General features: G+C 47.0%; 2 protein-coding genes and 1 long non-coding RNA gene across 5 annotated transcripts; 1 reads left to right on the top strand and 2 right to left on the bottom strand.

Annotated features, from left to right (window-relative positions):
• Window positions 1–36,479: 36,479 nt before the first annotated feature.
• NKX3-2 (NK3 homeobox 2) lies at window positions 36,480–40,145 on the bottom strand. Its single transcript, XM_030311960.1, is given in 3 exon segments — window positions 36,480–37,699; window positions 37,701–38,158; window positions 39,680–40,145. Coding segments are annotated over 3 exon segments (1,002 nt in total). The 3' UTR covers window positions 36,480–37,621.
• A 20,236-nt stretch (window positions 40,146–60,381) lies between these two features.
• Window positions 60,382–113,751, bottom strand: BOD1L1 (biorientation of chromosomes in cell division 1 like 1). Its single transcript, XM_030314188.1, is given in 27 exon segments — window positions 60,382–61,670; window positions 67,214–67,294; window positions 67,296–67,365; window positions 67,779–67,863; window positions 67,961–68,010; window positions 69,796–69,841; window positions 70,904–70,938; window positions 71,143–71,218; window positions 72,186–72,259; window positions 72,624–72,708; window positions 74,568–74,641; window positions 75,859–75,931; window positions 76,556–76,626; window positions 77,938–77,998; window positions 79,492–79,535; window positions 83,450–83,534; window positions 84,405–84,469; window positions 86,746–92,731; window positions 94,712–94,784; window positions 95,718–95,856; window positions 96,513–96,624; window positions 98,416–98,582; window positions 100,697–100,846; window positions 101,028–101,642; window positions 102,124–102,314; window positions 107,024–107,148; window positions 113,380–113,751. Coding segments are annotated over 27 exon segments (8,982 nt in total). The 5' UTR covers window positions 113,611–113,751; the 3' UTR covers window positions 60,382–61,552.
• Window positions 113,752–113,859: 108 nt separating this feature from the next.
• LOC115512805 lies at window positions 113,860–119,611 on the top strand. 3 transcript variants are annotated; one of them, XR_003968492.1, is made up of 4 exons: window positions 113,860–113,923; window positions 114,066–114,175; window positions 118,920–119,034; window positions 119,361–119,611. It is a non-coding gene; the product is annotated as an uncharacterized LOC115512805 (long non-coding RNA). The 3 variants fall into 3 exon arrangements; XR_003968493.1 differs by lacking the exon at window positions 114,066–114,175; XR_003968491.1 differs by lacking the exon at window positions 113,860–113,923 and having other exon boundaries at window positions 113,930–114,175.
• The last annotated feature ends 24,568 nt before the right edge of the window (window positions 119,612–144,179 follow it).

Genomic DNA, 144,179 nt, shown 5'->3' with positions numbered 1-144,179 from the left:
ATTCTAAAGGGAAATATTTATAAAAATGAAGTTATATCTCAGACTAAGAAAAGGGTGTACAGGAAATTACAAAAGGCTACATCTTAAATACTATAAGCAATGATACTTTAACACACATACACAAATGTACATGGAATTTTTCATCTGAGTACACACTGAATGAATAGATTTCAGCTGCTTTTCTATAAATCTTATAGATTTATTTTCCCTGTCTAATTGTCCCAGAATAATAAAAATGTCTTCCTGCTTCGTGTGAAGGTGCAATCCTTCTTTAATTAGTACTGTCAATAATGTTACAACAATTTCAAAATTGATCTGTGTTTTACCAAGAGACTTTCCACTTTCAGTGCCTCTAATAAGAACCATACTTTTTTCTTGAGACTGCTATGACTCCACCTTTGCCGTAATCACACACAAAAAAATTTTTTTTTAATCTTTCTGGAAGAAAAGCGCAGAAGACAATGGGACTCCCTGTGTGAAAAGAGACGATGATCACCCATACTCAGTTAAAAAACAAGAGGCTCATGGAAGAGGTTTGCAACATATAAAATAGAGAAAGAATTAATAACAAGAATAAAGAACCCCTAATATATTAGTTTTCTAGGGATGTCATAACAAATTGCCCCAACAGAAATCTATTGTCTCACAGTTCTGAAAGCCAGAAGTCCAAAACCAAATTGTCCATAGAGCTGCACTCCCTCTAAAGACTAGTGCAGGGGTGCCTGCGTGGCTCAGTTAAGCATTCAACTGGCTCAGGTCATGATCTCCCGATTCACGAGTTTGAGCCCCGCGGCGGGCTCTGGGCTGACAGCTCAGAGCCTGGACCCTGCTGCAGATTCCGTGTATGTGTCTCTCTCTGTCCCTCCCCAACTTGTGCTCTGTCTCTCTCTCAAAAATAAATAAATAAAATAATAAATTTTCAAAAAGACTCTAGAGAAGAAACCTTCCCTGCCTCTTCCAGATTCTGGTGGCTGCAGGCAGTCCTTGGCTTGTGGCCGTGAGATACAGAGAGAAGGGGGAGAAGACCGTGTAAGGAATCCACCTTCCTCTTCTGTATGTTTCTCAGAGTGACACTTATCATTTGACTTAGAGTTCACCTGGATAATCTAGGATGATCTCATCTTGAGATCCTTTACTTAATAACATCTGTAAAGACACATTTCAAATAAGGTCACATTCACAAGTCCCAGACATATCTTTTTAGGAGTACTACATCTTTCGATCAGACTTCTAGTTAAAATAGTTCTATAACCTCTTGATTTGAGGCAATTTCCTCTACTGTGTACATATAAAATTATACAGGTGAAGTATACAAATAGAATTCAAGGTATAAATCATGTTGAATTAAAGATTAAGACCATAGAACTGAAACTATGGGCATAAATGACTTCAGGTCTTGAAAAGACAAAAGAATTTATCTCTTTCAAGATTACAGAGATCAAAAGTGCATTCAACAAGAGTCCATATTAACTCATGGGGGGACTTAGGAAAAAGAGGAATAGAAGAGAACTTACTTAATCTGATAAAAAAAATAACTCTCAAATTCTTCAAAATTCTCACAACCTTCATCACACTAAATGGCAAAACTATTGAAACATTCTTAAAAATAAACAAGAATGCTTACTAATCAATACTTTAAGTGGAATAAACATTCAAAAGGAAAAGACAGATGATGTAGATGATATGATCATCTGTAGATGATATGATCAAAGACATAGAAATGCCAAAGAAGCATTTCAATAAACTTAGAGTACAAAAAAGAGTTCATTAAAGTTGCTGGATATAAGATCAACATACAGAAAATAATGGTATTTCTAAAGACCAGCTAAATCAAGTAGAAAGTATAAAGAAAAAAAAGGATACCATCTACATACAAACACAAAAATTATAAATGTAATGAGGAACAGAAGATCTGCAAGAATTTTGTTGAGAAAATTATAACACATCATTGAAGAAATAAAGATATATACTGTATTCATAGATAGACTAAAATTTTTTTAATAAAGTCTGTTTTTATTTTTTTATGTTTTATTTATTTTTGAGAGAGAAAGAGAGAGAGAAAATGTGAGCAGAGGAGGGTCACAGGGAGGGGGGGACAGAGGATCAAAAGTGGATTCTGTGCTGAGAGCAGACAGCCCAACTCAGGGCTCAAACTCACGAACTATGAGGTCATGACCTAAGCCGAAGTCCGATGCTCAACCAACTGAGCCACCCAGGCACCCCAAGACTCAAAAACTTTTTAAAGTTACTACTGTAAAGTAGATCCAAATCTACAAAAATTCTACCCAATTTCAATTAATTTTTCAAACAGGTTTTAATGTGATACTTGACAGGATGATCCTAAATTTTGGTAGTCAAGTAAGTTTGAAAAAGAAAAACAAATTAAGCAGACTATGTGGAGGTAAAGGCACCAATGGAACGAAGAGAGAACCCAGAAATAGACTCTTACATACACTGAAACATGGTACTTCAAAACAGCAAGGAAAAAATAAACCATTTAGTAAGTGGAACTTAGACTACTGGATATTCATTAGGAAAAGAAATAAATTTTCTATTTTACACTATAAATAAAAATAATTTACAGATATAAAAATCAAACTTTCTAGTATTTTAGGTAAAAAATATAGAACCTATGACTTAGAATAGGGACCTCTTAAGAACATATGACTTAGAATAGGGACCTCTAAAACAAAATGACAAAGAAAAATTTTAATGCTCTCCTTAAAATTAAAAAAAAAAAACTTTAGTTCAATAAAAAACATGGTAAACAAAGTTAAAAGCAAGCTATGAGGGAACACCTATGCCACATATATAACTGACAAAATTCAAGCCATGGGTATAGCTTAAATTGGATCTCCAACCTTAGTGTTCTTAGGTACATGGAAAAAAACAAAACCAAATCATTTCTGGAGGTAAGCACCCATACCCTATGCACGAAGCATCCCCACAATTAGTTTTATAAGAAAAAAAAAAGAAAAGAAAATGGAATTATTGATACAGATAATGAAGAAATCTGCTTGGTATGTTTAAAGTGATAAAAGGAGAGGCGCCTGGTTGACTCAGTGCGTCAGGCTCTGTGCTGACAGCTCGGAGCCTAGAGCTCCGAGGGGCAGCTCTCTGCCCCTCCCCTGCTACTGCTCTTTCTCTCTCCCTCTCTCTCTCTCTCAAAAATAAGGAAACATTAAAAAAAAATTTTTAAAGAGATAAAAGGTAAGTTTGAAAGCTTGAATATATTTGCGGGGAAAAAGAATTTATTAAATACAACAGAGCAGACATAAAAAAAATCAAATAGTATTTCATAACCTGAAAATGAAAATAATTGAGACTAAAAACACAACAGATTTGACAAAGATGATAAAAGAATCTTTGAATCAGAAGGCTGTCCAGATGACAGTATCCAGAATGTAGCACAGAAAGAAAAAAGATTTTTAAAAAATATGAAATAAAAATTGAGAAACCTACAGGGTAAAGTGGAAAGATCTATCGAGTATCTAATCTGAGCTCCAGAACACAATGAAAGAGGAAACAGCAGGTGCTAAGAGGGGAGAGTTGTCATGATAAAGGGCAGAAAGAGTTTTCCAAAAACTGATGAATAACATTAATCTACTGATTCAAGAATCACAATGAATCCTAAACACGTTAAGTAAAAATAAATCCACACCCAAATACATCCTGTGGAAACACAGAACTTCAAAGACAAATAGAGGATCTGAAAAGTTACCACTGAAAGAGAGGTATATTGACCCTTGACTTCTTGACGGCTATAGTTGAAGTCAGAAGACTGAGGAACTGAACCTTCAATGTTCTACAAGTGAATAACCATCATGCTAGATTTCTATATGCAGAGAAAATATTGGACAAGGAAAAAGACAGAATGAAGGTATTTCCAGGCTAGTAGAAACGATTTACCACCATTAGACCCACTCTAAAGAAAATTTTAAAGAATACACTTCAAGCAGGAAAAACGATCCCATATGGACTGACATGTAAGAAAAGAAAAGAAAGGGATAAATAAGTTAGTGAACAAATGAACGCTGAATATATAACATAGTAACAATCATATCCTGTAGTGCTTAAAAGGGTAGGATTAAAATACATGACAATAATTGCGTACGAGCGGGAGAAAGAAAGGCATAAATAGAGTAACTTGGTTTAAAGTCATGATGAAGTTGCACTTCTCACGGGAATATAAGGTTGGTTTGACAATATAAAATTAAATAATATCCTATGCTACATTTAAGGATTAAAGGATACAAATTATGACCACCTCAATAGATGGAGGAAAAGATTTTAATTCAGTAGAATTCAACATCCTGTCATGATTTTAAAAAATCCTTTAGAGGCGGCTGGCTGGCCCAATTGGAAGAGCGTGTGACTCTTATTCTCAGGGTCATGAGTTCAAGCCCCACATTCGGTGTAGAGATTACTAAAAGAAAGAAATAAACTTTAAAAATAAATAAAAATAAAATATTTAAAAAATACTTTTAGCCAACCAGGATAAAATACTTTATCTCCTATTTTGATAAACCAATTTACAGAAAGCCTACAGCAAATATTACACTTACTGTTACAATGTTGAAAGTTTCTGGGTGCCTGGGTGGCTCAGTTGGTTAAGCATCCAACTCTTGGTTTCAGCTCAGTCATGATCTCACAGTTTGTGGGATCCAGCCCCACACTGGGCTCCATAACAGTCATGGGGCCTCCTTGAGATTCTCTCTTTCTGCTCTGTCCCCTGCCCCCCCCCACCCTCTCTCTCTCCAAATAAATAAATAAACTTAAAAATATATATATTGAAAGTTTCCATCTGAGGTTGGGAAAAAGGTTCTCACTGACACTGGGATTATTAATTGATATACTGGCAATCCTATTTAAGAAACATAACTATGGGGGCACCCGGATGGCTCAGTCAGTTAAGCATCCGACTTCAGCTCAGGTCATGATCTCACAGTCCATGAGTTTGAGCCCCATGTCCGGCTCTGTGCTGACAGCTCAGAGCCCGAATCCTGCTTTGGATTCTGTGTCCCCTCTTTCTCTGCCCCTCCCCTGCTCGCCCTCTGTCTCTCAAAAATAAACATTAAAAAAAAATTTTTTAAAGAAATGTAACTATATACTTTAACAACAAAAATATGCTGTTTATATTTTTATATAAAATATCAAGATATAGCATACAAACTTTTTAATTTTTAATTTAATTTTTAGTGCCCCACTAAACTCACGTTGAAACGCAACTAATGAGTTGTGCCCCAGCATTCCAATGACTGTGGCTGCATCACAAATCCCCTCACACTGGTGGCATGAGACAAGTACGATTTTATTAGATTTTATTATACTCCGGGCTTCTGGTGGTCAGGAATTTGGGCAGAGCACAGCAGGGGTGGTTTGTCTCTGTTTTGCAATGCCTGGGGCTACAGCTGGGAAGAATCAAATGACAGGGAATGACCTAAATGCCTTAGGTCTGGAGTAACCTGGAGGCTTCTTCACGCAATGCCTAAATCCTGGGCAAGGATAACTTGAAAACTTGGCTCAGCTGAGGCTGCCATCTGGCGCACCTACACGCAGCCTCTCACTGCGTCTTGGGCTTATCACAGGTTACTGGCCATGTGCCCAGAGAGAGCATCCTGAGAAGGTGCGACCGGAAAGCGTGCATTCCCAAAGACCTAGACAGAAGCCACCGGGCTTCTTCTGGAGAAACTTCAGAAGTCATATGGTATCATTTGTGCTGCATTCTATCGGTTACAACAAGATTCACTAAAGCAGGTCTGTACTCTGGGGAGGGGAATTACATTCCATCTATCAATGGAGGAGTGGTAAGGACACACTGCAGAAGAGGACCTAGAATGGGAGACATCGTGGTGGCCTTTTTTGGAAGATATGAGCTACAATATCTACAGTAGAAAAACATTTGTCTGGGGCGCCTGGGTGGCACAGTCGGTTAAGCGTGCAACTTCAGCCAGGTCACGATCTCGCGGTCCGTGAGTTCGAGCCCCGCGTCGGGCTCTGGGCTGATGGCTCAGAGCCTGGAGCCTGTTTCCGATTCTGTGTCTCCCTCTCTCTCTGCCCCTCCCCCGTTCATGCTCTCTCTCTGTCCCAAAAATAAATAAACGTTGAAAAAAAAATTTTTTTAAATAAAAAAAAAAAGAAAAACATTTGTCTACTGAATAATGAAACATGTCCATGCAGTCCAGTTGGGGTTGAATTGTTCCCTCCACCACCAAAAAAAAAAAAAAAAAGTTGAAGTCCCAACCTTCCAGCTCCCCACCCCCTAGGACCTGTTAACGTGACCTTATTTGGAGATAGGATCTTTGCAGATGTCATCAAGTTAAAATGAGGTTATTGGTGTGGGCCTTTATTCCAATATAACTGGTATTCTTATAAGAGAGAAAAGAGGAGAATGCCATGTGAAGACACGGGGACACATAGAGAGGAGGAAGCCATATGAAGACAGAGGCAGAGATTGGGGTGACCTTGCTACAAGCCAAGGAACACCTGGAACCACCAGAAGCTGAGATGAGGCAAAGGAAGATTCTCCACCAGAGCCTCTAGAGGGAGCATGGCCCCTCTGGTCATGTTTTTGGTTTTGGACTTCTCACCTCCAGAACCATGAGACAATAGATTTAAGTCACTCGGTCTGCGTTCCTTGGAAAACTAACACACGACACCTCCATTTTTTGACACAAATACAATATCCACCACTCTACATTTTTCCTTTTTCGTCTATAAGTGCTCATATATAATCCCATTTAAATGTAAAGTTGGCTTTGCTTCTTTGTAACATTTTCTTCATCTGAAGACAGAAGTATTGCTATCAACTCACTTCCTGAACTCTTTCACCTGATATACACTGGGTGTTCCCTTCCACACCCGTTTCTTTTTTCTAGTGATCTCTAAGGGAATTTGCAAAATGGTTTTCCCTCAACACTTTTCTTTCCTCCCCTTTAATCATGGGCCATATGTGTATGGTTGTTAAGTTACAAAATCAAGCTACTTTCCTGTCCCACTCTAGCGAAATCTCCATTATTCACTCCATTTTATATCACTTCAACAGAGTCAGTTCTACATGTTCTCTAAAGGACTATTATTGTTTGCAACCCAACTTCTTGTACCACCATCCTTTGTTCAGACCTTTTTTATATGTATAATTGACATACAGCATTATATTAGTTTCAGGTATAAAACATAATGATTTGCTATTTTATATATTGCAAGATACTCACCAGAATAAGTCTAGTTAACATTCATCGCCTCCCTTAGTTGTGGTGATTTTTCTTAGGATGAGCACTTTTCAGATCTACTCTCTTAGCAACTTTCGAATAAACAGTAGAGTATTATTAACTATGGTCACCCTGCTCTACATTACATCTCCAAGACTTATTTGATTTATAACTGGAAGTTTGTATCTTTTGACCCCCTTTACCCCTCTCCTCCACCTCCGCCCCCCACTTTTGGCAAACACCAATCTGATCTCTGTATCTATGAGCTGTTTCTTTTTTCTTTTGTTTTTGTTGTCATTGTTTAGATTCCACGTTCCATATATATAAATGTGAGATCATACAATATTTTTCTTCTCTGTCTGACTTCTTTTAATTAGCATAATGCCCTCCAGGGCCATTCATGTTGTCACAAGTGCCAAGATTTCCTACTTTTATGTGACTGAGTAATTTTCCATTGTAGACCCCATTTTCTTTATCCATTCATCTGTCAATGGACACTTAGGTTGTTTCCATGTCTTAGCTACGGTAAATAATACTGCAATGCACACCGAGGTGCAAATATCTTTTTGAGATAGTGTTTTCATTTTCTTCAGATAGTGAAAGTGAACACCTTTTTTAAAATTTTTTAATGTTTATTTATTTATTTTATTTTTTTTAATTTTTTTTTCAACGTTTATTTATTTTTGGGACAGAGAGAGACAGAGCATGAACGGGGGAGGGGCAGAGAGAGAGGGAGACACAGAATCGGAAACAGGCTCCAGGCTCTGAGCCATCAGCCCAGAGCCCGACACGGGGCTCGAACTCACGGACCGTGAGATCGTGACCTGGCTGAAGTCGGACGCTTAACCGACTGCGCCACCCAGGCGCCCCAATGTTTATTTATTTTTGAGAGAGAGGGAGAGAGACACGGAGACAGAGTTCAAGCGGGGGAGGGGCAAAGAGAGAAGGAGACACAGAATCTGAACCAGGCTCCAGGCTCTGAGCTGTCATCACAGAGCCCAATGCAGGGCTCAAACTCACGAACCTTGAGTTCATGACCTGAGCCGAAGTTGGACGCTTAACCAACTGAGCCACCTGGGCGCTCCTGGAAAACTCTTTTAATTAAAGTAGTAAAATGTACCTTGGACTAGACTTAATTTGTTATTGGGGTACAAGAGTTTCCCATAAAACGAAAGGACCTGAATGGAACTGAGCCTCACAGAAGACTTCAAGCAAGACCTAGAAATCCATAAGGGAGACAGAGTCCTCTGCCTGTCTCTCATATTTCTTTTTCTTTATGCACATAATTGAGTCCACTCTATGTAGCCTGGTCCTCTTTGCTTCCTTGTCTGGAAGACAGCCATGCCTCAGCTCCCAGGCTTACATTACTGTAATTCCAACCGCACACAGACATGAATCCTCTGTCTCTGAATCCCAACTCCAAATTTCTGACTGGCCCACATGAGTTCAGGGGTCCATTACAGGTCTAATCAACTGAAGCTGGGGGCCAAGGTCACTAGGCAGGGTCCCTGGTAGGGGGAGGACCCTTACCTGACAAAGGGTGAGGGGAATCTATAGACTATGGTCCATAGGGAACAACTTGACAGAAATCCTTTCAGACGTTTGTCCCTCAGCGGCTCTATTTCAGCCCCCTTTCTACCCAGGTCCCTCCTGTCTGTCTTTTCTAAGCAACCCAACTCCCGGCGACCCTGTCTTCATTTTCCTCCTTACTGATTTCCCTTCGAACTTTACATTCCTCCCTCTCTATCCTCTGAGCTCTTGGCGCCCACCTATGTCTGCATATTCAGGTTGAGGATGTTGGGGGGAAGGTTGGGAAATGAGAGAGCATTACACTAATCACTGCATTATCCCATAAAGATAGTCCTGTACCTAGAAAAGGAACTCTGGCGAACACGACTTCTCAATCCTAATACATCTGTTCATTGATTGATGTTTATCGTCTCTCTTCCCAAAAATGATTTTAAGAAACTCCTTTCGGGGCATCTAGGTGGCTCAGACGGTGAAGCCTCCGACTTCAGCTCAGGTCGTGATCTCGCCATTCATGAGTTCGAGCCCCGCGTCGGCTCTGTGCCGACAGCTCAGAGCGTGCAGCCTGCTTCGGATTCTGCGTCTCCTCTCTCTCCGTCCCTCCCCTCACTCACACTCTGTCTCTCTCTCAAAAATAAACATTAAAAAAATGTTTTTAAAGTAGTCCCTCTCATCTCTACTTCTCCCCCCCCACCCCCCACACACACATTCCTTCTTCCATCTTTGCACTTTTTCTTGTAGTACCAGTTATGTGCAATGCTTAGCTTTCAATGCTGACACGTAGCCTTCAAGCCTACAGGGACCGCTGACGCTGTTGACACCGCCTAGTTCTGAACGTCACTTCTCGCACTGCCTCTGAACTTCCAAGTTCATATTTCAGGAACATATACATGAAGCTATATGTTTCTCGGATGGGGTTCCCTGACAACACGTTTTGAGCCAGAGAATCGCATGCGGAAGGTGGCTTGGGGAGGGGAAAAAAGAGGTTGATTGCTGGGCGCTCCAGTGAGATATTCCTGTAGGGAAGTGTGCACTGGGCAGCAAGAGAAGTTGACCCTGAATGTAGCTGCAGCTGAGGCCTTAACCCAACCTGGTGCTCTGGGGCTGGTGTGGCTCTTTGGGATTGTTCCGAATTGAAAGAGGAGAGCCAGGTCCCTGTATTCTGAAATCAACCAATCATTCACCATGAGACCCTCTGGGGGGGGGGGTGGCGGGGGGGGGGGTGCATATAACCTGGGCCAAAGCAGTTTCCTGCAGCCAAGGGCAATTCTCCATGAGGAATGCAGCTGTGAGTGGCCAGAAGCGTCTCCAGCCTCTGAGGAGGAGAGCGTTTCCTGGGAACAGAGGATTCACGCAGAGCATCAGCATATAGCCACCATATATGGTGTCACAGAAAAGGCAGTAAACTACAAGTCAGGAGACCGGGGCTTTGGTCCTGGCTTTCCCAAAACGCTGCATCCTTTAGGCAAATCGCTTTATCTCTGTGGAGCCTGGGTGCCTCGGTTGTAAGAGGATTGCAGCACAGTCCATGGTATTTACTCTAGAGCAATAATCCCACACGTGTATCAAGAGGGGCAAAGGGCTTATGGTTATGATAATGGAACATTCAACATTTGGGAGGTGACTCATAGTATGGACTTACAAGCCCCAGGCAAAAAGAATTAGGTGTATCTATAAGTACTAATAGGGGACACTTTATTTTTTAATTTTTTAAATATATTTTTTAAGTTTACTTATTTTGAGAGAGAGAGCACGAACAGAGGAAGGACAGAGAGAGAGAGAGAGAGAGAGAGAGAGAGAGAGAGAGAATCCCAAGCAGGCTCCCCACTATCAATGCAGACAGAGCCTGATGTAGGGCTTGAAACTACAAACTTTGGGGTCATGACCTGAACCGAAGTCGGACACTTAACTGGCTAAGTCACCCAGGGGCCCCTAATATGGAAAACTTTTAAAACAATGTTTAAAGTGTGAAAAGTAAGCAGGATGCATAAAAGGTATGGTGTGATTCCATTTATGTTTGAAATAACTCACACAAAACAAAATTATGTACAAAAATACATTTGTGTCTGGAGGGATCAATGCCAAAGTAACATTAGTAATCACCACCGAGAAGGTTCTAGGATTGAGGGGGATGGAGGGAGAGTAAATTATTTTACTTTATATAACTGATTATTTTTAATAGCCATGTATCACTATGTAATTTGAAATTTAAAAAAAACAACATGAAGCAGGTTAAAATAAAGTAAGGTGACTAAGTATGAGTCCTGAAATTCTAACTCTGAAATTCCATGATTTTAGGCCACTTGTCCATGTTGATTCCACCTCCCTCCCTTGAACAGCTATCCACCAAAATATTGGTAACCCTAACAAGACAGAGCGTTGATGTCGGAAGCACATCCAACCAGAAGTGACAAGGGAAGGTGAGAAACCATAAATAGAAATATTCTCAAAAGTGACTGCCTCTCAAATGTAAACATATTAGCTAAGAAAACGTAAGAACCAAAGGAGGTTAGAGTGGGAGAGAGCCAAAGCATAAGAGACTCTTAAAAACTGAGAACAAACTGAGGGTTGATGGGGGTGGGAGGGAGGGGAGGGTGGCTGATGGGTATTGAGGAGGGCACCTTTTGGGATGAGCCCTGGGTGTTGTATGGAAACCAATTTGACAATAGATTTCATATATTGAAAAAAAAAAGAAAACGTAAGAACCATTTGACTGATACGTGCTCCATACTTAACTCTAGTTTTGATTCAGTAGACCCAGCAATAACAAGAGTTATTAAAATTGTAACAGCTTCAAATAGATGTTAGCTGGTCCCCATGGGTCTTTAAGAAAGGGTTTTGACTTTTTTTTTTTAAGTTTATTTATTTCTGAGAGTGAGAGGCAGAGAGAGGAGGAGAGAGAGAATCCCAAGCAGGATCCGCACCATCAGCGTAAAGCCCAATGTGGGGCTTGATCCCACGAACCCCTGATATCACGACCGGACGCAAGATAAGAGTAGGATGCCCAACTGACTGAACCACCCAAGCACCCTGAGTATTTTGACTTTTAATACAGATAGGAAAGTTAGCCTCCTGACATGTGATCACTATCTTAATAATCACAATCTTTTAATATGTGTAAATTATTATCATTAGGCATTCTTGATTTCCCCACTTCAAAAATAAGCTGTTGAGGGCCGCCTGGGTGGCTCAGTTGGCTAAGCAACTGACTTAGGTCATGATCTCACGGTTCATGAATTTAAGCCCCACGTTGAGCTCTGTGGGGACAGCTCAGAGCCCGGAGCCTGCTTGGGATTCTCTCTCTCTCTCTCTCTCTCTCTCTCTCTGCCCTCCCCTGCTCACACTCTCACTCTCTCCTTCAAAAATAAATAAATACTAAAAAAAAAATACACATAAAAATAAGCTGTTGAAACTCTGAAATTAAAATAATTGCTTTACATCCTCTCTTAAAGTACCCTAAAAGTAAATTCTTTTGAAGGGAGTTTCTATGCATCCGCCAAATGATGTTTATAATTTATAAATGCGAAAAAGTCGCCTAATCCTAATACATGCACAGTGTTGAAATTCACCCTTAGCCACTTTGATAATGCACAGAACATCCTCATACTCTCAGAAATTTAGTCGAAGAAGGGATGACTGTCTTCTTTCTGCCAGAATGGAAATGTTTGGAGGGGGGAAGACTCCGTCAAGTGAAGAAAAGGGTCAGACCCAATTAAATCTGCAAAGGAAACTTCGAAAGGATGAATGCCATTAGCCCAAACTGGAATGTGGCCAAAACACGGGGTAATACTTCAACTCTTAGGAAAAGTGCCAGGGGGATATTTAACAACTGCAGGTGGCCAAATGCCTTTTCGTAAGTCTCATCAGAAAAGTCACTTGTGGCAACAATATTCACCGAGGTAAAATAATATTATTTGACAAACTGCCTAGTCAAGTACTAGTTTAAACTCTGACGTTTGTCCGGTTATCAGTTGAAACTCCTTCTCCATAGGACAAGTAGAGAAATGAAATACTTCTGTTACTAAGCAAGGTGAGAACGTAGGAAACAATTGTTACTTAAATCTGGCACCAGACTTCCTTAAATGAAACATCAATTATCATTTTGTCCAACAAACTGAGCCTTGATACATGCATGGTTTTGATTTTTCCTTCTAGGTTTTACAAGTCTTTGGGATATTTTAACCAAGATTTTATTCCCCACAATATTTCCTCACTATTATGTTTATCTTCGATGACTTCAGTCAGGTTTATATTTTCCACATCTCCAACAGAAAGAGCTTGACAAGTTAAAAAAATTCACATCGCAAAACATTAATATGGTACACTTTCTTATAACCTTCTTAATCTTTCTTTTTATCTCTTTAATTTCTTCATTTCCTTGTAAACAACCTCCCCCACCCCCCCCACCCCCCGTCCACACACACTTTTTCTCTCTTATCTCACTCCCTCTCCTGGGTTGCAAGGGAAACATTTCGTGAACTGTGATATAAGGGCACTGGAAAATGCAAGCCTGTTAAGTGACATAACACATCCATTCTTGAATCCTGCAAAGGATATTATGTGAGCAAATGCACATCGTGAAACCTGAAAAAGGTTCCCGGTTGAAAACGCTGAACGCTTGAGAGCTCTGCCTTTACCTGCTGTGATTTAAAAGGCTCGAGGCCTCATTTTGAGCCACGAAAATTCAAAGTGACAGAAACCTACAAATTTTTATTGCTGTGCATTTAATAAAATTTACATTTACAAGCTGTCAGTGTGAAATGTTGAATAACTGGTACTTTCGCATTCAGACGAGCAGATTGGGTTGTACCGGGGGTTCATTACTACCTACTTACACGTTCTTGAAATGCTCAGAATAATCCTTCAATCTATGACTTTTGATATCTCTTAATTCAACGCTGCACAAAAACACCATTGAGCCTGCAGTAAGGTCAACAAAAGGAATTTATTGTGCTCCCATAAAGCAAGGCGTAATTAAGAGCCCCCTTTCTGCTTGTTTTAATGTGCTAATACGAGAACATTAGAACCAAGGAACAGCCAATTGCTAGGCGTCTGCAGCAGCTGCCTAGGTTTTTGGTAATTTACTTACTCAATTATGTCGACTCTCTTAAATCCACAACACTGGTGGGTGGTAAGGTAGAGGGATAATAAAAAAACATAGAGTAGGAAACGCTTTTAATGCATGTTTTATGTGCATCTTGGGTAACATTTTTTGTTTGTTTGCTTTTGAGAACAAGAATTAAAGATTGTAACTTTAGGAAACTCAGCACAGGAATAACCATGCATGGGTTTAAGACACCTCTAAAAATTATGACATGTCTAATAATCCTATGATTATGTGGTCTGTTCTGAAAAAAGAATATTAAACCAAATGTTTGACTCAGTATTACAAAAACAGATTATCTAATGGCTTCCAAGGGGGAAATATGAGAAAGACCATTCATAAAGTTCCTTAATAGTAATAAATTACACACACTTCCTTATTCTCCACGTAAATGGAAAGACAAAGAGAAACTCTGAGAGAGAGGATGTGTTCTCACACTTTTACAAGGGCCACTGTAATAAAATCTCTTAAAATTGTTTGCTATCAATATGAATCTGATATTCTTTTGAAGTGAGCACCAAAAAAGTGCTCATTACACTTGTAAATATCTCACTTTTTTTAACATTCAAAGAAGCCTTGAATGCCAACCTCAACGTCTTCATTTTTTTTTTTTTTTAAGAATACATTTGTTGTGTATGCAAGTCAAAACACAAACTGGGGAAAAAGGCCCAAGGTGGAAACTTCATCCTGAATTACCTTGCCACTATTCAAATATTAAAAGTTAAATTATTGAACTAAATGTAAATCACTGACAACAATGGAAATTCAAATGACCTCCTTTTAAACTTTATTTAAATTATTTCTATAATTGTGGCTTTCATATAAAAGGGCACATTCTTACATGTCAATATAAGCTGATACTTGGAGGGGAAAAAAAGTAATTTTCTTCAAATGTCAAAATTTATGTAGCACGCATCATTTATTTTCATTTCCATTTAAATTCCATGAAATGTTTTTGATAAATCAAATAATCTCTATACTACAGCTCAAAAATTGCAAAAGAATGTACAAATACCAACCTATTAGTTCTGATTGCATATTAGATACCCTTAAGCTTTCCTCCCTGGAACTTTTCATTCTCTCTTAATCAAGTAGGAATAATTTAGAAATAAGAAAGAGCAAAAAAAAAAAATACCCTATTTTAGTCATTGTATTTGAAATCAGTTTTATCTTTTGCCTCAAAGAGAACATTTTTTTCATTTTAGTCTCAAAGGAATTGAAGGTATAAAATATTATACTAATTAAGTCATATACAATATTATGTTCAGTAATACAGGTACCTTTCTAAGTTTTCAAAAGCAACTTATGCCTCATTTTTCCTTTTAGTTGCCAGAAGTGAATTAAATAGTTTGGAAGGGAGCCTATGAAACTTTGTTTTTAAAATGAAAAGTGAAACCTGAAAATGGCTGGGAGGCTGCAAAATGACAGAAGAATGTGTAAAAGCCGTATTTTCCCTTTTTTATTTTCCTAATAATGAAGTCACTGGGCTAGAGGGACCCTACTGAGTTTTCATGGTGCAAAGATCACTGAACTAGCCTCTGTCTGAATTCTGTATGTCCAACTGAGCCACTTGATTCTGTGTTATTCCGTCCATTCTGAAAGATTGCATCCTGCTCAGAAAATATAAACAAATATAATATCTCTAACAGAGCAAAACAATTTCACCTTTCAAAAAAAAACAGACGCTATAATCATTGCACGGTAAACATGGCAGTGACATATCTAAGGTAACACATGCCCATAACTCATCTACTACACTCTAGAAGGATCTTTTGCCCTCATTCATCAGCTCAGAGCAAGCTCAGCCTGACCACGAGTATTTACATGCTGACCCTTCCTCAGACACGTAGTTTCAAGGTCTGTTAAAATGCTAGGGTTATTGGTGTAATGCGTGCATTGAGTAGACCGGGTCTATATTAGTTGACTGGCTGCCTTCAAGATAACTGAACTCTTAGTAACTAAAATAACACCAATATTAATATAATTGTATTTACTAACCTCTTGCTACACCCTCCTGCCTGGCATAAGTGTTGGAATTACAAGTCAGACGGCGCTGAACAGCAATCTTCAAGAAAATTGCTTTAAATTGGCCTTCATTAGCGCTCACAGCCCTGGAAAACAACTCCAAGTGCATGCCTTATGGAAGGTAAGCCAGTAGCAAGAGCTCCCTATTAAAAAGGCAGCACATTAACCTGCTCAATCAGCATGTACCACATTCTAGAAATACTATTAAAGAGTCTTTAACCACAAAATAATTCCGCTAATTCTAAGTATTGGGACAATTAGGACCAAATTTAAAATTTCAACCTTCAATGGCATGTATGTTAATTCCAGTTTACTCTCTCCATTTTAGAGAATTGGATATTGCCATTGAAATTTTAAATTTCCTTTACACAAAGTTGTTGCTGGGTGATTAAAAAAAAAAAAAAAAACAAAAAAAACAGTGCCACACAGTAACCAAGAAGAAAGAAACTAGACCTTTCCTAGGGAACTCAATTTAGATACCAACAGGAAGAAGAAAATACATTTCAAAGGGAAGAAAAAATTCTTCTGTTTCATAGTTTTGCTTTGAAGAGCATGCTCTCTCTTGACATCTGCATAGTAAAAGGGAGTTTAATTTCCTTGGTCAACTATCCTTTCTGAAAATCCTGCATTGGCAGACTTGGAAATGGAAGGAATTTTTCCCGGGGATTAATTCGCAGTTCTTAACACTCAAAACGCTGAATATCTTCAGTAGACAAGCCAGGGAATTTGGTGCTGGGAGTTACACTTTTTAGCAAACAAATGTTAAAGAAAAATGTTTTTCACAGAAAGAGGCCACATGAAATCTATCAGATATATGAAGTGGTCTGATGCGAAATTGATATGCATATGAAATCCCCCAACTCAGCCCCCTCCGGTTTACAACTTGAAAAAGTTCCAGCATTTCATCCTTTATATTGGCATTTCCATTTCTGAACCTTACCACTGGTTTTGTTCCAAAAAATGACATTTCAAAACAGAACAGTAAAGTAAAACATTTTAGGCCTAGCAAATAAGACCACCTTCTTGAAAGCCAGGTAATTTTTCTCAAAGTCTAAGTTCATAGCCAATTCTTCCATTTCAGCTCGAACCATTTAATTTAGTAAACATTTTTTTTTTAATACAAGGTTCTGTGAATTCATGTCTGTTCAGTGAAACATGGCTATTCATATCAATGGAGAGAGTAGCTTAGAGTAGTGGCTAAAATTTGCATCTGAAGGTCAACTGATCCCAGGTCCACTCTTTACTACCCATATGACCGTAAGAAAGTTAACTGTACCCTGCAAGGCTCCGCCTTTTCAACTGTTAAGTAGGGATCATATCAAAAATTTTCATAAGAAGGAAATGAAATAATGTCTGTAAGGGATCAAGCGTAGTGCCTAGCACCTGGGAAGCCCTCCCTAATGGTAGTTATCTCCATGCTCAACCTGATTATTTTTAAAAATTAGATGGAGTAGTTTTAGACTAAAAATGGCCAGTCACATCTTTTAAAACTTTACCAGTATTCAGTTCAGATTTCAATTGACCCATCATACACTGCTTATACATACCAGATAAAATGTGAAAACCTGGACCATTCATAAAATACTTCACACACACACACACACACACACACATATGTAGGTCAGGTTTTTCCCTCCAAAATATCTGGTTATCTGTTTCTCTTTTTTTAACATTTATTTACATTTGAGAGAGAGAGACAGAGTGCAAGTGGGGGAAGGGCAGAGAAAGAGGGAGACAGAATCTGAAGCAGGCTCCAGGCTCCAGGCTCCAGGCTCCAGGCTCCAAGCTGTCAGAGCAGAACCCCACCCAGGGCTCGAACCCACAAACCAAACCAGGAGATCATGACCTGAGCTGAAGTCGGACACTTACCGACTGAGCCATCCAGGCACCCCTCTGGTTATCTGTTTCTGTAAACAAGACTTAAAGTGACAAAGAGCATGTTTCACTTTTCTTCAAAGGCTTTTACCATCTTAAAAACAATGGTGCTATGTTCCTTCGTATGCCATGTGCATGTAAACCAAATTGTATTTTAAACATTTATTTCAAGATTTGTCTTGAAGCTGATTTTAAAATTTCTTTTCATTGTCCACCGTCGAGTTCTCAAACCTTGCTCTTTATTCTAACTCCAGATTCAAATAAGCTACGTGGTTTTTTTTGCTAGAATCTTGATTTCTTAAAAAAAAAACAAAACTGTATGAATGGTAGGTAGAGGTATGTACTTTTTTTCCCCTTCAGTTCTCTTGCATACACAAGCAATTTTCTTCAATATAGGTAATATAAATTAGTTCTCTTAATTGCAACACCCATCAGGACCCAAGATTATTTATGTTTATGCCAATCTACCTGTTCTTTACTGGGAGTCTAATTGCCTTATCAATATTTTTAGTCTTATGTTTACAAATAAAGGAGTAGAGAAACCCAAGATAAAACCCACGTGGCTCGCTGTCCGCAAGGGGGGTGAGGATTATTTCATACTCATTTACTTCAAAGAAGAAAACTGGATGCTCTGTTAAGGGAGCAGGGAATCTATCTATCTATCAATATATCTATTGAAGGAAGCTTCAGTTTGGGTTTCCTATTTGTAAGGTAAAGTTGGAAGAACAGCCCAGGCACAGCAATGGAAAACACACACACACACACACACACACACACACACCCCTCCAGCACAATGATGTTCTTGCCAAATGATCTCTGAAGAGACAAACTGATTGAAGAAACTACCCAGGCCCAGTTTCCTGAGGGATCAAGAGCTTTCTTCTGTCCCTGGGACCAGAGCCACAGCCACTGGGGTGGGGTGGGGGTGGGGGGGGGTCTGTTGGCTGTTGCTGGGCATATAGGACAACACAGATTTAGCCAGCTTACCCTTCGGTGCCATTTTCTACTTGCCTCCCTCTGCCCATGGAGGTGGGGACTCCAGAAGTCAATGGGAGTTCAGGGCATGTGAGCCTGTGTAAAGCAAGCCCATACAGCCCAACCAGGCCCATAAAAGCCAGGAAATGAACAAGTTCAAGTTCTCATAGTGTGTTAATGTGCCCACAAATGTACCTACTTTATACATTTAACAGCTCATGTAGTAATGAAAAATGCCATGTAGAACATATACCTGCATGTGCAAGGTGGGGTAATTAATATGCCTGTATGTGCTCCTTAATTGTTTCATTCCCTGTATTTTTGGTTAATGCAACACTCTGCAAACTTTTATATAAATAGTTTGTGTTTTATATGGATTTCCATGTAAAAGAAACCAAGGGGGAATGACGAATAAGGGAAAATTCTAATGGTATTCTTACTGAGTTTCATTAGCTCAATATTCCACCTTCTTTTTCTTCCCTATAAACCGCCAATATATTGACACACAATTTTCAATGACTAGCTTGGTCACTCAGCAAGCCGATGGCCGGCTTAGGAAAAGAAAAAGGTCCCCATATCTATCAGAATTAACATGTTACCTTTTGTGTCCTTTCTCAGCCAAGCCATCTCTGTAAAACAGCCAGATATCAAGTTTGGCATTTGAAGTGCAAACATGTTTGCGTTGTCAGTTGAAAACTGGGGAAGCATGGGATAAAGAGCTGAATTTTAAGGTTTTCACTATTACTAGTGAGGTGTGGGTTTGGGTTGTTTTTCTAGGAGAAACCCAAAGGCCACTGAAGATGTTTTTCCATCAATTTTTCATAAGCATTTAAGCTAAAGGGAAAAAAAAAAAGGTGGAAAGGTGGGAGGACATGGTTTTCTTTGGGGGAAGGAAATTAGAAGTCACCGCAAATAATTCACCTGGATAGGTAAAGGCGAGCAAACACTGTTTGCTTGTGAATCCCCGACAACCTCATTGCCTTGTACCCAAGGGAGGAGACAGAACCTCTCGCTTCATTTCAGACCGGCCGGGAAAGGGCTTTGAGGAGGGAACCGGGGAGGGGCACGTTCCCAGGTGTGGGTTCAGCTCGGCACTCGCCCGCGGCCTCCGCAGGTGGCTCTCCTTGGCACAAGGCCGGGCGCAAACCCGCTTGCTCGGGAAGCCTGACGTGACCCCCGCCCAGGGTGGCAGGAAGCGACGCTTCTGTTCCCTGCGAGGAGAATGAGGCCTCCGCCGGTCGGCTGCAGCGGGACCCAGTTTGCTCGAGTGCTTCGGCACAAACCGCTGCAAGACCCGAGCTGGGAAACTCAGGACCCTAGGCTCCCCAGCTGGTGACCGCCCTCCCCAAGTTGGCAAACGCCTCGTCGCCGGATGGAGTGTCGGCTGGGTCCCTCGCCAAAGCACTCGGGGCCCCAGGAAAGCTGCAGCGCGTGGCCGCTCCCTCCCCTGCCGGGACCCGGGGACGCCTGTGCTGTCCCGGACCCCCACCGCGTGCGCCACCACACCGACCGCGCGAAAGCGACTCCGGGAAACTGGGGCCGGTGGCGGCACGTGGACCTCCGCCTGGCTGGAGGAAGTAGCCCAAAGGCAGAGTCCTGGTCCCAGGCCTGACTCTCGACTGCTAAACTGTCACCTCCCAGAGGGCGAGGCTCTGGCTGTCCCTGGCTCCCCCCGTTGCCCCCGGCACCCAGGCTGTCGGGACGGGCTGACCCGGCCCAGGCCGGACTGCCCTGCACGCTCCTACCGCTCCCCCCCACCCCGCCCGCCGCAGGCGGCGGGTCTCCCTGTGAGGTCCCCGGACCACGTGCACCAGGACCACCCGTGGGGCGAAAACGCGGACTCGGGGCCCCACCCTCACCCCGTGAAAGCAAGCACCCTCCCCGCTGAGTTTTGACTCGGGCTGAAGTTGGAGGCTTGCTGGGCCCTGGCCGATCGCAGCTTTTGCGTTTCAGAAGCATCTTCAGCTTCGCAACGAGAGAGACATCACCACCCCATCTTACAGGAGGAGGACCTACAGCACCAAGAGGGGCGGGGGCGCCCAAAGCCCCTCGCGGGCAGCGGCCCTGCGCGGCTGGGGCCGTGCCCGCACGAGCCCTGCGTGGGGCGGAGCACAGGGCTGCTAGGGCCTGGAAGATTCCTGACTCCCACTGCTCCTGCGTACCGGCTCCCTCCACCTGCCCCCCGGGACCCAGAGGCTGGCGTTCGGGGGGGGGGGGGGTTCCAGGGCCGGGGGGGGGGGGGGGGGGGGGGGACGGAGCCCCCAGCTTGAGGGCAGAGGCTGGTTCAGCCAACTGCACCCCGCGTGGCTTTCGCCAAGAGGGGGCAAAGGGAGGACTGGTCTGGCAGGTGTCCGTGCGTGGGGGCCAGGCCATCTTCGTGAGAGTGGGGACTGCGCCCCTCAACCCCATCGCACCCAACTCAAGCTGCCCCTGCGGCCCTTAAGCCGTTTCATCCCACCCGCGGGGGGCCCGCGCCTCCTGCCCGGTTACACTCCACTCAGGCCCGGCTTACGCCCCCTCACCCTCCCACCCGCGAGGCTGCCCCAGGCACCAACCCGGGACCGGATTCCTGGCCTCATCCTTTTTGCCTGCCTTGCTAGGAGACACCGACGGGATCCAGATCGCAGCCGCCCTGAGCAGCACCCCCCCCCCCCCCAACACACACGTATACACTCCGGGCTCTTCATCCTCGGCCTCCAGCACCCTGGAGGGACTCAGTGTTTGGGAGGGGGGGGGGAGGTGGAGGGAACGTTTAGTCCGCGGAATTGGGGTGGCCTTCTGATTGGAGCGCTCGGAAATAAAACTAAATCAGTGTCCTCTGCGCGCCGGGCTGAGAGCCCCTAATTCACAGAACTCCCTGCTCTGGTTGGGACCGAAAGACCCAGGTATTGAAGGCAGGGTGGATCCGGCTGGTGGCCCCGTCCCCCTTTCTCAAGTCCACCTCGGTCGCAGGGGAGAAGACACGCCAGCGTGGCATCAGACCCCTTCCGGGCCCCGGGCTTGGCTCAGCAAGTCTGTCCGCTTGCTCACCGTTAGTAACAAGAGAAGAACAATGCCTTCCTCTCTCCGCAAGTAGTCAGGCACCGTTCTGGGCCGGAAAGACGCTGCGGAAAGCAGCATAGAGGCGCGGTCAGAGATGCGAGGTGCCACGGTTCAAACCCAGCTTTTTTGCTCGGGAAATTACAGGACCACAGAAAAATTCAGTTCTTTGCACTTGAGTCCTCGTAGCTACGATAGGGGGGTAACAATACGTCTCTCAGAGAACGGATGTGGCAAATTATCGAATGGGCATAGGTAGCTTGCCATGGAGACTGACCCCTGTGGAAAGCTCACCAAATCGTTAGCGGTCACTTCCATTATCCTGCTTCAGAGTGCAGCGAGCGTGCTATCCATCGGTCTCGACAGCAACCTCTCCGTAAGGACCAGAAGGAAGGGGCGCAGACGTGAAGAACGCAGGGAGACGCCCGCACTGCGGCCGCCAGCCCGGCGGATGCCGACCCTCGGCCCCTGCCAACAGGGCCGGAGAGCCGGAAGCGCAGAGATCCTGCTCGCTCTCCCAGACCTCAGGGTTGTGGGTCGCCCGAGGCGGCCCAGCAGTGCGCCCGGCACCCGGCGCGGACCAGGTGCCCCAGAGCAAACCGCGGGCGCAGGTGCAGCCGCGCGCACGGTTCATCCCAACCCGCCCTGAGCACCCGCGCTGGGCACCCGGGAGCCGGAGGAGCAGGTGCTAAGAGGCCCCCCGGCTTCGCTTCTTCCGAAATGAGTTGCTAGATAGCCTCCTGTCTGAAAGAATTCTAGCAGGAAAGTTCTCGGCTTCGGGATGTCCCTCAGTGAAATGGACAGAAGTTGCACCACAAGCCTCTTGCAGGCTCATCCGGGAAGGCTTAAAAATGCCCCCGGAGGCTTCTTGTGAATGTGTCCCAGAAGGTCCCGCTTAGGCCCTTTTATTCCAGGCATTTATGATCTGACTTAGGAATAGGGGCTTCCATTTTTCCAGGACTGTGTGCTAGGCAAGTTGCCAAACCTTTCACATGCTCTAATTCTAAATCTACAAAACAGGTCCTGAAGCCTGTGGACCTTTTAAATCCCACGGGCAAACGCAAAGTGGTTTCTAAGATCTGGCAAGTAAAGGGGATTTCTGATCAATTGTCCTGCGGAGGAGGAGTTCGGGAGCCCCAGATGAATTCGGCCCTTCCGCTGGCCTTTTGTGAGGGGCTAGGCAGAAAGTGCCCTGTCAATCAGACTTTCATCCATTGTGTCTGCAAGAACCCGCAGACCTGAGGGATTATGATAGGCGTATTAGCACAGCACTTCGATCTCTACCAGTGGACTGACGAGCTGGAGCCACGGCCTGCGGGGTCCCTTCCAGTGTGGATCACAGCATCCAATCTAAGAAGAGACTGATTGTTCTGCAGAACACCTTTAAGACTAACTTCCAGATGACCCAAGCCTCCCCGGCCCTTCCTGTTGGGAAATTCTGGAGTTTCCACTGCTAAATGGAAGTTGTTGTCTTTCTTGGAGAGGTGGCAGCTGGCTCCAAGAGGCCGTAATGGGCACAATGTCACCCAACTGTGAGTGGTCAGGTCAGCCTTGAACTCAGGTAATCCCTAAAGTCCTTGTCTCTGAGCGGTCATACCCAGGCGCTCACCAGAGCACGATTATATCGTCTTCCTCTATACTGGGAACACACGTGTCTGTAAGGGCAGTTCATACACCAAGAAGAAATAAGGGCTAACAATATTGAACTCTTACTGTTAGGCAGTGAGATCAATGCTTTACATCTATCTTTTAAAAATCATTTTACATAACAGGAAACCAAGGCACAAGCAGATTAAGTATCTGTTAGCTTAAGGTCACCTGGAAACAACAAGTGAGGCTGCGGCGGTGACCGAGTGCGGTCCACAGCAGACCTTGGGTGCAGGGAGAGGCGCCCTGCGTGGCGAGACCCGCGGGGAACCGTGGGGAGATGCCAGGCAGTAGGGACGGCAGGGAGCCGAGGGTACTGGGGCGGGGACGGTGGAGTGGTGGGGATGGGGCAATGTGGAGGCGGAGAGCCACCCCGCCCCCCTTTCAGACCAGGACGCGTTGTTTCCCTTCTCCAGCTGTTTCCAGAGTGGGCGTCTGGTCTGGTTGACCTTGCTGGGTCTACGCTGCTTCTGCGCACTTAGATCGGAGTGATGTCTGCAAACTCAGGTGGTCAGTCCCTCCCAGAAGAGACTTTGTAGAGAGCACCAGGGGTCTCCTCTTCTTCTGGGCCCTCGAGTCCTTGGCTCAGGACTCTGCACAGACAGCAGATAACCTCTAGGAGGCACCTACACCCTCTAGGGAAGCTCGGGGCTTCCTTTCAAGATTGGGCTGCATTCCTTAGCGACAGGAGCATCCCTCACCCACCACCGTGGAAGTGGCACAGTGGCTTTGCTGGAATGGAGCCCCAGAGAAGGTTGGTGCCTTCCCAGTGCCTGGACAAGAGGTCTCTACCACTCCCTCAACCATATTCGTAGGTGGGTGTTTTCATCCCCATCGGACAGAGAATGGATCTGAGGTTCTACGACATAACTCCCAAGGCCAGGTAGTCAATTCTGAGCAGACACTCCTCCCGGGCCGGTGGACCTTCGTGCTTCCCTAGAACAAAGTGCATCAGTCACTATCAGGCCCTCACGCCTGTGTGATGAACCCTTGTTACTGTGACCCCCTGGCGGAGGGGCTGTATCTCCATTTCTCTCTCTTCAAGGTATCCCGAAGACACACGCCTGACGTGGGGGGGGGTGGGTAGTTCGAGGAGCACAAGGGAAGCTACTCTTGAAGCAAACTGGAGAATGATGGACAATAGAGAGGTCCTCCGCGTCCACCGAGCCTCTAAAAACGAGCAACACCCGAGACACGGACGGGGGACTCACAGTTTCAGCTTTCTGCCTACTGGCCTCAATTTCTTCACACCCTAGGTGGGAATAATAATCTGCACCCTGCTGGTGTGCGCGCTGGATATGAGTGAGTGGTCAAGGTGAATTGCACCACCTTGGAAAGTGGTCAAGGGCCTGAGTTCCGGGCACGACTCCATCTGTACCAGCCCTTGGAGCAAATTACTTAGCCTCTCTGTGCCTCAACTTCTTCCTCTGCGTGAATTCTCGCCACAACGTTCCCTAGAAAAATTTGCCTCCCTCGGTCCGAGGCTTGCAAGTAAAGGAACATGCCAGGTCTCCCTTTCTCACTGCTCAGCACTCCAGAAACGGTTTTGAGAAGAACCTCCCCTCCAATGACCAGCCCTGACATCTTGGACAAGATGCACTCCCCTCTCTGCCCCTCTGTGCCCTCATTTGCAAAGGGAGGGGTCCCTAAAAATGCATCTGCCTCTGAGGTCCCTTCCAAGTTCCGGTGTTTGCCATTGGTAGTTGGAGGAACCTCCTGTTGGAGGGAGAGGCCGGGAGACTAAGCAGCCAGCAGAGATGGGCCCACCCCAGGGGCCCCTCCAGCTCTCCCCCCACCTTGGGCGCGGCCGAGGGGGTGGGGGGAAGCGCGGGCCGCAAGATCTCTTTGCCCCAGCGGGGAGGGAGAACCGTGGGGCCCACAGTTCCCGCTGCCACATATGGTGTGTGGATTTAGGTGTCAAAAACCGGAGAATTAGAAATGGTAATTTTCCGTCATTATGGCTGAAACGCGATCTGTCACAACAACTGGAACATGTCTCCGCGCTAGCGAAAATAATGTTCGTGATTAGGAATCATTACGCATGTCAAGCCGAGTCCATTAAGTTGTAGGGAGAAATTAGGCTTGACGGGCGGAATCAAACTACAAATATACAGGCCTCGCCTTCAGGCGGCCGAGCAGCAGCCCTGGGCAGGAGGCGGGCCAGAGCACCGTGTTTTCTTAATAGGAAACTGCCCAGAGAATTAATACCCGCTTTCTCGCCCCCCACCAGGGAATTCCTCACCTCTCCCCACCGCCCAGACCCCACCCCAGGAGAGGGAGTGGGGCACACAAGTGTCCCTGGCCAGTAGCTGGAAGCTTTGAAGTCTCACAGGCCCCCCGGGGTAAGTTTTCTGCTCACCACTCGCAAGTTGTGTGACCCTGCCCTAGTCACTTGACCCCTCCTGAACTTGGCTCCCTCATCTGTAAAGGAGAGATAATCCCACCCACTTCATGGGGTTCTCCTGAGGATTAAATGAGATCAGGTTTGGTCACCAGCGAGCACCAGAAACCCTCAGACCTGAGAGATGCCTTTTCCCTTGTAGGAGCACCCTGCTCTGCAACGGGGGCCCCCCGGTGACAGGCCCTGTCTTTGTGCTGGGAAGGGTTGGAGATTAGGGTTGGGTAGCCACAGCTGAGACGCCCTTGCCAATCAGGCCCTGAGAAACGAAGTCAGAATCTCTGAAAATCACGGAGGGGTAAACTCAGAGCAACCCGTGTGCCTTGGGTAGACCTCGTACCCCCTTCCCCATCACATTGCCAAAGAAACAGAGCGCCCCCGGGTCCTCCACTGTGCCTCCCTGGGTGCCCCAGCCACCAGCCCAGAGGGATCCGTGGTGTCATGGGACACCACACTGTCACCAAGGAGAAGTAAATGGTAAAGGGAACCAAGAGTAAGAAATCTTCCTTTACAGGCAGCCCTCTCAGTCCCCTGCCCAGATGAAAAGGCATTTTACTATCCGCTGCTCTCCTCTGTAGGGAGTTTGGGGAAAATCCCCCTCCTTCTGCTGGGGGGGTGGGGAGACCAGTGTGAGAGTGTGAGTGAAAGAAGGCTGGTTCCTGTCCTGCCTTGGACCCTTGTCACCTCGGAGAGCTTGCTCTGTACAGGCACCAGCTCCTGTGGGCTTTGCCCACATTTTCTCCCATTATCTCCCACCACACCTAGGTCTCCAGAGTTCCTTCCTACGAGGAAGCTGAGGGTCAGAGGTTAGGGAACTCGCCCAGGGGCCACAGAAGCCGGGAGAAGTGACAGCCAAGCGCGCCCAGGCTCCAGAGCCTTAACCCGGGCGATGCGGCCGAGGCCCTCCTTCATCTGAGCCTCTTGCTACGGGGTGGGGAATCTCGCCTCGCCCAGAAGTGGTGGAAATGAAGTGAGCTACGAAACTGAAACGTTCAGTTCGGTGCCTGACCCAGCGCACTCTTCCCGGGCCTCATTCTTCTCCTCCGTAAATGGGATGCCGGTGGCCACGGCTCTGCGGTGGGGAACAGAGCGGAAATATGGCCAGCGCTAAGTAGTTTGGAGCCAGACAGTCTAGTTCGAACCCCATCTCCGCCAGCAGTAGCCGCAGCGCAGGGTCGATCCCCAAAGTGGGGTAACAGGAATGGAGCTGCCAGGAGGAATGAATGAAATAATTCAAGGAAAGCACTCAGGGAAACAGAGTAAGCGCTAAATAAAGCACTGATTACCAGGGCGGCGGTTGGCCCGCGCAGGCTTGGACGGCTGCTGTCTGGGGAGCAGAGGCTGGCCCCAGCCCCCTCCGGAAACTTCTCAGCGTTTCAGCCGCTCCCAGCCCTGGAGATCGGGAACTCGGACATCGGTTCCGAGAGCTCCTGGGTCACGGGGCTGCGCCTCCTGGGCCCTCCCGCAGGCCTCTGGGAGGTGAAGGAAGTTGTTCAAACGGGAGGAAGGCAGGAGCGGCCCGCGCTGGGAGCTCCCTGCCTTTTCTCCACCCCCACGCTCTCAGAATAGGGAAGACTCAAAGACGGGGTTGAAGGAAGGGACACCACGGGGCAGGGACTTGGCCCGAAAGGGACCTCCTGGTGGAGCCAGTCGGAGACTCAGCCCCAGCGAACGGCACGCACTGAAAGCGCTGTTAACACACGGTTGACATTCCAGTGACCTTCCCGGACTAACCTCGCAAATGATACCCCTTGCGCGCCGCGCGCTACCCCACGGCCTGCTTTATTTTCCTTTCGGCACTCGCATCCCTGCCTCCCACTAGATGGTAAACCCCACTGGGACGGGGCCTCTCTCCTCTGCACCCCTGGCACAGAGTAGCCGCCCAACAAATATTGCTGGATATCTGGACAAACAAATGAATGAAAGAGGAAAGAGGGACTGTCAGCAGTTCCACAAAAGGAGGTTTCTCTAAAGAAAGAAAAAGAAAAGAAAGAAAGAAAGAAGAAAGAAAGAAAGAAAGAAGAAAAAAAAAAAAACACTCTCTCTGTAATTCCCCTCCCAGCGCTGTTGAGGTCTCCCCTTGACCTACACCTGTGAAGGGTGAGACCCCAGTTCTCCTCCCTGCTATCCTGTGGCTGTCTTTCCAAGGGTGTTCTGGGGTTGCCTTCTCCAGACCGAATGATAAAGCAGGACACGAGCCTCCCGCAGACATCAGCAGCAGCATGGAGGTGGGGGAGTGCTTCCCCGTAGGCAGCATTGCAGAGAAGGATTAGCGGAAATCAAATAAGTAATACACATCTTAGAAAACAATTACTTTAAGAAACTTTTCTGCCAGTTCTTGTGGACGGAAGGAAACAACTGGAGGGGCGCTTGGCTGGCTCAGTCGTGGAGCGTGCGACTCCTGATCTCGGGGTCGTAGGTTCGAGCCCCGCCCCCCACCTTTGGGGGTAAAGATTACATAACAAAATAAAATCTTAAAAAGAAAAAAGAAGGAATCAGCTGGAAAGCCGTTGATGTATGTCTTCTTTAAACCTTAAAAGTCTACACACTGAATTTATTTTAGAAGCATCATTGCAGTCGCAAAAATACACAGGACCTGTTGCATACAGGGTTTGCAGTGCGGGTTGACTGTTCTCACCGTTTTGCTTGCTTTTACAATCACTCAACATCTCTTGTCCACCCCTACCCATCTCTGTAGATATGTTTCTTTAACTGGTAAATGTCTTTATTTAACTGGGCAAAAAATATTATCAGTCAGGCTGCGAGCATTTCATGGTTCCTATTGTTCAGGAAGCACTCCGTTCTTAGACTACCCCATCTTTGCGGAGGTTGGGGGGGGTAATTATCTATTTTCAGCAGAGCAACTCCATGTGGGTCTTCATCAACCGTCTAGTTCCAAGTCTCTGTTCCCATGGGGTTTTTCAGGAGGAAGCTCTTAACGCCTTCCCTCCTGGAGAATCAAAAAGATGTACTTGGATGCCGGGGTTCAGCATTTCTGTCTGTGAACTTTCTGCAGGCACCAGCTTCTCCCTCTTTGAGGCTACTCATGGAACCAAAACTGCTTGCCGCCGACATTGAACAGAAATGGGCCGGGAGAATCTGTTCATGAAACACAAGCCGCTGGACAGTAGGAATCTTTCATCTAAAAACATGTGAGTGCCAGGCCCTGAGTTGACAATCCAGAGAGTTGCTCAAAAGCAGTTGTCCCAACTAACAGCACAGCCTTTAGGTGGTGATCACAAGTCTGCTCCCCGGGGGACGGGGAGACCAAGTTCATCTCAAGGCCTCTAGATGAAGCCGTCGTGCCCAAGGCCAATGAGCCCCCCCCCGCAGCTAAGGCCCCCCACCGGATCCACCAAAATAGCTCTCCCAGGGTGTCCCCATCCATTGGCCCGGCTCTGCACTCAGTGGGTCAGCTGACACTCTCCACCATAGCCCCTGTCCAATTTTGAAATTGGACCAGTGTCCCACCCCACCCCAAGTCCCCCTCCCATAAAAACCGGAAGCACAATATTTTCAGGACCCTGGTTTTTTCAGTCCTTAGTTGGTCAGGTACTGTGTACATTTTTAAAAAATGTTTTTAATGTTTATTTATTTTTGAGACACAGGGACAGAGACAAAGCATGAGTGGGAGATGGTCAGAGAGAGAGAGAGAGAGAGAGAGAGAGAGAGAATCTGAAGCAGACTCCAGGCTCTGAGCTGTCAGTACAGAGCCTGACGCAGGGCTTGAACTCACAGACCATGAGATTGTGACCTGAGCCGAAATTGGACACTTAACTGACTGAGCCACCCAAGTGCCCCTACTGTGTACATTTTAATATGATGAAGTAGGAGATGGTGAGAGGCTTTATCCAGGTTGCTCACAGCTAAGGTGGCTGCCAGGGCGCCAGGAAGAATTTGAGCCCCAGGCCTGGAAGCCTGACCCTGAGACCCTCGAGGCTCCTCCCTGAGCCCAGCTGGGAGAACAAGACTTTGGTGAGGTTGGGGAAAGTGCAGCCGGCCTGTGGATACGCACTCGGGCCGAAGGGAAGGATGGATGGAGCGGGGACAGACAGGGACAAAGCTTTAAGGATCCTGACCGGCATTCAAGAGTCCTTCAAGTATGAACAGCACGTCAAAGAGCAACAGACTCCGTGCGAGGCGCTTAGGGCCACTGCAGGGGCAAGCCCTCCGGACGCTGGGACCCTGTCTTCCCGGATGTTGGAAGGCCAGGTCAGATGATGCCAGAGCACGACACTGAACCCAATATTACTTATCACTGCAGCAAGTGATAATGAACAGGACAGTGGGACAGCCTCAGGGGGGACGTTTAATTGAAACCTGCCGGGAGGGTTGACTCAGGGAAGGCCTGAGACCTGTATGTTGAGACCTGAAGGGCCACCATGAACTTGGTCAGGCTAGGTCTTCCCTTTAGTCGACTTTTTCTTTCACCTGTTCTGTGTCCTAGGAGGTCTGTCTACTCTTTCCTTTCCAACGAAGTTGGTGAAGGCGGGGTGGGGGTGGGGGGAAGGAGGACCAGTTGTTCAGCTTCCCCTAGAGGGAGGGATTCCCAGAAGTCAGTCAGCCTAGGACACGCCAGCTCCAGGTCTCGCCCAAGCCCCTGTCGGCCCGCCCTCAGGGAAACCGAGAGACACCTGCACACGAACGAGATTTTACAATTTAGTTTTTCGATCTTCAGGGAGAGGTGCCACTTTCATTGACAATCGATCGTTGCAAAAACACAAGCAAAAATGTAGCAGAGCGGGAACAAAAGGCCAGACCTGCGGGTTCATCGAAGCCGTGGGCACGCTTTGGGGCCACACATTAGGTGACTCCAGCTCCTTGGCGACCTCTAACCTAGCAGTCCCGCATCCTTCAATGGACGCAGTCTGTCGGGCTGGGCTGTGCGCAGCAAGGCACGGACCAGAGGGGAACACCGAGGTCCCTGAAAGAACACAGTGGACACCCCCACACCCACCCCCGCAGCCCCAGCCCAGCCAGGCCCCCCTGCACCCAGGGCAGCAGCACCGAGAGGCAGCGAGCTTGTCTTTGCGTAAAAACGCCCCCGCATTGCTGGGCCACACCGCCAAGGGAGGCCTTGGCGCGCACAAGGGGAGCCATTCAAAAATGTTAATAAGCTTATTAAAATAATCGGCTTTACTGGCTCGTTTTACAGCCTGCTGCCCACCCTTGCTTTCTGGTGGACCATGGGAGAGAAGGCACCAGTGGCATTAATTTTTTTTTTTTAACGTATTTTCCGTCCAAGGACAGGGGACTCTCCAAGGCTCAGTGCGGCCACAGAGGCGGAACAGCCTCAGGTCTCCCCCACTCCAGAGCGCGGTGGGTGGGGAGAAGTCCAAGCTGAGGAAAAGCTGGACTTTCCAACCCGGCTGACCACCCAGGCTTGGGAAGTGGACAGAGGAGGCCCAGAGATAACGGCCTTGGGGAGACCCACGGTGCGGCAACTTGGGGGACCTAGCTCCTTTTTAAAAAATAACACAAAACAACTCTCTCTCCAAAAGACTGCTCAGGAAGGGCGCGGCTCATTATTTAAAGCAGAAAGGCTTTGCCTTTTACCTCCGCTCCAAGCCAGAGGTGAGTGTGGACTCCAAACATTACCCAGATTTAAAGCGCATGTCACAACCTTTTTTCTTTTTTTAAATATAGATGCGGAGAAGAGAAGTTAATTGCCTCCAATTCATCAAGTCAGTGGCAGAGCTGACTCCTGCCTGTAGACTCAGGCCCGAGGCAGAATCACTCTATGATCTATGGGGCCATGGAGTCCGATTTGTGCAGGCTGGAGAGAGAAGCTCTCACCTGAACATCTCAGATGTCCAGGGCCGCACTCCCCTAAAAGGATAGGGCGCACCCCCAAGTCTTAGGAGGGGAGCTCAGTCGGGATGCCTGAGTGTGGCGACAGGAAGCGGGCCAGGCCGGGGAGTGGAAGGACTCACCGAGAAGCCATCAGAAGCCCCCCTTATGCCTGGAACTCAAGTTGCTGTTTGCAGAAACAGTAAGGGATTGATGTAGGCACCGAGGCCTAGGCCCAGATCACGCGCTCTGAACTCCCGGGCGCTCTAACCGCTGGGTCCGGGGGCTCCACCGGAGCCTGGGGGCGGGGCACCCCTGGAGAAAATGCGGGTGTTTCTGGGAGGGAGGGTTTGGAGTGCGCGGGCCCCGGGCGTGGAGGCCGGGGTGGGGGAGGAGACAGCCGGACACGCACTCTCCCGCGGGCAAGGAGGAAAGCTTTGAGCCCAAGATCTAGCGCACCTAGCCAGACACTCCGGGGAAGGTGTTGCCCTGGCTCCCGCAGCTACTGCGTGTTCCCTTTGAACTTGACATTCCAACAGGAACTTTCATGTGCTAGTTCTGCCGATTCTGGGTCGGCTCCGGATCCGCCAGAAGGAGGGCGCCTGCCCCCCATCCCCCCTATCCGCCCCCTCCCGCGCCGAGGCAAAAAGTAACCGTAACAGCAGCGTTCCCGGCGGGGTGCGGGGCGGTGGGGCCGTCTGCTCATTTCTCACATCCGCAAATTGCCCCAAATGTGGACGTTTGACGTTCCCCCCACAGCCTCCTATACACCCAACAGGTTGGAAAGAAGTTCATCGTTCAACTTAACCTGGACTCCATACCGGACCACCCCAGCTTGAGGGGCCTTGGGAATCAATCTTCTTTTATAACCGTTTTAATGATTTGGGCAACCAAATTTATGTTGAATAATTTCTATGTGTAACTACAGAAAAAAATTAATTTATTACATGATGTAACCATTTACAGTATAACTTTTTTTTTTTTTTTGCCGCCTGCTTTGGCATTTCTTCATTAAAAAAACAAAAAACAAAAAACAACAACAACATATTGATCAGGAGACTTGAAAACTGGCCAAGCCCCAGAGTCTCTCCACCTCTAAGGGACCCATCGCTGAGCACATCCAGGTCACTTGGAAAACCCTGAAGGGTGCAGGAGTTCAGGGAGACTGTTTCAGATCTGCCTACGAGCATTGCCCAGAAGTTCATAATAATAATAATAATAATGGCCACAGTAGTAGCGAGTCCACACTGGTTGTACCGTGCTTAATGGTTTTCAAAGCACACGCATCCAGTCACCCAAAGCCAAACCTGGGAGATGCTTGCTCTAAAGGACCATCTATCCACACTGCTAGCCTCAAATACTAAAATATGCTTCTGAGCTTTGAATGACCCCGAAAGGCCTCTTTATGGCCTCTAACTTCGGTCAAGTCACATTGCCTCTTTGAGCCTCAATTTCCCCGTCTGTAAAATGGAGACCAAGCCCACGCAGCTAAGGCGGCCACAGGAAAACGCTGCGCAGCAGGGTACGGAAGCACTTTTTCAGGCGTAAGGTCCCTGACAACACACCGTAGTTATCGATGTTTGGGGTTGTTGTTATTATGTATTGTTTGGCTGCTCGCCCGGGCCTCCCTCGGATTATGGAGCGCTCAGCTCCGGCTTCCTTGGCGGGTCTGGGCGCGGCCTTCACTCTCAGCCAGGGCTTGTGCAGTAGCCACGCGCAGCTAGCCTGCGTAACTCCCAGCCGCTACCCGCCCGCAGCGCTTTTCAACTTACGAAGCGCTTTCAAGCGTTTGCTGTGTCCCGCGGTCCTCACGCAGCTCGGTGTGATTCCCAATTAAGATTGCTAGCACGGTGAGGTTGGTGGCCCGCAAGACTGGAGCCCTGCAGCGCCTGGCAGGGCGCCTCCCACCCCCTGCCCCCTTGCGCCTCGCAAAGTCTGCCTCGATCCCTCCTCGTGCTTTGCGGACCAGGAGCTCCTCCGCCAGTGTTCGGGTTGAGGGGAGACGTCTAATTTAATCCGAGGCTCAGGCTCGGCCGGCGGCAGCTTCCCCGGAGGCAGAGGCCGGAGACTACCTTTTCCTGGCAACACCGACGAAACGTGAGCGGAGGGTCGGCCTGGCCAGGATGGAGCTCCGGCGGCCGCAGAGTCGCAGGATCCCCGCGCGGTGGGACCTCTGCAGGCCTCGGAGGAGGTCTGGCCTCTGTGCGATGCTCGGTGCGGCGCTCCCACGCTTGCCACTTTCTGGGTCAGCAAAAGCTCCCCACTCCGGGCTGCCCTCAGACGCCACCCCTCTAGGGGCGCAGCCCCTCGGGGTCCGGGGCTCCAGACTGGGCTCTCAGAGGAAAAGGGAGATCTTGTGGGAGCCTTTCTCAGACCTTCTCGAACGAAGTCAACCTGTCCCTTTCCTAGCGCGGAGGACTGGCGGGTGGGCGCGGATTCTCTGCGGCCCGGAAGCCATTTATTTTCTGAAATGGAACTCATTCCTAAGCTCCCCGGTTTGGCCCAGCTCTACCGAGATACGCCCTCGCGTCAGTGAGCCCCTCAAACCTAGTTGCTTGGAATTAGAGGAAGGTTGGGAGAGCCAAGGCCAACAGGCCAGGGGTTGGAGTTAAACACACACACACACACACACACACACACACACGAGACATTTGGCAGCCTGTCATCCCAAATTTGCTGCCCAGAGCCCAAGAATCATCGTGGGCTGAGCCTGAATCCTTGGGGCCGATTTCAGTGCAGGTACAGCTGTTCGCCCCCCTTCCCAGCCATTCCTCCCGCTATAGTTTACCCCTGTAAGTGTGCACGTCGTCCCCAACTGTACCGAAGGCCAGCGCTGAGATTCACTACGGGCCCCAAAGGATTGAGAAAGACGAAAAGGTACCCCCCCCAACATTGGGCTCAGCTGCAGCTCCGCTGGGAAATCAGGCCCCAAGGAAACCGACAGAGAACAGGGCACGCCAGGGGCGCAGAGAGTGAGTGGACTAAGGTCCCCTCCGTCAAGGTGGACAGGGAGCAGGACTGGCTGTTTCTCCCTTTTTTTTTTTTTTAAGGCGGGGGTGGGAGTGGAGAAGGAAAAGGAAACTGAGAAAGTAGTACCGCCTGTTTCCAACAGGTCCCGCGTCCGCGGCCAGGGGCCCAGGTAAAGGTGCCGGTCTTGGGTCTCCCAAGTGCGTTGGGAAACCTCCCCGAGCCCGGCTGGACCCGCAGGCTGACTCCGACTCCACGAATCAGATCACAAGGCGCTGGTGGCAGGGCCAGCCGCGGGGGAGGTCAGAGGGAAACTGCCACAACCCGGGGCAAACTGAATTCGTTTGAGTCATTTTCCCCAGGCGTCTGGAGCCAGCCCGGCAGCGCTGGCCCTGGCGGGGAGCGGAGAGGGGACGCGAAGGGAGCAGGCGCCGCCGGGCCTACTCGAAAGAAAATCCCCAGTCCTGTCAACTCCAGAGCTGCAAGGATGGAAGACAAACCTACCCCCCCCTGGGCCCCAGTCACAAGTATCTGACATTTTCTCAGAGGGAAGTAATCGACCCTCTCCACCCATCCCACCCCCGCCGGGGAAACCTCTCGTTGTGGCGATCTCTGCGGAGAGGAAGGGCAGAGACTCTGGCATTATCGGAAATGTTCTTTCTACAAGGAAAATGCATTCGTGATTAATTATGAGGTTAAAATGGAATTTTTAAACATGCCAAAAAGGAACAAAATGATTGCAGGAACCACTTAGAAGGTAGTTGGACTCGGGGACAAGGGTGTGCATATCCCGAGGGCCTGTGCCTTTCCCTTTGCGCTTTGCTGTGTCCACAAACAGGAGTCGGTTGGGTAAAAAGCCCAAGTCGCGACTGTCCACCCCGCTGCCTGCTGGGCCGAGCGGCCTGCAGACCCCTGGCCAAGGACTTTGGGCTACAAAGGCCTAGGGGTCTTGAGGCTGGAAAAGGTCACGGACTGGGAGGAGGGCGGATCGGCCTTTCCGCGCCGGGTAAAATTGAAAGTAGCTGGGGCCTGGGTTTGGCGTTTCCCCGCTCCGGCGGCCGGGCGGCCGCCGGCCCCAAGGCCTCAGAGCCTCCAATGTGGCATTAACTCTTCCTTGCTCGACGCGGACCCGGCGGCGGGAGGGGACTGCAGCAGTGAGCATTTTGCTCTGGCCAGTCCTTGACAGCCTGGGGAGTCTGAACGGGGCCTGGGGGAGGGGGGAGGAAGGGTTGTGTTCATCTGTAAAAGGTAAATAATAAATAACCCTCTCCCCCCTCATTCTCTGCTTCCGCCTCAGGCTTCTGTGTGGATCAGATGACACCGTGTCACAGAGAGAGTGGAATCGCTCTGGAACAAGGTAGAGGGCCATTTGCACCCTGCCTGGGTCAAAGCTCAGTTGACCCTCCCAGGGGGTCCCCTCATTATAGCCTTGTTTGCCCCTAGTCGCTTTAGAATTTCAGCTTCTTGCTAGCCTATTCTCCAAACGAAATGAAGACAGGGTCACTTACACAAACGCTCGGAAAGTCGAAAGCAGAGGACATGGGCAGGTGCAGAAGTCCGCAGGTTAGGAGGGGGATTGAAGCTGGGTGCAGGTCGTTATGAACGATTCCAGACTCAGAAACCAGTCCCACGAAAAAAAAAAAATAATAAAAGGGAATCCTAGGCATTTGCTCCCGATTTAGTGGGATTTCATCTGTGACTTCTGCAAAATCTCCTAATCGCCATTCCCTGAACCTACATGGGTTTAAGCACTTTCTGAGGGGCTGGAAACACGGCCGCTTCCTCGAGGGGCGAGGCATCCTGGTTCCAGGACCAAAAAGTGGTTGGGAAAATGAGCCCCAGACATTTTCACGGTACTGGATTCCCCAAAGCCAGACGGAGAGAGGCTCAGAGAAAACACGGCGTCCAAGAGGGATGTTAAACTAAAAGTTTATAAATTAAAAGGAAAAAAAGATAAAGCGAATAGAGCTTCCAAACTTCACAAATCTTTTAAAGTTAATATTCTAGATGAGTGCACAGTGCCCTTAAGGAGGCAAAAAGCGACGAGGTTGACAGGATCATCTGTCTTCGGGGCAGGGACAGGGATGACAGAATCCTGGGTCAGAACGCAAGAATCTCGGAGGATGGTCGGTAGGGACAGAGGGCCGGGTGGCTGAACAGTGAGGGATGCCACGGAAAGGCTGGTCAGCGATATCACATTGAATACAAAAATAACCGTTATTTGAATACAAACAACTGAAAAGTGCTACAAGTTTTAACCTCCTTTAAAAAAATAAAAAGAAATACAGGAAAGTTTCTGTGAAGGGCTGCTGGGGTTTGCTGTCTCCTGGTTTGGGTTCCCAGGAAGCTCCCCAGTTGGTGGCGGCCCTGGACTTCGCAGGGGAAAGATTCCGGGGGGTCTATGCCCTGCCCTGTGCTCAGAGGCTCCCGTCTTTACATTCAGCACCCAATAGGGCATCCCCACCCGAGCTGTGACATGGGGAGGGGTGGGGCAGAGGGCAGGAAAACCAAACCTTTCACGGTTCAAATCAACCCCACGGCTTGGGGCTCCTTGGGGCTGCCAGGGTTCCGCCCCTCTTTGATACAAATGCAATTTCCAAAAAAATAGATATGTAGATACACATAGATTGGTAGCATGGATACCATGAACTATTGTGGCCTAGCGCACGAAGCTCCCGGCTAGCCTGAAATTCTGGGGATTCAGGCTAAGTGATCTCCAGGAGTTCTTTCCGCTCCAGGGAAACGTGGTCTCCTGGCAGGTACAATCCACATCCAACTTTGTTGTGATAATAAATAATGTCCCAGAGCTTCCAGGCGGGCGACGGGGGAGCAAGGCCCCTAGGCCATAGGGTGCCTCTGTTCGCATTAGAAAAAGGCGCCCTCTCTGGACAGACTCAGTCCCGCTGCCAGGGCGCACTCCTGGAAGTCTGAGCCCAGGCTGGATTTCATCCTCCACTTGCCCCCTCCGCGGGGCGCCCTTGTGCAGAGCACAACCTGCACAGCCGTCCGCGGCCGTCCGGAACTGGGGCGCAGGGATCATTTGCTGCCTCGCCCCAGGCCGGCTCACTGGGTGCCCGCGGCGGCTGCACACGTGGAGAGTGCCCAGCCGGGGAGGGCAGTATAAGGGTAATAGTAGGAGGGGCTGCAGCGGCAGCAGCGAGGGTGGCCGCAGCACCTCGCCGGGCAAGTACTGTCTCTGGTCGTCGCGTACGAGCACTTTCACCGCCACCTTCTTGGCGGCGGGCGCTGACGCCAGCAGGTCGGCGGCCATCTGCCGGCGCTTGGTCTTGTAGCGACGGTTCTGGAACCAGATCTTCACTTGCGTCTCGGTGAGCTTCAGCGACGCGGCCAGGTCGGCGCGCTCCGGCCCGGACAGGTAGCGCTGGTGGTTGAAGCGGCGCTCCAGCTCGAAGACCTGCGCGTGGGAGAAGGCGGCCCGCGAGCGTTTCTTGCGCGGCTTGGGCGCCGCGGGCTCCTCCTCCTCCTCCGCGCCGCCCGCCGGTCCGCCGCCACCGCCGCCGCCGCCTCTGCCGCACAGCGCCGGGACGCGTGCGCTTCCGGGGCCCACAGCGTCGTCCTCGGCCCTCGGGCTGCGGTCGCCTGCGGATCCCAGGGGGAACAGAAACAACAGACCGTCAGCGCCGCAGAGAAGCGAGGTCGGGCCTCGACCGTGGGGGTGGGGTAGGGTACGGAAGTACACTTTGATCCCCTAAGAACGCTTGGGGTGGGTGTGTAAGCCGCGGGTCCCCGGCAATCAGTCTCGGAACCCTGTCCCATAGTTTCTCGCATTAGGCCTGTCCTGCGAGGGAAACGCACTCAGCCTCCTCATCCGCGCTGCGTGCCAACATCAGTTGCCCGCCTTCTCTGGGCCCCAGGCTCCCCTCGGGATCGTGGGGCACTGGGGCCCGAGCACCTCCTCCGTTCTCGGCGCTGAGCTCTAGGGTTTCTAGTACTACTCCCCTCCCTGGGTTCCCCGCCTCCCCGCACTCACGCTTACACACACAGTCGCAGCACCAGGCGTCCACTGCACACAAGGGATGGTGGGGGCCCGTAATCCCCGGACAGAAGTATTCGGGACCTAACCCCCCACCCACCTCGCCAAGCACCCGGAATTCTGCGGCGGCCGTGGCAACAGGCTGCTCCAAAGCCTTGGTGGGCTTCTCTCTCTCTCTCTTATTGCAAGGAAATGAGGGGGAGGGGCTAGGGACCGAGGTGAAGAGAGGGAGGTGCCCCCGCTTGGAGTCCCCTGAACCCAAAAACGACGCCAGCTCCTCACTTCCTCCTGGATCTCCACACAGCCCCCCTAACAGAGAGGTCCGAGCTCCGGCCTTGCTGGCAAACACTATTTACTTGGAGCCAGCGTGAGGCCTACATTGCGTCGGCCGACAGGGATAGGAACGGCCGACAATGACCAAAGGACCTGCCAGCCCTAGCTGAGGCTTTCCTCTCCCTGCTACCTTTGGGTGACCCACACCAAGCCCTTCTGTCGTCAGCTAGCTGCAGGGTTTGTGGCCAAGGTCTTCCGCTCCTCCGCCGCTTCCCAGCTCTCCTGACCTGGGGTCTGGGAGAGGTAAATAAGCCCCCCCCCCTACCCCCCAAAGCCCAGGCTGGGCGGTATGGACGACCTCGGTACCACTTAGGGGTCGCGCCGTCACCACCTATCCTTGAGCTGAGGGCCGGCCCTGGGCGTTTCTGACCTTTAGTGGGCCAGGGGCCAGGGCCCTGGCTACCCGAGGTCTCTGGGCCCGGCTCTTCCCTGCCGCTGATTCGGGGATCTGGACCCAGACACGGCCGAAGCACTGGCGACGCACTTAAAGCCAGGGCGCGGCGTTTTCCTTCCTAGCCCAGGCTAGGGCACATGTTGTCCCTGGACCTCTCAGGCCTCACCGCAGGACGCAGAGCCCATGCGGAGTTTCTCGGTTCTCTCTCGGGCTCAGTTCCCGGAGGATCAGAGCAGTCCGCTGCCAGCGCCAATAGCTTCGGTCCCCGACCGCCACGGGGCCCCAGAGCGCAGGGTGCACACAGCAGGCCCACCCCACTCGGCGTGTTTGCCCTCCTCGCCCGACCCCCCCCCCCCACTCCGCCCGGCCCGGCCCCCTTCCCCGCGAAGCCCAGGCAGACCTGAGACGCTGGCCGACATCTCGCTGTCGCTCCGGCCTGCGGCTTCCTCCTCCAGGTCCTTGGCGGCGGGCAGCTCGCAGACCGACTGGCCGAGGCCCAGCGTCCCCCCTGCGCGGCCGGCCCCGCTGGCCCCCGGCGCGTCCGCACAGCGCCGCCCGCCCTCGTTCTCCTCGCTCAGCGCCGAGTCCGAGTCCCAAGCAACCAGGCTCTCCGCGGTCCGCCCTGCAGCCGTTCTGGTCCCCGCCGGCGACGCCAGCAGAGAGTCCTCCGCGCCCCCCAGAGCGCCCGCGTCTGTCTCCCCGAAGAGTCGCCAGCAGCAGACAGCGGGAGCCTCAGCCACTGGCACCGCGGTGCCCCCGGGCACCGGGCGCCCCTCTGGCGCGGGCAGCCCGCCGCGCTCCTCTTTCTTGTTGAGGATTGCCTGGATGGAGAAGGGCGTCAAGGTGTTGGCGCCGCGCACAGCCATCTGCGCCGCGGGCCGGAGCGGCCGGCCGGCCGGCCGGGCGGCTGGGGCGCGGGGCAGCTCCGAGCTGGACGGAGCGCGCGGGCCGCCGCAGCGCGAGTGAGCCGGGCGCGCGAGGCCCCTGCAGCCCACTCCTGCGCGGCCCAGCAGCCCCCGCCCCCCTCTGGCCCGGGATCAGCGCCGACCCTCACCCCCACTTCCGAGGCCCACCCCGCGCGGAGACCCCCCTCCCCCCCAATCCAGCGCCAGACGCTCTCCTTTCGCAGCTCAGCTGGATTATCTCATCGCCTCGCGCCCTTAGGGGCGGGCCGGGGTCTGCCCCCTCCGAGGATGCGGAGGGCGGATCGGCGGGGCCCCCGCCGCGGCCGCAGTCCCCTTCTGGGCGCCTCCGGGGCGCACGGCCCGAGTCACTTTTTTCTTTGCGCCTCGGTCTCTTCCCGGGCTGCAGGATTTCGCTCCTGGCCCGTCCTTTCCCTCCCCGTTGGTCGGGCTCTTCCGGAGCCCACCCCCAGCGGCGGCGGCGACGACGGCGGCCTCTGGATTCCGAGAGGCGCGGGGCACCTTTTTACCCCCTGCTCTGGTTTTATCTGTTTCTTCTCTCTTTCCTTCCCCGGCGTTCCACCGTATCCCCCCCTCCCGCCCGGGTGTCATTCCTCCCCGCTGAGTGACAGCCTCGCGCCACGCCCCTTCACTGGGCCGTCCCGGGCCCTCCCGGCCGCCTATTGGCTGGCTCCAGCTGGGCGACGTTGACTTTAACAGACAAAACTGGGCACGTTGCGCCGAGAAAGTCAGGGTCTGACTTAACCCCTTTCCTCCCAAGCCCCGGTCCTCGAAGCATCCTCCGGCGACTGGGAGGCTCACCCACCCACACACTCTGTCCGAGAAACCACGTGTCTTACCGCTGCGGAAGGATCCGCCTATTCCAGCGCTCTTATGGAACACGCTATTTAATAGTCGAGATCTGGCGGTGGGAGCGTGGGGAGGGGGGAAATCCAAAATAACGCAGTTCGGTAAATCGCGCGCGCAGTTTTTCCGTTCTCTAGGAAGGTCCAAAGAGAAGGACAGGATTCTGCTGCTGCTTTTTTAAAAACCTCTATGTTACAGATTGGTGGCTTCCTCATTGCTAATTCTTTCCGCTGAAATAATCAGTTAATTAAAATCATTAGAAATATTGTTTTTCCTTCTACACCTTACTTTATTTGATTCGATTACTGTAGAGAAATAAAAAAAAAAGGTGGTTCAGTTAGAGGACTAAAGTCAGGCGAGAAATGAGAAGGCATCTTTGGGAGAGTGTCTGGAAATCGCGCGGTCATTTCCCTGGACGGTTAATACTGAACCTAATTGGAGCTTGTTACATTTTGCACCAGGATGGAGGAGAAAAAAAAAAATCTTTCCATTTGTTCTTTACATATTCTTTTACTTGTGAGTTGAATGAGATTAGAAAAGATATGTTTGCTTAAAGGACTGTATAGATATTACTGTGGCAATGATCTTGACTTGACGACATGAAATTCTCTTAAAAAAAGTAAGTCCTGGACTGTTTTACATAACAGAAGGAACCAAGCTAAGAAACACAAATATCGTGGCATGGAAACATTTGTTACTTATTTACGTTATTTATTTTTAAATAAAAAAATTTGCTCAAGTGACATATGTTACTGTCTTCCATAATTTTACCGAAGGTGTAACAATGCCAGAGACACAATTTGAACCACTGAGTATGTTTAAAGAACCGTGATTTTGGTTTAGTAAATGCTGGGATTGGTGTTGTTGGTGTCACTAAAATAAATAACATTTCCCCCTGTTCTTGCTGTTTCTTCTTGTGCACCGCAGTGTGAAATACATGCACTATTCATAATTTTCGGGCTCAGGGTGTACGTTTGGGAGGGCTTTGCCGTGTCTACATTTTTCCAGCACTTTAGCTACATGATGCTTTGTTGCATCCCACACACGGCGGTGCAGATCCGTTAGTGTACTTGGGTGAAAAATTCGCACTTGAAGAGATCATTGCCCTTTACAGCTCTTTAGGATTACATCACTTTTAAGGGAAAGGTGCTTGAATTTGGTGTTAGCATCTGGCCAGTGTAAGGAACGGACGCTCTTCAGGCCGGGAGGGGAACAGAACAGGATGCTCGTGAGGTTTCAAAAGAAAGCGTGTCCTTTCCTCCCTCCCGCTGACCTTTATTTACTCTGTAAATGACCTCCCTCCCCCTCCATCCTGTTATTCTCTGGGGAGCGCATCCAGGAGGACATTGACACAGGTCGCCCAGAAGGTGAGAGATGGGCAGGTGTGAACTGTGCGTCCCAGAACAGCTATGCGTTTGTGGGGTCAGGACTTGGCGTGGACAAACAATAGAGTTCCGCACCCACAGGCAACCGAGATGTTTTGGAGGTCGAATGACCTAGTATCAGGGTAAGTTTGGGGGCTGCACCAACACTTGCTTGAAAATAGTAACTACTATTTCCTTGCCCCTCACACGTATTTATTATTATTTTTTTTTTTAAAGAAACCCAAATCAGAGCAGGATCTGCCCTTTGCCAGTCTACGGCAGAGGCTGACAAGGCGTTAAAGAGGCAGTTCGGTGATTTTGAGTTGTCCGTTTTTCGTGCGTGCCCGGAGCGCAGGAAAGTGGCCGCATTCCGAGACTTCAGCAGGCGAAAGCGACAGAGACTCGTGTCATCTCCGGGCAACTGCGGCGGCTGAGGACCTGAAGGTCTGGTGAGTGGCTGCAGGCTGGGCCGGGAGGTGGGTAAAAGTACACCGGTCTCGAGCTACAACTAGAAGCTGCTCCTGGTAAGGCGTTGGCAGGCGGGTGAAAAGGCTTTGGGGGACGGTGAGCAGACGTAGTAGTAGGCTGAGGTTGCCCGGGATACGTGCAGAGTCCAGGCCGGTGAGTGGGGGCGTGTGGCCAAGGCTCCGCAGGTCAGCGCGCGTAAGGGCCGCGGGTCGGCGGGGAAGGGGCGCGTCCGCGCGGGCGCAGGGCCCCGCTTCCGGAGCTCGGAGGGCGGTGGGCCCCGGGCGCGGCCGCGAGCTCCTGGAACCCCGCGGCTGCCTGACCGCGCCTGACCTTCCGTCGGCGCCGCGCTCTGGCCTGGGCCGGCCCCGCGGATCGGCGGAGCCGGGAGCCCCGGCAGCCGGCCAGCCTTCGAGGAGGCGGCCGGGGAGCTCCGCGCCCGAGCCTTCCCCCCCGGCCCCTCGCCCGGCTCTCTCCTAGTCCTCCCCTCCTTCTTCCCCCCCTCCCACCCCGCTCTCCGCTCCCTCCTCCGCAGTTCGGTTCTTGCGCGCCCCCTGCCCAGCTGCGCCCTCCCGCCCGGGCACTGCACTGCTCCGCAGCGCTGCCGGGCGGCGAAGCCTGCGCGGGCCGCGGGCGCAGGGTGGGAGGGGGGGTGCGGGAGACGTGGGGGCCGGGGAGGGGGGACCCGGCTCTCCCGCGCGCACCGAAAGCTGACGCGCACGTCCCGGCGCTCCCCCGGACCTGAGTCCGCCGGCATTTTCCCGCGGGGCCACCGGGGGCGCGCCCCTGCCCCCCTCCACCTGCGCCCCTTGGCGGCCTCGGTTTCCGGGGGAAGAGACCGCCTTCTGTGCCCGGAGTGGCCCGAGGGAGTGGGAGGCCACGCGGGACTCGGCCCTCAGACGCCGATGACCTTGACTGAAGTCACCTGCTTTCTCTAGGCCAAGGTCTCCAATCCTTCAAAACGAGGGCTTGTATCTGGTGCCCTACGAGGCCAATGTGGAACGGCGCGAACTGGCGAGCAGGCGGGAGGGGGGAAGCGCGCAGGCCCGCGGAGCCAGGTCTAGGTAGAGGCTGCGCCGGGGACTGACCGCCTGTCTCCACCCGCACTTGTCCACCTCCACCTCCCCCAGGCTTCTGAGGGCACTTGAAACACCCGCAGCACCCCAAGCCCCAAGCTCTATGCCGCGTTCCTGCCAGCAGACCTCAGCTCCTGGCCTCCGGCGTCAGGGCTTTTCACAAACGTGGTCCGGGTGTATCAGTCCGAAGACAGCAGCTTTACTGTGGACCAAGGGAGTTTTACATTTAAACAAGTGTTGTTTACCAACGTGTACCAGCAGTCATGGCCTATTGTGTTATTTAACCTACACAACCGTGGGCGTGTGGTTAGTAGAAAACATTGTTATCCCCATTTTATAGGTTAGTAAACTGAGACGGGGTTTAAAAGTGGCGAAATCAGGATTCAGTTCTGACTTTGTCAAAAGCCAATCTGGTTGGGTTTTCTACCCTAACCGTTGTCTTCTCAAACCTTCACATTTATTCTCATTAAACGTTTTCCATGGCCCTCCCTACGGATTTCTGTGCTACTCATTCATCAGAAAAGGAGCTCAGAACTTAAGGAAATCAAAGAAAGAATCCAGGCAGGCAAGTCTAACGATTTTTTCTGTTCCGGGCATTTGGAAATAAAGGACGCTAAGGCCTGCACATCTGAACCTAAACCTTGTTGTATACAAAGAAAGAAACACAGCATTATCATTATAATCAACAAACTAAACCGTGCGTAGAGGGAGACAGCCAGGTGATGGAAGTTGGTTGGGTTCAGAAATAGGGGGACCTGTGTTTGCTCGCGGCTCTGGGATGCGGTGATACGACCTCACGAAAGATACTTTGGAACTTCGTTTTCCTACCTGTAAAAAGTCAGGACTGGAGATCACCTCTCCTGGTGAAAAAGCCCTGGGCGGACTCCCGAACCCGCCCGGGTACAGTGGAGGACGGGCGCCACCTAGCGGGCGCCCCTGAGGGATGTGTGGCGTACCCGTGTAGAGAGGAGCCGGGATAAACAGCTTAGGCAGGAAGAAAATGTTGGCTTCACAAAACGGGATGTCTTTGCTCCTAGTTTTCTGTTTCCAGAGCCTCACGTTGTCCGTGATGTAGTAGTGGGGGTGTTCCATTTTAAAAACTCACGCAGACGCGTTCGGGACCCCCCACTGGAGACTTTCCCACTCCAGGCCAGGGGAAGATTGGAGCCTGGAGGGACGTACACGGACCGGTTTCAGAATCGAAGTGGTTGCAGTGGGGAGAGCCCAGACACCTCCTGGCCTAACAGCCCCTCCATCCTCTGTGCTGGCTCCGCGGGCTGCCTCTCCAGAGTGCTGGCTCCAGGCTCCTGATGGGTGGTCATATAGAGCACACGCTCTCAGTGTGTTTAAATGGTGCGGTAGGAAGGTTTTTCTGTTTCTTCGGAAACCAATTTCTTCAGGACACTAATTGGGGATATTTCGCCCTAAACATCGGAAAGTTCAGGCATTAAAACGAACCCATCTTGTCCATCAGGTTTTTTTTTCTCATTTGGGTTGTCGGGCGGTGGGTGATGATGGTGATAATCTGAGGAGGGGGGAGGTTAAGTCACAGGAGCAGGTCTGAGTAGTTAAAGAGGAAGATGTTATGTGCTGCTGCTTGGTCGAGTCTGAGATGCTTGTAAAATACAAAGTCTTCTGGGGCGCTGGGGTGGCTCAGTCGGTTAAGCATCCAACTTCGGCTCAGGTCCACGATCTCACGGTTCGTGGGTTCGAGCCCCGCGTCGGGCTCTGTGCTGACAGCCGGAGCCTGGATCCTGCTTCGGATTCTGTGTCTCCCTCTCTCTCTGCCCCTTCCCGCTCATGCTCTATCTGTGTCTCTCAAAAAATAAATAAATGTTTAAAAAATTAAAAAATACAAAATGTTCGGGGCCGCCTGGGTGGCTCAGTTGGTTGGGCATCCGACTTCAGCTCAGTCACTGGGCGTGAGATTCGAAGCCGAAAGAGATATGGAGGAAGAGATTTTTAGAGGGAAAAACTAGTGCCCGGGCACATGGTGGGGAGAGTCGGTGAGCTCAAGGCCCCGGACACGGACACTCCTGTGGCCAGAGTGAGGGGGGAGGGGCAGAGTGGTCAGAGACCAGACAGCACAGAACTTTATAAGCCACAGTCAAGGGGGTGACCTTTATTCTAAGCATGATTGGAAGCCACAGGAAGATCGGAGGCCCAGAGCTAACTGAATATGAGTTGTATCTGGCTGTTCTGCAACCAAAAGATTCAGGCGGCGGCGAATGGAGAATTGGGGAGAGCAGCTAGAAGCTAGTGAGTCCCTTAGGCGGTGCTAGAGATAGAAGAAGAGATGGAGGGGAAAGCCAGATTTGGCATCTGTTCTGGTAGTATGTTTTTTAATGGGTTTTATTTTTAAGTAACCTCTACATCCAATGTGGGGCTCGAACTTACGACCCTAAGATCTAGAGTCACCTGCTCCACTGACTGAACCAGCCAAGTACCACAGGAGTATGTTCCTTTTACTGATTTCTTTTAAAAAGTCATGGTGAAATGATTATAACATACAATTTACCACCTTAACCATTTTGACGTTTGCAGCTCAGTGGCATTTCCGTACATTTACGTTGCTGTGGGACCATGACCCCCATCCATCTGCAGAATGCATTCTTCTTGCAGAACTGAAGCTCATTGAACTGTACTCGTGAAATTAGCTCCCATTCCTCGGTAGCCTCCATTCTACTTTCTGTCTCTACGCATTTGACTACGTTAATTTCTTCCTGTAAACGGAATCCTTCACTATTTGTCCTTTGGCGACTGGCTTATTTCACTAGCATATTTCACTGGCTTATTTCATTAGCATAATGGCCTCATGTTTCATCCATGTTGTAGCATATGTCAGAATTTCTTTTCTTTGTTAAGACTGAATAATACCCCATTGTGTGCATATATACCCCATATTAAACAATTCATTCATCCCTCAGTGGACACTTGGGTTGCTTCTATACATTGGCACCATTGTGAATACTGCTGATATAAACGTGGGCTTACAAACGTCTCTTCAAGACCCTGGTTTCAGTTCTTTTGGGTATACACCCAAAAGATCATATGGTAACTGGATCATATGGTAACTTGTGTTTAATTTTTTGAGGAATCCCAATGCTGTTTTCCATAATGGCCGCACCATTTCACATTCCCATCCACAGTGGCCACGGTTCCAGTTTCTCCACATTGTTGGCAACACTTGTTTCTTGTTGTGTTGTGTTGTTTTTGCTAGTAGCCATGCTAATGGGCAAGAGGTGGCATTTCACTGTGGTTTTGATTCTCATTTCCCCAGTGATTAGGGACATTGAGCTTGTTTTCATATGCTTATTAGCCATCTGAGTATCTTCTTTGGAGATGGGTCCGGTCTCCTCCTTTGCCCATCATTGAAGTGGTTGGTTTTGTTTTGTTTTTTTCATTATTTTTTTTAATGTTTATTTATTTTTGAGAGAGAGAGAGACTGAGTGTGAGCAGGGGAGAGAAGGTGAGAAATAGTCATTTTGGACAACGGGGAAGGAAGATTCCAGGGTAAGGTAGAACAGCTGGGCAGGATTGAGGGAGTCTTTGGGACTCACATGCCTACACCAAAAGTGTGACCGGTTAGCACGGATGTGTCCTTCTGTCCAGCTACATTCCCCGGCTCTGGGTAAAACAAAACAAAACAAAACAAACCCAAAAGCCAAAGAATGAAAAGAAAAAAAACCAAACAGGTAGACTGGTAAACAGTTGGGCTTCCCGAGGTTCGGGTGTTGCGGGGCCGTGAACAGAGAACAAGACAGCTGGGGATTTCAGGCTCGGAGCCAAGGAGTCGAAGCTGGATCAGGGCAAAATGACGACACGAGGAAGGTGATGGATAGATTTAAGATCGACGGCTTAGAAGTTCTGGAAGAGTAAGATGCGTGCTGGAGCATGCGTATCAGGGATATGAGTTGGAAAGAGCCGTAGTCACAGATTGGGGAAATTAGTCAAGACTTCACAGGTACTCAAGTTGTCAGTGACACCGAGGTCAAGGGTGACGGTGTCCGGTGGAGGCGTTGATCACTGAGGGTGCTCTCCGGCCTTATTTCCCCCAATATTTCTTATTTCTTATGTCTGCCGTGATGTTCCCACGAAACCCTCCAACCTTGGCTCCTGTTTCTTCCACCTACCCGCCGTCTGCCCTATTCCTCATGGTGGAGATCCCACTGACCCACAAAGTTGGCAAAGAACACGGAAGCAGGAAAATGTACTTTTTTTTTTTTTTTTTTTTCAAAGATACTGTCCTCCACCTGCCAAGCTCAGCTCACGTATTGCTTTAGTTTGGAGTCCTTCTGCTCCCCTCCCACCTGTACCTGTTGTGACCTTTCCCTCCTGGAAACGAGGAAACCCAGTGCTTTGGAATGATTTGCTGGGAACACCTGACCCTGAGCACTTTGTCTTTAATTAGAGCAACTCATCTGGGCAAACTGCCACCCAGCGATGATTAACAAAGATATTTCATTCGAAAGTGTGGCTTTTTTAGAATAGCGTTTCCTACATTACAGTATTTGATACCCTTTTCACATTTTTTTTTTACCATCTGTAGCCACCTGTCATCATTAGTTGCTTAATAGATTTATTTAAATGACTACTTTTAAAAACTCTTTTTTTGGTTTATTCATTTATTTTAAGAGAGAGAGCTGGGGAGGGGCAAAGAGAGGGAGAAAGAATCCCAAGCAGGCTCCATGCTACAGGTGCAGAGCCTATCAGGGGACTCAAACTCACAAACCGTGAGATCATGACGTGAACCCAAGTCAAGAGTCAGATGATTAACCGACTGAGCCACCCAGGTGCCCCTAAATGACTACTTTTTAAACTTGAAAGGGGGCACCTGGGTGGCTCAGTCAGCAAGCGTCCGACTTCAGCTCAGGTCATGATCTCACAGTTCGTGAGTTCGAGCCCCGTACCGGGCTCTGTGCTGACAGCTCACAGCCTGGAGCCTGCTTCGGGTTCTGTGTCTCCCTCTCTCTCTGCCCCTCCCCCACTCATGCTCTGTCTCTCTCTCAAAAATAAATAAACATTTAAAAAAATTTAAAAAAATAAACTTGAAAAAGATTTATTTTCAAAAGAACCTTTGTAGAAAGAGCATGTATTTGGATATAAGTATGTAAATAAATGGGGCACTGGGAACCTCTTGCCAAGTATAATCTGAAAAACCATGGAATGCCAATAAAACAGCATTAGTAAACTAGCTGGGTAGAATGGGATGCCGAAGACTGGGGGCCTGAGGTTGGCTCTCTTACAGGAGCAGCTCGTCGTGTGCTGGAGAGACAATACAACGTACAGGCGTCAACCTGAGCCTCTCTCTCTGACCTAATGAAGAAGACTGAAAGGGAGTTGACCCAAAGAAATGTGCAGGTACGTTCTCCAGAGACATGTACCAGAATGTCCATAGCCTCGTGTTCTAGTTTCCAAAAACCTGGAAACCACTCAAATGCCCATTCAGAATATCATGGATAAATCACGTATGATGTAATCCCAGAATAGGATTCTATGCAGCAATGAAAATCACCAGTCTACAGCCACAGGCAGCCACGGGGATGAATCTCATAAACACAATGTTTGTTTGTTTGTTTGTTTGTTTGTTTGTTTTTCTTTCCTTTCCTTTTTTTTTAAATTTAAATTTTAGCTAGTTATCATACAATGCAATATTGCGTTTAGGAGGAGAATTCAGTGATTCATCACTTCCATACAACACCCAGTGCTCATCCCAACAAGTGCCCTCCTGAATGCCCATCACCCATCTAGACCATCCTCCACCCAATGTCCCTCCATCAAATCTGGGTTTGTTCTCTATAGTTAAGAGTCTTGTGATTTGTTTCCCTCTTCTTCCCCCCACTTTCCGTATGTTCATCTGTTTGTTTCTTAATTCCACATATGAGTGAAATCATGTGGAATTTACTTCTCTGGCTTATTTTGCTTAGCATAATACATTCTAGCTCTATCCATGTCATTGCAAATGGCAAAACTTCATTCTCTTTGATGGCTGAGTAATATTCATATATACGTGTGTGTGTGTGTTTATATATATATATGTGTGTATTATATATATATGTGTGTATATATATATATATATATATGTATATATATTCATGTCTTCTGCCCATTCTTTACTGGGTTGTTTGTGTTTTGGGTGTTGAGTTAGATAGTTCTTTATAGATTTTGGATACTAACCCTTTATCGGATGTGTCATTTGGGAATATCTTCTCCCATCCATAGGCTGCCTTTTCGTTTTGTTGATTGTTTTACTGTGCGAAGCTTTTTATCTTGATGAAGTCGGATAGTTTCCCTTACCTTCAGTGACCTAAACACAGTGTTTTAAATGACTCCCTGTCGCATCCCCAGTGCCTGGAGTGTCTGGCACATCATAGGCCCTTGGCAAATATTTATTGAGTGTATGGTCTCATTTGATCCTCATACAGCACAATGAGTACTGGTGGGACAGGAATCAGAATTTCTAGTTACAGATGAGGAACCTGAGACTCAGAGGAGCCAAGTGGTTATTCAAGGTCATCCAGAGCATGGCCACTGCATTGGGATGCCTGCTCTGTAAACGGGTTAGTTCTCCATCATCCTCAGTTACACAGCTCTTCCCTAGCTTTTTAACACAAATAACATATTTCAGTTTCTTTTGTTGTTGTTAAATCATCTTCTGAGGCCCAACTTGGAGATGTTTATTTCCATTATGAGATATTTTGGACCGGGCTTTGAAAGGGAAAGGGCCAGAAGGCTGTGCTTTCAGAGAAAGGGGTGTAGGGTGGGGGAGAAAGCTCACTGGGGAGATTTATGTCAAAGAATTACAGCGAACTGTCATTCTGTCTGAGTAAGTGTGGCGAGGAACAGGAAGGGCGAAAACAGGATGTCGTGGTAGCACGTGGACTTCATGGAATGTCAGATGAACAGATGGGCCTGAGCTGTCCTGGGAACTGTCAAAGGAATAAGCTCGAGGAGGCTTTGGAGAAATCCCTGCACAAGTGCAGGTGACCTGGGCTGGAGACACGTGCTTCTTGTAGGTCAGAAAGGATTCTTAGTGAAGTACACAAAGGCAAAGCAGTGGTATCTTCTGTCTAAGCTACGACTCTGCAGTCAGTCTAGATTCAGGCCGGAAGGAAGTAGGGTTCCGGGGATTGGAGGGGGGACACATTTATTGAGACATGGATTTCACTTAAAGGTTAGATTTGCTTTTTTTTAATTTCAAGAACCTGAAAACAGCTAAGTGTATCCTTTTAAAACGCCAATCGTGTTTACTGGGGAAGAATTTTTTAAAGGACCAGAGGGCCCCCACAATGACGGGGGTGAAATGAACAACGGTGTCTGAGGGCAAACAGGGACGCGTGAGCCAAAAATAGGAAAAGGCAGGTCTTGTTGAATACTTCTTTTCGGTTGAAAAACTGTTGACTATTTCAAGTAAGGCTTGCGGAAGACTGACAAATTGGTTTCCGCAAATAAAAACAACTCTGAGTTTTGATGATAAACTCATTTTGAAAAGATGACAAAAAAAAAAAAAGCATTGCATGGATTCCGCGAGTGGTCATAGGAAACACATTTATTAAAAGCGAGCGGAGAGGCTGATCCGTCAGGAGATATAAACTGAGTCAATGAGGACACAGACTTCTGCAGAGGCTTTGAAAAATGTATTTGGAGTTTCCGCTTTAGGAACCATGGCACAGAAGGAATTTAGCAAGGCCCTACTGCAACGAAACGCCCAGATGCTAGATGAATTACATACCGGGATTGCAGACGTCAAGTGCAAGCAGACGTCAAGTGCATTGCTGAGCTTGCTGGAGAACGAGGGAAATGTACAAGCCGCCCGTTGTTCCTGGGTGCAGAGCAGGGTGTGGGGGGTGAGTCGTCAGGAGTGTGGCGTGTGCCAATTACTAAGCTACTGTTTCTTCATCCCGGAGCCACGCCTCTCGATGCTGCTTCGTGGCATCGGGACCGGCCGTCTGCAGCCCCGGTTTCTCCCTTGGCGGCTGGCTCTCCACCGTCTGTCAGCTGGAGGCACTAAAAAGAGACTGAGGCTGAAGCCGGGGAAGGGATTTGCTGCTTCCTGTTGGCTCCCTCTACCCTTGCAACATTTCTTCACCACAGCGGTGGCAGCTGATGGGTCACCGTTGGCTTCAGTGTCCGATTTTTCCTCAGTCTCCTGGAACGAGCCCCCCTGTCCTGTGTCGGGCATGCCAGCACCACCCGGACAGCCTTGCTGCTGAGTCTGAGTCCCTGAGCTCTGCAGGGCTTCCCCTCCGTCTCCTGCCACACTCAGTCTTGTCTTTGCGTTCCCCCAAGCCACGCTGGGGTGACGGTTGCTTTCTGAAGTTACTCTGTGTTATGTCTGTGTGATTCCCTCTTGAGCTTGTTAGTCAAAGCCAGTTCCCTATATTAAATGATTTATTACAATAACTGATGTGGGTTCTCATATCCGACTGGACCGTGATGAAACAGGTCTCAAATGATTTTCTATACTGCTGGTGGGAATGCAAACTGGTGCAGCCACTCTGGAAAACAGTATGGAGGTTCCTCAAAAAATTAAAAATAGAACTACCCGGGGACCCAGCAATTGCACTACTGGGTATTTATCCAAAGGATACCAAAATGCTGACTCAAAGAGGCACATGCACCCCAATGTTTATAGCAGCGCTATGGACAGTTGCCAAATTATGGAAAGAGCCCAAATGTCCATCGACTGATGTGGTATCGGGACCCCCCTCCCTCCCCCCACCCCCGGTGGCTCAGTCGGCTAAGTGTCTAACTCTTGATTTCGACTCAGGTCATGATCTCACAGTTCATGAGTTCGTCTCATGCTGATAGCGTAGAGCCTACTTGGGATTCTCTCTCTAAAAAAGAAAAAAAAAAAAAGAAGATGTGGTCTATATACACAACGAAATATTACTTGGCGATCAAAAAGAATGGAATCTTGCCATTTGCAACAATGTCGATGGAACTAGAGTGTATTATGCTAAGCGAAATAAGTCAGAAAGAGGTAAATATAGTATGATTTCACTCCTGTGGAATTTAAGAAACAAAACAGGTGAACACAGATGAATAGAAGGAAACAATAAGGTAAAAACAGAGGGAGGCAAACCGTAAGAGCCTCTTCAATACAGAGAACAAACTGAGGGTTAATGGGGGTGGGGGTGGGTGGGGAATGAGCTGGATGGGGGATGGGCATTCGAAGGGCACTTGGGATGAGCACAGGGTGTTATATGTCAGTGATGAACCACTGAATTCTACTCCTGAGACCAATATTTCACGGTATGTTAACTAACTTAAATTTATAAATAAAATCAAAAAATAAAATGATTTGCTATAACGTAATACGAAGAATATGATTACCATCAGGCCTTTAATCCGATACTGAGAGATGCCCTGAGAAAGGGATTAGGTGACCTGGAGCTAGAAATTTCCAGGCAAACAAGTGACGGCTTTTGCTAGAGACCTGATACTCACAGAATGCTTTTAGCGGGATGTACCCGGGCCCTCCAGGATCGCGTGTAGCAACGACACAGCAAACAAACGACCCCACCCCTTGGAATTTGTGATTTATGGGCATAGCTCCTTGGAAAATGTCACACAGGCTGTGTCGCCATCTGGGGAGGGATGTGCCATGACTGAAACGTCTTCCTTCTGTGTAAGCGATGGAGCTACAGGTAGTTTTTAGAGACCTTATCTGCCAACGTGGGTACGTGCGTGTCCTGGCCCAGATCGCCATGCTTGAGTTGTGCCCAGCAGCTATGCGTGTGCTTGACGTTGTTACAACCCTTGACGCTGGGCGAGAGCTCCCATTTATGATGAGTCTGACCTGACAGTTGGTCCTTTGCGTGCTTACAGGAGAAATTTCTCAGAATGTTACCGGGGCTTTGTCAAAATATGATGAAGGTGTGTGATACAGGTCTTAGGGGATCCGAAAGGGCATCCCCAGGGCAGTGGTTAGAGGAGCCCAGGACGTGAGGGCTGCCAGTCCACACTGGAGAAGTGGAACTCAAAAGACTGATTGGTAGAGAGCTGTTTTCAGCAAGATACCTTCTGGCTTTAGACTGGGAGAACTTGGCCAGATTTCTTTGGGTACTTGGCTTGCCTGGATCTCACACGAACACAGCCCTTGCTTTCCTCTCCGCACCCCCAATGCGAGACGCAAAACATAAAACTTGTAGAAGAATAGCTATTTGATCTCGAATCTCAAGACAATAGCTAGCTACAAAATGAAACTTATATTCAGTGACATTAAAATTAAAAACCGTTCACCCAAAAGTAGTGCAAAGAAATGAAAAGATAATCTACACGATATGTGCACGTGTGTGTGTGTGTGTGTGTGTGTGTGTTTGAGAGTGTGATATTTGTGACACATATACACAAAGATTATTGCCCCCAGTACTAGAACTATATATTTACATCTTAAAAAATTTTTTTAATGTTCACTTATTTTTGAGAGAGACAGACAGAACACGAGCAGAGGAAGGGCAGAGAGAGAGAGACAGAGACAGAGAGAGCAAGAGGGAGACACAGAATCCGAAGCAGGCGCCAGGCTCTGAGCAGTCAGCACAGAGTCCGACGTGGGGCTCGAACTCATGAACCGTGAGATCATGACTGAGCTGAAGTCGGATGCTTAACTGACTGAGCCACCCAGGCATCCTATGTTGTATCTTTATATAAAAATATATGAAGAACTCTCACAAATCAATAAGCAAAACACAAAGAACCGAATGGGAAGATGGACAAAAGGCATGAACAGGCATTTCTCAGAAGAGGAAATGAGACGGAAAATAAACCCATGGAAAGATACTCCTTCCACCTTCTGGAAACCAGTGCAAATAAAAACCCCAGTGAGATATTTTACCTCCGCCAATAGGCAAAAATCACGAAGTCCTCAACTAAAAGGTCAAGAGAGGGAAGCGTACAACAGGAGGACAGGTGGTAAACCCGTTTGGGAAACACTTGGACCTTACCTCGCAAAGCTGAAAACATGCTTATCTTAGAGGTTAGCGGCTGTGCCCCTGGGGCCAAAAGCTGGGCATGTCTTGAAGTGGAAAATGAGGGTACGCTCATCTTCTGGCCGTCAAAGTTGTCGGTCTGAGCTGGTCCTCTGGTTCGCAGGCTGATGGTCTCCCCAGGCAGCAACCAGCCTCGTCCTTCTTACTTCAGAATTCTGCCCCTGCGGTAAATGTAATTTTCTATGCGTACACCGATATGAGTAACTTTGGGAAGGTCTGCCCACAAAATATTCATAGAATGCTCATGGAAGCATGTTTAACCCAGGAATGACACAAAGACCAGTAACAGGCAACTAAATGGCTTTAGTACATTGTGGTAAAGTCTTTCACTGGAATCCTACACAGTGGTGAAAATGAGCCAACTGGAGCCACACCCGTTACTGGAGATGACTTTTAAAACACGGTGTGAGGGGCGCCTGGTGGCTTAGTCGGTTGAGCGGCCGACCTCAGTTCAGGTCATGATCTCGCGGTCTGTGGGTTCGAGCCCCCGCGTCGGGCTCTGTGCTGACAGCTTGGAGCCTGGAGCCTGCTTCGGATTCGTGTCTCCCCCTCTCTCTGGCTCTCCCCCGCTGACACACTGTCTCTCTCTCCCTCTCAAAAATAAATAAACATTAAACAAATTAAAAAAAAATTCTCTTTATGTAAAGTGTAAAAATGTTCACAACTTGCAATGTTGTTTAGGGTCGTATGCGCATGTAGTAAAATGATAAACTTGTATTTATAATGGTCATGGTAACCTTGTGGGCATGCTGGGAACTTCCAGGAGGTGTTGGTATTTATGATTCTGTGTCTCAAGCTGAAGGGTGAGTAAATGAGATTTTAAAGAACAATTCTGTCAATGGAGTCTGCTTAAGATTCTCTCTCTCCCTCTCTCTGCCCCTCCTTCACTTGCGCGCACTCTCTCTCGTTCGAAAATACATACATACATACATAAATACATAAACAAACCCATTCATGGGGCGCCTGGGTGGCTTAGTCGGTTGAGTGTCTGACTTTGGCTCAGGTCATGGTCTCGCAGTTTGTGAGTTCGAGACCCACATTGGGCTCATTGCTGTCAGCATGGAGCCCACTTTGGATCCTCTGTCCCCCTCTCTCTCCTCCTTCCCACTTGGGCTTTCTCTCTCTCTCAAAAATAAATAAACATTAAACAAATTAAAAAAATTCTTTATAGCATAGGTACATACATCATATGTATGTATATACACACATATACATTATATATATAATCTTATAGCATATGTATATACATATATCCATACTTACATACTATGTATATTATCTTATTATATACTTGTATATATCATATGTATGTACATATATTTTATATATGTATATATAAAAGCTCTCTATCCTTTTGATTGTAAGAAATATTCCATAAATACGTAATATTTTAAGAATATAAAAATGTAGATATGTAAAATCTCATTTTCGTAAAAAATCTATCTACCTATTTCATTAATTCAAAGGCACACTTTTGCCTCCCGTGTTTTAACACCTCTGGAATTAGAAAGTATCTTTTTTTTTCAAGTGTATTTATTTATTTTGAGAGAGAGAGACAGAGCGAGAGAAAGAAAGAGAATCCCAAGCAGGCTCCACACTGTCAGTGCGGAGCCCGACTCGAGGCTCCATCTCCCAAACTGTGAGATCGTGACCTGAGCCGAAATCAAGAGTCAGCTGCTTAACCTGTTGAGTCACGCTGGCACCCCAGAAAGTATCTTAAAATTGCTACTGATCAAGTGGCAGTTAGGCTATAGTTATCGTCATGTGTTCTCGTTTCTAACTACTGATACTGCTGTGAATGATGTGCATCATGGATTCTGTGTGCTTTGATTTTAAACATCATTTAAAGTGTCTTTTCAAAGATGGCAATCATGATTTGGCAATAAAACAGAGGTAGTGTGTATTCAGAAAGTCCCAGGAACCTGGCAGCAAGAAATACCTGACGTATCAGGGAGGCAGATACTGTGTTGGAGGAAAAATACCTGTGATTTCATCTTTTCTTGCAAAGTAACCACCAAGTTCCGTGTGAGACAAGAAAGGAAGATATCCCAGAGCAGGTGAGGCTGTTCCATCTTGTTCCTGAGCTATTTTTCAAAGGATTATGTGGTGGATTCCCAGGCACACAGCTAGCGGTGGGAGGAAATCATCAATCCCTTTCATTTCAAAGCAACAAGTGGATATGATGGATTCATGCCTCTGGTGAGACTATGATGAGTGTCATACTCTCAGTTTTTCTTTCTTAGTATATAAAGTAATGATGATGCATTTTATAGTCAATAGCATCTTAGATTTCATGAAATATGGCATATGAGTTTTATATGTACGTAAAAAGAAAAGTCTGGAGGAATTGTGTATCAATCAAAGTAGTAACATATCTGACTTGTGGGCTTACGAATGGTTTGGTTTTTTTTTTTTTCCATCTTTGCCTCCTGTTTTTTAAAATGTTTATTTATTTTTTGAGAGGCGCGGGAGAGAGAGAGAGAAAGTGCAAGTGGAGAGGGGCAGAGAAAGAGGGAGAGAATCCCAAGCAGGCTTCGTTTGAGGGGATCGATGCCACAAACCATGAGATCATGACCTTAGCTGAAATTAAGAGTTGGAGACTTAACAGCCACCCAGGTGCCCCTGCTTGGTTTCGTTTTTAATTTTTTCCACAACCAAGACATTACTTTAGAACAAAATGCTACTATTTAACAAAATTCGGGTTTTATATCATTTGTTTAAAAAGGTCAAGCATACAACTAAGAGGGAGCGAGGACGCTCCAGCCTACGTGTGTCCGCGGGTCACCTGGCTCCTGCCACAGCAGACACTGTCACGGCCACACTTGTGGACGCTGACGAGGCTCACGGCATCTCGGTTCCAGTCCCAGCAACACGTAGTGTGTGTGTCCTTAGAAGTCAGTGATACAACCTGAGTGTCACCTCTCCTTGCCATAGAACAGGGGGGCCGATATCCTTCACAGGGCTAAGAACCGAGTGGAGTTTTCAGTTTTGAACCTCATCAGTTTCCGTGGATGTTGAATTACGTTTCTGGGTGTGCAGGTGTATGTGTGTGCGTTGGGGTGCGGAAACAGGGGTTTTAGGTTTAGTAACTTCCGGGTTAAACTAACCTGATTTCTTGGAAATTTATGTGCACTGCTGATACATCCAGTGAACTTTCCAGAAGGGCCGCAGGGTGAGGAAGTCTCTCCTGGAACTAGTGCTTTGTGTGATGTGGAGCTATTGAAACAGTTATCGCCTCCAGGAACTTTCTGGAAAGTTGACCTGGTGGTAAAGATGGCACCCATCATGGCCTCCAGTTCTCCCTGCTCGTCAGCTTCTAGAATGCTCTCTTCTCTAAGTTCTAACCTTGCTTAAAACTCGCCTTATACTTAAAAGAAAGCAAATAATGACCTCTTCCTCTGGTCAGGAGTTAGTCCTTCATCTGGCTTCCCTCTTCCGGGTCCTGTGCCTGGACAGCAATCTCTGTGCAGCACAGCTGTTTCACTGATGTCACCCTTCAACACCTGGGTTCAGACTCGAATCCCTGGTGCCAGGCCTGGTGCAGGAGCTTCTCAGATACATATTCCCCAGCATGGTGGCTTCGATGGGAAGACAGGCCCTCGATTTCCTTCGCCTCAAGGAGGTGTCCGTGGATGGTGAAGAACGCCTTATTCTTGACTTCATCATGATGGCTAAGCAGTAATTCGGGGAAATGTAAAGTGCTCTTGCACATAGGATGAATACAAGACACGAAAATCACAGAAAGCAAGCAAACCTTTCGGCATTTGAGTTCGAATCGTCAACCGCCAGTCTCAAATCGGTTAGTAGGTTGACCAGTCGCTCGATGTCTGGGCTCCACTACAGGATGGTCCTGAGGTCGGTGGGCCTGCTGTTGAATTCCATCAGTGGCCCCCTCCCACGGGGCCTGGCACGGAGAACCCCGACCTGGGGGTTAGGAGAGTTGAGTCCCAACTTTGCCACCAACCCACTTTGAGATCTCGCCGGGAAGAGGAACACTAGATGGCCATTCCTAATTGGGGTGCTTAGGGCAGGACATCGTTAGTAGGTTGTAGTCTTTACACAGCCTAGGTGGTGGTGGTGGGGGTGGGGGCATAACGTGCAGAGGCCTCAAGTTGGCAGGGAAGGACTGTGGTCGTGCACGACCAGCTTTAGCTCAAGAGGAATTAGCCACATCACTTTCCACCAGGGGATTTTTCTGCCCCTTCGGGAAGTCTTGCTGGCTTATTCCAGCCCTGTCTCAGCTCCGAGATGTGCTGGTGTTCATGTTGCTCGCGGAGGGGCAGAGAGTGGTGGGGACAGTGGTAGCTGGGCGGAGACCAGGGTATGGCAAACACAGAGATGGTCTGTGCGGGTCTCCAGGGGAAGCTACAGGCATTTGGCACAGACGTTTCTGTGGAGGCGAGGGCGGTCTCGTCCCCTGCAGAACGTTCAGCGTTCTGACCTCCTCCCTTCTAAACGCCAGCAGGACTGAATCATCGTGATGACCGAGAACTGCTCCCCTGTAGTTCCGGTGCCCCATGGGATGGTGTCCCCTCCCTACCTGGCTTTTAGAACTGGAAGCCACAATGGCCTGAGTTCCCACCAGAAAACTGCATTTCCCAGTGCCGATGTTTAGCTCCAACTTTATAAAGAGGCAGCATTTCCTCCTGGTCCGACGACTCTGTTGCTGTCAGGCCATGCCCAGAACGGCTGTGACCCAACCGCATACGCAGGTTTCGCACTGAGAATAGTTTGAGGTGTTTCTGGTAATCCAGTCTAAACCCCACGGTGCAGAGACTGTGGCTCCAGGACTTTGGGGCCTTGGAACCAACTCTGGCTTCTTCCCTTGACTAAGAAAAGCCACTTTCCATTTCTGAGCTTTGGTTAAATTCATCCACTTAAATGAAAACGAGTAACTCTCTTGTTCTTGTGTCCAAGGTCCCTTCCAGATCCAACATTCAGTTCTACCGAGGGGCCACCACGGACTCATATTTGAAAGTGAAAATGGGGGCGCCTGGGTGGCGCAGTCGGTTAAGCGTCCGACTTCAGCCAGGTCACGATCTTGCGGTCCGTGAGTTCGAGCCCCGCGTCAGGCTCTGGGCTGATGGCTCAGAGCCTGGAGCCTGTTTCCGATTCTGTGTCTCTCTCTCTCTCTGCCCCTCCCCCATTCATGCTCTGTCTCTCTCTGTCCCAAAAAATAAATAAACGTTGAAAAAAAAAATTTAAAAAAAAAAAAAAAAAAAAAAAGAAAGTGAAAATGGAACAGTATCTCCAACACTAAGTATTTGAAGAGAAGAAGTGTTTTTCACAGGAAGAACATTTAAAATACGGAAAAAAAAAAAATCTTACCGCTCAAGTTTTGGAAACATCTTATAATTTATATATAAAATCTTGTAAGAAACCATGTAAAATGACAGAAATATCCACCTTACATTAAGAGTCAAAAAAAAAATTCACACACACTGAATGTAAATTTTAATTATAAAACAATATGAACAAAACATTTTAAAATAATCTCAATTATTTGGCAACTCATCACATCCATTGCTAGAGACAAATTTGATCTTAAGAAAAATTTAATCTTATGAAAAAACTTAGGTTGGACAGTTTGTTCATATGGGAGTTAAAACATGTTTAAAAAAGAACCCGGCGATAAAGCCAGTTTCTATCTTGAAATCACTGTGTATAAAACAACATAAAATCCTGAAGCTCGACAGACAGGAGTGACCTAATCTCAATGCATTTCTCGTCACCGAGAAAGGACAATATGGAAAGAAAATGGGTGGAAGCCTCGGAGTAGCACAGAGGGGAGGAACGAACACCGACAGAGAGGTTTTTGCTGCAGGTGACGGGATGTAGGACCTCGCACGCCAGTGGGGCTGGAAGGAGAGCCACACAGGCGAGCATAATCTAAAAACAAGGTACATTCTTAAAAACAGTCACAGCTGTGAACAGAAAAGCAATGCAGACCCTTTCTGGAGCTAAACTACTTTACTGGGATACATGCGAGAAGATTCTGTATTTCCTGCCGGGTCATATTCATATAGTTACAAGGCAGGCAGCGTCCTAAAACATCTCTACTGATGACTGCATAGCATTGAAACCCACCCCACCCCCTTTTTTTTATAAAAAAAAAATAATAAAATAAAATAAACAGATATATAGTAAAGTTCACAGATAAGTTTTCTCTGTAAAATAAATAAAGTGTTCATTGATTAGCATCATACATAGAGTAAAATACAACCTATTTTTACATGTTTATATACTGTACACAGATTACCAGTAGGCAGCCTGGTGTCTGATGGGCTGGAAGGGTTCGCATTAGTGACGTGTCCCATCGGGAAATCCCAATTTCACATGTTAAAATATACAACTACTTTGTTTTGAGTTCAGATACAAAGTAAACTTATTTTCCTTTATCTGAAATAAATGTACATAATATCTTCTATGAACAGTAGTTTATAAAGCTGTTTAAAACAGAACAAGAAAAAGCTTGCACCTAGAAACTCAGAGCACATGCATGTCCTTTCCCTGGTTTAAAAAAAAAAAAAAAAAAGCTTATGGCCCCAAGGCTCGTCCCTCCTCTCTCCACGGTGTCCTCCACAAGCCAGGGGCGGCGGCGGCCAGGATCACCGCTTGGCCTTCTTCGAAGGGGCTTCTTCCACCCTCTGCTGGCCTCTAGTTCGGGCTCCGGGGGGGCTGGCCTCCCTCTTGCGCTTGCTAGGAGGGGAGAGCTGGGCCTTCGATCTGCAGGAAAGAAAAGTCAAGGCAGTGATGAGAGCTGAAGGGAACGGCTTCAGTAACTTGGGAGTTCTTTAAACAAGGGGAGGTTTTGGACTTTAGAGCCAGGAGGAGAAAGCCCGGGTCACGTTTCCGCAGGACGAGGCGGCTCTAGGGGGGAGCAGTGCTGACTGGTCATCCGCTGACCGCCTCATACAAACGGCACGAGGGCAGCTCGGAGGCCTGTAATCTGCTTCCAGCTCCCTCACGCTCCGGGTGCCCGCCTGGGTCCAAGCACCTTCTTCTCTGGGTCCTAGTTCTTCTGTCTACAAAGTAACCAACAGCCAGTCCTCCACGCACTGCCTGCCCCGAGTTGAGACGGCCAGCGGGACCCCAGCAGGGCTGTCCGCTACGTCTGGGCGAGGGCCTGATCGTGTTTCACGGGCCAGTTTACAGAGAAGGGCTGGCAATGGTAGAAAAGGCACCAGAGGGGGAGTTCGGGGCGGGTGGGGGAGGCGCACATGGGGGGCTCAGTCAGTTAAGTGTCCAACTTTGGCTCACATCACGGTTCATGGGTTCGAGCCCCCCCATCAGGCTCTGAGCTGACAACTCGGAGCCTGGAGCCTGCTTTAGATTCTGTGTCTCCCTCTTTCTCCGCCCCTCACCTGCTCATGCTCTGTCTCTCTCTCTCAAAAATGAATAAACTTTTTTTTTTTTAAAAAAAAAAAGGCACTGGAATTTCCTAAGAGCATTCTGGCCAATCTCTTCGCTCTCCTGTCTGCCGTGACAATGATCTGTTGGAAACCCCAACGAATCGTGTCACTGTCCTGTTTAGTATTATATGGATGTCCCTGTTGACTATCTGATGCTTTCAAGATAAAGTCATCCCGAGAATTCAAAAGTCCTTTACAGTTAGCCCTTGACTTCTACACCACCCTGGGCTACGGTCCTGCCGAAGTCCTGCCGTTCCCAAACACGACATTCCTTTACGTTTTCGTGCTTTGACATGTGAATTCTTGGAGAATCACCCACACCTCCCGTCTAGCAAACGTGCGCGTTTTTAGGCCCCAGTTCAAAAGCAACTCCTTCCAGGAAGCCGTCGTCATCACAGAGCGAGCTGCTCTCTTCCAACTAGAGGATACAGTCATCGTTCTAGAACGACACGTGAACAGACCTCAACAGGAAATGCCACCAGCATTGCTTCTATTAAATTTCGTTCACGAAAATCTCGTTTCAGTGATAGTGGCAGAATGTGAACACAGGTGATGCTGCAAAGCCGTTTGGCGCGGTTGGGGCCAAGGAAAGTTGAAAATCACGTCCACGCGTCCGCATCCTAGGCTGCTTCTCCAGGGCGGCTGCTGGGTCCAGTACCGGGGACGAAGGCACGTGTCCGCGCCTGTCCGTGTGCTACCCGGGAAGGAGAACACCGCGGAAGCCAAGTCTGCAGGGGCGGACCAGTGGGGGCCACACCGACAGGAGAATGCGTTTGCTCTATCGTTCTTCTGACGCACAGGGACAGAACGCAAACGGAGTCAGCTGCGCTTGTACAGGACGCGGTTCCGGCGGGCCCGCATGAGCGAACGGCCACCTCGAGCCGAGTCGGGGAAGCCGCCGGCCACTAAGTGAACACCTATTTGCCGAGCAGCCGGTGTATGCCGGGCCTGTGCCCCATGCCATGTGGCGGGGAACAGCAGCTCTCGGTCAGGGTGCTTCTTCCCGGCCGGGGGGGGCTCGGTGGGCCCCCCAGGATGCGGTCTGTGACCAGTGGCACCAGCATCACCTGGGGCTGTTGGCAACGCAGACTCTCGGCCCCCCCCCCCACCCCGCAGAATGGCAATCTGGCAATCTTCTTCCTAGCGAGAGTGTCCACGATTGGTCCTGCAGTTCCGCTTTGGGAAATAGGGCCAGCCTTTTCCTGAGATTCATCCCCTCCCTGATGAAATAAGGATAAATACTTACATTCCACATAATGAGATTAAATGGAGAATCTATGTGAAAGGCGCCTGGCCCTTTAGTCCGCTTTCCCTTTCCAGGACGTGGGGATATCAGCGCGTGTACACATCATACACACCCGTATGCTGTGAGGAGCAAACTGTCGTAGGACATGTCGCGGACAGCCTTTGTACAGCGTGAAGAGTCTTCTATCTTTCGGTGCTATGACGTACGGAAAGTAAGACACGCCCCGCATCTCAAGGAAGAAGCTTACAGTCCAGAGGGGGACCCACTGCTATCCTCCGCACAGCAGGCGAGAGGTGCGGCAGGAAGGACAGCAAAGACACCGAAGCAGCAGGGGGGCGGGGGGGTGCTCCTGAGGAGGGAGAGTCAGGATGGCAGTGCCTGGCTTACTGGGGGCTGGTGGCAAGGGCGCTGGAGACCCAGCACAAGCCAAGGCCCAAAAAGGAGGCCTCGGCGCAGCCTGTGGGAAGCGGCAGGACGAAGGGGGCTGTGGACGGTGGGGGCTGAGCCAGAAGCGGCCGTTTTGCTCGTTACCCCATCGCCTCGCCAACGCTCCGGCTAAAACACAAATGGTTCTGGGCTATGAGATGCCCGACCGTGCTGTGCTGGGTTAGCCAAGCACTGAGACCCGTGGCCACCTGGGAAGAAACACGCCTCGCCCTCGGCCCTGGTGGACGGGAGCCGGCAGGGAAGGCGCACAAGGGTCAAGGCAAGTCCATGTAGGAGGGCCGACATTCCTTCCACAGCCACTCCAATTCCTTTTGGAGGAGGTTTCCCGTTTGGGAAACCAATGATCCCAAAAGACAGATCTTAAAGGAACTTGGGAAGAAACATTATCGTACCAAAAATAGGCTCAGGGCATTAAAAAGACTTGGAGTGTAAGCAGGGACTTACCTTCCTAATGGGGGAGAGTTACTAACTTTCTCGCTGGCAGATAACTTCTCTTTGCTAATTTTTGGCGATTTCTAGAAGAAACTGTCTCTGGGCTGCCATGTTTGGATGCTGCAGGTGCCGATGCTTGCTAGGATGCTTTCTGAAACAGATTACAGAAACACCGGCAGTGGTACCTCAGCACTCCAGTCCCGGGGCCTGTCCCGAAAGGACAAGGCTCCTCGTGGGTGAGTCAGAGAATGGGGACTAAAAGCAGAAAATGGTTGGTTTTCCCGGACCGATGGTAAAAAGTGGACCTGATGTCGTCTACCACGAACTGCCCGCACGGGTCTGGATTTGCTTTGATTGTGTGGGAGGTTTTTCCATGATTTAGAGGAAGAGGAATCTGTGATAATAACAAATACACTGGCTGACAAGACAGCAACCCCCACAGGGCTCCCCGGGGAGAGTAAGGGCCCAGAGTCACAGAAGTACAAGTCACAAGGCTAACGGATGGGCCCTGGACTGGCTGAGTACGGTCTGCACAGTTGACAGGGTACCGGAGAGCTGGCTCTCCAGGAAGCCCCGGGAAGAGAAAGCTCGTGTGAGCTGCTGTGCGGCTCAGTGGAGAACGGAGACCGGGCGCACGCTGGCTGCAGCGCGTCCCTACGAGGATAAGGTGGGGCGATCCTCTCCCGGGTTCCTTAGCCCACACGTTGTGCAGGACACGTGGTGCAGAGCAAGTGCTCCGGAGTGACACAGAAACTCTGGGGAACACATGGATTATGAGGGGTTCAAAGTAAGAGGACACCTAGAAGTTGCCCACAAGCGTTTAGGGAAACGCTGGAGAGAAGCCCCGGGGCAGATCCAGAACAAGGGCAGACGCCTCTGGGAGGCCAGCTCCTACTGCACACAGGAACAGAATGCAAGCATGGGGGCTTCCCCGCCCCCGAGGACCCCGCCGAGGGAAGTCCTTCCGAGAGGAAGCCGCCTGGGCGCAACAGGTTAGCAGCACTAAACCCACAGAGACCACGGCCAACCCCAGCATCTGGAATTAACCAGAGCCAGAGCCTGGAACCAATCAACGGATGCCAAGGAATCGAAACTAAGACAAGAGAATCCCTTTGTAAGTTCAGAAGCCCTGAAGGCACGTTAAGGAGAGCGCCGACAACATAGGCGATCACGGAATCCGAAGTCGAGGTCAGGTTGTTTTCAAAGAATGAATTCGAAACACCTGACCGCTACCTGCAGACGCTCACTCAGAGACCACAAGAAGGCCGCAGACTGGCCGTGAGGCGGGCCCAACTGTCCCGGCGGAGGGCGGTGGCCCTGCAGTGGTTCTGAGCCCGATGCAGGGGACTGCGCTCCACTTCCCGCCCTCTCCCTCGCACAGGGGACCGGACTCTGGCTCTTCTGCTTATCTGAGCTGCTCCAGCTAAAAACCAAGTACGAGGCCACCCGCCACCTCTCTTCACCATGCGAGCTCCTGAAGTCTTGTGGCTCTGAAATCTGATTCTTGGAGAAACCAAACTGTGGCGCCAGTGGCTGCTGATGAGTTAAGTATGGAGTGATCAGAAACGGTGATTTCGGAGCACCTGGCTGGTTCAGGCGGTGGAGCGTCCGACTCTTGATTCGGGCTCGGGTCACGATCTCACGGTTCGTGGGTTCCAGCCCTGTGCTGGGCTCTGCACTGATTCTCTCTCTCTCTCTCCCTCTGCCCCTTCCCTGCTTGCTCTCTCTCTACCTCAAAAAAAAATAAGCATTAAAAAAAAAAACAAAAAACTAAAAGAAATAGGTTGATTTTAAGTTTTCACGTAAACACACGTCACTATTACTGCTACACGACGGTGATAGATATAATCAAGTGACACTCTTGAAATAAATGTTCCTGAACTTTTTGCTGAATCTTGGGTAATGGAAGGACAGAAGATGATGCCACAATTAGCGGCTTGTGAATCACCTTAAACATGGAAAACAGTCTCGCTTTAGTAGGTTAATAAACCATAAAGTGATGCAACAGGTCTCAAATGTGCCCTGGGGAAAAGAACACTGACTGATACTAACAGGTGCGGGTGGGGGTATAACAGGCGAATAATGTCTGTTCAGACAAAGTTCAACAGGTTTCTTTCCTCTAGGACCGCGCCAAGCCCTTGATATTCTCATGTGCACTGGGACTCCTGAAGGACAAAGAATTCACTGGCACTCCCAAACTCATTTGCCCACGGCACTCTGTCTTCCAGAGGCTTCTGGCTGACCCAGGGCCTGGGAGAATGAACTCTGGGAAACGTGAAGTAACTTATGTGAGGAAAAAATGGCCGCGTGCGGGCAATTTCCCACGGTCAACCTGGTCCGGGCCACCGGCTGCACGTGCCTCGCCAGTGACGGGTGTGCCTGCCTCCTCTCATCGCTGGAGCTGAGCCGGCTCCCTTCCCCCACGGCCCAGCACGGAATCCTAGACACCGAGTGACGCTCAGTAAGGAGCTGTACCGGGACCGAACGGGTTCCACCAAACGGGCTTTGGGACCCTGGCAAAGACTCGAATGTGAGGGTGGAAGGTGGGTTTCTCCGAGAACTGCAGGGTGCGAGGGCTGAGAGCACGTGCTCTCTGCTCAAGATACAAGGAAAGGACACAGCTTACACCGCGGCACGAGGGGGTCAATGAAAAGAGAATCCCGTGAAACCCGAAGCTGCTTTCTGATGGGAGAAGCTGGTGAAGGCCTTTGGACGCTCTCTGCCCCCGTTACCTCTGAGCCTCGGATCTGGTGGTGGACCTCGTGGTGGCTCCCGAGGGCTCATCCTCTTCCTCCTCTTCCTCGTCCTCCTCAACTCCGGTCTTTCTTGTCCTCGGTGGCTTCAGACACTGATTTCTGGCGTTTCCTTTCTGGCTCTGAAGATTCTGCTCAAACAGAAGGGTGACACCTGGATTCTACAATTCCCCGAGACACTTCCAGAGGAGAGTCATGGCGCTTAGAGCGTAGGATATGAGGGACTTGGAGGCAGAAGAAGCGGTTTTCCATTTCCTTTTGTTTCAGCACTTGCAACTCAGAACTGTTTAACTTAATCTCAAACACATTTGCGATAGTTTACTTAGGCAGTTCACAGCCAGCGTTCACGAAAAATCCACATGTACTCAGAAAAGCATCTGGGATGTACCATTTCTGACATGGGATTAGAGCCATTTCACACATATTTATGTAATATTAATGCTAGCTGTGCCCCACTGGATTTTCCCTCATCCAGAGAAAAACTCTTAAAAAGGGGATTTTGAAATGGTAAGACTCCGCAATTAAGAACGTGCCAGAAACATACCAGCGTCGTCTGACAGAGTGAGCGAGCGCTTGGGCTTTCTTCCTCTCCGACGCACGCTCGCTACTGCTTTTTCTTCACCATCATCCTAGAAGCAGTAACGATAAAGTGAAAAGGGTGGTTAACTGAACATTTACTAAGTTTATTCCTAAAAGATGGACCTTGATGAGAAAATTAACACTTACATTGCTTGTACTTCTTTCTTGTGGGGTAGTGGTTTCTTTATTGGACTCATCTTTAAGAAAAGGAAAATCTCTGCATTAATACTTGGTGTAAAATCAATTTTCAACAGTCTGGCTTGTTGTCTCCGAATGTACCAGTGCTGATTAATGCCCTGTTACCCCAGCTGTCACCATCTTGTATCAGGCAAGCGGAGCTCGAGTCAGAATACCCAGCAGAAAGTACATCTGAATCCAAGTCGAGACCTCCAAATCTGTGCTTCAGACCCGTCAGAGGTCACCTGCGCCATCTGGGAAAATTATTTAAATTCCCCAAGCCTCAGTGTTTCACCTGTAAGCTGAGGACCTGGCTTAGCCCACCCTTTCAGCTCGGATGCTCTGAACCCAGAAAAGGAGGAGGAAAGGGACATCTGGGACACCTCGGGACACACCGGGAGCTGCGCATCAGGACGAGAGACCTCACAGAGACCTCAGTGTAGCTCCCTCTCTGTTATAATCCCCATTTTACAGTTAGGAAAAATGAGGCCCAAGTAACTTGATGTGAGTAATTTGTTCAGAGTCACATCACAAGTGCATGCTAGCTGGAATGCTCTGACTGTAAACAGTTATATCGGAGCAACGAGAAAAGCACATATTAGAGGCCAATTTTAGGTTGTGTGTGCCTGGTCTTTACATACATGCTTCCTGTAGATGTTACAGCTTTCTGACGGTGTATCTGAAGTTTAGTTTAAGGCGCTGTTTGAAGTTATTAAAGTTATGTAGATAGAACAAGTCACGTCAAGAAGGCTGGCAGTGGAGAAGCCTGCCTCAACCGGCCATCGTTACCGAGACTCAGAAAATCGCTGCCAAACCACTGATCACGCAGCTCAGATTAGACTCTTTCAAGGGGATTCAAGTTATAAAGGTTTCTTGTTATATGGATTCAAAGTATTATAAAATTATGAATAAAAACTGGTTAAAAACCAAACATAAGAAGTCCCCTTTGTAAAAAAAAAAAAATAAAATAAAATAATAATAATAATAATCAGCCAATCTTAATTTTCCAAGAGACAAGAAAAACCGGAATTTGATCACAAGATCAAATGTGATCAGTTAAATGCGGAGAAGTTTTTAAATCATGTATTTGCTTTACCTTGCTGAGAACATGTACTTTCCTGATCTAACCAGCTGTTTATTTGATCCCAAATCGTGGTCACATTCATCTTTTTGCCTGTGCCAATCCTTTAAAACCCACCAATGGGTCTTGTTGGTTTTAAGTACAAAGTTTTAAACCACAAAAGTAATATATACACATTGTACAAATTCTGGAAAATGCAGGTAACGAAAAGAACACGGAATGTTCCCATGATCCCACCACCCCGGGCCAATCACTGTCAACATTCTGGAGTATTTTTCTCCTTGGAACGAGGACCAAAATAACGGAAGCAATTTTATCTCTTGCACTCTGCCTCTAGAACTGCACAGGCTACTTTCAAAACTGTGTGAGAACAACAGGCTTTTGAATACCAATTCCTATCTTCCTGGTACGAGTGCCCAGTCCCCAGCCTGACCCATCTCTCCCTTAAACATACCTAGTAAATTATGGTTGGGACACGGCAGTGTCGCCCCTATTTTACTTTTGGTTGCCTTCACCCTCCTCTCTGGAGGCTTCCTCAAGAAGCCTGAAGCCAAGAAGGGCTCCTGTCACAAGAGAGGCCAGTAGCAAGAGTCTCCCAAGGGCTACCAGGGCAACTGTTGAAACCCACTTCACTGAGAAACAATGAAACTCTGAAACCTTCCCCCATAGGCGGCCACCTCCGCTCTGTCCCTAGATCCCGTGCAGAGCAACACTCGAGGCATACCTGCTTGTGTTAATTTTGGTTTGCTGCCAGGTGGAGACTGTTCTACCTAAATTTAAACAAAGAAAAAACTGAAGTCAGCAGTTAGTTGTCACCACCAAGAAAGTCAGCAATTACGTAAGGAAGGTTCAAGATCGCTACGACGTAGGCAGAATCTGTGGAACCTGTCTCCTGCCGTTGGCTAGGTCTACCAAGAGAACATGGATGCCGTGCTTGTGAACGCATGGTCTTTCCACAGGAGGACCGGGGCTGCCACGAGCCTCGTCCCCGGCCGCTCTGCTGCTATGTTGGGAGAGGAGCACCGGAGGGGACGTGGCATGGCCCACTGTTAATATTCCCCAACTCGGGCAAACCATCTTACACGTTGTAAAGTGCATTCACACGTGGCTCCTCGGTCCTGCTGTCTTCTAATAACTCTACTGAGAGAAGCACGGCAGGTACTGTTACGGTTCTTTACATCCAAAGACACGGGAGTCTCTGGAGGCTCACATCACTAGCCTAGTGCACAGCTCTGGCAGTAAGTGGCAGAGTGGAGACTCCAGTTCCATTTGGTTTTGTTAGAACACTGGACGTGTGTTTGTCCTTCTAATAATGCTGCCCTTGAAACTCATGCAGTGAAGTCTTGACGCAATGATTTTGTTGGACGGTACATGTCAGGGCCAAAGACAAAGAAAAGATAAAGTATCGCTGAGGATTTTCCTGCACTGATATCGGGGTGCATTTTATCACGAAAGGAACTCCATAGGGAGTAGTAACAGGTGAGACACAGTGAGGGTTTCCATAAAAGAAGCCATTATCTAAAAATCACATACAACAGCCATTTTCTACATCTTAATCAAGGATGACAAGAAGGTAAGTCCCTACGTAATTTCTATATAACCAAACTCACACGTGAGGGTGGGATAGGACTGAAAAATAGTATGTTTACGTAAAGTTACTGGTAACTGAAATGTTATTTAAATGGTTATTCAGGATTCTATTTGAGGAACTCGTTCAATGCTTTCCAAATATTAAAAAAAAGTAAAGTGGTTAAGAACACGAATGCTGCAGTATATACTATCCAGGTCCAGAGCAAATGCGCCCAGATTTCTCACGCGCTGCAATTACTCACAGTGACAACACCAGGATCTGTTTTGCAATCTTCTTCTAAAAAATACAAAAATAAAAATCTCACTTAGAAAATCAGTTTGAAAATATCCTTTTTTTTTTTTTTTTTTTTTACATAAGCTTATGCCCAATGCAGGCCTCAAACTCACAACCCTGAGATCAAGAATCTAACGACTGAGCCAACCACGCCCCCCTGGAAACGTCTTTCCTGTGAACCGAGAACACATGAAAATAAATACCTACTTGTTTTTAACGCTGTTTCCACGGGGTATTTACGGGGTCTTCCTCTTTTCCTTTTAATAATTACTGGCTGATCCTCCTAAGGGGGGAAGGAAACAAAGAGCAATAAAATTTTGTTGTTGTCTCCAAATGAGATTTAGAGTTCTCTCCTAAGACGTAGGTCTCAGATCCCAGCTCCGTCACTTAAAAAAAAATGCCTGGCCCAGGGCTCCATTCCCAGTCGTGCATTCTGTCACCTTGTAAACACGGAGAGCTGTACTACTAATTCACGGAGTCCTGGGGATTAGGTGATGAGCTAACGGAAGTGAGTGCTTAGTGTCAGCTTTTACTTCTGCAGTCGACATATATGTGCACTTAAATATGGATTCAGTCCTAGTCACTTGTGACCAAATGTTATCCCTTATAAAAAAAATAAAGCAGGCCACTGATCTTCTCATACACAAGTGTGAGAAAACAAAGAGAAGTAGTCAGAAGTTGTATCAAGTCAGGCAAACTTGGTCACAGTCATCTGGATGTGGCTGGTGTATAGGTTGTTTCCCTTGATTTATGGGCCTGTCTCAGGCCAGTGGGATTCTGCCTCCACCACCCCCCCCCACCCCCAGGCTCTGCACATCCCCCAGAGTAGAGGGGGATGTGGCTGGAGGTCGGCCTGCCCTCCTGAAAGTGGGTCCCATTCAGCACTCGCTGTGGGCCTTCTGTGCACCCGGCTGTGCTGTCCCCGTTTCGTTCTGTCTAGACTCCAGGGCTCAGCAGTCCTGCTCTCTGACCTAAACACTGAGGTACAGCTCTGGGCTGATCCTACATGGTCGTGACAGAAATAGGTCTCTTAAAATGTTCGGATGAAATGAAGTGAAAATGAAGAGAACAAGATTAACCACAAGACACCGATGATACGATGCGTGGCGTGAAACGGTGGCCCAGCGCGCTGAAAAAACGAACGACCTCAAAGGCACCTGGCAAAACCTTTCGGTAATCGCCTTCAACTCACTCTATCTCTCGTTAGTACTCGCGTATCTGAACAAGAAGACAGGAAGGACACTGCTTACCTCCTGAGATTTCACCGTGTCATCGTCATTCTGCTCCGTCTTTTCGCCAGCAGCTTCCCCGCCGCTGTATTCGTCTGCAGAAAGAGCACAGCTCAGTTCACTGCTGGGGACCCCGGGCAGTCGCGTCGCCACCACACCCGTCCAAGTGGCCTACGCGGTCCCAGTCACCGACGCGCACACACGTCATCCTCAGGCCTATGCCGCCCAAGTTAAGGCGCTGCAGTCTGGCTAACTGATAAGCATACTTTGGGTAGAGTTAAGATCCAAATTCAAAACGATTCCCAAGCCCTGGAGCTATGAAGTGTGAGCCACCGGATTCTCCGGGAAGGACAGCTGAGTCATCTGCAGCTGTGGCCAGCGAAGCCTGGGGACAGACACGCTGGCACTCGGAAGGATTAGTCTCTCCCAACAACGTATCTAAGTCTGTGTATCACTCACCTTTTTCGTCCGTGGCCCGTGAGGCAGTGCTGTTCGTCTTAGAGCTCATTTTAGATAATTCTTCCAGATCTCCTGCGTTCTCCTCCTATGGAGAGGTTGAACAAGACCAGAAGCTTCCTCACCCTGCCTCCTTTTGTCCTTCCCAAAGTTTTCCTTTCTATTTCAAAACGTATTTCCTAGGAGTTTTTGTAGAAGTTTGTTGCACAATTTTTAAAAAGTAACTGTTTTTGCTGCTAGTGAGGCTATACCAAAAGATACAAATTCCCAAGGTAGACCCACAGGAGATAAGGCTAGACTCTACAGCAACAAGGCCATTCTTTTTTCCCCTGCAAAACAGAAATCACTCTTCCTCCCTCAGGCTGGATTTTGTCTTTTTGTGAGAAACTCCAGAGAAGAACTGATAGGAATTTGCAACAGATTTCTTTTGTTCGTTGGGAGGTGGAGGAGGGGGTAGGGGGTGGGGTGGGGAGGGATAAAGGGGAAAGTGCCTGCGAGAATCTGGGGGGATCCAGCTGGGCTGATTTAGAGCAATGATCTCGCAACACATGAAGTCATCCCTTAGGGGCAAAAAAGTTTTGAGCAAGAAACATTGAAATGCTATACTGTAATACTAACATAGTACGTAAACAAAACCACATAAATTAAAATATAAAATGGGAATTCTGTCTTACATTGAAAATATTATCGGTATGTGATTTTTTTAGTGAAAATGGTTGGTATCTTTGACCTAAATTTTTTTTTTTTTTTTCAACGTTTATTTATTTTTGGGACAGAGAGAGACAGAGCATGAACGGGGGAGGGGCAGAGAGAGAGGGAGACACAGAATCGGAAACAGGCTCCAGGCTCCGAGCCATCAGCCCAGAGCCTGACGCGGGGCTCGAACTCACGGACCGCGAGATCGTGACCTGGCTGAAGTCGGACGCTTAACCGACTGCGCCACCCAGGCGCCCCACTTTGACCTAAATTTAACATGAAAAAACTTACATGAAATTGAAGGGACAATATAAAGGTACCCCTTCAACCTGGTCTCTCCAAATCTAGGTGTACTGTCTCAGGATTCTTGTTCAGCACAGGGCAGGGGGAGGGATGCGGTTAAAATCCTCTTTCTTTCCTTCACCATGACCAATTGAAATTCATGACATTACATGGCTCCCTCTCTGGTTGTTAAAATCCTGCCATTACTTTTTATTTAGTTCATTGGTCACTGGGAGAAAAGAGAGACACTGAACTGGTTTTACTAAGCTAGAATTCAACTGCATGTATGGATATAAGTTGACTTCAATACTTCTGGAACAAAGTGGAAAAAATAAATTAGGGAAAGAGAGAACAGGGAGACGGAACTAGTTTGGAAGAGACAAAAAGCAGTACTGAGTCTCAGAAATGGAAGCGTGCCCAAGAAGAGGTGTCGCCAGGAAATGCAGAAACGGGGGCCTGGAGAGCAAGGGCAGAAATACCAATTTGTGAGCCGCCTCCCTGAGTCCTCAGGGGAGAATAAGACCATGTGAACGAGAGGCAGTGGGTGAGGCCAATCCTTGGACTACTTCTATTTTAAGTCCAGGAAGTCAAGTAGAAGGCAGAAGATCGAATTTTTAAAATAACGTGATGCGTCACTGTATTTCAACGTTTTGGTGCAGGCACATCGGTAGCATATGACACTTTGGAAGAAAACACCTAGAAACCTTAAGTAAGTGAATATGACTGAACAGAAACCTCAGCAATGGTTACATATAAACTGTGATGTTACTGCCCTTACAGCTTAAAATGAAAAAGTGCAGTATTTGTTGTTTTGCAGGATCCTAAAAAATATACCTTTTATGATAAAGTGACTATTAGAGATACATGAAGTAAAAAGGATACGAGAATGAGAAAGAAGATCATAATAAGTATTCACAATGATGTAATTAGGTTGCCCCAAAACCTAAAATTAATATGTGGAAAAAATACCTTTGTATCTTGCGGCTCAGTTTCAGAACACTGTGCTGTTTCTATTCTGGAATCTAGGACATCTGGATTTTCATCTGTAAATCAGTTTGGACAGAATCACAAAGGGATAAAAGCTAAATGAAAAATGAAATGCATAGTTCTATTTTAAGACACTTTAAGGCTTCTTTTTTAGTCTTGTGATATAGTGAACCCAAAAGTTACTCTAAATGTATTTATGTCACGTGACTTGAGCACTGAACACTGATGGTGGCCCTGGCAAAACCAGGAAAGCAAAATATAAAAAATAAAACAAGAAATCCACAAGTGCTCAGATGACACCAAAAAAGCAGCAGGTTCCATGGAAAGGGCTTAGGGCACACGGAGTTCCTGGAGATACGTTAGCACCCTCAATGAGTTACCACCTAGAAGGTGTAGTTTAGGGATTAAGACCACGGGCTTGGGAATCAGATTTACTTGGTGGGAATGAAGTCATCGTCTCGCCAAACCTTCACTTACAAATTCATTTACAAAATGGTGATGATGCCTAACTCACACAGTTATTATGAACGTGTATAAAATAACATGAATGGTGCCTAAAATATGAACTCGAGAATTAAAAAACAATTACATGCTCCTAACCAAAAAAGGAAATTCTTTTTCACATATTCTTTCTCACATATTATTTAATAAGCATTTATTGCATTTCTATTTTGTGTCAGGTATCAGTCTCTGTACCATCCAATACGGTAGCCATTAGCGACACGTGGCTGTTGAAATTTAAATTAAAATTGAATGAAATTATAAATCCAGTCTTCCGTTCACACTGACGGCATTTTACTGCTCAACAGCCAGCCACATGTGGCTCTGGCTACTGTACTAGACAAAACAAATGCAGAATATTTCCACCCCTGCAACAAGTTCTATTGGATGGCACTGTTACAGACCGTGGGAAAGTCAACAACATGAAGCACAGAAGGGCTACTGTATTTAAGCTTCACTAACACACTTCACGAGCTCTGTGGGGCATCTGTTTATGATATAAAATAAGGAAACTGGTGGCCCCTGGCAGGGGGACCCATAAAACCCAGGGTTTATGTCAGTCCCAGTGATTGGGTCTTCTGCATGTAGTTTCTAGATCAAGTCCAGAAAAATCCTTGAGGTGCCAAGCCAGTCTGGACACAAACTGGACTCAAGAGTTGTAAAGTAAGTAATTATCACCCTCAAAAATTTTCTAGGATGTTTGCCCAGTATTTTGGATGTAAAAATAATATGTCAAAGATGTCTAAAAGAGGAACATATACATTCTACATACCCTGTTCATCTTCTGAAGAGGGGTAATGCTTCTTTCTTTTTCTTTTAGGCATCTGCCTTTCTTCCTCTTCAACCTGGAATGAAGAATGACTATATTAAAGGCAATACAATCTGGGACCACATCTATTGAAATGACAGCACATTATATTAGCTTCTAGCCTCTGAAATAAATTTTCATGCAATTTTTTTTTTTTTTTTAAATCTAGAATAGCATTTTTGGCATCTAGATTTGGATGAGACTTATTTTGTGAGCCTGAGTCTTTTTTTTTTTTTTTTTTTGGATCTGAATGTAAATCCATACGAAACATCTAAATCGGTTTCTGGTTAGATACTGTAATCCAACAACTCTAAAATATGTTCTTAAAGAAGTATTTCTCGTTTTTACCATCCCTGAAGTCCAGCTGTGTCTTACAATCAATGGCATGTCATAAATGAATCGGTAGGGCTCTTCTCCTCCTCAGTGGCCCAGAAAAGAGCCAAGGAAAGGCAGGGTACGAAGTAACACTTAACCTTCCTGACTGTACAACGTGGACACATCCCAGTAACTACTTACACAACACAAGAGCATAAACAGATAAAAGGGATACGGAGATTCATTTAATTTTTAATACATACAAAAAAGTGAAGCCTTTCTCCGTGCACCGGTGAAAACACTAGGTACAAACCGTGAAATACTTGAGTTTCTTATGAAAACTCACCTCTTTAGGATTTGCTTCAACACTGTGATCTCTTAAGGCTTCTGTGTTGTCTTTTCTGCCATTGGACATCTCTGATTAATAAACAACAAAAAAGAAAAAAAAGGTTAAATTATTCATTCCGGTACTTATTTGAGGGGCGTGCGTGGCAGGGGGAAGGACTTCATAAATCTTTGTGACGGGGTCCTCACGGCAACTACGTCAGGTAAGCTCCGTGATTTCCATTTGTAAAATGTGAGTAAATGGGTTTGTGGAAGGATGAAGGTCACTGGACTCTACACAGAGTAGCGCCATTTTCCTCCAGCTCATGTAGCAACATCTTGTGAAGACGTATCCAAGGAAAACAAGTCCTTGTTTCACAGTCCTCCGATTAGCGAACATTCCTGAGTCTGATAATACTAAATATAGGAGACGATTTGGAGCTATAATTGGTACACCACCTGGGGACACTTGGGCACAGTCTGTGAAGCAGAGGAGGCGGCCAGCCGCTCAGCAACTGCACACCCAAGTCACAGCCACACGACTACGCGTTGGGAAACAGGTACAAGATCCCGCACGGCAGCACTCTTCGTAATTGGGAAAAGTTGCTAGAACCCAAACGTCCACCAACCAAAGCAAAACAGGATGAAGGTGGTCTAGTCCCACAGTGGAATACTAATGTGATTTCAATTCTATCTGTAACATTTTTTTTCCCAAAAAGCCGATAGAGCAGATATACCAAATTTTAAGATATGACAAAAGTAGGTGCTGAGTATTTGAGTGTGTAGAATTACCGCTGCTTTACTTTGGTTTGAAACACGGTACATAACGTGTTACAAAAATACCTCTTTCCCCATTCTTGGAGTAAGGTGCCCACAGCAGGAATTGACTAAAGTCTATGTTCTGCTTGAGAGGAGAATAATCCCTCTGCAATTGGCAGCCTCCATAGGTTTCGTGCAGGCCTGACTCCCGGGAGAAGAGCCACATAACCGTGGCACCCCTGATCTACCAAACTGGGACTGTCTGTCTGAAGGCAACACAGGTACTTAGCACAAGTACTGAGCACAAGTACTAGGAACCGCTCTTACAGTACAGACCACGGGGAACTATGCGTTTTGCGTTCCCGCCGGATTTAAGTCCACTGTGAAGTTACCGGCAAAGTTCTAGTAGCTATTTACGGCAAGCCACCACTCACTTATCTGCTAGAGGGCCTTGAACAAACACTGGACTTCTCCAAGCCTCAGTTTCCTCAGCTACAGAAGTGATGCTGCTAACACCTACCAAATGATATGACTTGACTAAGGGCGACTTTGTGAAGTAATTAGCATAGGGCCTGACAGAAGGCCCTCGACAAATGGTAACCACAATTAATACTAACGTCAATAGTATGAAATTCATTAACTTACCTTCTTGGTTATGAGATTTGCCATGAATTTCTTCATTTGTTCTGGAGCCTGAATTTTTGACCTAAACATACCATAGGAAAGGTTATTTATGGATTGTGTCACCAAAGTCTTAAAGGCAGAGAAAACAAATAAGGAAGATAGTGGGCACAATCTGGTAGTCTGTGGGAATGCTGAAATGGACTACAACACATGCTCAAATTTCACCCAGGAAAAAAAAAAACACGTTCAAAAACTAAATTTCACCCAGAAAAAAAAAAAAAAGTTCAAAAACTAAATTTCACCCAGAGGCATAAGAGCAGAGTGCTTTTGAAGAAGTTTTGGTTTAACAAATTATCATCCCACTGTGTTTACTCTCCTTGTCTTTAAAATGGTTATGGTAAAAGTGTAAGAGGTAAGAAGAATTTTCTGATTTCTATGAATTCTCTTCCCATCCAATGATCCCTCATGACCTTTTCCCCCCTCTTTATTTAAAAATGCTGAAGGATTCTGTCATTCTGTCATCATCTCTCTCTGGCAAATCTTGTCAATTGTGCTTTTATTTTTTTAGCTGAGGGAAGTCTTAGAATACCCTACAACACTCGAAATCTTAGCTACAGAACTTTATGAATACTTGGAAAGGACAGTGATGCCCTGACTGGGGAAAGGCAGCTGCCGGGGGGCCTCAGGGAAATGAGGCGGGGTGGAGGCCTCCACATTTGGAACCCTTTTGGAGGATAAAGCTGAACCAAACCCAGTGGGCTTTTTTCTCTTCCTTCTCACTCAGCTGACTGTGGAGGAGTTTCCAGCTACCAATACAGGATGTTTCAAAGGGGTGAAGTTAGCCCTCTGATATCTGCTGGTGCAGAGCTCCCCCAGTTCTCTGGGGCACTGGAAAGAATGTGTCTCTTTGCAACTTGCAAGCATTTTACAAAATGTTCTCTCCTGGTAAGATATCAGGTCCCTTGTGCGTTAAGAGAGACATAAAATTTCTTCCCAGCACAAAAGGGATTATGACAGCCACCGCTGGGAAAGAATACGTATGCATGACAATCACAGTTGAGTATCTTCAGAAAAGCTTTCCCCAAACATAAAACGCCCTGTAGTTTTCAAACGGTTTTGTCCACAGCACCAGGATAATTTCAGACGCCGCGTTCCAATGATCAAACTTGCTACCATTCATAAAAAATAGAAAGTTCATAGTTCTTTGAAGGATTGCATTAGTAATTACCAGGTGAGTTTCCTAGTCTGAGGTATGCAGGCCTTCTTCTGTTTCCTTAAATGCTTCAAGACACTGGTCTAAGGAGTCACTAGCACGCGGTACTGCTGAATTCAGGGAGACCCTTTCCTTCTGAGGAAAACAACTAAATTTCACGACTTCAGGGGACACAGTTGAACGCTGGCTGGCAGTCAGTGCAGCGAGAGCAGTCAGCGTGCTGCTCTCGAGTGGAGAGCACATTACAAGCAGCCTCCTGTCTCCTAAAGAATGTACAGGACTGCCCTTCTGCGAGACGCCCCTATACATTTGCTCAGAACACCAGACCCCGCAACAAAACCCAAACCATGACGGTGACTTACGTTAAGTGATTCATTCACTGAGAAAGGCTCCCCCTGTGGTCCAGCTGTTCAAAAACAAAAATGAGAAATAAGGAAACCGAATACGGTTTCTGAACCACAGAGAAACAAATTGAGAACTTTCTAAGGTAAGGTAGGGGCTATGCCGCTAAGTGGCCTAGCTGCCTTGTGAACTATGAGATTCTGACCAATTGTTTTCTACAATTCGTGTCTGCCATTATGCCAGAAAAACAGGAATTATTGTTGTCTGCATTTTTATAATAATGGCATTGGTCCATCAAATCGCTGCAGCTATTTAACTATGTTGGTGATCTGAAGCTTAGAAGAAAGGGAGACCTTTGCAAAGTGACACGGGTTTAGGTGCAAAGTGACACGGGTTCATTTAAAAATAATGTCATCAAGCAAAAAGTCAGATTCTATCCCTTCAAACAGCAACGGTCTATTTATATTCTCTGGAAACTTGAAGTACAAGGTCTACTGTTTCTACTCAACAATGACAGAACACACATTTTTCTTTTAAACAACTTCCTTTTACGTAAGTAGATCTCTTATTGAATCGTACCTAAACACAGTGAAGTCATCTGGATTACACTGTGGGAAAAAAGACTTCAGAATCCAAAAACGTCACCTTGACAATTAACAAGGGGATGTTAATTATTTGTACTCTAACACATACAGACCAATTTTAACTAACGCATCTAGGTTTTGGATAAATTAGTCACTTTTTTTTTTTTTTTAACGTTTATTTATTTTTGAGAGAGAGAGAGAGAGAGAGACAGAGCATGAGCCGGGGAGGGACAAAGAGTGAGAGAGGGAGCCATAGATTCTGAAGCAGGCTCTGGGCTCTGAGCTGTCAGCACAGAGCCTGACGCGGGGCTTGAACCCACAAGCTGTGAGATCATGACTTGAACCGAAGTCGGACGCTCAACCGACTGAGCCACCCAGGCGCCCCAGTCACTGTTTTTAACATGTCACCATGAATGGCTTCTCAGGTCTTGGGGTGATCCCCAAGGACTATTTGATATTTCTGCTTATAAGGCTCTTGAGATCATATACTCTGGAGGCTGTGCCTTCAGATGGTTTTGCCTTGGAGGGTCCCTGTTCTGACCACTGTGGACAGTCCTGGGTGAGGATCCACACACACCGCTCCCTACACACCGTCCTCCTCCGTCGCCTTGTCTACCTAATGCACACCTGCTCATCCTTCCATAATTTGGCTCCAACTTAGGGGGAGTGACCAGCACTTAAGGAAATTTAAACCTTCTACACTCTTTGACCCTTCGATTCTCTTTCATGGAAATACTTGGGGGAAACACAGAACTATATGCCTATGAAAGTTCATCGCAGCTTTATTTATAATAGTAAAAACCATAAAAACTGGAGACCACTAAAGCTCTAACAAATGGGAAAATGCGTTACAGACTACTTTCAGCTGTTAAAACAAATGAAGTCAACCTGTATATGCTAACACTGAGTTAAAAAAAAAAAAAAAGAAATTACAGAACACTACAAATACTATGATTTCATCTTTGTTTAAATACAGAATTGTATTTAAGGTGGGTATCATGAAATGTGGGAAACCTTGCTATGCACTTCTATGTATCTTACTTTCTATAATTAAAGGGGAGAGAGAGACTGGTTCAGCTTAAAGCCAGGCCCTCCCCAAGGCCCTCCCAGCAGAGCTAGCCCCACTGGTCATGCATGTATCTGTCTTACACAGAGAACCTTCCTCACTGGCAGTTACTTCTGCAAACTCCCTGAGCACAGGAACCACATTCTTCACCTCCATTTCCTTGGTACTCACAAGGAACCCCGCTTACTAATGTTTGTCGGGGGAGTAATTTAAAGAGCCAAGGTCTTCATAGTATATATAATAGCTGCTCTCTTAGCCCCTTCTCCAAGAACTCAGACCGTGGTCTCGGATACTACGTGCTTCCAAAGACACTAACTCTACTTTTACCCCAGGAACAGAGAGCACTTGATTCACTTTGAGTCAACCAGCAAATCATATTCATCTGGTCATAGCAGTTAGTTTAGAGTGGACAAAGGTATGTAAGCTGAAATCAGAGTAAGTCTCAGGATTTTGGCCAGGAATGACAGGACAAAGATATTTCTCTAAAGGCTCACAAATGAGAAAGCAATTATCTCTGTTGGGGGCTGAGGGAAAGGGAAGAAATTGGGTCTTTGGGGACCTCATCATGCTCCGAGATCTTGCTCTGCCTGAACTTTGCAGTTGTGTGAATACTATGGACTGGATGTTTGAGTCCCCCGCAAATTCATATACTTAAACCCTAGTCCCCAGTGTGATAGTATTTGGAGGTGAGGCTTTTGGGAGGTTTCAATATCATGAAGGTGGAACACTGTGATGGGAGTGGGGTCCTTGTGGAGAGCAGAGGAGGTAGGAAATCTCCTTCTCTGCATGCATACATGTGAGAACATAACCAGAAAGAGAGCCCTTACCAAGAACCTGACCATGCTGGCACCCTGAACTTGGACCTCCAGCCTCCAGAACCATGAAAAATAAATATGTCGCTTCAACACTCAGTCTATGGAATTCCGTTCTAGCAGCTGAACTGCCTAAGATGCTGAGCGCACACATTCCCCATAAACATTGGCAGGGTTTCTGTTACTTGCAACCAAAATCGCCTTGACCGTTCTACGTGGCTTATATGGACATTCCAACATTTAAAAACAAACAAAAAAGAACAGACTTAAATTTGGTCACATACTCTCAAGTTCCTAGTATCTTTTTCCCTGGTTGATGTGCAAACCAGAAGAGATGTTACAGTACTGATTAGAAACAAACCAGAAATAATTGTCCATTGTCACCATTCTCATATCTATTTCCCTAACCCAGTGATTCTTGAAGTGTGGTCCCAGGACTCCTAGGACTCCTGAGATCTTCCATCAAGGGGTCCACAAGGTCCAAACTATTGTCAACACACTAAGATGTTATTAACTTTTTAAATTCATGAGTCCACAATGGAGTTTTCTAGAGGCCATGTAATGTTCCCAGAATTATCTGAAAATGCTATTAAAAGCCAACCATTTCAGTGTGATGCTGGGTTTTCTTCATATACTTCAATCAAGACAGCATCAGCAATACACTGAATAAAGAAACAGCCCCGAGTAACCAACTGCTTTCTATTAAAGCCAGACTTACAGAGATTTGCAAAAATGCAAAACAACGTCACTTTTCTTGGCACATTTTGCCGTTTTGGAAAATGTGCTATTTTTCATGAAAAAAATGTTACTTGTGCTTAACCTATAGTGAGCTGGTGATATTAACTCAGTTTTAGTTTCTTATTTGATAAATGCCAATGGGTATCATCCACGTAACAAAAGCCGTCTGGGATCCTCAATAATTTTTAAGAGTGGAAAGGGGTCCCGAGACCAGAGTTTGGGAGCTGCTGTAAATCCTGGGGCTCTCTCCTACGAAGCCTGCAGCGGACCCTGGAGACAGCGCACAGAGACCGGGAGGAGCCTGTGCGTGCCGGGAGCAGCTCTGTGCTCGCTGGGGCCCAGCCAGAGTCCAAGGGACAACAAGCAGAGCTTTGAAGGGATGCACGGGCTTTCCAGCTTTTGGAAAGGACCTGTGACAGCATCTTCCGTGGCAGGAAGGTGCAGGGAGCCAAGAGCTGGGGAAAGAGCAAGAGTTTGCTCCAGAGCAGTTTGCCTCCTTGCACACTTACTTGGTAAGAAGAGATTTAAACAAGTACCTTACATGAAACTGACAAAGAGTCAGTTTGATGAGAAACTGTATATGCTAAGATAAGAAAGAGTATATGCTAAAAATGAAATAGGAAAGAACTCTTTCCAACCTATTTTAAAAAGTGAGAGGAAAATTCATATAGCCTGTGTTTTATAATTATGAATCAGCTATTGATTTTAAGCTGCAACAGAAAGTAAAAACTGTAGACCAAGAAAACAGTAACATGGACAACCACTAAAAAGGGCTTACCTGCTCCACTTGGCTGTCTCCCATACAGACTTTCTGGTGCTGCTGGAATTTCCTGGGTTTTCTCTTCCTCTGATGGTACAAATGTCTAAAAAGTCCAAAGCACCATAAAACACTAAGTTAACTGAGGTTCTGACGACAAGAAGGCAAGACTAACATCAAGATAATGAAGGCATCTTGCATCTTGTAACAATATAAAAGACCACGTTCAAGTCTGTGCAGAATTGAAAGCGAACACATGCCAAACTTTGAAAACGAAAGTCAGTCTAATCTCATATTTCATCCATCAGTGGTTGCCCCGTCCCCTTAAAAGTGAAACGCCACCGTAATATGACACACAGACGACCCCCCGCCCCCATCACGTCCCCTCCCTCGTCAGGCCTCCGTTCCCGCCCCGCTGCGGGCTCTGGGGCTCACAACTGCCCTCCTGCTCCACGTCCAGAACACACTTCTTTGCCTGCAAGGCTCTTTTCCGTTTCGTTCCCCTCTGGTAAACCCCTACTCTGCTTGTGAACCACCACTCAAATGTCTTCTTTGCAAGCCCTCCTGTCTGCGCACCATTGCTCCTGCTGGTAAGTTGACCGTCCTCTGCACTGTGCATCGTTCCCGTGCTTACTGCTACCTTGTCTCACACACTCAGAGGGGGCCGTGAGATCCGGCTGCAGAGATTCAAGTCACATTTTGGACATGGAACGCGTAGGAACCGGCAATGGCTTAAATGTAGGGTGACACCGAGAGACTGCGGGTGACTCCTGGTTTGAGTACATGGAACTGATGATGGCACTACGTGTTGAGATTATTAGCTTTCCTTGCACAGGACTCGACCATGACAACGTGTAAACGTCCGAAGTACAGTGGCAACAGGAGCCGTGTGATGCTGAAGGACGCACACGTCTACGCGTGGTGAGATAGTACTTACACCACGTGCAGCCCAGTGTAACTGAACTGTCAGCCATACCTCAGTTTCCAAGCTGCCTTTCAGTGCCCATCCTCCCAAAACACTCGACGGAGATTCTTCAGTGCCTAAAGAAAGCCAAACCGTTAACCAATTTAAGAATTTGCTTGCAAAAAAAAAAAAAAAAAAAAACAAAAACATGCTGAATCAAAAGGTAACAATGTTGTTCCCTAGCCTGCCGTGACCCCTTCCTCCGCTGTTTTATTTTGCTGTCAGTAGAAAACAACAAAAGGAGGACGTGTGAAAAATCGTGGCTGAAAGGCAGGAGTCGTTTGCTAAGTTTGGGGGTGAAATTGTTTCTCGCTGTTAAGATGGCTGCCCAGAAAGAATAACAGAAGATTATTTCTGGAGACGTGATATTTCCAAATATTTTTCTACAGTGTTCTGCATCAAGTTTGGCCCTAAAAGAAAAAACTCTGGGCCGCTGAGCTATATTCTCAACAAAGAACATGTTTATGAACAGATTCACTTTGCTTGCTTCACCCTGACACAGCAGAGTTGAAAATAAAGTTAGGAAACCGGGAGGCAGAAGGAAAGAAAATGGCATATTCTCTGGTAAGACTCAGTCCTATCCCTGTTGTGATCCTTCCTCTCTCGCCCTCGTCCCTCTGTGACTGTGGCCTCCAGTTCTTTCATCCACCCGCACAGAAGCCTCCAAAGAAAATCCTTCCTTTCTCTAAGAGGATGCGGGCTTTTCCTTGCTAAAATCTCTTCTACTTTTTTTTCTTTCTAACGTTTATTCATTTTCCACAGAGACAGAGCACAAGCGGGGAGGGGCAGAAAGACAGGGAGACGCAGAATCCGAAGCGGGCTCCAGGCTCCGAGCTGTCAGCACAGAGCCCGACGCGGGGCTCGAACCCACGAACTGTGAGATCATGACCTGAGCCGAAGTCGGCCGCTCAACTGACTGAGCCACCCAGGCGCCCCAAACCTCTTATCTAGTTCCTTCAGGGAAACAAAGCAGGGGAGAAAGGAGTAGCAGACTGTAGCAATAGTTAATGCATAAAAAGTTGCAGAACACTTGGGGCGCCTGGGTGGCTCAGTCAGTTGAGTGTCTGACTTCGGCTCAGGTCATGATCTCGTGGCCTGTGGGTTCAAGCCCCTTGTCGAGCTCTGTGCTGACAGCTAGGAGCCTGGAGCCTGCTTCGGATTCTGCGTCTCCCTCTCTCTGCCCCTCCCCCACTCATTCTCTGTCTCTCTGTCAAAAATAAACAAAATTGGCAGAACACTCAATTTCCCTAGGCAAAAAGCAATGGAAAAATTTCAAGTCCCTTATTTCAACCCTTGGAACACTTCTTAATGCCCCTTAAGTCCCTATAATGAACAGGACTCAATCTATTGGCCTCAGCTTCCTGAGGCTGTATTTGATGACATCTAAGGGCTGTTGCAGTTTAAAAGTCCAGAACACTCTAATTCACACACCCACAGAAAAGAAGTCGACGTCCCTGACTCCCTCAGGTCCAGCCCACGACGTCCCTTTGACTTCCCACAGCATCTAAGCGCCTGCCATCAGAGCGTCCCTGCCTACTTAAAATGCAAAGCCGGATTCACAGCTGCTCCCCTTCCCCAAAGCCCAGCACAGTCGTGGCTGGCACAGGGTGTCCCAAGTTGGATGGCACAGTGAATGACTGAGCCTAAAGGTTACCCCTTTGAAAGTTACCAACTGTTTCTACCAACATCTACTCTCTGAGATCTGTCAGGAGGGAACACGTTTCTTTTTGTCTTTCCAATTCCAAACCAGAAGCTCACTTTACCTGAATGAAAAACTCCGTTAAAAAATACTGTGCTCCCCTGATGACAAGTAGCCAGCCGGACTGAACTGACACTCATCGCAAATCTATAGGACGTTAGATGAGGGCTGAATCATGTTTGTTTTTGCACTATTATCCGCCTTTTATACGATGGAAAACTAAGGCTCAGAAGTAATTTTTTTCTAAAGGGCCCTAAGTACCATGCAAGTTATTTAAACTCTCTGAACCTATTTTCTCATGTGTAAATGGAGTGATAAGAAAATGCTCACTTCACAGGGCTGTTGTAAGGTAGTGTTCATTTTGACAAAAACCCGAGGCTTCAAGGTTTAGTAGCTTGCAGCAGTCATGCAAATCACACACGGGTGGCTGACCTCCCCTCCCCCAGCTTCCTGCCTCTGCTCTCCTGGCACATGAGAAACGGGTCTAAGGTTTTAAGTTTTTAAACCCATGGTTCTGAGCTCAGTCTTCCTACTTGAGAAGTTATTTTGTGACATCCTGGAAGCAAAACCACCTTTTGAAAGATGGTTTTAAACATACTCTACGTGCAATCACCTTTGTAAAACGCTAGTATGTGCAATTAGGGAGAGTCTCACCTATATCGTGCAAATTCTCCTCAGGAGGAACAATGACCTTGAGGTCTCTTTCCTCCTGGAATGATTTCCTCATGCCACTACTGTCTCCTGCTTTCTCACTGGACCCTTGGATTGTCCGTCTGCCGTTGTGGTCACTTGTCACGGTCAAGTCCTGCTCACGTCTTGGAGCCGACGGAGTTACAGCACAGGCAGCTGGAAGGGGCACCCCGTGGGAAGGACCAGTTTCTGACTCTCGGCCATTAACACATTCACTGGTGGTGGTTTTCCCGGGGACGGCCGGCCCACGGTGCCCAGGAGAGGGCGGCTGCGCTGCAGCGCCTGGGACAGGAGGCACGTTGTCGGCCCTCCCGGCACCGGGACTCACTGCCGGCAAACAGCGGCTCCCGAGGGAGGCGTCCCCGGCCGTCCGCCCCTGTCCATCCTCGGGTGCACCCGCTCCCCTCTGCTCGCCCCTCCCTGCCCAACAGGTGTCATGCCCTGCCGCGGCGGCCCCCTGGCCCCCCCGCCCTCTATGAATGGAGCTCGGCCACGTGCTCCTCTCTGCCACGCCGATGAGGGGCGAAGGGCTCTCGCTCCGTTCTGTCACTGCCGGTGGCACCTCGCAGGGACGGTCCTCGGGGCCCATGGCTCTGGCCCCTGGCGGCGGCGCTGGGTGTGGAGGGCTGTTTGCGGCCATCGGGCTGGGCATCGGGGCCTCGCCCCGGCTCCTCCTGGCGGCCGAGGGGTCTTTTCTGTCAGCGACGCTGGCGGTCAGCGGGCTCTCCTCGTGCCTGTCGAGGCCGGCAGGAAGCAGCACGCACTCGGCCGTGCTGGTGGAGATGATGGCCGTGTCGCTGGAGTCCTCCGTCCTTGCAGCGGCGGGCCGCTCATCATCCCGTGGGACAGCGCCCCGCATGACCGCCTCACGGCCTTCGGAGGTGCTCGTGGAAATCATGGCGGTGTCGCCGACCTCCTCCGCCCGCACGGCCGAGGGGTGGCCTTCCTCCCGCGGGGCGGCACTGGACACGGGGCCCTCGCAGTCCTCCCCCGAGCTGGTGGAGATGATGGCACTGCCGTCCTTCTCTTCCAGGGCGGTGGCGGGCCGCGTGCCTGCCACGGAGGCCTCGCGCTCCTCCGCTATGCTGGTGGAGATGAGCGCACACTCGTCCTTCTCCTCCTTGCTGGTCGAGGCAAGGGGGCTTTCAGCTTGCGTGGGCGCGCTGGGCATGGGCACCTCGAAGTCGTCGGCGCTCGCCGAGCCGGCGCCTTTGGCACTCTCCTCTGCCGTGGCTGCCGGCGGCTGACTTTCGGCACACACGAGGGTCGTCGCGCTAGAAATCGGCACCTCGAACTCTTCGCCGATGCTCGTGGAAATCATGGCACACTCGTCTTTGTCCTCATTTCTCACGGCAGCCAGCTGGCTCTCACCTGACACCGCACTGGGCATGGGGGCCTCGAATTCTTCCCCATTTATGTCGGCACCTTCCCGATCTGCCCCACCTCTCAGTGCGCTTGAATGACCCTCCCGTACATCAGCAACTGTGCTTAGCTGAGGGGTGCAATCGTTTGTCGTGCTGGTGGAAATCAGCAAGCCTTTGCCTGGACTTTTGCCCCCAGCTACGCCAGCTGGGTTGGAAATGGTGTCACTGGCTGTAGTGGCCAGAAGGCCATCACACTCTTCATTTTCTCCAGAGGTGATGATTCCTTCGTCTTCCTTCCCACCAGGCGACATGTGCCCAGCTTCACATTGTGGGACCGCACCCGACCCGAGTGCCTCGTAACTGCCCCCCACCAAGCCAGTGGAAGTAGTGGTGTCGTCCACTTTTTCCTTCCTGGTGAGCAGACTGTCACTGTGATCTGAAGCTGCACTGGTCATGGGAGCCTCGCAACCTCCGGGAACTGGGGCCACGTCACCCTTCCCTGAAGCCACACTGGTCACGCTGCTTTCTACGACGCCTTTGGCGCTGGAGCAGATCTCTGGATCTTTCATGCCCTTCTCCGCACCGCTCAAGCTGTCAACACTGCTCTCGTTGGCGTTGGTGATGGTGGCTCCGGCCTCAGCTCCCACGCACCCTGCCGCAGTACCAATCTGACTGTCCCCTTCTTCAGCACTTCCGCAAATCGATACCCCCTCGCTTTCCTCCTCTGCCCCGGTGCAGGTGGACGCATGCCCGATTTCATTTCCCCTTCCGGTGCTGGTCACCACACCTTCACCTTCCTCGTCCTCCTCTTTTGCGCCGGTGCTCGTTACAATGCCTTCGTCGTCACATGGGCCAGCGGCGACCAACGGCACGTTAGTGGCTTCTTTGGCTACCGTGCTGTCCATTGCGCTCTCTCCATTTTCTTCTGATTCAGAGCTCAGAGCAAAGCCCTCGCTGCCCTCTTCTGAGCCTGTGCAGCTGGCCGGCCCCTCTCCATCTTCTTCTGTTATCCCAGTGCTGGTGACGGCACTCTCACCTTCCGCGCCGTCATTCACAGAAGCGTCTCCGTCCTGGGGGGCGCTGGTTCCTGGTGGCGCGTCATTACCCGCCAGGGCCACGGCTGCGCCTGTAACCACACGCTCCTCCTGTCGCTCTGCACCTGTGACGGAGCACATGACAAAAGCAGCGCTTCTCCTTTCCGCTCCGGTGCATGTCACAGTCCCCTCGGTTTCTTTTTTAGGGCCCGTTCTCGTCACATTTCTCTGGAACCCATCCACCTCCTCACTGCTTAAGGAGCCCTCCCTTACTTCTGTCCCAGCACTTGTCACCGCGCCATCGCTTTCAACCTCACTGATAAAGGTGACAGTTCTTTCTGCCATTTCCAACGCACTACGTGAAGAGCCGTCACACTTCTCTTCAGAGCCGGCACTGGTGACAGCATCATCTTTCTCTTCTGTCACCCCACTATTGACATTGTCTTCAATTGTTACTGCGTGAGCAGTCACGGGGTCTGCTGCCCTTTCTTCGGATTCAGCCATAGCACACTCTGCACTCTCTCCCTCCTTGGTGCTAGTGAGGAAGGTTTCACTTTCGGCAAACCCTTCTGTGACAACGCCTCCGCCTTCTTCGGCCGCCGCGAAGACAGTGCATTCGCTGGCTTCTGCCCCGATGTGAAGAGGACTGTTTCCAGAGCAGACACCTGCTACGAAGCCTTCGTCTGCCTCAATGCTCATGCAGGGCACAGCCACCTCACCCTGTCCTGTTTCTGAGGACGTGGTTGTAGCATCCCCCGCCTTCACGGTATTGAAGGGAACACCTTCGCCCTTCCCTTCGGAACTAGTGGCAAAAGAAGACTTTTCTGCTCTGCCAGGCCCGGCAGTCACACCCTCAGCATTTCCACTCCTTTGCTGCAAAACTGGGGAAGCGGCATTACATCCAACACTGGTGTCCACCTCACTGTTTTCAGTCCTTCTTTCAACATCAACTGATGTATTTTCTATTTCACCTGGGCCACTACTACACTTGAGCACAACTGTCTCGGCAGCTTTGTCTGTCCGCGTGCCGAGCACTGGGTCAACAGTGACACCATGCTTTTTGCCATTTTCTTGCACAGCTCTCACTGTCTGCTTTGAACTGGGCTCTGTGCTTAAGTCACTTTCTTTCCTGGCCACGCCCATCAAGCCATCTTCTGTGTTAACACTCTCACTTTCCATCCTCACATCAGTTAACTTGCTACCAACAGGCATATTTACTTGTCCCTGCTTACTGTGCAACACAGTGGGCTGGTAACCTTCTGGAATGTGTCTTTTGCTATCCACGCTTGCTTTTGCCGGTGTATCTACTGTGGAAACTGCCCCACTTTCTTTGCTGTCACCTGTCATAAGGACTTGTGATTCCCTAGCAGTCAAACTTGTGTTAGGAATACCAGAGCGCTCCACAAGTGAGGGGCTGGCTGGGTCACCTTCTAAAACAGTCCTCCCGTCAACCAAAGAAATTACGTCCGAATCAGGAGACTGTTTTGGAGGCACGACAGTTACTGAACTCAAGGATGGTGAAGGATCTAAATTTGGGGAATATACACGATCAGCATCTCCTTGGGCAGCATGTTCTTCAGGGGGTCTGGTTGTATTTTTCAAATTCTTTTGTGCCCTGTCATTGTCGGACGGGGCTCGAGGAAACGGTGTAGGACTAGTTTCGGAGTCTGTATTTGTTTCATGAGTTCCCTGGTGAATGGGTTCTTTCTCCCCAGGGTTCAGTTTGGACACAGCACTTTGGATATGCACTTTCTTGGTCAGGGTGCTTTTATGGTCAGCGTGCTTTTCAGAATTACTAACAACTCCTGTTCCACGTCCTGATTTACAGGCTGGAGCTGCTGTTTTTGAGTCTACTGTGGAAGTTCTTAATTCATCCTTTAGAACCGGGACTGCGGTTTTTTGTTTCGTAACATTTTCAGAGTCAACGTCTTGTTGAGAGACAGTATTGCTGTTGTCTTGGGTTTTAGGTGCTTCAGACACATTTTCAACAGCTGGCTCGGAATCAATTTCCATTGGCTCTTGTTCAGGCATCGATGTGGTATCACCACTCCTTTTTGGTCTCTGAATGGAGGAACTACTGGTGGTGCCCAAGGTGTTTGCTGATCTTTCTTCTCCTTTGGTCATTTCTTGGGATAAGCTTCCTCTTCGGTTTTCACACAACTTCCTACTCAATTTCTTTTCTATAACCGAACTATTCCCTCTGGCCTTGTCGTGATTACTGTCAACTTCTTTACCATCTTTGTCATCTGATTTATTTTCTTCCCTTTTTCTCACTTCCTTACTGCTATGCTTTAAGCTTCTGCTTTTGTGCCCATCTGATAACTTCCTCTCAGGTCTGGAGGGGCCTGAATCTTTTTCAGCCTTATATTTCTCCTTTGCTAATGGTAACTTGGCTCTGTGACTCGAAGAGTCCTTCTGTACCCCGTGTGAAGAAGCGGCACTGTCCAATACAGCTTCTACACCAGTTTCCTCAGAAGGTTTGTCTTCAACTTTAGACTTTCGCTGTCTATCTGGGTTGATCTCTTCTGCATTCTTCTCCTTATCTGGTTTTGGAGTGGTCACCTGTTTCGTGACACTTTCTTGTAATTCCGGTTCAACTACTTTTAACTGCTTGCCTTGACTTTTTGGTTTTGACTTTAACAAAAGCTTCTCTTCCAGTAGGCTCTTTGTTCTTCGCTTCTCCTTGTGAACCATCTCTTCTGGTTTCGAATTACTATCTACATTAGTTGGGTCCATATCACACTTGTCCTCTGAATAACTGTCACTTCTTCTCTGCAATGGGATTCCGTGTTGCTTTGAACTCAGAGAATCTTTCTGAACTTTAGAATCACTTGATCTTCTTGATTTGTGTTCTGCCTTAGTTTTCTCGGCTGAAACGTGTCTCTCTTTTTTGTTGTTTTCTTTACGAACATTCTCATCTGTTTTTATAATATATTCAGAAACTGGCTTCCCATCTTTGCCTAAAATTGATAATTTCCTCTCATTCTTATGTTTACTTTTTCGTTCAGTTTTATCATCCGAAGACAGTTTTGGTTGCTGACTTTGCTTTTGAGTATTTTCATCCACTTTTAAGCTTTTCTCAGAAGAGTGAAGCTCCGTCTCCTCACTCGTTTTATGCAGACTGTCACCTTTATATTTATGTTTCATAGACACTTTGTCTTCTGACAGAGTCTTCTCTTTTTCAGGCTTGTCCTTTGAGGACTTTGCCTCTTTCTTAGGTAGGCTTTTCACATGTGGTGTTTCAGAATCATCTTTCTTTAGATGCTTTTCATTTTTAAGTGTGTTCTTCTGTTTCTGGGGCTCTTCGGTGCCAACCTCTGACCGTTCTGCCTGCCTCTTCCCATCTCTTGCGTCAGCCTCTTCCTGTGCCCCTTCCTCCACGACGGGGGTGGATGTGCGTCTTCTGTGTTCTCTCTCTATCTTGGATTCATTTTTGTTTTCATCAGCTGAATGCAACGACTCGGAAAGTCTCCGGGCAGGTTTACTTGGTTCGCTTTTTGTGTGAACATGCTTCAGGTCCTTTGAAGAGGACACTTTTTCCTTTTCGCCATGCTGTAAAAAAAAAAAAAAAAAAAGGTAAAATATGAGCAATACTAAAATCAAACTTAGCATTTGGGTACCCCCGATATGCTGACTGCCGTCACGTGTCACATGTCACTTAAGCTCGCCAGCAGCCTGTGGTAGGTACTGGTGACCCCACTTGGTGCATCGGGAAACCGAAGCTCAGTGGGAATTGATGACCTTGTCCCCAGGCCAACGACTTCAGATGAATTCGTTCGCAGTCTAGGGCTCTTCCCACTGCACCGCAGAGATCTGTGCAGAGACCAGCTATCTCTCCTGAGACCTGTCCCTGCATTTGGGAGGCCTCCTTGAACTCCAAACCATTAAAGCTCACTAACACCCAGCAGCCACTAATAAACATAAGCTGCATGAATGAGAGCTCAATGTTCTTTTCAGTTCCAAAACATGATGAAGACAATTTAAAAATTCTATACTGAAATGAAGGTTTCTTACATTTTAATTTAGGAGCCTGAATGATTTGTGGAAACCTCATGAATTCAGGCTCCTTAAAGGACATTCTAGTTAGGAAGTTTCAAATGCACACAAAACCTCACTGTAACAGTAACCTTATCACATATCAAGCACGTGTACGTTTATGTATCCGAAGGAAGACAAATGATGGACCAGAGCATCCGACCCTTCCTCCCTGTCCCACAGTATGGCACCGAGTACATTATTAATGTTAGTCAGTGAACGCAGACCACACATACTACAGTCTCATTGACCACTACCTATAATTTCTCATTCAAATAATGAGCTGAAGTTCTCAGAAGATCTGTGTCTCTGGGTTAGTTTATCACTGCAACTTCTTACAATTTAACACAAAGATTAATGCACTTCTACAGATTCAGGAGTAGGACACAGAAAGATCTTAAAAAAACACTTTAAAGTGAAATTCCTCAAAGAAAGAACAAGGATTTTATTGCCTAATTTTACAGTAAGCTTCAACCAGTTTATATGAACAAAATTTTATGAAGTCATTTTTAAAAGAAATTTATCACAAAATGAAGTTAAATATTTTAAAGTATGCCATTAAAACATCAGGATATACTTATAAATATGCCTCTAATTTCTGAATAAAGAAATCAAGATTATTTACTGGCTATGAATAAATAATCACTAAATTATTAGTTTTCCCTTGGAAATGTGAAGATAGTTTCAGTATAGGGGTGCTTGGCTGGCTCAGACAGTAGAGCCTGAAACTCCCGATCTCAGGGTCGTGAGTTTGAGCCCTAGGTTGGGCGTGGAGTCTGCTCAAAAAAAAAAAAAAAAAAGATAGTTTGGCTATAGAATTATAAATATGGCAGAGTAAATAAGGATTTGAATCCAGTGAAAGCAAAAGTTTATCCCAAGAAAATAATCCAAACGGGGAAAAAATGTATTCATTAAACATACTTGAGTACTTACATTGGTCAGATCTTGGAAGTAATCTAAGTGCTCAACTATAAGGGAATGCTTAAGTTACAGTCTATTCAATACAACCCTATGCAGTCATTAAATATAATAACTAGAAACTTACAAGGTAACATGAAATGAGCAAGAGGGAATGTTAAAATCATTTTGCAAGATTACACCCACTCTACAAATTATGTACATTTGTGGAGGAATGTAGGAGAATGAAGTGAATAATCTGCCCTGGAGAAGGGATTTTAGCTACCCTCTTTCTTTTCCATTATCATTACTGGCAATTTTGCTATTGCTAATATAACAAATGAGGGTGGGGGGCTGGGGAATGAGGGAAAGGAAAGTAGAAAAGTAGCTATTACTTGGATAAAAGATCACATGAATCAACTTGGTCAAAATGAGGAATTCAGGTCATAATAAGATGGGGGTTCAAGAATGCTGAAGGTGATACATTTTTTATCTAACTTGGAAAAGATCAAATTGCATTCCAAGTTTTACTCTGAAGGACTGAATGGCCTTTATCTAACAAAAGAACATTTAAAATGGGTTTTATTAATTCAGACACACCTCACTTGTCTTGAGAGTTTCTTTGGAATCTTCTTCACATTGCTGTTTCTTTTTAGAATTCTCCTCAACATTCCTAAGTGGGAAGAAAAAGTCATATATGAGCTTAATTTGAATAAAATATAAGAATTTCTCAGTAAGATTAATTACTGGTTCAGCTAAATCCAAGTCTGTGACAAATGTACACAATGCAACTTGACTGTAGCCTATGGCTCATGGGCCTTCAGGCCACTTTCAGAGTCTCTTTGGCTTTCTAATTCTTATAGAATTCACTATGACAATGCAATGACAGATAAGCATTTGGTTCAGCCCTCTGGTTTACGGGGAGAAGCATGAGACACTGTTGAAGGGAATGCCTAGCAAGACTAGAAAATGGATGCAGTCATTGGGGCGCCTGGGTGGCGCAGTCGGCTAAGCGTCCGACTTCAGCCAGGTCACGATCTCGCGGTCCGTGAGTTTGAGCCCCGCGTCGGGCTCTGGGCTGATGGCTCAGAGCCTGGAGCCTGTTTCCGATTCTGTGCCTCCCTCTCTCTCTGCCCTCCCCTGTTCATGCTCTGTCTCTCTCTGTCCCAAAAATAAATAAACGTTGAAAAAAAATTAAAAAAAAAAAAAAAAGAAAATGGATGCAGTCACTATAAATAAGTGGTTAAGTGGCTACTGTAGGGATACTTCCTGAGTATTCTAGAGGGTCCATAAACTCTGAAATTCTCAAAACAACTGTGTGTTTATACACATGCATTTTTCTGGGGAGATCCGAAACTGCCATCAGATTATGAAAAAGTTCCGGGCCCCCCTCTCCCAAAAACATTAAAACACACTACTTTACAGTAGAGATACTAACACAAGGAATGAGGATATAAAGAGTTCTGAATCCCCATGGTTCTCATAAATGTGCAACAATAACACACACTTTCAAGGTAAGGTTCTTTACTGTCACTGCCAATGCCTCCCTTCTGAAAGTATGCCAGGGGAAAGTTATAATGGGAGCACTGCCAGATACAACATGTACCTTGAATCTTTCTTTCTTCTTTTGCTTAAGGCTACCTTTTTCTCTAATACTTTCCGCTCTTTAAGGACTTCTTTAATTCTGGGGGTTTTCAGTTCCAAAGTCTTCGTTGATGATTCTTCTAAGTCCACACTATTTTTGCCTAGGAAAGAAGCAATATCAATAAGCTGTACTTTAGAATGGAATTTATAAACAGTGTAATATTTATTTTTCATTGAGAATTTCTGATCAATGTAAAAGTGCTGAATGGCTTTAATATCCTTAAGTTGTACTAGAAGAAAAGTAATATTTTAGATGGACAAGTCTTAGCTTTTTTATTTCAAATGCTTATGTGTGTGTATTTTTTTTTTTTTTTTGTATGCTACAAAGGATCAGTGCCCAGAGAAAGTTCAATTTTGTTCAATGAAATATTCCAGATAAATGTTTGACACTTTAGTAAACAAAAAAGCACAGATTAATTCCACTAATATCACCAGCAAGGCTTGATTACTCACATGCAAACAATCCATTTTCCAGTGATAATTCATTCCACAATGGCTGGAAAATAAATTGCTAATGAGAGCTGTATAAGCTGGTACCTGACAGAATGTATAACTTAGATACAGCAAAAGAATTTAAAAAGTGAAACATCAGAACAAAAAAAAAACCTTCCATATTTAAGAATAATTTTTTTAATACAACAGCTTTATTGAGATGCAATTTAGATCATTTTATATCATCTCATAAGTAATATGAATATCTAGAAAATAATGGAGTAAACAAGATAATTTAAAATATTAAAGTTAACACCTCCTATACCTTGACTCTTAGCTTTTGAAGACTTTGTCTTTTCTGCCTTCTGCTTTCGTTTTTCTTCAAGTTTCTCTCTATTAATTTGCCTTCTTAAAAGCCTCTCTTCTTTTTCTTTAGCCTAAAACCACAAAATATTCACAATTATCCTGACCAACTATTAGGCAAAAGCAAAAACAATGAAAACAAGTATGTTTACCCTTCAAATATTCTTACAAAATAATGGGCTTTGCAAAGGTGCATACACATTATATAATTTGGAAGCTAACAGAAGAGATACATCAGAAAATTTTCCATTACTCTTTCAGATTGCCATTAGTTTAAGGAATAGGAAAGGTATCATTTTGGGAAATGGTGGTTTAATAAACCAGTTACTTCAATTAAAAGGCTGGCTGTGAAAATATATATGAACATCAATGTACATCACATGTACACAGGCAAATCTCCTGTGTACAATAATTTTTAAATTATTCTTAAAAAAAATTTTTTTTAAACATTCATTTACTTTTTGAGAGACACTGAGCGGAGAAGAGGCGGAGGGAGAGGGAGTCACAGAATCCAAAGCAGGCTCCAGGCTCTGAGCTGTCAGCATAGAGTCCGACGCGGGGCTTGAACTCAAAAACTGCAAGAGCACGACCTGAGCCGAGGTCAGACGCTTAACCGACTGAGCCACCCGGGCACCTCAAATTTTTAAATTATTCTTAAAGGAGAAACTGAAGTGCAGATTCAAGAGACAGGCTAGTTCTACAACAAATATGACTTGTGGGTTATGCTCTTGGGACCCAGGTTTTGGACATGGGACTTTCTGCTATCCTATGTTAAAAAAACAAGGGGCGCCTGGGTGGCTCAGTCGGCTGAGCATCCGACTTTGGCTCAGGTCATGATCTCATGGCTTTTGGGTTTGAGCCCCACATCGGGCTCTGTGCGGACAGCTCAGAGCCTGGAGCCTGCTTCAGATTCTGTGTCTCTCTCTCTCATTCTGCCCCTCCCTCGCTCATGATGTGTCTTTCTCTCTGTCAAGTATAAAAAAAAAAAAAAAAAAGAAATTAAATAAAATAAAAAAACAAGAGTCTGGTCATTGTGGTTACGCTCCCCCACCCTTTTCCAGCCAGAACTCCAAGTCTCAGAGGGCCAAAAACCCTAAGCATTGGTATAACCTCTGATGAAGCAAACTTCTCAGAGACAAGCAACTATCAGCATTTCCACCTCCTTCAAATGACCATCATAGGTAACAGCATTTCCTCGCTCTAAGATGTGCAGCTCCATATTTTAATGTTTCTAAAACCGTAAGTCATCTTAAAAATGACGTACACCTATGATAAGGTAGCAAATTTTTTTCTCTAAGAAGCTGTTAATCCAATGACACATCTTGTACCTAGGACATTTGTAGACTGCACTTCTCTCTTTTTGAAATAAAGTTTTTTAATGTTTATTTACTTCTAAAAGAGAGAGCGAGCGCATGAGAGAGGGAGGGGCAGAGAGAGACAGAGACAGAACGTGAAGCAAGCTCCAGACTCCAAGCACAAAGCCTGACATAGGGCTCGAACCCACAAGCAGCGAGATCGTGACCCGAGCTGAAGTCTGACACTTAACCAACTCAACCACCCACCTGCACTTTCCTCTTAATCTTATGTTAACGGCTGCACATCCTATCTTTGTATGGGTTGGATCCACACTCGATTCAAACATTTCCATACCGTGAAACACTTGTTGCCCGGTTTTCACTATTAACCATAATGACACAAACACCTACGTCACACGTTTATGTCTGTTCTGCCTAAATGACAGGCTGCTGAAGGCAGAACCTCCATGTCATGGTTCTGTCTGCTGCCCAGTACCTTGCACACAGACTAGCCAGGTTTGTCAACCTGATGTGACAGGTTAAAATAGCGACAGATCGAATCTGACTTACAATAGACTGGCGTCGTTGTTCTACGGTAAGTTCATCGTCAGAGTCGCTATAATACTTTGAGTAAAGATATGGTTTGTGAACATACGCATGCCGCACGCTTTTTGCTTTTCCTTCACTGGGGTCGCTGTTTTGAGTTTTTGTTTTGTTCTGCTTGTTCTTCTCCTCATCTGGAAGAAAGCCAACAGAAAGAGGAGTGCTTCTGTGAATTACCAATAAAGTCGACACCATGCTTGATCAACATCAAGCAACAAAAGCAGTTATTGATATAGTTCAAGTGCATTTGTCAGCCCAATGGAAAATATCAGGATGCAAAAAAATCAGAAATAAACATTTTTAAAGGCTATCATCCCATCCATATCGAAATTTACTTCTTCCAATGAGCTTCTCACACATAAAGAAGGCAAAAAAAAATTAGACCCTGTCACCATTCAGGGTTCCCTGACAAATACTTAATTCTCATTAGTACGTCAGTAGACTTGGTATGGACGTGGCTTTGCCACTGTAAAACTGAACAAGTTCACTTGAACCCACACTTTAAAGTAGGCTTGAGATTTTTTTTTTAACTTTGAGATTTTAATGACCACCTGAGAGTCTCTCGCTACGCAAGAGGCAAGAGTCAATAATTGGCCCACACCAAGTATGTACTAAAAGCCCTCTACCCTAGGAAGGTGGGTATGTTTCCCACAACACAGCAAGTGAAGTAGAAAACCTGTAAACAAGGTCTTCATTTCTACCACTTAGTAGTCTCCAACCAGTCACCTTCTTACTTCTTGGATCTCAGACATATAAAACCTAGTCCTGTCCAGGAAAAAACGTGGAAAGCCCCACAAAAGCACCTAGAATGAGAATTTTAGTCAGGCTTCAGAAAGTGGGGTACACACAGGATGAGTGATATCCATCATACACACAGGGCCTACGGAACTGACCTCACAACGAGGTATGAAAAGCATACCTGATGTTGTTTTCTGGGCTGGTCATTTCGGTTTCAGGGGGATACTAAGGATGCAAACCGGGATGGACTGAAAATAAAGGTGGAATTAAAAGCTTCTACTTTTTCTCCTCTAGGATTTTCTCTCTAGGTGTCCTATCCAAAAGCCCACGGCAAATTTACAAAATGCTGCTTACAAGTAGTTGCAAATAATATTTCATTTTTAACAAAGGTCGTAAGCAGAACTTAATCATGTGATACAGAGTAGCACAAAGTGTTGGTCAGAAGCCCAGACCAGGGTTGAAACTGACACCGGAGCTCAATAGCTGCGTGACCCTAGATAGGACACCTTCTCTTGGTGACTCTCTTTCCTCACCTGGACCTACTTCTCAGGACTGTTGAGGATTACAGGAGCTAGGACACAGAATAGTACACAGTGCCTGGAACACAGTAAGTGCTTAGTAAGGGCTGGGTGAAAAACAAACTCTACAGAGAAGTATGGTCTTGCCCGTAGCTTCTGGGAGGTAATCTCTAAGTCTGTGGAATGTCATGTCTGACACAAGTGTTTGTCTGCCTGGGGGTCTTGGATCAAGCTAAATCAACTCACGGGATGATCTGGGTCAGTAGCTTTGGGCCATGGCATATCAGCCTGACCTCTGGAGGGGCTGGAGATTAAGATCTGACGCTATGTCTCCATGATGGAGCCCCAGTAGAAATTTTGGACATCAAGGTTTCTGTGAGCTTCCCTGGTTGGCGATTAGCCATATACATATTTCTGACATCAATGCCAGGAAGGTAATGCTCTCTGTGACCCCGCAGGGAAAGGGCTTCTGGAAGCTCCGTGGACTCTGGCCTGTGTGCCTCCTCCCTTGGCTGATCTGAATGTGTGTCCCTTCACTGTAATAAACCACAACCATGAACTGTAAAGCTTTCAGTGAGTTCTAGGAGTCCTCCCAGAGAATCGTCAAACCTAAGGGTAGGCTTGGAGACCTCAACTTCGCAAATGGTGTCAGAAGTGAGAGCAGCCTTGGGGACTGTGCTCCCCCAACAACGCCCATACAAACCCACAGACACCCACACCCACAGCACCGTCATATACACTGTCTCCTCTACATCTTCTAATAAACCTGCGGGATGGAGTTCAAGGATGGAGAACCAAGGCTTGTGGAGTAACTTACCAAGCTTGCTCAGACAGACAACCTCGGAGCTGGGACTCAGAAACACATCTTCCAACTACAAAGTCCCATGCTCTTGCCAGTATACCACACTGTCTTTCACGATACAGCCATGTGAATATACAAACAATGCTCGACAGGAAGCTTCCCAGAGGCATTATTAAGTAAAATGCTTTACCGTCTGATGTAATCTCTCCTTCTTCCATGCTATCAGACATTACAACTTCCTCCTCGGTGTCTTCTTCAAAAGATGAAAGGTCACTGGTATGGACAGAGCTAACTGTGATGTCTGTAAGTCCATCCACATCAGAATCTATCAAAGAGCAATCTTCGAGGAGGAAATAAAACACAAAGATAAGTCATGTTATAAGAACAAACTCAGCACCCAATTCCTAAATTACGTTTAAAATACTCTGCATTAAATACAGGTCAAAAAAATTGCCCCCCCCCCCCCAACTGACACTCTTTGATCTGTAAACTGTTGTAGATTTTTGCAAGTTTTTATATACCTTCTTTTGTCCCTTCAATGGTTTTAGCTTTATTACTATTCTTTTCTGACGGGAGTTTTGAACACTCTACTTCTTTTTCCTTTGCTTGCTTTTCTTCTTTCGCTTTTTGTAGGTCCTCACTCCTTTTTGGGTGGTCAAACTTCTTTTCGGTCTTTTCCTTCTTTTCTTTCTTTCTTTCTCCTTTGTCATTGCTCTCTGGTTTCTTTTCACCTTTGTCCGTTGATTTATTTTTTTGGTCAATGCTTTCCTGTTGAACATCCTTATTTAGCAGAATTGAACTATTACTCTCTTTCGTGTGATTTTTAATTTCCTCAACTGGACAAGGGAGATCATTTAATTCTTCAGACTTGGGGGCTGTTTCCTGTCCTTCCCCTGCAGAGTCGGGTGTAGACTTTTCTTTGTCAGCCATGTCCTCTGAAGTTCTCTCTTTCTCAGTACTAGTGTCAGTGCTGGGCTGAGATGGGAGTTTTTTGGACACTCTCTCACTGGTCTTGGTGTTTGATGTTTCTGTTGAAGCTCTGGCTGCACTAGCTTCTTGGTTAAGAGAAGTTATGGTTTCCAAGATTGACATGGCGTCATTGGCTACATTAGCGCTGGGTCCAGGCACTGGGACACCTTTGAGGGAAAAATGAGCGTTAGAAAAAACTTATGCAGAAGTAAGCCCCTCTGATGAATCGATGCTACAAGACGCTCTCATCTTTATAAGACACGTATGCTGTGCAGACCATTCATATTCTTTTAGACTTTCGGATACCAATGCTAACACCGAGCACATTCTAAATCCTCTACTGTTCTAACACTGTGTCATAGGAAAGGCACCATGCAAACCTGAGAATAGTCTAATTCTCTTCGGTTATATTAATTATTCCCTCAGTTGAAACACACACACGTACAGACAGCCAACACGTCAGGAAAATGTCCACCATTTTGCATTAATCTCAAAAAGAAATGTTCTATCAGTTGAGGAATGTGATATTTGAAATAAATACAATTTCACTAGAGTAGCCAAGGAACAAAATTGATAATTATATCCCTAGCTTGATACCCAGTTCAAGAAGCAAAGCAAAGGAACTGACCAAGAGTAAAAGCAAAGCACCTTGTGTAATGACGGAAGAGTCTGGTTTCTCATCATCGGGGGCTGTGCTGCCACTCGCTTCCTCTTTGTGGTTTAGGGTGGCTAAAAACTCATGCACAGCTTTCTCCACCTGAGGTCTGAACGTGTGGTTGATCTTTGGATCCACAACCTGAGAGATAATTCGGTCAATACCAGACTCCAACATTCCTGATCTGAAACACAAAATAAGTTTTACAGAAAGGTAAAACACAATTTCATATGATTTACATTAACTGCTTTTAAATAAAATTGTACCTGTCACATATATGTTCAACCTGAAATTACCCAATCCACTCATCTCAATATATGGAAAGAGTAGGCAATGGGGAGTCAGTTTCACACCAGGCAGCATTTAGGTCGATCACACTGCAAGAAAGTCTGTATACTTTCTACCAGCGGTGTCACTAGTGGAAATGCTAAAGCAGGCAAAACAAGAAACAAAACACCTTTAGAACTAGACACAATACGGGGCGCCTGGGTGGCTCAGTCGGTTAAACGTCTGACTTCAGCGCAGGTCATGATCTCACTGGGTTTGTGAGTTCCAGCCCCACGTTGGGCTCTGTGCTGACAGCTCAGAGCCGGGAGCCTCCTTCAGATTCTGTGTCTCCTCCTCTCTCTGCCCCTCCCATGCTCATGCTCTGTCTCTCAATAATAAAAAAAAAAACGTTAAAAAAAAAAAAAAAAAGAACTAGACACAATACATTATCTAGAGCCCACACTTCCAGGTGATGCTTACCTTACCCCAACCCTGGCCAGGGCATATGGGAATAAATGATCACTAAAGCTGAGTTCTGGGTATAAATCTATGGACTCCACAAATTTTTTTTTAGCAGAAAAATGTAAGCCTTTTAGAAATATGAGAATCTCCAGGAAAACTGAAGTACATACACAGAGTGTAATTTCAACAAGCTTATAAAACAAAGAAAAGAAAGCAAACTTCAGAAAAATAAAGAAAAACTTAAGACTTCTCGTTTTCTTTTTATTACATTATCTTCCTGCTGTAAAAACTGATGATTTATTCATTCAACAATCAGGTTACGAGTGTCTTCTCCATAACAGGCACCGTGCTGGGGATTGGTCTGTTACAAATCAGACCTGGTTTCTGGTCTGGCGGGAGAGACAGACACGATTAAAATACCAGAGGGCAGGCACCATAAGACACCGTCTACTCTAGGAAAGAGGGGAATAGGGAAGTACTAAATATGTTTAAGGTGATCTGGGAATGCTTCACAAAGAGAAGACACTTCCACTGAGCCTTGATTTCCATAGAAGCAAAGAGGAGGAAAGAGCTGAGAGAAATACATGCAAGAGACGGGAGGAGCAAAGGGGGCGACACAGACTGAAATGTGCAGAAAATCACAAAAGCGTGAGTAAAATAAGAGGATGTGGATTTGTTTTAAGAAATGCACTTACACCTCGTTTCTTGCTAAAACAAAACAAAACAAAACCAACCACCTGAGGAGCCAACGTTTCTGGACAGTATTGGATGAGCCAGGGGCCGTCTCTTCCAGCTTCTAGGCCTTGGCTCTCTCCGCAGAACGGGGGAGCCATCTCTCCTTACACTTGACAATGCTATTTTTGAGTGCAGCTCTTTCTGAGTGGAGGATGGATTTGATTTCCATTTCCTGAGGTACCTTGCAGCCTTGTGATACTATAATTCTACTTATGTGGGCCATAGAGAAAAATGAGTCAACACCAGACAAAGTAGGTAACCTGCTTTTTAAAGTTCTAAGATAAAAAAAAAAATGCAAATCCTGCACACATCGTTACATCTTAGAGGTGCCTTTAACATGTAGCAGGTGTAAAAGAAATAAGGACAAGCAATCTTAAAAATGTTTTCAGGCACACTACAAAGGCACAGCATAAAAAATAAAACCCACTCACCCTAACATCACTGCTGCAGCCGATGTTTTTCTGCCTCTATTCCAGGCCCTCGTCTATTTCAGTCTAGTCTCCCGCGAGGTCAGCTCTGATCTTAAATCAAAGTGGGGGCCATCCTAATGAACACACTGCTCTTAGTGGGCCCACTCTAGTATGGTGTGGTCACAGCAGCCTCACCAGAGGGAGATGCTACAGCCTTGGACTCAAGGGCAAAGCCGAAATGCCAGTAGGTAGTATTTTCCTGATTAAAGCTACTTCCTTTTCCTTTCAAATTCTGTTAAGATCATTATTTAGAGCTATCTGGCATTTTAGATTCTGTTGTTCAAATGAATGCATAAAAAGAACACTACTGAGAGATGCCTGGGTGGCACAGTGGGTTAAGCTTCTGACTCTTGATTTGGGCTCAGGTCATGATGTCACGGTCGTGAGATCGAGCCCCACGTCGGGCTCTGCGCTGAGCATGAAGCCTGCCTGGGATTCTCTCTCTCTCTGCCCCTCTCCCACTCGCAATCTCTCAAAATAAATAAACATTAAAAAAAATACCACTGAGTCCGAAGATCAATTATTAAGTTGAACCATTTGAAATTGCCGTATTTTTGTCCTACAAAAATGGGAATTGTAGACGGTTCAGGCTAATGGTCAATTGAATATTTCTCAAAGTCTTTGTAAGAAAAACTGTTTGAAATTGTATGTATAGGGGCTGGTCCCTCTCTACAACAACAGCTGGACAACTAAATACTGTGGTATCTTTCCTTAAGGAAGCTTGAAAATGATATACTCAAGTGATATGTAACTTTACTCAGTAAGAGAATATTTTAATTAATGGGGCATCTGGGTGGTTCCGTTGGTTGAGCATCTGACTCTTGATTTCGGCTCAGGTCATGATCTCATAGTTTGTGAGTTCGAGCCCCGCGTCGGGCTCTGTGCTGACAGCGTGGAGCCTGCTTGGGATTCCCTCTCTCCCTCTCTCCCTGCCCTTCCCCAGCTCATGCTCTCTTACTCTCTCAAATAAACATTAAAAAAAAAATAATAACCTAGCTAGCAGAGAATTTACAGATGTTAGTCTAAGAAGAGCAATTCCTAAATTATCCAAGGGAAGCTGTTTGTCCTGTTATAAAATGTCTCTAGAAGACAGGCGCGTGGGTGGCTCAGTCGGTTAAATGCCAGACTTCGGCTCAGGTCACAATTCAGGGCTTGTGAGTTCGAGCCCCTCGTCCGGATCTGTGCTGACGGCTCAGAGCCCGGAGCCTGCTTCGGAGTCTGTGTCTCCCTCTCTCTCTGCTCCTCCCCTGCTTGCGTGCGCTCTGTCTCTGTCTCTCTCTCTCCCAAAAACTGAATAAACATTAAAAAAAGAAATTTAAGTGTCTCTAGAAGATAGTTCCCAAGACCCAGGCTGGTGGTCACAAGAACCCTTTTCTGCAATGTACAGCAACCCCTCACTAAGCATGATTCTGTGAAAATGTCTTATAAGGGGGCTATTAAGAATTGTTAAGTGCTTTCGATTTTACAGGGGTGAGAAAAGAATGAAGGACTGCTTCCCTCCTTGATAGGTTTTGCCTGCTGAGGGATAAATACAATGCCAGGAAATCTGCCTATGACTTCGGTCGCTCAACTTTTGAAAAAAAAGAATGCACCTCCCCCACACCGCCCCAGTAAAAACTCTATGCTTCCAAAGGGATGTAATGGCTGGTTTGAAAAGGGGGGCAGCTCCACCCTCTGTAATCTGGAGTGCTCTGTAGAAGCGAGGGCAGGCCCCGACCTTGCCCCGAGGTTTGCCCCACCCCCACCCCCTGCTATTCCGGCTACTGGTCGGAAAAGCCTGGAAACGTTGGCAGCCACAGACCTTTGGGTTTTCAGGAAAGTCTTTGGCTTTTCCCATCAGGTATTAACTCTGCAGCCTTCCCTGGCGTCTTTTGACCTCTCGGGGACTGTTTTATAGGTTTCGCAAACATCCTTTAAAATGCAGACAACAAAGCTTTTGTTAAATTTCCCTCGTCTCTTATTCAGTAGGAGACAGTCAGAGCCCCCAGGTTCCAGGTGTCTAGTATTACGTGTGGCTAAATGGGTCTTTGAGTCAGAGTGTGAAGCTTTGTTTGTGGGGCTTCCCTGGGGCCTGCACACCAGGTAGGCTTGCAGGGTTCCTACCCGGTTAGAGGGTTTGAAGAGGTGGGAGGTAGAAGATGAATTTGTTTAACTGTTTAAAAGTCACATTTCATTCTAAAAGATGAGCTTGAACGTAAATATTTGTCAAGAAAGGAAGACTGGGCACTCTTTAAATAACTCAGTCACCCCTTCCGCGGGGAGGGTGACGCAGGGATACGAGGTCCGGGTCTTCCTGTCTTGGCAAATATTTATATTCAAGAACAAGATGGTATTGTAAATCTGCTTTTCTGGGAACAAATATGATTTTTTTTATAGGTCCCTCTAAACACTCCAGCTCTTCTCATTCTCTTTATCTTACCCAAAATGGCTCTGACAGGTCCAAACACACTTTCCTGCTTTTTTTTTTTTTTTTTTTTTGGCTATATCATCACTAAGAAGCAGACTTAAAAGTCACAGTAAAGTGCAAAAGAAAAACAAAAAGAGGGGAGTCGTATTAGAAGATAGGAGACATGGCCTCAAATTAGGGGAAATTATTTTAACTGCCGTGATCTAGAATGCCTTTTTTACTTATCAAAGCAGAATAATAAAGCCTGATCTTTATGGGATATTCTGGCACTTACCAGCAATTAACATTATACCCTAGTATTTTGTTTCTGGAGTCACATTGGCATCCTGGTCCTTCAGGTATTTCCAAAGGTCTGCAGAAGTCAGACTGCTAAACTTCATGGGGAAACGTGAAGCGATTTGAGCCCCCTCTAAAACTGCACTGCATCATCCTCCAAACAGCCAACCAGACGTGATAAAACGACATCTAGCTTCCACAAAATGGTCTCTGCCTTCCACAGAGCAGACTGACGCCTTCAAGCCTGCCTAGGGACTCTGGGTCTGGAAGACTTACTTGAGCACCTGCTGTCTAATGTTGTTTCTCAGCTGGTTCTTATTGAGGTGAGGACTCCATGTATGAGTTGCCAAGTGGTTCGCAACAAAGCTGTCAACCCGTTGTCTCAGGTTCTGATAGGCAGGCTGGGAAGTGGGGGGGAAAGACAAATGTTAAAAATCACAAGTGTTACATAACATCAATATTTCTAAGTCTCAGGAATTTGAGGATGCTTAACAGTGTTAACGTTTTTTACATTACAGCATCAATGTGGCCACAAGGTTTCTCAGCTTAGGACCTTCGTGCTTCAGGATAACTGAGACATGCAAATACTGCTTATTTTGTCGAAGCCAAGATGTTTGGAGATAGGAGGACACAAAGAAGAAAGACATACCTCTCATCTGTAGACAAAGGACTCGAAAATCAGATACAAGTAACTATCTGGGTTAGATTAGCTTCAGATGATCTGGAGCCAAGAAAGGGAGGGGAGCAGAGGAATAAGTCTTTGCTGAGGATGTGGCATTTGAGTTGGACCCTCCGAATTTCACAAAGCAGCTGGTCATCGGAGACGCAGGCCTTGCACATACTGCCAACAATAGAAGCAGTGCAAGTGGATGAGAAAATGTGGGGTCAGGAGCATCTGGGAGCCTCCAAGTTGGTGGGGGAAGAGAATATAAAAAAGCAGAGATACGAGGTTGCAGACAGCCTGCGGCCACAGGCTGGAGGGCTCTGGGGACGTGTAGACGTCTGGGATTATGGGGTTGAGAGGACAGGAACTCACTGCACGTGAGCAGAGGGATACGCTATGGCTGAGCTTTCTGCCCAGTAATCTTCTGACAGGGAGAGAGTAAAGAGACACACGATATACTTCGGAAAGGAGGCAGTAACTGCAGCGATGAAGATGTGTACCGGGGGAGTGGAAACGGGCTGAACCAACACTGCAAGCAGGCATTCGCTCTAACATAAGCGGTGGTCCTCAACCAGAAGCGATTCTGCCTCCACCACCCCCACCCCAGGGCACTAAAGTCTGTCTGGAGACAGTTTTGGTGGCCACAACTCAGGGAGCTGCCACTGGCATCTTGTGTGTTGAGGGCAGGGATGCCGCTGAGTGCCCTAGAGTGCACAGGGAACCCGAACAACAAAGAACGTTCCAGCCCAGAATGTCAACGGTGCTGAGGCTGAGAACCCCTAAGTTAAGGGAAGCAGGAGAGAGAACACATGGTATGTCACTTTTTTTTTTTTAAGTTTATTTTTGAGAAAGAGAGAGAGAGAGAGAGAGAACAGAGGAGGGGCAGAGAGAGGAAGACAGAGAATCCCAAGCAGGCTCCACTGTCAGCGCAGAGCCCGATGCTGGGCTCCAACTCGCAACCCGCGAGAGAACCGTGAGATCGTGACCTGAGCCAACATCAAGAGTCGGATACTTAAGTGACTGTGCCATCCAGGCACAGACTTAAGTGACTGTGACATCCCCGCATGTCACTTCTTAAAAGGACATGCCTAGGGGTGCTTGACCACCCTATCAGGACTGCACCCCTCCTTCCTAGAGCCTGCCCCCCCACCCCCACCACTCGCGGTCTGTCACGTGGCTTTTCATGTAGGGGAGTGAGAGTCCCTGAATGGCCATACGGCTTCATCTGCTGTTTGTGGCTCCTAACCTTACCCTTCAAAGCCCGTAGTCCAGTGAAACATTCTCACGCCTTCAATCTTCTGTACCTACCATTCCCTCTACTCTCTATTTGGCAAACTTCTCGCCTTCAGAGCTCACCCTCATCTGTGATGTCACCCCTGGCTTTCCCCCATGTTCCTCCCATCCTGTGTACATCCCCCCTTTCCAACAATGCTTGCCCTGTACTGTATTTTGGGGAGGGGGGTATTTATCTCTCCACTGAAGAGGAAGCTGGGTCCTCACATTCCCTTCATCTTTGTTTTCACATAGCTTCTCACACTGCTTGGCAGATAAGCAATTAAAAAAGTAGCTGTCCGCGGAGACGGCCAGATACCTATCTCAGGCACAGATGATAAGACTTCATCCCTTTGTGATGCCCCCTCATCCCTCCCAATTTCCAGACTTTTCCTGATTCCTATTTCCTGTCCTACAAGAAACACTCAAGATCCCGTCTCACATCCCTCTCCATTTATCCAAAATCAACGTGAACTAAAACGAATTCTTTCTCCCCGCTGACTCTAAAACATAATTCTTGTCTCCAGTATCCCCCAATCCCAGAACCACTGGACTCAAACATCATCACAAAGCATTCAGCACTCTAGCTGCCCCAAACAAGCTCCAATCTGAACTACAACAGGTAAGTCTCCTTGTTGCCACATTCTCCTTTCAGTAAAAAGCCTAGTGACTTCAGCAATATTTTGGATCCCATTACTCCTCTGAGAAGCTTTCCTTTTCCTCTTTTCTTCCTTTTCCAGTGCTCTGCTCAAAAGCCTTGGAGTCATCCTTGACTCCTCCCTTTCTCTTCCACCCCACCTCCAAACCTTTGGCAAATTCTGTCCGCAGTAGCATCAAAATACACTCAGAATCTGACCACTTTCCACCCCCTTTACCGCCACCCCTCTGGTCCAAGGCGCTCTCATCTCCTCTCTCGATTCCCAACCCATCTCCTTACTTCTGACCACTTGCCCACCTGAAGTCTATTTTTCACACAGTGGCTCGGGTTAATCTTCCAAAATTAGGGTAATCATATATTTATTGTCCAAACTACATCATGACTGAGTGTGAAGGGGACACCCTTAATAATTACTCACCTAAACCCAACCCATCTAAAAGGGGAGTCAGACCACGTCCTTAGGCTCAGAAGGTGCCAATGGCTTCTCAGCTCCAGTAAAAGCCAATTTCTTACCATGGCGTCCAAGGCCTGCCAGATCCATGAAGGGAGGGGGGACGGAGGGCCACTCCTATCTCACCTTCTGTCACTTTCTCCCTCACCAGGTCCTGCCTCAGGCCTTCCCACTGGCTGTGGTCTCTACTTAGAGCACTGAGCCCCACACAGCTGGCTGGATGGTCTCTTTGGTTCCTTCAGTGACGGCTCAAGTAACACCTTCTCGAAATCTTCCCCGGACAACTTACTGAAAACGAATCAGCAACCCTTCCCAACCTCACCCTGCTTTATTTCTTCCACAGAACCTATTACACGTTATCCCCCGTCTGCTTTTCGCTGCTGGGATGCAAGCTCCATAAAAGCAGGGAGGTTTTGTTCACTGCTGTATCCTGGCATCTGAACAGTGCTTTGTACATAATGAATACGTGTTGGGTGAGTAAGTTTATATACTCTGTCTTCAATATTCCTTTCAAATCTAAAAAGGAAAAAAAAAAAAAAAAGAGGCAATAGTCACAGTGACCAGGAGCCACTTGTAACCGAGAAAGTATACAAAACTTGGCCTTTATTACCTGGGGAGAAAGGTGCCATATTTATTTGGTTGGTGAGTTGTCTGCCTGGGACAGAAGGACAGGCCTCTCTTGATCTTCCCTCTTCACACTCTCCAGGGTGACCTCAGAGCCAAAGGGTCAGAAACGGCAGGGATCTGAGAACTAGTAATCTACAGCAGAGGAGCCTCAGCCTTAGTTAGATCTTGGGATGACTAAGGTTCTCATTCTTTGGGTAGGAGGGCTGATTGGTTTGCTAAGGTCAGATCCCTCTCTTGGTTGGTTAGAGGCCATCAATAACCCCAGGGCAGTCTGGAGGGTTTTCTGGCCCGCAGGAATGCCAGCGGACTTTCGTACTTCTCATCTTGCTGTAACCACACTGGGCTGGATGGTGGCTTTGCTCTTGGAGAGCTCCTGATAGGTGTCAAATGTCTTGATTCTTAAATATGCATGTGACTGACAAGCCAGTTACTGCTATAACCCTATAGATTCTGTACTGCAGGTCAGAGTTTGACATAAAGCAGGTCAGTCTTCAGGGTTCAATTATCAAAAGCACCATACCACAAATGGTCTCAATTACAAGTTGTTCTTACAGAGCAGATTCGACGGTTCCCTAAAAGTGATGCTCCTTTGCATGAACAGGGGATCTTACGTCTACTCTGACCCACTCATCGCATGGAGAGGAATGTCAGGCTCAAAAGAAAACCTTGGCTTCTGTAGGATTTTTGAGACTTTCAAATTTAAGTCATATGTACGTATACGTATATACGTATATGTGAAAAAGGATATAAAATGCTACAAAACAAGAAGAAACACTTTAAATCAGATTAAAATCTGCATAATCGTTAGTAAAGCTAAGGAACAGGAAGAGGGAGACACTCATGGGGGAAAGAGAACCAGAACCAGGAGGCACAGAGGTAGAAGACAAGGAGGAAAAAGAGAGGAGGGGAGGCATCAGGAGTGAAGACAGAGGGAGAAAGCAAGCACAGGAGGGGTGAGGAAAGAATTTCCGCTGCACACAGGCATCCTTTTCCGTCAGGGAAGGGGTATTATTTCAGTTCTCTAGTTTCCAACATTAAAACAAGGGACCTTGTTCTGCGGCCCCTGAAGTCCTTGCAACTGGGTATTAGGTTGAGCCACATGTAACTGCCTACAGTCGACCGTTTCTGAATGACGAAAGTTTCACTTTAATATGCACAGGTACATTTTTTCTTGGGAGAAGGTCCTGGCTTCATTAGATTGTCCAAGCAATCGTCCTCCCTTCCTTCCCACCAAGAAAGGTTTTCAGGCTCCACTTTGAGAGGATCTGGCAGGGGCATTACAAACACGTAACAATAACATTTAGTGGGGATGGGGGATGAAGAAAAATTTGAGCCTTAGGTGTTGCAGCGCCCCCTTTAGCATATTCATGTTTCCAATGTGCCTGCGCAAGGGTAACATAGAGATGTGGTTTCTCAGAACAGCAGAGTGAAATCTCTATTTGCCCGATACAAATAACCAGCGTCATCTACATGACACGTACCTGGATCTGTCTCATCTCCCGTTTTTTTTTTTTTTAAAAAAGGGCAACAGACATTATTTTCAAAAAGATGGCTGTGCATATTCCCTGAAACAAAGTGAGAAAACTATATACTTCCTACACAGATGAACATCTCCAAGTATCTTGAATTCTCTGTGGTGTAAAAACCCCAACACCCCGAAAAAGCACATTCTACTTCTGGTCCACATGGTGGATCAGAGATCCCCAGATTCTCCAGAGGGTTTTCCCAGGGAAGACAGCAGAATCGTGTGCAGTTTCCATCAAATCCTGGTGGACAGAGTCACAAGGAAAAATCCGTGTAAGGATGCAAACACCCCTTGTCTCAAAGACATGAGGTTCCTCGGAAAATGTGAGGAATGTGTTGAGAAAACCCTCACCCCGTGCAAACGCCAATCTGAGGGACCCAACCAGATATAAACCAAATACCCCAATTTCCTAATTGTTTCCAACTGAAGCTTCCTGCTTCAATCATTTCCAGAATTCCAGACTCTGTGTTCCATCCTCCTCACTGATTGCTCTATCCTGGTTGTCCACTGCTCATTCTTTGCAGAATCAGCAAAGTGTACTCATTCCGGCTACCACCCCCTTTCACTCTGACATTTGGTACAAAATCCTTCCCCTTCCCAGCCCCTAACTCTTTCCATGCAAGGAAGCACCTTGCTGACCTTTCCCCTCTTCCCATTACTCTCCAGAACTCTCTTCTTTCCTGTCCTTCTTCCACTTCAATCAATACCTGCTGTCACCTCTCCTCCAACCTTTCCTCACTGAATGGCTTGGTTCTCCCTATCCCCCTGCCCCTTGTCACTTCAGAGAAGTGACTTGGCCTGAGCCACCTTAATCAGGCAGTCAGCGGTGGAAACAAGAGTCTCAGTCTCTCTAGCCCACCTTTCCACCGTCCGGCTCTGTCTCCTTACCTCTGCCCCCACGCACACAGTGACCAGCAATGCACAATGCTAATAATTTGATTCATTACCACTGGATTCCTCCAAAGGACACAGACATGACCCTTCCCGCCCAAAGATCTTCAAGAGAGCACGCAAAAATAACTTGGATACAAAGTAAACCACGAAAAAAAAAAAAAAAAAGACCAGAGACGAAAGCCCTGTTAGCATTAGTGTTTCCAGACGAGTCTCCCGAAGAACCATGACTTAGTCTTGCTCACGACCATACTCCCCGCGTCCAAGCAGGGCAGGTGATTAACACGAGCCCGTTAAACGAACGACAGGATCGGCGAATGAATGAACGCACCGAGCCTCGCACAGTGCCCGGCCCCTAGCAGCCGCTCAAAGAGGAAGCGGCTGCCCAGGGAACCTGGGGAGGGAGAGGCGCGCTCAGCAGGGGCCCCAGCTGGGGAAGTCGAGGCGCAGCCGGCCGACGGACGAGTGCGGGACACTGCCCGAGAGGGCCGCCCTCGGGGTCCTCCCCTTCGCCCTGCCCCCGCAGCCCCCGTGCGCCCCGAACCTTGGTGTCCACGTCGGCCAGGCAGTCCCTGCGGAACTGGTCGAAGAGCCCCTGGCTCTTGAGGTGGTTCACGATCATGGCCACGAGCTGCGGGTCCCCGGCGCCGGCCCCCGCGCCGCCCGCCGCACCCGGGCCAGCCCCGGGGCCCGGCGGCGGCGGCGGCGGCTGCGGCTGCGGCGGGGGAGGCGGCGGCGCCGGAGGAGGCGGCTGCGGCTGCGGGTTGGTGGCCATGGAGGCCTGGGCCGGGGAAGGCGCGGGCCCGGGCGGGCGGGCGCTCCTGGGAGGCGGCGGCTGCACCGGTCCCGCCGCCTGAGGGAAGCCAACGGGATGTTGTTACGGAACCAGCGGATCCAGAGCAACCCCGGAAGTGAAAGGGAACCAGGGGAAGAGAGGAAAAGGAGGTGACAATAGCAACGGCGGCTTGGCGACGGGAGCCGCGAGGGGCCAGTTCCGGCCGCCCGCGGGCGCCCTCGCGAGGCGCGCTTGCGGCGGAAGCGGCGGCGACCAGGCGCTGCGAGCCGCGGCGTCCGGGCCAAAGACCAAGGTCAGGAATCAGGGGTGGTCGGGCGTGCGAGCCACGCGACTCTCTGGGCCAGGGGGCCAACTGGGCGCCCGCGCGGCACCGGCCGGGTTCCCTGCGCGGTGGCATTTAGGCCTGACGCCCTTGCTTCTCTTGCACGGAGCAGTCGAGATCCATAGTCGTTTGTAATGCGAACCGTAGGTGGAAGTGCTTCTCTAAACTCTCCCAAACCGTCTTCGCTCAGCCTACGATCCGGCCCAGTTTTCTTCCAAGCAGGTAGCTCCAGCCGCCTCCTGTCTTTCTTCCCCTCTCCCTCCGGTTTTTCCGTGGGCGTCCCCCTCTTACTCCGAATGTGCCCGTGGTCTGGAACTCGCTCCATCCCAACAGCACCTTCCTGCCCGTGAAGACAAGCCCCCATGCTTTTAGTTTTAACGGTTTGTTATGGATTACTTTGATAGGAACAGGTAACGCTCCTGTAGCTCTCATGCAGCACTGTGTGCCCCGCATGGCCCTGAAAGCTTCTTATATGCATTCATTAGTTCAGTCTTTGGAACGACACTAAGCTACTAGGTCTTAGTACTGTCATCGGTCTGCAAATCAGGAAACGGAGGCCCTTGAGACGTTAAGTAAATTGCCTAAGGTTACACAGCAAGCAAATCGCCCGATTCTAGACTAATCTATTTTTTAAAATTATTAGTACACCAAGTGAAATAAGTATTAACAAATTTTTGTAATTATTTAGTAGAATGCAAAATTTATTGGAAAATACATCTTGGTTAAGCGGATACTGTTGCTTTTACAAATTCATTTGTCTCTGGATGAATACGCTTCATTGTTGGAAGGAGAAAGGCTGAGCATGACTTCTGTTGTTATTTCTAGTTTTTATAGCTCTACGCCCTGAAAAACCGTGTTCATATAAACAAGTACATACCTGTGAATGGAGTCTTACTATAGCAACGTCACTCAATTCTTGATCTCAAAAAATTAGAGTTGATGACTTATGAGTTCACTTACTCAATTCAGCCTCCTTCAATTTTGTTGAAAGCAAAGAATTGAAAGCCACCCGACTTGCCAAAGGATTTGTGTATCTAGTCCTTATTGTTCTACTTTTTCAGTTTCTGGGAAATACAACAAATAGGCTTAACAACATATCAAATGACTATGAATTAGACTTTTTTTTTTTTTCTTCAGTGAGATGTATCTTGTGTAACCTGACACGCTCAAAATTTGGGGAAAATCTAGACGTTGTTCATTTTCGTAGGTGGCTGCAGATAAATTTTTTTTTTAATTTTGTTTTGTTATCGGATAGCTCGGTTTTGTTTTGTCAAGACTTTGCAGCTAATTATACAGCTCATTCCAGTTGAAACTTTGTCAAGCATGGAAAATGTTTGTCATATACCCTAATTAATAGCGCCCGTTTTCGCCATCGAACCAGCCAAATTGGATTTAGTTTCCGTGAGAAACACTTTGACTTCCTTGTTTCAGTTTAAATAAAGTGTCTTGCATTTTGAGGATTGTAATGAAGACTGCGGAGAGAAAAAGTCGTTGAATGAATTGTGAAAGATTTACTAAAAGCAATAAAGATTAAAATAGTGTAAGACACAATTGTTTTATCCATTTTCAAAATTAGTGAAAATAAGATGCAAATATGATGTTTCCCTTAGTTATCAACAGTGCAATATAATTTGCTAAATATATTTATATTATTTATTAAGTGTGTCTAGTATGATAAAAGGCATGCCATTTGGTATGTATGGGTGCTTGTATCACCAAACTTATTCAGCTTTAGGGGAATAACTAAGTACGAATCATCCATAAAAATTCAGCAGAACTCCATGAATATAGTCAGTCATAGTGATCAAACCTAAAAAAAAATAATAATAAGGCATTTTTGCTACTAAAAATAAATCGGTTCATTGGCTAGTAAATTTTTTGTTTTGTGAACATTTTAGAAAATCCTAAATATTTTCTATGTAAGGACTGATTATAATTTAAACAGATGATCCAAAAAGACCAGTGTCATTTCTTAAATGACCCTCCACCCACCCAAAGCCCAGTTAAAACCCTGAAAGTTCACTTTTTCAATGACACTAGAACACGTTTTTAGGTGGGGTTCAAATGCCCATTAAGTTGGGGTTTTTTTTATTGTATTTTTTTTTTTTTTTTTTAGTTTATTTGTTTTTGAGACAGAGACAGAGAAAGATAGAGTGCAAGCAGGGGAAGGGCAGAGAGAGAGGGAGACACAGAATCCAAAGCAGGCTCCAGGCTCCGAGCTGTCAGCACGGAGCCCGACTCGGGGGCTTGAACTCTCATGAACTGTGAGATCATGAGATCATGATAGGAGCCCCCCAGGGGCCCCACCCACGAAGTTTTTGTAACAGTTTTTGTCAGGTTGTGGGGAGAGGAAAGGATGTGTGGCTTGCCTCCCCGCAGCAAGCTCTGCAGTCACAGCCAGCCCTCCATTTCGGCTGTAGTATAAAATACCCAGTAAAGACGGAAGTGGCCGTTGCACAGAGCGTTATAAAATGTGAATGTGAGAAGCGGGGAGCGGGGGGTGCTTTCTTCTCTGGAAGGAACTTCGAAGAATTGCCCCTTGCTCCAGGGTCAGGACCTGGAGATGGGGTGTCAGAGGGGAGACGGTCAGGTAGAGGGCTGGTTGTCCAGGGCAGCATTTGGCTGGCAGGCACTGGAAAGTTCCTTGTTCCTTGCCGGTCTGGGAGTGCTCAAGAGTAGAGGTGCTTTGGCAATGGTGGCTGTGTGAGCATATGCTAGAGCTGCAGAGTTCGAGAAGGTCGCTGAGTCCTAGCTGGTAGGACAGTGGAGGGTGGGACTAGCACAGCAAGATAGCAGTGATGGCAACTGAGAACCAGGGCTGGGCCGTGGGATACTGGGGCAGGAAGTCCAGAGGAGAGAAATCATGATGTGGGGTGCGGTGAGGGGAGCTGGGAAGGGACGCTTTCTGGTGAAGTAGGACGTACCCATCACCTTAGTTACTCATACTTTACGTGATAGGAGAGTCCTGTGTGGGTAGTCAGGAAGATTAGCAGTGGTGCTCAAACTTTAGCATGCACCAGAATCTCCTGGAGGCCTGGTGAGCACTCAGTGCTGGCCCCATCCAGGCCCAGAGTCTAATCTGGTAGGTCTGGGACAGGGCCTGAGACTCGTGTTTGCAACAAATGCTGATGGATCACCGTCTGAGAAACACTGGATAGACAAACCACACCCCACAGGCCTAGTCCCGTTTACCTGTCCTTATTAAGTATTCTCTGGAACCTAGCCACGCCCACTGGGTTTGCTTGGTTTCCAATGTCTGGCTGCTTTCACTGCAAGGTTGGAGTTGAGATGGAGACTGTGTGGTTGGGAAAGCTGAGACTAGTTACCATGTGGCCCTTCATAGAAAACGTCTGCCAAACCCCTGGGCTGGAAGGAGGCCGCAAAGGTGCGGTGGTGAGGCTTTCCATTTGGGAAGCCTGTATTCCAGAACTTCTGCCATTCACTAGATAACAAGGTACTTCTCCCAACAGAGGAGATAATGCCTACTTAGCAGGGAAGCCAAGTCTTATAAATGACCGTGGTTTGTACTGTGCAGCCCAGATGAAGTGAATTATTAAGAATGGGTGGAGTTTTGGAGAGTCCGGGTGGCTCAGTCGACTGAGTGTCCAACTCTTGATTTCTCCTCAGGTCAGGATCCCAGGGTCATGGGATTGAGCCCTACCCAGGGTTCCGCCAATGGAGCCTGCCTAAGCTTCTCTCTTTCCCTCTGCTCCTCTCCCCTGCTCGTGCCCCAGTGGGTGTGCTTTCTCTGTAAAAACACAAAAGAAAACAAAACAAAACAAAACGGAAGAAGTTTGGATAGAGAGAGAAAGGAGAAGCTATGCCTTGTTGAGGAAAGAACACGCTCTAAAGGAAAAGAGAGTGTGCCTTTGTTTCAGTCTCCAGTCACTCCATAACTGAGAATATAATCAAGGTAGAAAACCAGGTCTCTAGCATGGTGCTGGGCACACACTATGGATGTAACAGGTGTTCATTTATTATGGGATATTTATTTCATTTCTGTTAGAAATATTCTGTGATGTAGCCCATCAGTTAACATTAAACTGTCCATTAACACACATGGAGATTTGCTACTTTGTGAGGAAATTGCTGTTGGTCTTGAAGGAGGGAGGGGCTGGGTATACAAACCTAGAACTCTAAAATAGGAATTTTCTCATCTACACTTGTGAACTCTGATGGCCATTTATCTTTCCCTTAAGCGATAGCCTTTTTGTCATATTTTTATTCCTTGCTTTCTAGTTTGAACACTTTTTTTTTTTTATAAGAAAATACTCCTTTAATGCATGTAACGTCACTTTTTTCATATTTCTTTGCTTTTAAGATTTAAACTTCTGGTAATGACAGTAATCAGATTAACAAAAGTAAGATTTATTATGAAGTTAAGAAGCCAGTATCTGTTAATGTTACTGAGTTGCTGGCTGTTTTGACAATTGGGGTAACATAGCAGATGGCTTGAAATAAAAAAATATTCCTTTATGTGCTTATAAAGATGGAAAGGAACTTTGCATTTGTGAGTTAGTCGTCACGAAGACTCTCTTTATTTTTAAAATAGCTTTAGTTTGTGTATATGTTCCTTGAATAGTCTAGAAGGTACATGGTGCCCTGAACATGAAAAGTCACACCTCCAGGAATGAAACGAGGAAATGCAGAAATGAAAGGAAGATCTGTAGAAATTATGTGATATTATCTGAATACCCTAAATCTAATCCAGGTCTAAGTGGAATCTAGGGAGAAATTCTAGTTAGAAATTCTGAGGAGGAGGAGAAAATACTAATTATAAGCAAGAAATTGTATACTTAAGTAATGAGAATATTCTACCTCTGGAAAAGGAATATTTTCAGAGGGGAGATGACAGACAAAGTTTCTGAAAAGGAGGGATTTACAGTGTCTGGAATCGGCATTGTCTCCGCGGAGAGTATATATTTGCTGTGTCGGGACAGAAGAATTTTCCCTTCCTCCCCACTAGGTTATTTGGCTGGTCAAACAACCAAATGGAGATTGGACAGGATTAACAGGAGAAAAACTAGTGTAATTCTTCACATCCAGGAGCCGCAAACCTGTGACACCTGAAGGACAGCCAGGTAACAGGCTTCTGTAACATCCTAGCGGAAGAGGCTGGTAGGGGTCTGGGGATACAAAGGGAAGGAATGCTATTCACGGGAAGGGGAGAGATGTTTGGAGAACAAAGCTTGCCCTGTTATCCAGGGAAGTTTCTTAGGTAAGAAGGGATCTTCTAGCCCCTTTCCTCAGCTGGCACTAAAGTGATCGGTCCCTCCGAGGAAGCTGAGGCCATGCTTACCTGCCTGCACTCCGTCCTTAAATCTGCAAGGTGGGGAGATGACCCCCACAGAGAAGACCAATGCCCTCAGTAGAGCAGCCGGTATAGACGTTGAACCTTTCTGGCTAGGCTTATCTGCAGTGGCCCTGGCCGATGTCAACATCGGGAGCCTCAGCTGCAGTGTCGGGGCTGGGGGACCTGCCCCAGCAGCTGCTGCGGCACCAGCAGGAGCCCCCGCCCCCTCTACCACTGCTACCCCAGCTGAAGAGAAGAAAGTGGAAGCAAAGAAAGAAGAATCTGAGGAGTCTGATGGCGAGATGGGCTTTGCTCTTTTTGACCAAACCTGTTTTGTAACGTGTTCAATAAAAAGCTGAATTCAACAAAGTGTCTTCTGGGGCGCCTGGGTGGCTCGGTCGGTTGAGCGTCCGATTTCAGCTCAGGTCATGGTCTCGCAGTTCGTGAGTTCGAGCCCCACGTCGGGCTCTGTGCGGACGGCTCAGAGCCTGGAGCCTGCTTTGGATTCTGTGCTTCCCTCTCTCTCTGTCCCTTCCCTGCTTGTGCTCCGTTTCTCTCTCTCTCAAAAATAAATAAACATCAAAAAATAAATGTCTTCTGGTAATTGTTCTCTTCCTGGTATAGGCTCCCTTTCCAGTGTAAATTTAGGCAGCTGAGGTGGAGATAAAGAGATTTTCCTAAATCTGCTGGGTTTTGGCTACCTGAATTTAGTTCAAGATAATCCTCATGTCAGAGGGCACTTGTTGGGGTGAGCACTGGGTGTGTATGTAAGCGATGAATCACGGGGACTCTACCCCAGAAACCAAGAGCACACTCTATACACTGTATGTTAGCTAACTTGACAATAAACTTAAAAAAAAAAAATAATAATAAGTAAATCAAAGATAATCCCCATGCCAAAGGGGCATATTTTGGAGACACTTCTTCTGAACCCCCTCAGCCTTTAGGTATCAGCCATTGGGATCAATTAGAGAATCTTGGGGCGCCTGGGTGGCTCAGTCGGTTCAAGCATCCAACTCTTGGTTTCTGCTCAGGTCATGATCTCGTCGTTTGTGGGTTTGAGCCCTGGAGTCTCTCTCCCTTTCTCCCTGCCCCTCCACTGCTTATGCTCTCTCTCTATCTCAAAATAAATAAAAACTGAAAAAATATATAAAACATTAAAAAAAAGATCAATTAAATGATCTTAGTTGTTCCTCTTATGACTCTGATCCTTAGGCAACCTTTGGGGGACATATTTAGCTTCCTATTTGTTCAACAAATATGGGAAGCTCTTGACTTGGTTATGTCTCTCCCCATGAATGATTTCAAGGTGTTTTTTTTTTTTTTTCCAAGTTTTTATTTTAATTCCAGTCCTCTGAATGATTTTTATGCATAAAGCTCTAAGAGCTTGGTTTACTTGTGAAACTATCTGGGGTTCAGATACATTATTTAAGTACTGATATTCACCTTCTGACCTTGCAAGCCTGAAGGCAGGGCCCACACTGTGGTGAAGGAACTGAGTCATTGCCTTGGGCAGTATGGGTGGCCACTGGCCTATCTCCGGTCACCTCCAATTTTATTGGCCAATTTTATTGGTTTTAAATTCAAGTGGCACTGATTGCAGTGGTGACTCGTGTTCTTTGTAGACAAGGAGGAAAATCTAGAAGTTTATTGACAACAGCTAACAATCTAGAGATAAGCCCCTGATCCGAGCTGCACTAATTAGAACCATCTTTGGGACTTTTGAAGTCCCTTTTGGTATCCCTTCCTGGTGGCCACACGGTAAACACATGTCTGGAGTAGTCAACCACCAGATCATCTCCCACGTGGTCAGAACCGGTCTCTGGGGGGAAAAAAAATCTTGCTAACCTACAGAGGAAAGCACAGAGAACACAAAGGCCCAGCCTGCATCCACCATGTTCCTGCAGCCCAATTATACTTGTCCCTATTCATCATTTGATGATGTAAAACAAACTCCAAAATACATCCTAAGAAAAGTCCCGTTGTTTAATATGGAGCATGCCTTTCTGTGGTCACGGGAGAGACCGAGAATGGGAAGGGCTGGTGCAAAATGGTAGCATGTGAGTGGGAACCCATGAACACCAGCATCGGTCAGTGTTTACCCCTTTGTAAACAAGCTGAGCCCGGCACTTCCTGCTCCTTGCTGCTGGCAAGCATCGAGGCGTCCATACAAATGTGATCTGCCAGCCAGACAAATTGTTCTTTTCGCTTCAGGGCCGCAGTTACTCAGGGGGGCCGTGGATTGGGTGGGGGCATCTCTTTAAAGGCAGGAAGTCTCTTGCTACAAAGATCTGACTCAAGACTGATTTCCGTGGGGTTGAACCATGTGCCTCAAGAGATAATCAAAGTTAGTTGGGACAAGAGAAGACAAATGTGCACTTCTTAAAAGAAAAGGGCATAAAAATATTCATCAGCAATTATTTCGACAATACCAAACCAACAGTTACGCTTCTCCGGATGTAAGTCTGGCGATCGTTCGGGTGTTTTACATGTTCTTTCTGTGACAAGGATGAGATCGTGATTAACAGGTGAGACTCCGGTAACCGTTTAAAAAAAATAATAATAAAAGCCTGAGTAGCTGTCAAGATTCTTTTTGCTTGAACGCAAACTTGAATTTCTACTACTTTAGGTTATTGGAAATAAACGCTTTGATGTGGTAAACATGTTGAACAAGTTACAATGCTGGTTAAACAGTGAATTTTGTAATAAAGCGTTTGTGGTGTTCCCCAAATCTGGACATGTCAACAAGGAATGGAGAAGAAAGTGCATTTTTATTTATATATTCACATTTTCTGCTAATAGGCACCTGAACACCTGTTCTCTACTGGGTTGTTGGCCCCACGTGGATTCGCCTAAGATAGGAAGCCCAGTGGGCATGGGTTCCATTCTCAGGGAGCCAGAGTGCTCATTGTAAAGACAAAACATGCTTGTCATGCACATACCGTGCATATTTTTAAAGCCTTGATTTAAATTATAATACATATTTAAAATAAAATCAGTGCAGTTGGGTCATGTAAAAATGAGGGCAAAATGGAAGAAATGGATGTGTACATATATGGAACAGTGCTGGGCTGGGCTCAGTTAATCCATGAAACACTCTGTGGGAAGGCAGCCTTGAACCTGGTTTTAAAAGAGACAACAGACACTGGATGGGCAGGGGGAGGGGCCGGAAGGTCTGAGTAAGTTGTTAAGCAGCCTAATTTTCAAGGTCAGGCACAGAAACAGTGTAGTCATACAATTATAGGCATATTCACTCCCGAAGTGGGCATTTTCCTTAATTTTGATTTACATAAAATAGTACATTAGCCCTTTTGCTAATGAAAGCAGGGAGCCACAGGCACCTGGGTGGCTCAGTTGGTTAAGTGTCCAACTTTGGCTCAGGTCGTGATCTCACGGTTTGTGGTTTCGAGCCCCGCTTTGGGTTCTGTGCTGACAGCTCAGGGCCTGGAGCCTGCTTCAGATTCTGTGTCTCCCTCTCTCTCTGCCCCTCCCCTGCTCATGCTCTGTGTTTCTCCCAAAAAAGGAATAAACATCTAAAAAGAAAGCAGGGGAACCAATTTAAAGCAAGGGCAGAGTTCTAGACTAACTGTAATATCTATCACAATATACAAGTGCAGAAGCTTGTTTGTACAGGCATGACGATGAAGGGGTAGAGCCTGGGGGCTTTGGAGCCACATCTGGGTGTGCATTTCAGCTTCGCTGTTTTCAAGCTTAATGACTGTGGGCAAATTGTTCCACCTTTCTGTGCCTTGTTTTCTTATTTGTTAAATACAGAGAATAAGAGAGCTACCGTAGGGCTTGGGTGAGGTCATTCATTCATTCCACAAGTATGTTTTGGGCTCCTGCTACATGCCAGGAAATGTTCTTGATGTGCAAGAGAAAGCAGATAAGCAAGACAGACAAACCCTTGGTCTGGTCAACAAACAAACAAATACATGAATAAAATATCAGGCAGAGATATGTGCCCTGCAGAAGATTAAGTAGAGCCATAGGCTAGAGGGTGAGGGGAGAGCAGCTTAGGTCCAGTCTTTCTCAGACCTGAATGTCCTAGTGAAGTCAGCAATAAGAACATGAAGAGGAGCAGTCCTGACAGGGAGAACAGTTCGTGTAAAGGTCCTGGGGCAGGAATCAGCTTTAATGTGTTTGAGGAGAAGAAATAGTGTCATTGGGGCTGGAGGATATTAGGCAAGGGGTAGAGAGGTAGCAGATCGAATCAGATCATGTAGGGCTTTGACATCAAGGATAGGAAATGTGTTCTGTCTTAAGTGCATGGAAAAGCCCCTGGAGAATTTTAAACCAGTAAATGACATGATTTCCTAATGGATGTACAGGGCTCACCACCGGTCCTGGCACAGGCTAAACATTCAGTATTTGTTAACTGCTATTACGATTTCATTTAATCCTCATGCCAGCCCAATGTGATGGTTACCATGAAAGGAAATCATTCCAAATCTCATCCGGGGCAGAACTTGGTGGGTTGATGTGATTTTCAGCCCCTTTGGGAAGGATCTAGCATTCCTGATAAAGCACCGGTGTTTTTTGTTTTTTTGGTTTTTTTTTCTGATGGACTTCAATACGATTTAGAGTCCTTCTGGGGACTTAGTTTGACTCCATTCCGCTCTCATTCTTTCGAGGTACCCAATATCTTTTAACCAGATATTCAAAGGTAGAATGCTCTTTTAAGCCAGATGCTATCCTAGTAATCTGTAAGCCACACATTCATCTTTTAAACCTCTAGTTGGATAGTGTTCTTTAAATCACACTTGTTTCCTCTCCAAATAAAACCTTGGAACTGGTTTTTCTGACGTCTTTTCTCTCGCCCCTAACAATGAAATAAAATGTGGATAAATGTCCACACAATTCATCTGAGAAGCTGTTTTGAAGCTATCACGAATATCCCCATTGTATAGTCGAGGAAACTGAGGCTTACAAATGTTAAGTAACTTGATCAATGCCACAGATTGCTTCCCAAAGCCTGCACAGGTAGGCACTCCACGTACTTCTTCCCAGAAACACCAAACTTAACCCAGAGTTCTAAGAAGCAGCAAAGCACATCTGAGCCCAAGGGAAAGGATGACCCCTGGTTTCCACACTCCTTTTTCTTTTATTGAAATCCCAATATTATTTAAGTTTATATTGATTTTCAAAGACTGATTCATTGTGACCTCCTCTCCCCCACCAAGGTGGTGAGATATATATATATATATATATATATATATATATATATATACATACACACACACACACTACATACATATATATTTATACATATATACTATATATATGTACATTTCCTAGACATAGGGTATATGTAGTTCACCTCTATTCCCACTCTGCTTTTCATTTGTAAGAAAATTTGTTCCTTCACTAACTGAACCCAATTTTGTCTTGGATGGATTTTTTCTCCAGTTTGACTCATGAAACCTATTCTTCTGGTCTAGAACGTCCCTTGCTTGAATTTTCAGTCCATGGAACCCAGAGCTTGAAGTCATTAGTGTTCTGTGTGCAATGCCAGTCACACAACCAGACTGTGTGGGTCTGCCAGACTGAAGTAAATTACGCATTAGCCCTCGTGAGAAGAAACCTGGATGAGACCATTGAGGGATGCTAAGACACTCTGGATTATTTTGGACTGGAGGATGGGAGAGTCCCTACTTCTAACTAACAAATATTTTCTTAGAATGGAATTGCTTCCATAGGTGTCCTGGAGCCAGTTTCAAACAACAAGCTCATGTTAAATTTTCAGGTAATTTTGCGAAGTAGTTGATGCCAAGTTGGTAGATTGAAATTGGTCACAGTGAAGTATTTATACCAGAAGTTGGAAAATGCCACAAATGAGGGTATTTCTCCCCCCCCCCCCCCCCCGCCGGAACCAGTGTTTAAATATTTACCAGTATATCACTCAAGTGCCTTTTGGTTCACCCTTGTTTTCCGACTGGTTACAGACCAAGGAGAGGACATGGAAAGACAGTGGGACAGTTGCCAGGACAGGTTTTTGGCTGGCATTCATTTCCTTTCTGCATTTTCCCCCATCACATACTCTGCCAGGAGTTCCTTAGTCAGACAGACCCCACATTCCTAAGAGCAAATGAGCGTCAATATCAGCCCCCACCCCCACTCCCTGGCCCCAGGGTTGAACCCAGCTAATTGCCACTTGCCCTGTGGCTTGAGCTAGTCAACTATCCACATCTCTAGGCCTGTCTCCTCCTCACTATAATGAAGAGAATACTGCCAACCCCAAGGTTTGCGTGTGACATTTGGGGTTGGGGGTGGGTGGGTAATAAAGGGTGTCCATGGAAGGCTTTGCTTAGAACTTAGTGCATTGTAAGCTTTCAGTATATGATAGCTCTAATTGAAATTCTAAATGAAGCTCTAATTGAAATTCGCCAGGTATTCACAGACACTCAGGGACCCCCTGCCCTGGAAACGCTTGTAAAGTGCTAGTTCCCAGAGGCCACCCCTCCCCGCCATCTCTGGCGATGTCTGCAACCCTGGAACCAGCCTGGCTTGTGCTATCTCTTCCACCAGGTGGCAGTCTCTGCCTGCCTGTGCACCGTGTGGCTGGGAGCCCAGGCACGGGCGTGACTCTGGGGTACTTCAAGCCGCCCCAGGCACATACCCTTTCATTCAGTACCCACCCCCAGGGATACCTCTAGTGCTCCTGGCTTGACAACATGTTCAGCTACAGAGAAATGGGGAGAAAGAAACCTTTCTTGAAATATGTTGATGCTTTGGCCCGGATGGCTTTTCATTGATATACAGGAGTGTTTTGTGTCACAGTGCAAAAATCCGCCTTTTACTCAATGCAAGGATGTTTTTATTTTCTTTCTTTCTTTCTTTTTTATATTAAATATAATTTATTATCAAATTGGTTTCCATACAACACCCAGTGCTCATCCCAACAGATGCCCTCCTCAATGCCCATCACCCACTTTCTTCTCTCCCCCACCCCCATCAACCCTCATTTTGTTCTCAGTTTTCAAGAGTCTCTTATGCTTTGGCTCTCTCCCACTCTAACCTCTTTTTTTTTTTCCTTCCCCCTCCCCCATGGGTTTCTGTTAAGTTTCTCAGGATCCACATAAGAGTGAAAGCATATGGTATCTGTCTTTCTCTGTATGGCTTATTTCACTTAGCATCACACTCTCCAGTTCCATCCACGTTGCTACAAAGGGCCAGATTTCATTCTTTCTCATTGCCAAGTAGTATTCCATTGTGTATGTAAACCACAACTTCTTTATCCATTCATCGGCTGATGGACATTTAGGCTCTTTCCATAATTTGGCTATTGTTGAGAGTGCTGCTATAAACATTGGGGTACAAGTGCCCCTATGCATCAGCACTCCTGTATCCCTTGGGTAAATTCCTAGCAGTGCCGCAAAGATATTTTTAACAGGCAGAAAGCTGAAGTTTTGGAGGGTGTTTCTGTTCTATTTTGTCTGTCTTGGTTCCTTTTTTCCCTCATTCTCCAGAGTCTGAAGGCGACATGATAGAGTAAAATCAATGTGGGATCAGCAATTGGATAGACCCAAATTTGATATATGATTCTGCTCCTGACTGGCTGAATGACCTTGGGCTACTCATCTGAATTTCTGACCCTCAGCTTCCTAATCCATAAAATGGGGGTCTCTCTCCCCCTTTCTATCCTGTATTCCTCGATCTTGGATTAGTCCTGTACTTCACAACCCGGCCACGCATTAGATTGACCTACTTAGGGAGCTTTTCGGAAATCACTGCTTCCTTGGCTCCACTCCAAAAGACTCATTCAATTGGACTGGGTTTCAGCCCCAGCGTCAGTCCGTCTTAGAAGCTCCCGGACAATTCTGTGAGCAGTGAAGGTGGAGAATTGCCGAGATCCTCTTAGTAAGCCTCTCTAAGCCTCCGTTGGCCCATGTCCTCATAACCTGGAAGTCCCTGGACCTCAGCAGCTCATAGAAGTACAAAATGAGCTCCCTTCGGGAACGGTCACTTTGTGACTGCAGTCCTCCACCTGTTCAGGCAGTGCAGTCTGTTCACCTGCCCCCACCCCTTGTCTTCAGGGGCCTTTCATGAGGCACCCAAGACTCCCCATTGGTGCTCTGCAGGGGAGAAGAACAATAATTGGCGTCCTTATCCCCACGCTGAAGCTGGGCAGGCCCTGTGGCCAGCAGAAATGCTGCGGTGGTTGCTCAGAACAATGGACCATGGTCCTTCTCTTGGTTTACCTTTGGTTACGGATACTCCCTTATACTTCCCCTGGGTCGCCAGGACCACGCCCATCAGATGTCAGGTCTTCCACGTCACACAGGAGCAACCACGTTTTCTAGGGCACAGCCCCGTAACCAGAGAGTGGTGTCATGAGTGACAACATCGTTCACTCACTGCTCAGAGCGGGACAATCTGTTCCAACAACCTATGCGGTGGTTGCTCAGTCCATGCTCCTCCCTCTTGATGAATTTCCTCTTGGAGATCTTTCTTTTTCATCTCGCTCTCTGGCCTCAGATGGGTCCACCCTTGTCCATCAGATGCGTTCTAATAAATGTAATTAGTGGCTAAATGGCCACCTTCTGCTCCCAGAAAGATTCTTGGCCCACCGAGTAGATTCATGTATGTATATATATATATATATATATATATGCATATATACACACATTATATATATATAAATGTATGAGAGAGGATCCATGATCACTTATCAGCCTCTGTCTTCTAAACATAAGCTCTTTCCAAGCCTCCTCTCCACTAAAGCAGCCCCTTTCCCAATATTGGTGGGCAGGACTGCACTTACTTTGCATATGTATAACTCAGAGGAATTATTGAAATGGTCATTTCCAAGACAAAGGACTACTTGCCCCAAACGAAAGTTCAAATTTTTACCATGAGAAACCACAGAACACAGCCCAGATGGTAGTTTTGTTCGTTTCAACCAATTTTAGGATTCAGTCTCTTCCGGGCAGCCCGTTTCATGTAAATGGGGTTGATGTGAAAGGCAACCTCGCAGGGTGGTTGAGAATAGGATGTGGAAAGAGCAACTCGTAATGTCTTATTGTTATCTCTGTTACTAGTTAGTGATGCTAATCGGCATCTAATCAGAGTTGCCCCTTTGGACAGTGAGCACCCGGTGACGGACTCATCTCCCCTCCTCTTACAACCCCATGCAGTGGTCAGTGTAGTGGTCCCAGCCCCTGACCAGTATGACTCCATAACCCTAGGTTCTCACAGTATCACCAGCGAGGGAAGCCACATGAAGAGTGATGGGGCTCTTCACTGAAATGCAGGCTATGGGTGCTGTGTTATTTGCTGTCTCCATCTCTGGTTCTGGAAAATGAGTCCTTACATTGAGCTAAAATCTGGTGGACAGAACAAGATTGTTCGAAATTTCCTCATTTATGATCCCACCTCCAGCCTTCAGGGGGAGGATGACCCTATGGCCAGCAGGTGCGGGTTGTGCTGCCTGTTTTCTGTGGAGCAGCTTGACAAGTGGGGAGATCTGCAGGGGCTGGCATGCTCTCCAGGCAAAAGATTGGGGATCCCCTGAGAAAGAAAGATCCTGAGAAAGGATGCTGGAGGGGCATGGCCCAATAGGAATGGGGTGAGAAGAAACAGGGAGGGGACGGACGAAAGAGGCAGAGGCATGGAAGCTGACCCAAATTATTCTTCAGTGATTCTGGAGTAGGATTGGGGTTTGCTTGTGGGTGTGTTTGTAGATGCTTCAATCAACTGAAATGTCTGTGAAGGGAGAACAGGGGGCCCAAGTTGTGCAGGGGCATTTGAGTTGTGTCTGCTCCCCTCAAGTACCCTGCATCAGCGTTACATTCTCAGTGCAAAGAGCTTTCGGAGCACTATCACCCTGGCCATGGTTGTCAGAACGCCACCTTGCTGCCTTTCTTCCTGGCCCAGATTGCCTCTTCTCTCACTTCAAAGGTTGTTCCAGACCAGAAGTTGTGGAGAGAGAGGAGGAGGCAGGCCATGTGTCATCTCTGATCCAGGGTGGAAGTTTGTCCAGGGCACGGGGTAGCACAAAGATCTCCAGATCTTTGTCAGATGTATGTCAGAGGCCTTGGGCTCAAACTCTTTTCTGCAGTAACTTCACATGCAATCTTTTGTCATCCGCTCTCTTCCCTGTGCCTCAGTTTCCGCCTCTGTCCAACAAGAGGCCAGGGCTAGAGCAATGTTTCAAATGCTGCTCGTTGCACACTGCATGATCTATAAGGGGCGGCCAGGGGCTTGGGACAGGGTGGCAGCAATGTGGATACTTAAGGGCTGGCTTCCTGGCCACTGTCCTCAGAGTGGCTCTGTGCTATATACAGGACAGGCTGGGGTCCCTTAAACCCCCCTCTTACCACGAAATTTCTTTGCTTCTCTAACTTGGAATATTTATTTATTTAATTAATTAATTAATTAATTTATTTATTTTTAGTGAGCTCTATGCCTAAAGTGCTTGAACTCACGACCCCGAGATAAAGAATCAAATGCTCTACTAACTGAACCAGCCAGGGGCCCCTAGTACCACTAAATTTCTGCTACTAGAGAAAAAAAAAAGGCTAGAATCCAACAAACTTTATCAATATTTTGTCCATATGTGTGTGGTGCATGCCCCACTAGAGGGATACATGTTGACTTCATGTGTTAGATGGCTGACCTTTTTTTTTTTTTTTTTTTTGGAGATCCACTTGGCACATAATCTTCTATTAGTTTCAGGTCCACAGCATTATGATCTGATATTGTGTGGATTGCAGAACGATCCACATGTAAGTCTCGTTACCATCCGTTATCCCAATGATTATAATTTTTTTTCTTGTGATGAGTACCTCTAAGATGTATTTTCTTATTAGCACCTTTCATATCAACTACAGTCACCATGCTGTACATTACATCCCCAGGGCTTACCTATTTCATATCTGATAGTTTGGACCTTTGAACCACCTTTACTTATTTCTCCCATCCCGCATACACTGCCTCTAGCAACCACCAATGTAATCTATCTATGAGTTCCGTGTTTTTTAGATACCACCTATGAATGAGATCGTTTGGTACTTGTCATTCTCTGACTTGTCATTCTCTGACTTATTTCACGTAGCATACTGCCTTCAGGATTCATCCATGTTGTCACAATTGGCAGGATTTTGTTCTTTTTTTATGACTGAATAATATTCTATTGTATATACCTACCACATTTTCTGGTTTGGCCATCAGTGGACAGTAGGGTTATTTCCACATCTTAGCTCTTGTAAATAATGCTGCAATGAACACAAAGGTAAAAATATCTTGGTGAGATGGTGGTTTTGATTCCTTCAGATAAGTATCCAGAAATGGAGTTGCTGCATAGTATTGTAGTTCTATATTTGATGTTTTATTTCTTTTTTTTAGTTGAAGTATACTTAACATATAGTGTTATGTTAGTTTCAGATGTATAATATAGTGATTCAACACTTCAATACATTACTCAATGCTTATCATGATAAGTGTGTCTTACTATTTTTTTAATGTTTATGTTTGAGAGAGAGCACACGTGGGGGAGGGGCAGAGAAAGAGAGGAGAGAGAGGTTCCAAAGAGGGCTCTGTGCTGACAGAGGAGGCTCGAACTCACGAACCTGAGATCACGACCTGAGCAGAAGTCAGACACTTAACCGACTGAACCACCCAGGTGCCCCACTAGTTTTAATTTTTTGAGGATCCTTCATACTTTTTCCATAGTGGCTGCACCAATTTGCATTCCCACTTGTAGTGCACAAGGGTTTCCTTTTCTCCACATCCTTGCCCGCTCTTATTTCTTGTCTTTCTGGTAGTAGCCATTCTAACAGGTGTGAGGTGGTATCTCATCATGTTTTTGGATGAACATTTTTAGCTTTCCTGGTTACCATGTTTATTTTAATATCTGTAAGGAAAAATATAACGAGCACATGAAATGTCTAATTTCACTGTTTATTGCCCAAGATGAAGGTAAATGTAGTCAAGTAAGCGGACTTATTTAAAGGAAGAGAATAAGCCAAAGATAGTACCGATGCCATAGGAATATGTCGGTCACGATTGATATTTGGAATGGGCAAAATGGCCTCTGCAGGTCTTCCTGGCTCTGACGTTCTGACCTTCTTACCCTCCCCGTCTTTTCTCCTGTCTCCTCTGCCTCTCCAGGAGAGAGGGCATTACATTATGCATTTCCAGATTCAAAACTGTGCTGGGTGGCTCTTCTCCGTCTTCCCCAGCCAAGAGCTCTGTTTCGTCAAGAGTCAGCTCTGTTGTCCCACCTCCGTCTCTGATGAGGCACATGAAACTGGCAAGAAAGCAGACCCAACTGAAAGCAAGAAAAAGAGGCGCGGTGTTGTGGAGAGTTGTGTGGCTGTGCTTCACCTGAGATTAGCCAAGGGACTCTCTGCTCCATTAGCAGAATACCTCAGGCCCTCCTGTTTCCAAAAGCAAGTCTGCAGAAACAGCAGCCAATGAATTGTTAGTGTTGCAGACCATTGGTTCTGTGCTGCTCGTTTATAGCACCAGAGCTCACTTATTTTTTACCTACTTCTTGTCACGAAATCATTTCCTATATTCTCTTTTTAACTCCCTCCTAATGGCATAATGTGTGTATTTTCCTCATTCTGGATTCTGAGTGATTCGTCCATGATTGTCTGTTGTCTAATGTCAGACGCGCATTGGTTTTCTGCTGTTGACGAAGTGTGGCACGTCGTGGTGGACACACTTTGGGCGTTGGGCCAGGCAGACCTGGATTTGAACCTGGCTTAGCCACCTATGACCTGGAGACAGGTGTTCCTTACTTCAATAAGCCTGGGTATCATTTTCTTTGACTACTCGACAAGAATCATGCTTCTCTCACAAAATCTTTGTGAGGATTTAAGAGGTCCCACCTGTGTGTCTATAACCCTGGTCCGAGTCTGTTGAGTTTTAGATGTTAAATAGATATCAAGTTCTTTTATAATTTTCTGCAAGCTTGACAAGTCTTTGTACTAGATGCTACAGACAAAGCAGAGATGAACTTGACCTAGGTCAGGACGGCACATTTTATTTCATGTGCCAGCCTCGTGGAACCTGCAGCTTCAGGGACAACCTTGGAGATGGATTTTAGGGCCCAGCAGGGAACAGGGGTGTCATTGGTTAGTCATGTCCTCAGGCTCAGGAGGGGACAGTGGGGGACGTGCCCATCCCACATGTGCCACCACTGACACAGCTCTGCTTTGGGGAAGTCAAAGCTAATGGAGCGTAACATTCCTGGAGAAGAAATGAATAGCTATTGAGCACAAGGACAGTGGTAGGCGCTTTTACTGGTGTCATGTCTCGAACCCTCTCAGCAAACTGGAGAGGATTGAGTCATTGTCCTCATTCTATTTTTTTTTATAATTTTTTTAACGTTTATTTATTTTTGAGACAGAGAGAGACAGAGCATGAACAGGGGAGAGGCAGAGAGAGAGGGAGACACAGAATCTGAAGCAGGCTCCAGGCTCTGAGCCGTCAGCACAGAGCCTGACACGGGGCTTGAACTCACAGACCGCGAGATCATGACCTGAGCCGAAGTCGGACGCTTAACCGACGGAGCCCCCAGGCGCCCCATCCTCATTCTATAAATGAGGAAATGAAGGCTCAGCCAAGCCGAGTACGTGCCTCCAGGTCTCACAATGTAGGGAGTGGTGGAAATGAGATTTGATCCTAGATCTCTCTGATTCCAGAGGCCTTTTATTTGCAGTTACTAACTTGGTAAATTGGGGTGTTCAAATAGAGTCCTTTAAAAGACCTGAGGTAATGGGGTGCCTGGGTGGCTCGGTTGGTTAAGCGTCCGACTCTTTGTTTCGGCTCAGGTCTGATCTCACGGTTTCGCGGGTTCAAGCCCCACGTTGGGCTCTGCACTGCCAGTGCAGAACCCGCCTGGGATTCTCTCTCTTCCTCTCTCTCCACCCCTCCCCCACTTGCCTCATCTCTGTTTCTCTCAAAATAAATAAATAAACTTAAAAAAATATAAAAACCTGAGGTAAAATTAAGTACTTTAAGGTTTGCCAAAGTGCTCTAATCTTAGGTGTTCAGCTTGTATAACCATCACTTGGATTAAGACACAGAACTTTCTCACCTTTCTGGAAGGTTCCCTTGTGTGCTTGCCCAGTGAAAACCTTTTCACTTAGAGATAACCACTATTCTGATACTTACCATCAGTGATTAATTTTGACTGTTCTTTATTTTCATAAAAATGGCATTTCATAATTTTGCTTTTGTGTCTTGCTTCTTTAACATAATGTCTCTGAGATTTATAATGTCGTATTAGTACTTTATCTTTTTTTTTTATCCGTTGTACAAAAACACCATAATTTATTTATCTGTTCTTCTCTTGGGGGACGTTTGGATTGTTTTCAGCTTTTGCTTATTAGGAATAAAGCTGCCGTCAGCTTTCTCATCATGTCTTTGGGTGAACATATACCCTAATTCCCTTGAGTGTGTGACTATTAATGGAATTACTGGACCACGGGTTGGGTGACTATTTAACTTCAGTCGATATGAGCCTTTGCTTTTTCCTTGGAAGCTCCATAAAGTCATGGACTTAGGTCTTTTCCGTCTATGCTGCATCCCTGGAACCCAGAGAAGTTTCTGGCTTTGAGTCGGTGCTAATGGGTCGTCTTTGAGTACATGAAAATATTTACATATTGTGCATTTTGCTTTTTGGCTTTGTATTGGGGCTGTCCTGTTTCAGTGAACAGAGAGGTCAGAACCTCTCTCCCTGTGCCCAGAGCCCCCCTTTTAAACCAAATATTTAATTAGTAATTAATTCATTAAATGTTTATTTATTTTTGAGACGGAGAGAGTGCAAGCAGGGGAGGGCAGAGAGAAAGGGAGATGCAGAATCCGAAGCAGGTTCCAGGCTCTGAGCTCTCAGCACAGAGCCCGATGCGGGGCTTGAACCCACGAACCACGAGATCATGACCTGAGCTGAAGTCAGATGCTTAACCAATTGAGCCATCCAGGAGCCTCTAAAACAAATATTTTATAATGCCTTTTTATTTATCTGGAAATGAAGTTCATAGATATTTACAGCTTGTCTACACATGTATGTTCTTTTTAATCAATACGATGTTCTAACTATTCTTCAAAGGAAAAAAATAAAAGAAAATAATTCATAGTAAGGTAATGAGAATTTCAGTATACAAATGCCTGAGGATGACTGCCTCAGAAGGACACAATGAGACACACAGACACAACTACACATGTGATCAGTACAAATGCAGAATGAAGTGAGAGACGTCTGATGGCCTTTTAACTCCTGCCTTGAATTGCACTGTTGTTGGTGATGTGATTTTCCAAATGGTGACCCGCTCTTGGTAATATTTCTAATAAAGGAAAGTACAATCTTCCTTTGATCGGTTCTGGAAAAGTCACTGTCTATTAAAACTGTGCGAGAATGCTTTCTCTATGTAAAATGGAGCTGGGGTCTAGGTTCAGATAACTTCATCAACTACTGGAACATTCTGTGGCATGACACATATTCTGAATTGAACAGGATTGTCCCAAGCATCACATAGAGTGTCTACTCTTTGTGGTCCTCAACCATGAAATGCCAGTGGGGGCCCTCTTATCACAATACCAACCATCCCCCCCAAATTTCCAAAATATCTTTGGGACTACCCCCATGTGAACCGCGGTTCTCATTCAACACCCTCATTTTACAGATGGGGAAATCTTGGGATTTCCCCGATCATACAGGGACTTGGAAGCTAGGCGTGGACCACAGTCTTGCGACTCCTTGGTCTAAATGTCCTTGGTCTTCTGTCCACAGTTGTGGCTGGAGCTGGGTCTTTGAGTCAAGTCGACTTGGGTTCAAATCCTAGTTCTGATCTTAGGCAAATTGCTTCATCTTTCTGAGTTTCTGTTTCATCATTTGGGAAGTTGAGATTAAAAATAACATTTACCTTGGGGTGCCTGGGTGGCCCAGTGGGTTAAGCATCTGTCTCTTGATTTCAGCTCAGGTCATGATCTCAGGGTTGGAACTAGAGAACTGGCATTGGATTCAAACGCTAAGCCCTGCTTAGGATTCTCTCAAGAGAATTCTGGGTGGCAGCTGGGTGGCTCAGTTGGTTAAGCGTCTGATTTTGGCTCAGGTCACGATCTCGAAGTTTGTGAGTTCGAGCCCCGCATCGGGCTCTGGGCTGACAGCTCGGAGCCTGGAGCCTGCTTCGGATTCTGTGTCTCCTTCTCTCTGCCCCCCCCCCCCCCCGCCCCGCTCTGTCTCTCAAAAATGAATAGACATTAAAAACAAATTCCTTTTCCAGTCCTTCTAATCCCTTCCCCACGAAAGCTGTCTTGAGGCACGTTCATGAACAAAAACGTCTTGGGCTGGGCATCTCTAGCATCCTGACAACTAAGAAGAAACCTTAGGGCTGCAATTTGGATTGAAAAGGAGGAAGACAGATAATGACATCTTTGAGCCCTTGTTTTGTTTCGGGTGAGTTGCACGTGCTTTATTTTTTCATTCTCTCGACACCTCGCGAGGTGGATATTGTTTATTATTACCTCTGGTTACCAATTGGGAAAGTGAGGACTGTAAGCCGCTAAGTTCCTTCCTCGAGGTCACAGCGCCAAGATTGAAATCAAGTCTGATTTGGGCTGTTTTAAGAGCAGACCCTGAGAAAAGGATATGGATGCAAGTAGTTTATTTGGGAGGAGTCTGTGTGATTAACTTACTGCTTCTCAGCTCTGAGGCAGCCCTTCAATCTATGCTCTGTGATAACGGAATTCCCTTAAGTATTTCCATTTTATGTGAGCACGGAGTCAAGCTTCTCAGTAGAGGGCGCTGGAGGGCTGTTGCAGAAGCGGAAGGTCTCCTGCCATTTTTGTACCAGAGGGGGCTCAACTGTTAAGGGTGTGAGGACATTCAGTGGGGCCCCCCTCAGCCACGGGCCAAAATGTGGTCCTTTGGCAACGTGGCAAAGGTGGTGATGACATTTGTGCAGCCCCCTCGACGCAGAAGCCAGAGCCTGGGACATAGACGTATTCTCTGAAGGACTCCTGGCCCTGTTGGCTTCCCAACTGCACACCCTAAGGTCGGTCGCTGGTTGTCCGCTTTCTCACACGCTCTCTGGAGTGTGGTCTCTTGTACTTACAGCGCCTCTGGACCAGCCCCAGCCTGGCCAAAGCAGCAGACTTCTCTGCTATCCAGTGGGCAGAGTTACACCTCCAAAGATGTCTGGACCCCTCGCAAGTTTGGTTCTTCCATGGGTACCCCTCCTAAGCCACAGGGCGCCTTTCTAGAGTTTTCTTGTATCTGACAGTTACTCTATCACAGTTAATGGTTCTTTGTACTAAGCGTGCTCTGTTTGAGTTAGTTTGTGGTCTCTGTCTCCTGTTTGGATCCAGATTGTCATAGGAGGTGATCCTAGGAAGAAAGCAAGAGAATGGAGAAGGAAGAAAGCCAATAAAGGATGTGTTAACGAGTGGCTCACTATTGTGGGCTCTTGGGGCTCAACTGTACTGGTGTCCCTCTGAGAGTCTGGGAGCACACGCTTGAGCGTTGCTCGAGCAAGAGGCAAGGGGCCTGGATATTTATGGTATGTATCTACCAATTTCCATCTGTCATTGGTTGAGCGTTGCTGTATGGGGACCCTAACGTCCTGGCACTTCTGTCCTGCCTTGTGTGCCTGGACTGTCCAGGGCACACTTCGGTGGACAGAAAAAGCCCTTGGGTGGAGAGAAGCAATTCCTTGATGGTAAGATATCCGTGTGCTCGTGGGAACTCCCCCTGAAGCTGCCGGTGGCCTCCGGGGTGGGACCAAGGAAACGTGGGTGGGCACCAACGAATTTACTAGTGACATGTCGCAGGATGCAGGGTGACAAAAGGAAGTTGGTCTGCTGGATGCTGGTCAGTTGCACAGACTGATCTGCGGGCGCATTTTCTGGAAAGGCCAGTTGCAGGGGATCAAACGTTTTTCCGACCGGTATAATTTAATTGTATGGTCAGTGTTTGTTATAGATAACTGGGTTTTTCTTTGACCTTGACAGTCTCACTGCCTTGCTGTCTGCGCTGGAGGCACCGTTTTCTAACTGTTTCGAACACGACACGCCAAAGCCGGCTGCCACTGCTACGTTCAGGAGGTGCTGATGGCCGCGGTACCCAACCAGCAAAAAGGCAGTGGTGTTTGTATTTCCCGTTTTGCCCTTTACGAGAGCCTTTCAGCTGAAGCGAAAGGCTTTCTTCTTCACCCTGGGTTTTTAATAGAAATCTTGGTGCATAAAGCCGTTTCAGTTCTGAGCGCCAGCTTGTAAAGTTCAGTAGCGACAAAGCTCTCTTCTGGCGTGGAACCCAGTGGGCACCAAGGTGAGAGACGCTCATTGGCAGGAGCACCAGGATGCAAATCTAAGCAGGAGACAAGTTTATTACCAAGGACAATATGGACCGTGTTCGCCTGTGGGTGATGTGGGCCGAAGGTTATGTCTATACCAACCATTTTAAATCATTCACATTTTGCGGTAATTCTACCAACGTGTGTGGTTTGCCAACTGGCAGTGTGTGTTTTTCCCCCCATATTTGAAATGCTCAGTGAGAAAAAGAACAAGGAAGCTTACATCTCTGAGATATGGTGTTCAGTGACAAAAGCAGTATGTGGAACAGTGGTGAGTAGGTACCTATTTTATGAGAAAGAAGGAAGAAAAGATTATACAGCCACACTTGCTTATATTTACATAAAAGATCGAATAAAAGCATCTGGGCATGGGTAAGGAGGGCATCCACAAGATGGGGCCTTTTTCAATTTATAACTTTTCTTTATAGTGCTCTGATTTAAAAATCATGTCAATGCATTTCCTGTGCAGATCAAGAAACAGCAAAATGTCCGGTGAAAATATAATCATTGGAAAGCAGGCCTCTGTCCTATGGTCACTTTTGCAACCTTTGAGGGATAGCTTCAGATGGAAGAAGGCATTCCGTAAAATTCAAATATCCGCACATAGAGAATCCTTTGCAAATATTTAGGGCGTGAGTGGAAATTTTTTTACATCGATGCTGCTATTTACCGTATGGACAGCAGGGGGCAGTGTTTCTCTGTTTTTCTTTATGCCTCCATCCACCTCCCCGACTTGAGATGCAAAACCAACCGCGAATCCTCTAATTCAAATCTATGCACAAAACGCACCACATTTTCTAGATTCATGGTGTTACTCTCTCATCCCGAAAACCTTTTGGGGACTTGGAGCTTCAGCAGGCTGCTGCTGATTATTCAAATGGGGCTGACTGATTATTGGGCTTGCTGGTGTAAAGTCTTTCTTCCCTCTTCTCTGCTCCCTTGTCGAGCCACTTGGCCCCCACCCATCCCTTTCCATCATCAGGCCGTAGGAGAAAACCCTTAAATTATGAGAATGCACAGCACGTGCTCTCTCTCTGTCTCTCACTTTGTTTTACTCTGTAGACGAGACCCAGGATTTGGAAGGCAAAACAAACAAACCGATATAGAGAGGGCGTATTTTGGATCTCCAGAAATGGTGCCAAAGTTAAGAATAACGGAAAGAGGAACAGAACGAGTGTTTATCTGTGTGCCTGCCTGGCCCGCACCTGCCAGAACTCCTGACGTCTTCACCACAGAAGCATGTGCGTTCAGAGCCATTTCGCAAAAAAGGAGATCGAAGCTCAGGAGGGAGAAACTTACCCAAGTCTATGCTGCCGAGAAATGATAGAACCGGAAGCGGATGCCAGACTGCGTCCAAGGAGGAAACACCGGAGTGTCTTTTCCCCCCGCACCATCTAAATAAATGAAGGCAGTGCCTCCCCTGTGTTCTCCTTCCTGCCTCTGCCCCCCAGTCTCTATCCTGTTCTCCCTCATCCTCTTGGTGTCTCTAGAAAGAGGAAAGGGGGAAGGGGAAGCCACCCCAGGGGCTCCCCAGATACTCAGTGGAAGCTCTTCTTGGTGGTGCACGGGCGGCGATTCCTTTCAAAAAGGCAGGAACGTTGAACGGCCCAAGGTCAGAGACCCCCGGAGCCTCGGACTTGGGGAAGCGCCAGAGAAGGCGGTGCGCCGTTTGCAATCTGCTGTGGAGCGTTTCGTGCTCGTGCGTGTTTTGAACTGCTTCCGCTTCCTCATCCCTGCTCCCTGGCAGTGCCCGCAGGTGAAGGAGGTGGGCGAGTCGCAGACACTGACGCCTTGGAACGTTGCACGGACTAAGTGTAATGGTGGGCAAAGACCAACGGTGAAGACATTTCACCCAAAGTGAAGTACGCGAGATTGATCTTGGGTGGTGCCGCGTCCAGGCTCTGTGATGGATAGTACACCAGCACAGCTTGGGAGAGAGCTGTGGCCCTTTTCGAGGTGGAGCGGGGCCGGGAGAAATCGCCTTTTGTGCAAGCACGACGTCAGTAACCTTTCGACACTAGCCATGCTGCCATTTCAACGGAGAGGTGCACGCGACTGGCTGGTGTCCTTGGGCGGGCAATCATACCCAGCTAGAATTTTCTTTGCTTGTTTTACTTTCCTTAATTATGATTCTATTTACGGCAAGTGATTACGGTTTTCGGTCTATGGTAGTGGTAAGTTGTCCCTTTAAAATACGTGCCTTTAAGAAATAAAGTCAACTTGAAGAAAAATAGTTGGGTAAATCATAGGATAGGTGGTATGCAGATGTGGCAAATAATGAAACGGCACTAAAATGATTGAAGTACAAGGATGCCATATTGGATTCTTTCTTTTTTTCTTTTTCTTGTTTTTAATGTTTATTTTCGAGAGACAGAGAGCACGAGCGGGGGAGGGGCAGAGACAGAGGGAGACACAGAATCCGAAACAGGTTCCAGGCTCTGAGCTGTCAGCACAAAGCCCGGTGCAAGGCTCGAACTCACAAACTGCCAGATCATGACCTGAGCCGAAGTCGGATACTCAACCAACTGAGCCACCCAGGTGCCCCATGGAGTCTTTCTCTCTTTCTTCCTTCCTCTCTTTCTTTCCTTCTTTCTTTCTTTTCTCTTTCTTTCTTTCTTTCTTTCTCTCTTTCTTTCTTTCTTTTTTAATGTTTATTTGTTTATTTTGAGAGGGAGAGAGACAGAGAGAGACACAGAGAGAGAGAATCCCAAGCAGGCTCCCCATTGTCAGCACAGATTTTGATGGGGGCTGGAACTTACAAGCTTCAAGATCAAGACCTACACTGAAGTTTAATTCTTAACTGACTAAGCCACCCGGGCGCTTCCATATTGGATTAGTTCTAAACATATCTTCCATCTCAGACAATTTGGGACTCTATTGTCATCATTTGAGAATCATGGCAAAATTGGAATTGTGTAATTTCAGAACAGGAAGGGATGACCTAGTCCGATCTCCCCACGTTATAGTTGATGAAATGTAGGCTGAGAAATGAAATGGAGGCCCAAGGTCCCACAGTTCTGTTGACTAATAACGTGGGTGCGTGTGTGCGTGCCATGAGGGGTGGCTTTAGCGGGGAGAGCAGGTCCAGACAGTAGCCAAAGGTAGCTCTGCTTTAAGTAATTTGACTTGGCTTCACACCGTGGAGGGAAAGAAGGAATAGGAGGGGGACACAGTGTCTGAACAAAATGAAAACCCCTAGACAGCAAGGGGGAAAATATCCTGAAAACCTAAGTTTCTTTTGCTTGCTGCAGCAGCCAAGGACAGAAGCTGGTGGGTTTTGCGAAGTAATCCCAAGCAGTAGCTTTTTGCTGCGGAACACGGCGTTAAATACGATAGGTCGGCACCGAGCTTGAACAAAATGTGATGACTGATTAGGAAATGAACGGTAAGCCATGGATGGTGGTGATGCTTATCAACATCCTCCCCCGCCCCCACTGGAACAAACAAAGCTACACTTGTAGGCTCATGAAGCTGAACCCTGATGGCCTTGTCCTTGGGACGATGTAGCTCTGGCTAGGACAGTCATCGATGAGGAAATCAGGTGTCACAGGGAGAAAAGACTCAGCTGTGCTTCAGATGCTGCGGGGGGAGAGGGGGTGCCCTGGGGGACTGTGGCCCCTTGTCTCCTCTTCACTGTGAGATTTGTTCTGAGTCTTGCTTTCCTATGTGTATACTGAGATTATAAAACTGGGGTGCAGGGGCGCCTGGGTGGCTCAGTCGGTTAAGCGTCCGACTTCAGCTCAGGTCATGATCTCACAGTTCGTGGGTTCGAGCCCCGCATCAGGCTCTGTGCTGACAGCTCGGAGCCTGGAGCCTGCTTCGGATTCTGTGTCTCCCTTTCTCTCTGTTCCTCCCCTGCTCATGCTCTGTCTCTCTCTCTCTCCTTCAAAAATAAATAAAAAAACATTAAAAAAAATAAAACTTGGGTGCAGCCCTGATTTAAAGACAGCTTCCCTTGCGGATGGGACTGGGGAGCCCATTGCATGGTGCGGGGCAGGGACTTAAGATATATTTGTGGAACAAATGACCACAAGTCTGGATAAATCAATCAGTGATCAATCAGTGGGTCTTGCAGCCAACTGCTCACCCACCTTCCTATGCGGACAAATCGATTTTTCAGAGTCACTGGTTCTTCATGCCTAAACTTTACATAAGAAACTGCATTCTACAAATATGTTGTCGGGATATGAGAGATGAGTCTGGTGAGTGTGGGGGTTGCCTGTCTATTCATTCACTCATTAAATCATTTATTCGTCCAACCAACTGATATTTATTAGGCACCTAGTGCACAGATGGCCTCGGCCCCTTCTTGTAAAGGTTAAGACCTAGTGGGGAAGTCAGGTAACAACCACATAGAAGAGGTGGAAAGCCAAGATAATGCTTTCACAATATACCGGCTAGAATAAAATAGCAATTAGATGAAAATACTAATACTATTGGTGAAAGCTAACATTTATGAAACACCACGTAGCATACCTGTTGCGAACATTTACCTGCATGGTGCATTTAACCCTTACTGTCATCCTAAAAGAGGTATAATTATTATCTTCATTTAATAAAGGGAGACTGAGGCACAGAGCGAGAAAGTCGTGGGGAGAGGTGGGACATTTTAGACAGCATGATCAGGAAAGACTACAGGGGAACGACTTAAGCAGGGGCTGGAAGTGCACATTTCTTGTGTGTCCCTAAAATCCATAATTCCTTTTCTTTCTTTCAATGTTTATTTATTTTTGACAGAGAGAGAGAGACAGAGCATGAGTGGGGGAGGGGTAGAGAGAGAGGGAGACACAGAATCTGAAACAGGCTCCAGGCTCTGAGCTGTCAGCACAGAGCCCGATCCCGGGCTTGAACTCATGGACCGCGAGATCATGACCTGAGCCGAAGTCGGACGCTCAACCGACTGAGCCCCCCAGGCGTCCCATAATTCCTTTTCTAATTGCTCCACTTTCACCCTACCATCGTTTGGTGAGGCTATCCTGCCATTCATCATCATCATAATTACCTTTAAGTAGACTGGCCCTCCTTGCAGCCAGAGTGGTGTGACAAGTATGAGGAGGACAGAGAGATTGGCCAAATGCCTTGGCCCGCTTGTTGCTCTGTTGACCGTGCGAGGGTGTGGCCTATCGATGGCCTTTAAATTTAGAGGGCTGAGAGCTCTAGGATGATATAGCATGGAGTCACAGCTTGCCACTGTGCACTTACCCATGGAGAGGTCTGGTCTACATATTCTCTTCCCTTAAGCATTAAGTCACAGCCACTTTCTGTGAGGTTGGGCAGATTGGTGGGGGTGGTAATCACAATAATTTCATCCATGCACACAATACATCGTTTCAAGACCCTTCACATCCAGATCCCACCTGGGAATCCCGAAGACCTTGGGAAGCAGAGACTGTTAGGCACATTTGGAAGATCAGAGACAGGGAGGTTGAAAAGCTTCAGAAGTTTAGCCAAGGCCATACAGCTGGCAGGGGACAAAGCCAGTGCCTGAACTTTCTGAGAAAAGGAAAATCTACCAATCCATCTGATCATAGACTATAGGGATAATATCTGTCTTCACGGCAACAATGACCACCATCCACTGTTATAAGCGCTTACCCAGTGTCACGTTCTGAACCAGGACCTTTAAACACGTTAACTCATTCAATCCGGTTACATACGGCATGGAAAGCAATTGGCACAGTGTCTATCCAGGTGTGGTTAAGAATTCAACGTTAACTTACGTGGCTCTATTTCTGGATAAGTGGAAAGTGAAGTCCAGAAAGCTTGAGTAACTTGTCCAAAGTTGCACTGTCGGTAAACAGTGGGGCCACGTGGTTATGAGATCCAGTTCTTGTCCACGATGCCCATTGCTGGCTGCCCTGCCTCAGAGTTGGGTCCCCTGTACCTCCGTGTGTGTTGTGGGCAGTGCACGCTGAAGTTTCGCCTTGTGCGACTTGTCTCTTGAAACACTTAGACTTTCTTCAATTTCACTTGAATTACCCTTCAGAGTCATTTAAGCCTTGGGTCTTCAGCCCCGCGGGGACAATTGGGACTGTAGCTTCCTCTGTGGTTCCCTAGAAAGGCCACTCATGTCTTCACTCAGGAGAGGCTGAGAGTCTGGGGACCGGACAAGAAGGCTTTTCCCTCACCGTGCCCTCGGGGATTCATGTTTCTTAGCGGGGTTGGTAGAATTCCTTCCCCATGAATGCAATTGGATGTGGAATTCCAGTTGTAAGGGTTTCCTGTTTTGAATTTTGCCCACGTTTCCAACATAAAGCTGTTTCCTAAGTAGACAATGTCCTGGCACACCTCATCTCTACTCCAGGCTGCAGATTCATGTTTACTTTCCTTCAGTTCAAACAGAATTTATCAGTGGGGCCTTGCTCTCAGCAACTCAGAGGAGCCAAGCTGAGGGGGATCTAGACTGTTTCCCAGCCTGTGGGATGTGGCAGAGAAAGGGCCGATGATTGTCACTGGAAGTTTTATCAAGGAGGCAGAATTTTAGCCAAGGTTTGAAAGACACTGGAGTTTGATTGATGGGGGAAGAAGGCAAAAACACAGCAAGCCATGTATCTGACAAGGGCTTAGTATCCCAAACATGGAAGCAACTCAAACAACTTAACAGTTTAAAAAATAAAAACAATGCACATGA

The sequence above is a fragment of the Lynx canadensis genome, chromosome B1, assembly GCF_007474595.2.
Source record: "Lynx canadensis isolate LIC74 chromosome B1, mLynCan4.pri.v2, whole genome shotgun sequence".
NCBI lineage: Eukaryota > Metazoa > Chordata > Mammalia > Carnivora > Felidae > Lynx > Lynx canadensis.
The sequence above is the reverse complement of the archived record's forward strand: the minus strand, read 5'-3'. Positions and strand labels throughout refer to the sequence as shown.